This window comes from Takifugu rubripes, chromosome 5, assembly GCF_901000725.2.
Source record: "Takifugu rubripes chromosome 5, fTakRub1.2, whole genome shotgun sequence".
Lineage (NCBI taxonomy): Eukaryota > Metazoa > Chordata > Actinopteri > Tetraodontiformes > Tetraodontidae > Takifugu > Takifugu rubripes.
This window is the reverse complement of record NC_042289.1, coordinates 10,153,839-10,295,076: the sequence shown is the minus strand read 5'-3', so window position 1 is coordinate 10,295,076 and position 141,238 is coordinate 10,153,839. Positions and strand designations below refer to the sequence as shown.

At 44.2% G+C, this 141,238-nt stretch overlaps 7 protein-coding genes across 15 annotated transcripts in view; 4 read left to right on the top strand and 3 right to left on the bottom strand.

The window, feature by feature from the left end:
• Positions 1 to 7,542, bottom strand: part of ppan (peter pan homolog) — an 8,922-nt gene extending 1,380 nt beyond the window's left edge. The window contains exons 1-12 of the mRNA XM_011604086.2: positions 7,327 to 7,542; positions 6,921 to 7,091; positions 6,602 to 6,703; positions 6,472 to 6,522; positions 6,138 to 6,308; positions 5,854 to 5,930; positions 5,253 to 5,360; positions 5,055 to 5,178; positions 4,896 to 4,974; positions 4,575 to 4,704; positions 4,349 to 4,503; positions 3,922 to 4,272 (exon numbers count right to left, since the gene is read on the bottom strand). Of these exons, the coding sequence (XP_011602388.2) occupies positions 3,922 to 4,272; positions 4,349 to 4,503; positions 4,575 to 4,704; positions 4,896 to 4,974; positions 5,055 to 5,178; positions 5,253 to 5,360; positions 5,854 to 5,930; positions 6,138 to 6,308; positions 6,472 to 6,522; positions 6,602 to 6,703; positions 6,921 to 7,091; positions 7,327 to 7,338 (1,531 nt within the window). The 5' untranslated portion in view covers positions 7,339 to 7,542. The remainder of the gene's footprint in view (positions 1 to 3,921; positions 4,273 to 4,348; positions 4,504 to 4,574; positions 4,705 to 4,895; positions 4,975 to 5,054; positions 5,179 to 5,252; positions 5,361 to 5,853; positions 5,931 to 6,137; positions 6,309 to 6,471; positions 6,523 to 6,601; positions 6,704 to 6,920; positions 7,092 to 7,326) is intronic.
• Positions 7,543 to 8,924: 1,382 nt separating this feature from the next.
• angptl6 (angiopoietin-like 6) lies at positions 8,925 to 12,680 on the top strand. Of its 2 annotated transcripts, none has more exons than XM_029836337.1 (7): positions 8,925 to 9,118; positions 10,214 to 10,691; positions 10,756 to 10,893; positions 10,969 to 11,170; positions 11,736 to 11,929; positions 12,031 to 12,301; positions 12,381 to 12,680. In XM_029836337.1, the coding sequence occupies exons 2-7, from the start codon at positions 10,233 to 10,235 to the stop codon at positions 12,563 to 12,565; spliced, it is 1,449 nt and encodes a 482-aa protein (XP_029692197.1). In that variant the 5' UTR covers positions 8,925 to 9,118; positions 10,214 to 10,232; the 3' UTR covers positions 12,566 to 12,680. The 2 variants fall into 2 exon arrangements, with proteins under 2 accessions (XP_029692197.1, XP_011602526.1); XM_011604224.2 differs by having other exon boundaries at positions 12,378 to 12,680.
• A 147-nt stretch (positions 12,681 to 12,827) lies between these two features.
• Positions 12,828 to 22,063, top strand: LOC105416469 (hemicentin-2). 3 transcript variants are annotated; one of them, XM_029836237.1, is made up of 23 exons: positions 12,828 to 12,984; positions 13,325 to 13,576; positions 13,787 to 14,104; positions 14,190 to 14,426; positions 14,621 to 14,923; positions 15,018 to 15,269; positions 15,421 to 15,738; positions 15,824 to 16,060; positions 16,255 to 16,557; positions 16,652 to 16,903; positions 17,055 to 17,372; positions 17,458 to 17,694; positions 17,889 to 18,191; positions 18,286 to 18,537; positions 18,689 to 19,006; positions 19,092 to 19,328; positions 19,523 to 19,825; positions 19,920 to 20,171; positions 20,323 to 20,640; positions 20,726 to 20,962; positions 21,060 to 21,287; positions 21,356 to 21,616; positions 21,696 to 22,063. In XM_029836237.1, the coding sequence occupies exons 1-23, from the start codon at positions 12,828 to 12,830 to the stop codon at positions 21,890 to 21,892; spliced, it is 6,090 nt and encodes a 2,029-aa protein (XP_029692097.1). In that variant the 3' UTR covers positions 21,893 to 22,063. The 3 variants fall into 3 exon arrangements, with proteins under 3 accessions (XP_029692097.1, XP_029692099.1, XP_029692098.1); XM_029836239.1 differs by lacking the exons at positions 19,523 to 19,825; positions 19,920 to 20,171; positions 20,323 to 20,640; positions 20,726 to 20,962; XM_029836238.1 differs by lacking the exons at positions 13,787 to 14,104; positions 14,190 to 14,426; positions 14,621 to 14,923; positions 15,018 to 15,269 and having other exon boundaries at positions 12,829 to 12,984.
• Positions 22,064 to 22,337: 274 nt separating this feature from the next.
• trip10a (thyroid hormone receptor interactor 10a) lies at positions 22,338 to 33,892 on the top strand. 4 transcript variants are annotated; one of them, XM_011604083.2, is made up of 16 exons: positions 22,338 to 22,712; positions 25,960 to 26,075; positions 26,544 to 26,600; positions 26,937 to 27,084; positions 27,951 to 28,013; positions 28,196 to 28,300; positions 28,390 to 28,518; positions 28,653 to 28,799; positions 28,894 to 29,082; positions 30,663 to 30,827; positions 31,028 to 31,051; positions 31,710 to 31,819; positions 32,002 to 32,134; positions 32,270 to 32,358; positions 32,439 to 32,572; positions 32,662 to 33,892. In XM_011604083.2, the coding sequence occupies exons 1-16, from the start codon at positions 22,689 to 22,691 to the stop codon at positions 32,811 to 32,813; spliced, it is 1,785 nt and encodes a 594-aa protein (XP_011602385.1). In that variant the 5' UTR covers positions 22,338 to 22,688; the 3' UTR covers positions 32,814 to 33,892. The 4 variants fall into 4 exon arrangements, with proteins under 4 accessions (XP_011602385.1, XP_003964808.1, XP_011602386.1 ...); XM_003964759.3 differs by lacking the exon at positions 31,028 to 31,051 and having other exon boundaries at positions 22,341 to 22,712; XM_011604084.2 differs by lacking the exon at positions 30,663 to 30,827 and having other exon boundaries at positions 22,348 to 22,712.
• A 17,074-nt stretch (positions 33,893 to 50,966) lies between these two features.
• olfm2a (olfactomedin 2a) lies at positions 50,967 to 79,602 on the bottom strand. Of its 2 annotated transcripts, none has more exons than XM_029836277.1 (6): positions 79,110 to 79,602; positions 58,712 to 58,861; positions 55,520 to 55,675; positions 54,110 to 54,329; positions 53,434 to 53,540; positions 50,967 to 51,947 (listed from the first exon to the last, which is right to left on the bottom strand). In XM_029836277.1, the coding sequence occupies exons 1-6, from the start codon at positions 79,164 to 79,166 to the stop codon at positions 51,273 to 51,275; spliced, it is 1,365 nt and encodes a 454-aa protein (XP_029692137.1). In that variant the 5' UTR covers positions 79,167 to 79,602; the 3' UTR covers positions 50,967 to 51,272. The 2 variants fall into 2 exon arrangements, with proteins under 2 accessions (XP_029692137.1, XP_003964806.2); XM_003964757.3 differs by lacking the exon at positions 79,110 to 79,602 and adding an exon at positions 64,913 to 65,309.
• Positions 79,603 to 91,746: 12,144 nt separating this feature from the next.
• col5a3a (collagen, type V, alpha 3a) lies at positions 91,747 to 126,041 on the bottom strand. 2 transcript variants are annotated; one of them, XM_011604082.2, is made up of 67 exons: positions 125,771 to 126,041; positions 119,082 to 119,249; positions 118,343 to 118,556; positions 118,082 to 118,244; positions 114,905 to 115,027; positions 113,634 to 114,056; positions 112,901 to 113,017; positions 112,682 to 112,789; positions 112,541 to 112,594; positions 112,408 to 112,449; positions 111,993 to 112,055; positions 111,285 to 111,359; positions 111,117 to 111,200; positions 110,958 to 111,014; positions 110,719 to 110,772; positions 110,559 to 110,612; positions 110,406 to 110,459; positions 109,796 to 109,849; positions 109,532 to 109,585; positions 109,226 to 109,270; positions 108,436 to 108,489; positions 108,243 to 108,287; positions 108,046 to 108,099; positions 107,664 to 107,708; positions 107,322 to 107,375; positions 107,016 to 107,060; positions 106,677 to 106,730; positions 106,021 to 106,065; positions 105,845 to 105,898; positions 105,629 to 105,736; positions 105,072 to 105,125; positions 104,694 to 104,747; positions 104,558 to 104,602; positions 104,336 to 104,389; positions 104,007 to 104,051; positions 103,830 to 103,883; positions 103,685 to 103,738; positions 103,504 to 103,557; positions 103,303 to 103,410; positions 102,982 to 103,071; positions 102,775 to 102,828; positions 102,468 to 102,575; positions 102,098 to 102,205; positions 101,854 to 101,907; positions 101,723 to 101,776; positions 101,520 to 101,627; positions 101,391 to 101,444; positions 99,650 to 99,703; positions 98,656 to 98,709; positions 98,511 to 98,564; positions 98,319 to 98,426; positions 98,192 to 98,245; positions 98,061 to 98,114; positions 97,923 to 97,976; positions 97,783 to 97,836; positions 97,592 to 97,699; positions 97,451 to 97,504; positions 97,118 to 97,171; positions 96,925 to 97,032; positions 96,796 to 96,849; positions 95,684 to 95,719; positions 95,268 to 95,321; positions 94,879 to 95,167; positions 94,552 to 94,664; positions 94,337 to 94,405; positions 93,797 to 94,030; positions 91,747 to 93,654 (listed from the first exon to the last, which is right to left on the bottom strand). In XM_011604082.2, the coding sequence occupies exons 1-67, from the start codon at positions 125,853 to 125,855 to the stop codon at positions 93,508 to 93,510; spliced, it is 5,607 nt and encodes a 1,868-aa protein (XP_011602384.2). In that variant the 5' UTR covers positions 125,856 to 126,041; the 3' UTR covers positions 91,747 to 93,507. The 2 variants fall into 2 exon arrangements, with proteins under 2 accessions (XP_011602384.2, XP_029692135.1); XM_029836275.1 differs by lacking the exon at positions 113,634 to 114,056.
• A 6,548-nt stretch (positions 126,042 to 132,589) lies between these two features.
• Positions 132,590 to 137,519, top strand: rdh8a (retinol dehydrogenase 8a). Its single transcript, XM_003964756.3, has 6 exons — positions 132,590 to 132,976; positions 135,028 to 135,189; positions 135,782 to 135,961; positions 136,153 to 136,246; positions 136,319 to 136,502; positions 136,642 to 137,519. Exons 1-6 carry the CDS (start codon positions 132,868 to 132,870, stop codon positions 136,867 to 136,869), a joined length of 957 nt encoding a protein of 318 aa, XP_003964805.1. The 5' UTR covers positions 132,590 to 132,867; the 3' UTR covers positions 136,870 to 137,519.
• Positions 137,520 to 141,238: the final 3,719 nt, after the last annotated feature.

The following is a 141,238-nucleotide window of genomic DNA, read 5'->3' as shown; positions in this document are numbered from 1 at the left end:
GATAAACCACCGCTGCACGGCATTTTTCAATAGGATGCATATTATTCCCATTTCTACTGTATTTAAAATCAGCATGCCTCTTTCTAATTGCAGAAATTTGAACGTTTCTATCATAGTTTCACGATTCGGGCATCGAAACCACATGACAAGGAAACTTTTACCCAAGAAAATGTTGTGTGCAAGACTTTGCGTAAAAGCTTTCCATGGGTCTATTGAGACATCGCGGCTCAGTGCGCACTTTATTCTGACGCAAACGATTTTGGGATTCACTTAAAGTTTAAAATAAGTTCACAGAACAATTCCAAAAAGATGTTGATACTTACAAGCCGGTTCCAAAGATTCGAAGTCTCCATTAAAGACAAGTTATGACGCGCCGTGAACCGCGCCTATTCTGGCGGCTGAGGTAATCTGTCAAAGCCAGATTCCAGGAATTCCCACGCAAACGGGTAGAAGAACTTATACACTCACCGGCCACTTTATTAGGTACACCATGCTAGTAACGGGTTGGACCCCCTTTTGCCTTCAGAACTGCCTCAATTGTTCGTGGCATAGATTCAACAAGGTGGTGGAAGCATTCCTCAGAGAGTTTGGTCCATATTGACATGATGGCATCACACAGTTGCCGCAGATTTGTCGGCTGCACATCCATGATGCGAATCTCCCGTTCCACCACATCCCAAAGATGCTCTATTGGATTGAGATCTGGTGACTGTGGAGGCCATTTGAGTACAGTGAACTCATTGTCATGTTCAAGAAACCAGTCTGAGATGATTCCAGCTTTATGACATGGCGCATTATCCTGCTGAAAGTAGCCATCAGAAGTTGGGTACATTGTGGTCATAAAGGGATGACATGGTCAGCAACAATACTCAGGTAGGCTGTGGCGTTGCAACGATGCTCAATTGGTACCAAGGGGCCCAAAGAGTGCCAAGAAAATATTCCCCACACCATTACACCACCACCACCACCAGCCTGAACCGTCGATACAAGGCAGGATGGATCCATGCTTTCATGTTGTAGACGCCAAATTCTGACCCTACCATCCGAATGTCGCAGCAGAAATCGAGACTCATCAGACCAGGCAACGTTTTTCCAATCTTCTATTGTCCAATTTCGATGAGCTTGTGCAAATTGTAGCCTCAGTTTCCTGTTCTTAGCTGAAAGGAGTGGCACCCGGTGTGGTCTTCTGCTGCTGCAGCCCATCTGCCTCAAAGTTCGACGTACTGTGCGTTCAGAGATGCTCTTCTGCCTACCTTGGTTGTAACGGGTGGTTATTTGAGTCACTGTTGCCTTTCTATCAGCTCGAACCAGTCTGGCCAGTCTAGCGTCTCCTCACCGCTCCCACAGGGGTCCCCCGCTGATTAAAACTGGTGATGTTAAAAAACACGCAAAAGTGGTCAGACACGGCCAGATCCACAACAGAGGACCCACCCACGGACAGGCCATAGGTTATGACCAGGTCCAGGGTGCGACCTCTGTTGTGGGTCGGCTGCGTGACATGTTTAAAATCCAGACTGTGAAGGAGGTTTAAAAATTCTCTGGACACTGGGTCCGAGGCGTTGTTGAGGTGTAGATTAAAATCACCAGTTATTAAAAATCCTATTGTATTTAGCATAAATGATTGATAAAAATTCTGAGAATTGACTGATAAAAGAGGTGGAGTATTGGGGTGGTCTGTAAACTGTTATGCTTAAAATCGGAGGGCTGCTAAAAACAAACGCATGATGCTCAAATGATGGAAACGTATTAAAAGAGACCTCGCGTGAAGACATTTGGGTCCTTGTTATTGAGGCGGTTCCACCTCCTTTCCTACCCCCCCTTGTAGAAAATAAAAAGTTAAAATCTGGGGGGCAAGCCTCTGTGAGAACAGCAGGTGCATCAGTGCCAAGCCATGTCTCAGTAAGGAGAATACCATCGAGGTTTTTGTCTAAAATTAAATCGTTTATTATAAAAGATTTGTTTAAAAGAGAGCGCACGTTCAACACGGCCATCTTTATGTCCGCGCCGGACGTGCACTCATCATGTCTTTTTATAGGAATAATAAAAGCACTGTCACGTCTGGGAACAGTCCTGGGTTTCTGTCTGTATGAAGTGATGGTGTCAATGGAGTGAGTGATCTGTGATGTTGATGGCAGACATGGGAGTAGTGGTGGAGGGGCATGTATGGTGGGGCGTGCGGGGGGTGAGCCTATATGTGAGTGTGAGTGGGGGGCAGAGTGTTGGCGTGCATGTGTTTTAACCAATAGTCAGGAGGTGGGTGTTGCGCAGGAACGGACAGTCAAGTCAATGTTCAAAGATAGAAGCCGGGACCCCTCGTGGTTTAGGTGAAGGCCGTCCCGTTTAAAAAGATGGGGTCTATTTAAAAAAAGGCAGCAAAATTGTCAACGAAGGGGATACTGTTGCCCAAGCAGTACCCCTTCAGCCACAGGTGCAGCTGGCGGAGGCGGCTGGTGACGACGTCACCGTAGCGAGGTGGGGGAAGCGGGCCGGAGATAATTAGCCGCTTCCCCGTGTCCAGCAGACGGTCCACCAGGGAGATGAAGTCCTGCTTCAGAACCTCCGACTGCTGGAATTTGAGGTCGTTGATGCCGGCTTCCAGAACCAGCGTGGAGGCCGAGGGGTGCTGTGCACTCAGCTGCAGGGCCGAGGATGTAACCTCCGCAACACGGGCACCGGGATGACAGAAGGTCCGGCCGTCGTGCACCGCCACGTGCCTGACCATTGAGGTCCCGACCACCAGCACCGCGGGGGTGCGCTGCACCTGAGTGGCCGCCTCTGATCGTCTGGAGGTGCGGCGGTGGCGGCGAGGAGCCTGGGGATGGTGGCGCCGGGTCGTGGTTGCTCCTGACCAGGATGGTAGCGGAGGGCCAGGTCGAGCGGGCTGACCCTGGTTCCTCGTCTGGTGAGAGCCAGCTGGACGGACAGGACCAGGAGGCGAGCTGGAACAAGCGCCCACGGGAGGGAAGTCCTGCAGGCTTAGGATATCGTACCTGTTATCCAGTGGCAGATACGGGGGCGGAGGAGGGGGAGACGGACGGGCCCTAGCGCCCCTGGCCACCACCGACCAGGGTTCCCTTGGTTTGAGCGGTGTTGAGCTCACGAGGGCTCCTGCTCCGTCCCTGGCGATGAAACCCTGCGACTCCGTGGGGCGGAGGAAGGAGGTGGAATGAGCCGCTCCTTTGGGCATGGCTCCCTGGCGGTGCCGGCAGGACTCCGCCGGTGCTGTAGCTGGAATTTCAGCGTTGATGGACCCGGTCCATTCTCCTGTGACCTCTGGCATCAACAAGACATTTCCACCCACAGAACTGCCGCTCACTGGATATTTTTTCTTTTTCGGACCATTCTCTGTAAACCCTAGAGATGGTTGTGCGTGAAAATCCCAGTAGATCAGCAGTTTCTGAAATACTCAGACCAGCCCTTCTGGCACCAACAACCATGCCACGTTCAAAGTCACTCAAATCACCTTTCTTCCCCATACTGATGCTCGGTTTGAACTGCAGGAGATTGTCTTGACCATGTCTACATGCCTAAATGCACTGAGTTGCCGCCATGTGATTGGCTGATTAGAAATTAAGTGTTAACGAGCAGTTGGACCGGTGTACCTAATAAAGTGGCCGGTGAGTGTATATGCACACCATAACCAAGTTTAAATCACCGAGGCAATAATGAGAGTCTGCATTGAAAAGCTCTTCTGATTGCTTACATGAGATTATTCAAAGTAAATGGAAAACATAAAAACATCGATGGAAATAAATGAATCCATGTGCACAGAAACATTTATTGGTACATTTAAATTGTAATACAAAACTAAAATATAGCACTTCTGCTCCCATGACTCCACTGGAGCTCCTGCCACCAGCTGCACCAGTATGGCAGCACAGTCACCGTCCCAGTCCCAGTCCAGACTAAGGTCTGCAGGTCAGCCTTTCCCCTTCCTCTGTTTAAAGCCTTGCCTTGCTCCTGCGCCTTTCTTCTTGAAACTCTGGTTGCCATTGTGTCCTTTAGATTTAAACAGCTTGTCCTTTTTGTTCAATTCAAATTTCTTCTTCTTCGCCCCAAACTTATTCTCTCTGCCACCTTTCTTTGCTCCAAAAGTCTTTCCTGCTGGCTTTGTTTTTTTCCCAAATGCTTTCTCTCCATCTTTGGACTTCTTCCATCCTCTTCCTGTTCGGACTTCTGAAACACTTCTCTTGGCAGAGTGGGCTCCTTTATCTCTGCCTGGATATTTAGCCGGGAATGCTCTTTTCCTCTTCTTGGCACTAGGAAACATGTCTGCACAAAAGTGCCATTGAATAAATGAATTTAAAGTAAGAACCCAGCGTCATTATTTGAGAACGGTTTCACGCACCTTCATCTGGCTCCGCGCCGACAGCCTGTCTGTAATACTCCACCTCGTCATCAGACTCAGCTGCCACTGCCTCGTTCTGCATCCCTGGATCCTCCACTTCGCTATCCTCTTCAGCTGACGAACGCTTCCTCTTCATACCTTCCAGACTCTTTTTCCTGTTAAACATTCTACTTTAAACTCCAATCCAAAGCTGGTGGAAGGATCATTTCACCAGAACAAAAATTACTTGTTTTCCTCTAGCTTCTCTTTCTTCTTAGTGACATTTTGCTCCTGGTGCTTGCGCCGCTCCTCTTTTTCTTTAAGCTGGACTTCTTTCCTGTTTAGGAGTTCCTGGATTTCCTCCTCCGACTTGGAGACTAGGTAATATGGATTATAACAAGAAGACATTAAAAGAGCATCTTCATCTCTCTGTAATAGAAATATTAAATCACAGGGTGCATCAGTAAGCGTTTACTTTTTAGAAATAATCATTGAATTCATAAATGCATTTTCATCTTGTACACCCGAGCAGAGCAGAGAGAAAAGCACTGGCCTCACTAGTACTCACTCATGGAGTGATAGAGGACGTTCCCTTCTCCCATGCCTTCCTCTATCTTTGTCAGCTGCAGAGTCATGCGAGGACCAATCTACAGAGCACAGTGTAAAAACCTCAGACGGGGTTTAAAAAGCAGAGGGCTGTTTTTAAACCTTCCCTCCGCTCGCTCACCTCAGTCAGGCGGACGGCGCTCTGTTGTGACGCCATGTTTCCCCTGCCAGAGTAGGCCTGGGGAAGCTCCGTTATGTTGTGCTCGCCATCTTGTTCTGCTTCACTCTCTGAAAGGTTCGCCCCCCTGGGAGACGACGACGATTTTACATTCACAGAAAGAGAAATGCGCCCATTAAAACTCACTTCTGAGGACCATACTTCATCAGCAGCTCGCTGATGTCCTCAAACTTGCTCATGTTGGGGAATTTCTCCTGCATCAGCTTCTTCACGCCGCGGCTCATGCCCACGGGGACGACCTTCAGGCTGCTGCAGGTTAGGGACGTGATAATGTGTGTCAGAGTTGTGTCTTATCAGCACAGCAAAGAATTCTAGCGGTCACAACCAGGCTCATCAGTGCGTTTACTTTGAAAACATCACTGAACAGTCAATTTACAAGATGTCATCATCTGAGCCCAAACTGTGACCATGAACAGATCTGATGCCGCTGCAATATTAATATTAATATTAATAGAAAAAATAAATGAACTTAGTATTTAGCAGAATATCAGAATACGCTGGTCTCAGCATGATATAAAAAGAGATTTAAAACTAAACTAAAGCCCCAGGAAAAAAACTCAAGTATGTTTTGTTGAGCAGAAAGGGGAGGATCTGCAAGCATTTGGAGATGCACGTAGACTCCAGAAATCTCTAACGAATGATTTAAAGATAAACGGGGCAGTGCTGCCAAACTGTCATGATCAAAAAATAAAGCACCAGAAACAAGCGCGCAAAAGCTTTTTTTTTCTTTTTCCAAACTTACTAATGTCGAAACTCAATTTCCTTGGTCTCTGTGTTGTAATTCAGCAGCACACACCTCTTGATATTGTTGAGGTTTACCTGAAAAACAAAAACACCCTTATTTTCCTTTCCAGGAGGAGGGTTAAACCTATAAACTTCCACTCCACTCAAGATTTAAAATTCAGAAAGCGTTTACTTTTAACAACTCTTCAGAGGTCACCTCAGAAGACTATACTGTCATCATGCCAACGAGGCTTTAAATCTTGAGTCAACCAAAGTGTAGCAGGTTGAAATAAAGGAACCCACCTTGTGCACATTAATGGAAGGAAACATGTGCTGAAACATGGTGGCCATGAGTTTGACCTGCATGCCATCCGAGCCAAAGTTGTTAAGGACGAGAAGGGGATGATGTGTGAACTGCTGGTCGTGCATCCGGTGTTTCTTCAGAGACGACACCACATCTTTGATGAGGGAATACTGCGAAAAATCCAGTCATTAGGAAACTGAGAAGGGCCAGTAGATGATTCAGGATGGCAGTTTGGGCACCTCGTGAATTTACTTTGAAAACATCATCAATCAAATGTGAGCATCTTAGCATCTGAGCCCACAATATTTGTTTTTCTCTTAATCATGCGCCTACCTTCAGCACTCTGAAGTGAAGCATTGGGCCTTTGGGAAGTCGAGCAACCCTCTAAAAGTACATGAAAAGTGTTAACAAATAGACAATCAGTTGACTGGATGACAGATGTCCAGTACCAACCAGGGCTTACCATATTTACACTGCTGGGAGTTTTGTTGAAGATCATGAAATGCGTCACTCCTAGAGGTCCAGCAACAGCCACGAAATCTTTCAGCACGTTCTTTCTCCTAACCTGGCACATTAAAACAGGACGGTATAGGTATGGTGAGGATGGAAGAGGAAAAAACATCAGAAATTAACAATGTGGCTTCAATATGGAGGCTCATCAGTGCGTTTACTTTGAAGACATCACAGAATTGTCACGTCAAAAAGTGGTCATCATCCAAGCGAAACCATTTACCTGTTCTATGATTTGGCCCCTATTTAGCTGGTTCTATGCGTATACGAACCTTAAGAGACTCTGCCGTGTAAGGCTCCATTACTTTCCGCACGTCCAGAATGAGCTGACCCACGTTTTTCCCAATCTGACCCCGATGAAACACAAACGAGTGCGGCACGGAACTGTAAGCCTCCTGCGCCACATGGTTGGCTGCTGCTCGGGCTTTTTTCTGGCTCTTGGTCTACGGATAAGACATCCACAAAAATGCCTCTTAGCAATTACGTAATATTTTAAACGGGTGAAACCAATGTGATGAATATTAAAGCAATCTATGTTAACAAGACATGCAATGCGCCACATTTCCCCTTTTACACGACAAACAGATTACGATGCGTTTCTCTTTTTGGTTAAAAACTAGTACAGTGTCTGGGATACCTCTCAAACGTGGCTAAACTGAGGCAGAGGCCGCTACTTACCTTTGACTTCATGCTCAATCGAAAACAGAGCAGAAAACTCTCAAAACGCTTATTTCACACCGTGAAATGTCGATCAAATGTTACCGATTCTTTATATTTAAAAGAGTAGTCGTATACAGTTCACATAATTCAGCTACGCAGTCAACCAGACACCCTCCACATGGTTCTAATGAGGGCGTCACACACTAATCTTTCCGTGTTGTTCCTAAGCCAGAAAATCGTTCCCGGCAAAACTGACACAAATTGACGTCTGTTACATGGGTTTTTCATTGTTGAGATCATTGTGGATTTAAAAACAATCATTCATGTTAATAAATAAATAAAAGTACAGGGTTTTGTACTGGTGCAGTTGTAAGTAGAATTTTAGTTATTTTTAAGATAAGTTTGGTCTTTTCATAATTTCATGTATTCGTTGCCCTCTAGTGGTTAAATTGATAAATGACAACAAAATCTTGCCGGCGTGTGAAATAACGGATGTATCAGTTTAGACAAGCGTTGTCAAAATAAAACACTAGAAGGAAATTACACACGACTTTCTAGTAGGACACAACTCCAACCGAGTTAAAATAGGTCTTTCAATTAGTGATCACAGATCAACACAATTGCTGTGTATATCAATAATAAGTGTATATCAACACAGGCTATAACACAAGACATGTGTTGAGACATTATTTTCCAATAGTTGAAGTGGCAGGAAAAAGCAAAACCACTAAGTCTGTTGGCAGCTGAATTTTGAAAATCTAATTTTCTTTTTATTGAAGTATGATTATTAAATTATAAAATGCGGTATTTGCAAGCACAGGGCAAATACCATGGGCACGAGCCATCTCACGGTTGATCACTTTGTTCACATGGTTCCAAGCAGCACTGAGGAAGTGTTGTATGTGTTGTTTTTGGTGTGCATACACCAAAAACAACACATACAACACTGTTTTTTATAGAGAAGAGGAGGAAGCTTTGCGAAACCACAAAGAAAAGAGTCTGTGAACATCTACTGTACTCTTCTTGTGAGGTTTTGTAACAACTACTGGGATATATCACAGAGGAAGAGCAATTTAGAAAGTAATTTAGAAAGTTCTGCTGACATTCATATCGCAAACCTCATGTTCCTGGGTGTAACCACCAGGCCCATAACTTTCAATTCCAATTCTCATGTAAAGATTGTACTTCCTTGTTGATCTTTCGTTCCACATGTAAGCTGGTTCTAAAGTCATGAATTATTTTTGAAGATAGATCAATAATATCTATCTATAATATCTCTCTATATATCTCTATATATCTATAAAATCCTGCCAGAACACCTAATGATTAAAAGTAAAATGTTGGTCTAAGAAGATGTTGTGTAATTCTTTGATAAAAGCTTATGGAGTTTATCTGACTCAATTAATCACAAAAATAATTAAAGCATTCAGAGAGAGTTCAAATGAAATCAGTGCTTGAATTCCACCCTTGTCCAGCTCGTTACATGACAGAGCGTGTGGACGGACAGCATGGTGGAGGGAGGAGACGACCCCAGATTCCAGCGTCGAGTTACCCCACAACTAAGGAGGCGGCATCATTTGGGTGGCTTCTAATTAGGCTTCTCCTTTTTTGGGAATCCTGACACTGGACGTTCAGAGAGAAGATGTAGCTGCTGACCTCTTCACTCCATTAAGGCATTTGTAGGAAGGAGCATCCGTTTTTGGTGGAAAATGTAACCTTTTCTTTTATTGCATTCCTTTTCCTTTTCTGATCAGTGTCCTGGAAGCTGCAGCACATCCAAAACCTTAGAAACCACATTTTACAGCTGCTGGTGAGTTCCTAAATTCAGATTCAGATTCAGATTCAGGTCCTTTATTGTCCCACACGGGGAAATTTACAGTGCAACAACAGCAAGAGCACGCAGAGAAAAATAAGATAAAATCGAATAGAATAGGATTTGGAATATACAAGGAGGATGTATATTTACAATAATCCTGATAAATGGATACTCGGCCTCTGTATACCTGTACAGGTACAGAGGGTGAATACAATATACATATCAGAATATATAATATTCAGATTGTGTTAGCGGGCGTTATGTTTATTGTGCAGTCTGACAGCAGCCGGCAGGAAAGAAATGCATCACTTGGGAAGATTAACAGTGACCTTATTAAGATAGAATGTTGACCCACTCAGAAACAAATAGTTTATGGTTTAGGTGTCTTTTTTGGCAGCATATTGTAGGGATACAGTGTCAGAGGTCAATATTGACTTCTTCGGCTGTGTGTGTTTATGGAGTCAACTGTAGTTGCTGTGGCTGGTTGTGAAGGCTGCTTCTCTGTTGACTGTCAGATGGTCACATGTTGATTCTGGCTACTTGATGTTGACTGTTGTCCCCTTTGCCGTTGACCCGCTGATAAATACCATTCTAGAGGAAACTTGGAGACATCTGGCAAACACCCAAAAACCATAAAGAAACTTTTCAACCTTCTTTTGTAAAAATTCTGACTGACACAACTTTGAATGATTCTTCGTGAAGCATGTTTCCAGAACTTCAGAATTTCCATTTTTTTTGCACTTTAATGTCTGACACACATGCTTAGCCTCCAAACATTTGTTGTGTAGATAGATGACAACTTAATTTGCTATAGATTAAAGCTGCACCATAGAGAAATTAGTGCATTTTCAAGCATACACTGAATACTGAAATATTGAAGGTGTAGTTTATCCCAGAGTTTAACAAATTCGCACTTGATTCTACTGAGAAACATGTAATAATGCAATTTATCCAGGATTTATAGTATACCTATGCTGTATGTTACTTCTGACATGGTGTATTTCAGTTTTTACAGGCACATTATATTTTATAGATCTTGATCTCTAACTCAAATTCAAGGCTTTTTCTTTTTTGAACTGATCCTCTCAGGGTGCCCTGACATAGGGTCATGGAGACAACCCTCACTCTGGGCTTGGTTCTTCTCTTAACGCTCTGTGTGGGCGTAGCAGCGTCCGGGGGGACTCCTGGCGACAACGCTCAGAAACGTTCTTCGCGACCCGTGGACACAAAAGCGGGCCGCTGCTCCTACACCTTCATCGTCCCGCAGCGGAAACTGACAGGCGCGCTGTGTTTGAACACCCAGTCTGTCGCAGCCAACCGGTCAGAGGTGGCTGCGCTGCGGACAGAACTCGCGCGGCAGCAGGAAGAGCTGGAGCACCTCAGGGGCCAACTGCAGCAGGAGGGGTCGCTCGCAATGGAGGTGAGAGCTCTGCGCAAAGAAAGCAGCAGCATGAATTCGCGCATTGCCCAGCTCTATGCACAGCTGCTGCATGAAGTCATTCACAAGAAGGACCAAGCTCTGGAGCTGAGGCGGGTTGAGAACCTGCTCCTCAATGCCACAACACAGGTGAACACACCTTTTACATTTCTTGCCGATATTGCAGCGTCTTTATCAAAGCGTGTGCGTTCAGGCCCTGCAGGTGTCCAGTAACTACAGGGAGCTGGAGAAGAAATATGGAGTCCTCACCTCCATTATGACCTCCCAGAATCAGTTTATCGCTCGCTTGGAAAAGCAGTGCAAGTGCGGGGACTCCTCCCAGTCCTCCCTGGTAGGGAACATGCCTGTTGCAGATCTCTTCTGGGATGTCGCTCAGAGACTAAGAATGTTGCCTCTGTGCTGACAGGTGCCGACTGAACCACCAAAAAGCCACTCAAACGTGCATCCTAATTACAGCTCTGAAGGTATCGAAATGACTAACGACGTTCAAAGGGACCAAAGTGCTTCTTCTTCCCTGCAAGAAAAAAACACTCCTGACATCACCACCACTGCAGCCAGCACTCTGACAGACCCTCCTTTCATTAGTTTCCCTGCCACAAAGGCCCCAGGTAAAACATCTCAAGCATGTCTATGTGTGTGTGTGTGTGTGTGTGTGTGTGCATGTATGTGTGTGCTAGTGCGCTGTATTCATGCATCAATCTTCTAAGTTATTTAGTTGTTTAGATTAGCAGAGATTGCTGGAGTTGGTGACCTGCCTGGTAGGGAGCTTGTCTCCCTGAGAATGTCTAAACAGTGTCAGAAGCAGCCAGCAGCAGCTCTTAATGTAAACAAGCCTCCGATAATGTACAGCCGCAGCAGTGGAATGTCCACAAGGACAAACTAGAGGATTCGCGCTGCCATTTCAACACGGCGAGTGACTCGTCGCTTCCTAAAACAAAATATAGTGTTTGTGTGAGGGTGTATGAGGGTGGCGGTATGTCATCAGGGACGAGCAACAAACACGATCATCAGGGACGAGCAACAAACACCATCACAGTGCGCACGGGGGATTTTCTTCTGTGCATTTCCAGGCGCTTCCCAACATCTGTCTTATCGTTTTGTAAGTTTTGTATTTGAGCATACTCCTCCAACGACGCCTGACTCGGCTGCATGTATGTGTTTCTCCCTCCCCAGGGCCGTGGCACGACTGCCAGCACGTGTTGGACTCTGGGGAAAACACCAGTGGGATCTACCTGCTGCGTCCGCAGGGAACCAACCGCCTCCTGCAGGCGTGGTGTGAACAGAGTCGCGCTCAGGGAGGCTGGACGGTTATCCAGAAGAGACAGGACGGCTCGGTCAACTTTTTCAGGACCTGGGAGCAGTACAAGGTGACCGCATACATGCCTGAAAAAAACCCCACAAAACGTACAAAAAGTTGTACCAGCATCCTCCAAAAAATCCCCGACATAAACATGTGGGTCAATTCCAGCTCGGCTTTGGGAACCTGGATGGAGAATACTGGCTTGGCCTGGAACACCTCTACTGGATAACCAAACAGGCCCAGTATAAACTGAGGGTGGTGCTGGAGGACTGGCAGGGTCGACAGGTATTTGCCGAATATGACAGCTTCAGCCTGGAACCAGAGAGTGACTGGTACCGACTGCGTTTGGGCCAGTACAGCGGCAACGCAGGGGACTCACTGTCGTGGCACAACAACAAGGCTTTCACCACTCTGGATCGAGACAAGGACAGCTACACAGGTCTGTCCCCCCCGCCTTGTTGCTGTCGCTCTGTTGGCAGCCGAGCTTTGGCTGTTAACTGTTCTCAATTTGTCAGCAGGTAACTGTGCTCATTACCAAAAAGGGGGTTGGTGGTACCACATGTGTGCCCATTCCAACCTGAACGGCGTGTGGTATCGGGGAGGCCACTATCGAAGCCGGTACCAGGATGGGGTGTACTGGGCCGAGTTCCACGGGGGGTCTTACTCCCTCAAACGAGTTTCCATGATGATAAAACCCACATGACATGGAAGACTGATGGACATATTTGAAAGAAATGCAGTTAGAAATAAAGTGCAGATAATGTGTTTTTTTTGGATGTTTTGCAATTTGTACTTATCAATAAAAATCTATCACACTTGTATTCTCTTATCAAATACTTATAAAAACAACAGTTAACCCCTAGAAAGGGACCCGGATACTCTGTGGTTATGTTGTCAGGGTTTCATTTCATGACCAGTTTCCTGTAAACTAGGGCGTTGCACACTTTCATCAGGTTCTGCCCAAAATGAGTAATCATCAGCTACTGGATTCAGAGCGTTTGCTTGTTCTTCTGAGTCTGAAGAGCATCTGGATGTTCCAGTTCCATCATCCTACCTGCTGGTCCAACATGTCCCATCTCAGGAGGATGCTGGGCTTTCTCATACTCATGTTTTTACAATGTGGTGAGTGAATATAAACTTCAAATATTTCCAATATTACACTTTCTTAAGTGCAGACATAAAACTGCCAAAAAATAGAAAAAAGAACACAAGAGTTGAGAAATGTATATTTCCAAGTAAATTTGTCATGTTAAATTTCATGACCCATATTTGAGAATTCATGCAGTAGAGGACTGGTAAATACTTCCTCTGTACGTTGTGACAGTTGAATTGTGTAAACTGGGCCAAGCGTTCAAATGAAATAGGCAGTCACCCCATCCCTTTGCTCATTTATGATCATTGATGCATTTAGATTTACTGAATTGTTGCAGAACATTAAATGCCCCTGTTAATCTCTCCACAGAGGCAGATAAAAGCTGTTCTCCTGGCCTCATCAACCTGGATCCTGAGGTTGTAGTAGAATATGGAGAAACTGTAGTTTTAAACTGCACCAGCACTTCTGAGGATGACCTGGATGTGTTTTGGAAAATTGGAATGGAAGAGGAGCTTAGTTATGTCGAAGTTCCTGGGACAAAGTGGGATATGAAAGCTGAGTGTGTCATTCAGCTGAATGACTCTTTTCAATGCAGCAATGAAGTTAATATTGTTGTGTACAGTAAGTGTCACTTCAAATCATGGTCCCTGTTCCATAATAATTAACATTGCTTGCAGAGACTCCAGACTCTGTCAGGAGTAGCTGTTCTTGCTAATGGAAATTATTCTGTAAAATATATGATAGAAAACAGGAAAGGGCGTAAATTCCTTTTACATTTAAGTTCATACATGTAAGATAGGGTTGCATGTTCTTCTCTTGCGTTGCTTACAGAGACTCCAGACTCTGTGTCAGTCTCTGCTGATGTGACGCAGGAGGGAGCAGTGATGGTCCTGAGCTGTGATGTCACTAACGTGGCCCCTCTTCAGGCGCTCAGAGTGAAGTGGTACAGAGGCAATGACACGGTGCACACACAAATGCTTAATGACACCAGTAGGACTCCAGCCAGCGTCATCTCCACCTTGAGAACCACTGTCGTGAGAGAGGACAATGGAGTGGAGTTCAGGTGTGCGGCTGAGCTGCACCTCGGACCCAACGGACCAGAGCTCGTCCCTACAGTGACCTCATCAGCTTACACTGCTGTCGTGCTCTGTGGGTTCTTATCATTTCACCCGTCGCTCCAGTTTTACCGCTGGTCCACATTTTCTGGTTAATTTCTGTTTCTGTGTGACTGCAGATAAGCCAAGGATCCAAGGGTGTTCAGGCCACTTCAGAGGTGTGGAGGGTGACATTACGATAGACAGGTTGCCCTGTCATGTAGATGGGAACCCTCCACCCACTGTCCAGTGGTACCATGGGGGGACAGCGATCAGTGCATCTGTGCCTCTCACCAGGACTGGCTCAGGAGAGTACACAGCTGAAGTTGTGAACAGTCTCGGCAAAAGCAGCACCTCTGTCAACATCACCGTTGAATGTGGGTTTATCGTTACTGTGCAGATGAGAATTTATGATTTTTGGTTTTATTGGCACTCTCATGGAAGTAAATATACCTGCAAACTTGTTTCTATCCATCGTGCAACCCAAACTTTAGTAGTATGCTCAACGACATGTTTACAGCTGAGGTGTTTGATGGGTTTTGCATGATGCTGTCTGTGTTCATCTCCTCAGATGCTCCCACCTTCAAGGAAAACTTGTTGGAGATTTCTGTTCCTGTAGGAGCAAATGTTGAACTGAGCTGTGATGCAGAGGGGCACCCTCAACCAAAACTTAACTGGACCTGTGATGGTGCACATGAGAAGGAGACCACAAATCATCTCTACATTGTCCAAATAGAACACAATATGAGATGTCAATGTACAGCCAGCAATTATCTGCACAGTGCAACAAAGGAATTCATCATTGTGGTGGTTGAACCAAGACCAGCAGTGCCCCCTGCAGCCATAACCACTCCTGAGGCAGTGCCACAATCTGGTACTGCTCATCTTTTTTCCTGCCCTTTACTTTTCACTTTTCTTACACTTAAAATGACAGTGATTGAATATTAATGCATTGAAACTGATTGCAGCATGTCCTGTAATACTGACCCCTGCTGAGGTGGTGGTGAGATTTGGAGATCCACTTTCAATTAACTGCAGCACGTCGGCTGCAAACGTTGAGGAGATCGACTTCATTGTCTCATTTGGAAAGAAGCAGGTTGAACAACCTTTGTCTGTCAGCTGGGCTGTGGAAGAAGTCAAAGAGTGGGATGTAAACGCTGAATGCTTTGTGACTCTGGGACAAAATCAGTGCTCTGAGATGCCAAACGTCATCGTTTATAGTGAGTACTGAGCAACAGGAGTAGCTGTTCTTGCTAATGGAAATTACTCTGTAAAATATGATAGGAAACAGGAAAGAGTGGAAATTCCTTTTACATTTAAGTTCATACATGTAAGATAGGGTTGCATGTTCTTCTCTTGCGTTGCTTACAGAGACTCCAGACTCTGTGTCAGTCTCTGCTGATGTGACGCAGGAGGGAGCAGAGATGGTCCTGAGCTGTGATGTCACTAACGTGGCCCCTCTTCAGGCGCTCAGAGTGAAGTGGTACAGAGGCAATGACATGGTGCACACACAAATGCTTAATGACACCAGTAGGACTCCAGCCAGCGCCGTCTCCACCTTCAGAACCGCTGTCATGAGAGAGGACAATGGAGTGGAGTTCAGGTGTGCGGCTGAGCTGCACCTCGGACCCAACGGACCAGAGCTCGTCCCTACAGTGACCTCATCAGCTTACACTGCTGTCGTGCTCTGTGGGTTCTTATCATTTCACCCGTCGCTCCAGTTTTACCGCTGGTCCACATTTTCTGGTTAATTTCTGTTTCTGTGTGACTGCAGATAAGCCAAGGATCCAAGGGTGTTCAGGCCACTTCAGAGGTGTGGAGGGTGACATTACGATAGACAGGTTGCCCTGTCATGTAGATGGGAACCCTCCACCCACTGTCCAGTGGTACCATGGGGGGACAGCGATCAGTGCATCTGTGCCTCTCACCAGGACTGGCTCAGGAGAGTACACAGCTGAAGTTGTGAACAGTCTCGGCAAAAGCATCACCTCTGTCAACATCACCGTTGAATGTGGGTTTATCGTTACTGTGCAGATGAGAATTTATGATTTTTGGTTTTATTGGCACTCTCATGGAAGTAAATATACCTGCAAACTTGTTTCTATCCATCGTGCAACCCAAACTTTAGTAGTATGCTCAACGACATGTTTACAGCTGAGGTGTTTGATGGGTTTTGCATGATGCTGTCTGTGTTCATCTCCTCAGATGCTCCCACCTTCAAGGAAAACTTGTTGGAGATTTCTGTTCCTGTAGGAGCAAATGTTGAACTGAGCTGTGATGCAGAGGGGCACCCTCAACCACACCTTAACTGGACCTGTGATGGTGCACATGAGAAGGAGACCACAAATCATCTCTACATTGTCCAAATAGAACACAATATGAGATGTCAATGTACAGCCAGCAATTATCTGCACAGTGCAACAAAGGAATTCATCATTGTGGTGGTTAAACCAAGCACAGCAGTGCCCCCTGCAGCCATAACCACTCCTGAGGCAGTGCCACAATCTGGTACTGCTCATCTTTTTTCCTGCCCTTTACTTTTCACTTTTCTTACACTTAAAATGACAGTGATTGAATATTAATGCATTGAAACTGATTGCAGCATGTCCTGTAATACTGACCCCTGCTGAGGTGGTGGTGAGATTTGGAGATCCACTTTCAATTAACTGCAGCACGTCGGCTGCAAACGTTAAGGAGATCGACTTCATTGTCTCATTTGGAAAGAAGCAGGTTGAACAACCTTTGTCTGTCAGCTGGGCTGTGGAAGAAGTCAAAGAGTGGGATGTAAACGCTGAATGCTTTGTGACTCTGGAACAAAATCAGTGCTTTAAGATGCCAAACGTCATCGTTTATAGTGAGTACTGAGCAACAGGAGTAGCTGTTCTTGCTAATGGAAATTACTCTGTAAAATATGATAGGAAACAGGAAAGGGCGTAAATTCCTTTTACGTTTAAGTTCATACATGTAAGATAGGGTTGCATGTTCTTCTCTTGCGTTGCTTACAGAGACTCCAGACTCTGTGTCAGTCTCTGCTGGTGTGACGCAGGAGGGAGCAGAGATGGTCCTGAGCTGTGATGTCACTAACGTGGCCCCTCTTCAGGCGCTCAGAGTGAAGTGGTACAGAGGCAATGACATGGTGCACACACAAATGCTTAATGACACCAGTAGGACTCCAGCCAGCGCCGTCTCCACCTTCAGAACCGCTGTCATGAGAGAGGACAATGGAGTGGAGTTCAGGTGTGCGGCTGAGCTGCACCTCGGACCCAACGGACCAGAGCTCGTCCCTACAGTGACCTCATCAGCTTACACTGCTGTCGTGCTCTGTGGGTTCTTATCATTTCACCCGTCGCTCCAGTTTTACCGCTGGTCCACATTTTCTGGTTAATTTCTGTTTCTGTGTGACTGCAGATAAGCCAAGGATCCAAGGGTGTTCAGGCCACTTCAGAGGTGTGGAGGGTGACATTACGATAGACAGGTTGCCCTGTCATGTAGATGGGAACCCTCCACCCACTGTCCAGTGGTACCATGGGGGGACAGCGATCAGTGCATCTGTGCCTCTCACCAGGACTGGCTCAGGAGAGTACACAGCTGAAGTTGTGAACAGTCTCGGCAAAAGCATCACCTCTGTCAACATCACCGTTGAATGTGGGTTTATCGTTACTGTGCAGATGAGAATTTATGATTTTTGGTTTTATTGGCACTCTCATGGAAGTAAATATACCTGCAAACTTGTTTCTATCCATCGTGCAACCCAAACTTTAGTAGTATGCTCAACGACATGTTTACAGCTGAGGTGTTTGATGGGTTTTGCATGATGCTGTCTGTGTTCATCTCCTCAGATGCTCCCACCTTCAAGGAAAACTTGTTGGAGATTTCTGTTCCTGTAGGAGCAAATGTTGAACTGAGCTGTGATGCAGAGGGGCACCCTCAACCACACCTTAACTGGACCTGTGATGGTGCACATGAGAAGGAGACCACAAATCATCTCTACATTGTCCAAATAGAACACAATATGAGATGTCAATGTACAGCCAGCAATTATCTGCACAGTGCAACAAAGGAATTCATCATTGTGGTGGTTAAACCAAGCACAGCAGTGCCCCCTGCAGCCATAACCACTCCTGAGGCAGTGCCACAATCTGGTACTGCTCATCTTTTTTCCTGCCCTTTACTTTTCACTTTTCTTACACTTAAAATGACAGTGATTGAATATTAATGCATTGAAACTGATTGCAGCATGTCCTGTAATACTGACCCCTGCTGAGGTGGTGGTGAGATTTGGAGATCCACTTTCAATTAACTGCAGCACGTCGGCTGCAAACGTTAAGGAGATCGACTTCATTGTCTCATTTGGAAAGAAGCAGGTTGAACAACCTTTGTCTGTCAGCTGGGCTGTGGAAGAAGTCAAAGAGTGGGATGTAAACGCTGAATGCTTTGTGACTCTGGAACAAAATCAGTGCTTTAAGATGCCAAACGTCATCGTTTATAGTGAGTACTGAGCAACAGGAGTAGCTGTTCTTGCTAATGGAAATTACTCTGTAAAATATGATAGGAAACAGGAAAGGGCGTAAATTCCTTTTACGTTTAAGTTCATACATGTAAGATAGGGTTGCATGTTCTTCTCTTGCGTTGCTTACAGAGACTCCAGACTCTGTGTCAGTCTCTGCTGGTGTGACGCAGGAGGGAGCAGAGATGGTCCTGAGCTGTGATGTCACTAACGTGGCCCCTCTTCAGGCGCTCAGAGTGAAGTGGTACAGAGGCAATGACATGGTGCACACACAAATGCTTAATGACACCAGTAGGACTCCAGCCAGCGCCGTCTCCACCTTCAGAACCGCTGTCATGAGAGAGGACAATGGAGTGGAGTTCAGGTGTGCGGCTGAGCTGCACCTCGGACCCAACGGACCAGAGCTCGTCCCTACAGTGACCTCATCAGCTTACACTGCTGTCGTGCTCTGTGGGTTCTTATCATTTCACCCGTCGCTCCAGTTTTACCGCTGGTCCACATTTTCTGGTTAATTTCTGTTTCTGTGTGACTGCAGATAAGCCAAGGATCCAAGGGTGTTCAGGCCACTTCAGAGGTGTGGAGGGTGACATTACGATAGACAGGTTGCCCTGTCATGTAGATGGGAACCCTCCACCCACTGTCCAGTGGTACCATGGGGGGACAGCGATCAGTGCATCTGTGCCTCTCACCAGGACTGGCTCAGGAGAGTACACAGCTGAAGTTGTGAACAGTCTCGGCAAAAGCATCACCTCTGTCAACATCACCGTTGAATGTGGGTTTATCGTTACTGTGCAGATGAGAATTTATGATTTTTGGTTTTATTGGCACTCTCATGGAAGTAAATATACCTGCAAACTTGTTTCTATCCATCGTGCAACCCAAACTTTAGTAGTATGCTCAACGACATGTTTACAGCTGAGGTGTTTGATGGGTTTTGCATGATGCTGTCTGTGTTCATCTCCTCAGATGCTCCCACCTTCAAGGAAAACTTGTTGGAGATTTCTGTTCCTGTAGGAGCAAATGTTGAACTGAGCTGTGATGCAGAGGGGCACCCTCAACCACACCTTAACTGGACCTGTGATGGTGCACATGAGAAGGAGACCACAAATCATCTCTACATTGTCCAAATAGAACACAATATGAGATGTCAATGTACAGCCAGCAATTATCTGCACAGTGCAACAAAGGAATTCATCATTGTGGTGGTTAAACCAAGACCAGCAGTGCCCCCTGCAGCCATAACCACTCCTGAGGCAGTGCCACAATCTGGTACTGCTCATCTTTTTTCCTGCCCTTTACTTTTCACTTTTCTTACACTTAAAATGACAGTGATTGAATATTAATGCATTGAAACTGATTGCAGCATGTCCTGTAATACTGACCCCTGCTGAGGTGGTGGTGAGATTTGGAGATCCACTTTCAATTAACTGCAGCACGTCGGCTGCAAACGTTAAGGAGATCGACTTCATTGTCTCATTTGGAAAGAAGCAGGTTGAACAACCTTTGTCTGTCAGCTGGGCTGTGGAAGAAGTCAAAGAGTGGGATGTAAACGCTGAATGCTTTGTGACTCTGGAACAAAATCAGTGCTCTGAGATGCCAAACGTCATCGTTTATAGTGAGTACTGAGCAACAGGAGTAGCTGTTCTTGCTAATGGAAATTACTCTGTAAAATATGATAGGAAACAGGAAAGGGTGTAAATTCCTTTTACGTTTAAGTTCATACATGTAAGATAGGGTTGCATGTTCTTCTCTTGCGTTGCTTACAGAGACTCCAGACTCTGTGTCAGTCTCTGCTGGTGTGACGCAGGAGGGAGCAGAGATGGTCCTGAGCTGTGATGTCACTAACGTGGCCCCTCTTCAGGCGCTCAGAGTGAAGTGGTACAGAGGCAATGACATGGTGCACACACAAATGTTTAATGACACCAGTAGGACTCCAGCCAGCGCCGTCTCCACCTTGAGAAACACTGCTGTGAGAGAGGACAATGGAGTGGAGTTCAGGTGTGCGGCTGAGCTGCACCTCGGACCCAACGGACCAGAGCTCGTCCCTACAGTGACCTCATCAGCTTACACTGCTGTCGTGCTCTGTGGGTTCTTATCATTTCACCCGTCGCTCCAGTTTTACCGCTGGTCCACATTTTCTGGTTAATTTCTGTTTCTGTGTGACTGCAGATAAGCCAAGGATCCAAGGGTGTTCAGGCCACTTCAGAGGTGTGGAGGGTGACATTACGATAGACAGGTTGCCCTGTCATGTAGATGGGAACCCTCCACCCACTGTCCAGTGGTACCATGGGGGGACAGCGATCAGTGCATCTGTGCCTCTCACCAGGACTGGCTCAGGAGAGTACACAGCTGAAGTTGTGAACAGTCTCGGCAAAAGCAGCACCTCTGTCTACATCACCGTTGAATGTGGGTTTTGCCTTATTACAATTAAATAATGAATCCATACGTTCCACATGCACCACATGCATCGTGTTCTGAAAATATTTGGTCTCTACTTTTGCAGATAGCCCTTCCTTTACCTGCAACCAACACTATGAGATTAAAGAAGATGCTCAGGTCCAGAGTGTGTGTGAACCAGATGGTCTCCCCCCTCCTATCATCACCTGGACAAAAGATGGAGCAGTGATACCAACCCCGCCTCGGTGGACAAAACATGACAGTGGAAACTACTCACTTACAGCAACCAACAAACATGGCACAAGGAGTCATTGGCTCTATCTTAACGTTCTGTGTATGTTGTCTAGCAATGGCTACAAAAACCTGTGTGTTGACTTTCCTAATCAAACATCTTATTTACAGATGCCCCCGTGTTTAACCTGGAAAGTTACACCCAGGAGGTTTACCCAGGAGAGAATGTCAACCTTGATTGTTCGGCTGAGGGTAACCCTCCCCCTGAGATCTCCTGGGAATATGCCCCTGCAGACAATGCGATGGTCACTGGGGGGCGCCAGAAGAGCATCAGGATCACAGGAGCCACGTCTACCAACGCCGGTGTTTACGTCTGCGTCGCCAAGAGTAAAGCCGGGCGTGTAACAAGATCCGTCACACTGCTCATGAAAGGTGTCACGATTGTGCGATGACACTGAAGGATGTGAATGTAGCAGATCAATTTTTAATTACATCTTGTCTGTAATTCCAGGTGAAAGCAGCCGAGTCCCACCGGAAGTTCTCTGGCTGCTGCCGTTATTGTTAATCATCATAATCCTTCTTGTCGTCCTATTGTATCGCACGTGCAAGAAAAAGCACGGAGAGTACAGATTTGTGGCTGACAGGGCCAAAGATGGCTCTGATGTGTCCATCCCTTTAACCACCAAACACAAGGGAGTGCAGGCCTAGTGTTGTTTTGCTTTACGTGAAATTGTAAAATAAGTATGATAGGAATAATCTTAAAGACTCGATATTTAATTCCACTTTGAATTTAGATTTTTCCAGGATGAGATATGAACTGTTTTACTACAAAATGTTACCTGATGTTATTTAACCTAATAAAGGCTTGCTGGTACTCCAGCTTCTGCTGTTACAGTTGGTTTGACGGGAATCTTCTGGGAAGAAGCGGATGCTAGAAACGACAGTTAAAGCCCATTTTCACGAACGGTGTGAAACGTTGCAAATTACTGAGGAGCGTCACAAGCTTTGCAGCCATTTCTGCTGCCAACGCAGCTGTGGTGAAGTCGTGTCTGCTGGGATCCGCCACCGCCTCGGTTTAATGATTAAATAAGTCTTGGCTGACAACAGTTGGGTGTCTTGGAGCCCAGGAGGACTCGGGATAAAGTGTGGCCCCCTGCGCTCAACGTTTCTGCGTGCGGCCCCTTTAAGGTTTAGGATTTCGGAGTGACGCGGATGTGAAAGCTACTTTATCCCGTTTTCCTTCCACACCAAAAGTTCCCGTTCAAACTACACGAGATACTCTCAATCCTTCATAACCAGTTTATCACCATCCTAGTTCGCGTTAGTTTCCAATCCAAACGCGGTTGTGATGTGTGGCGGTTACTGATTTATCCACTGGGGATTATACTTAGGAGCCCCCCTCCTCCTCCTCCTCCCCCTCTTCCTCCTCCTCCGAGCTGCTGGATAACTTTGGAGAAGTTCTTTGTATTCGGCATAGTCGCACAGCTTGGCCGACAAGCTGAACATGGACTGGGGAACGGAGCTTTGGGTGAGTCCACCGCACGTTTGGCTTTGGCGACGATGTTGGAAATAAAACGATCGTTGTCGATGGCGCCCGTGGCTCAGGCTGGGCAGGAGTCCACGTCTGAAGGAGCGAGCAGGGGCTGCACAGCTGCACGCTTTTCTACCTTAAACGGTGCATTCGCGAACCGAGGCGTGTTTTTGAGACTCGTACTTTTAACGAAGATCGGCTCAGCTGGCGCACCGTTGCGCCTCATGTCGCGTCGCGCTTTGCGCGGCAGCTGCGTAATTGTCTTTTGATTGGATCCAGTTATGTTTTGGGATTTGCGCAAACTGTCACGAAAATCTGTCCATCAGGAGGTAAATCAAAGGGGTCCCGCTGTGCAAATCGGTGTTTCTGATCTTTTCTGCAAACATGAGTTCAAAGACGACGAGATGCTGAAAAGAATCTCTTTATTTTGCAGTCAACGGGGGCAAATAACGCGCTGCGGCGGGCTGTACCCGCTGGGATGTTTGGCTGTTTACAAACTGGGAGTCTTGCTCCCATAGAGATGAAATTAGACGCTGCCATTTGCGCCGACTCCATGTTAACACTTTTTCAGGCCTCGCGCATTTTTGTTGACGTAAACAAGTTCCATCTTTTAGGCCATGTGTGTTTAGTGCAGTCATTTTTAGAAAATGGTGCCTGTTTCAATTTCCCTAGTTTACAAAACAAGATAGAAACCACAGAAGTGACACAATCCAGTCTAAACACACCATCTCCACGCAAACATAAAAAAAAATCCCACAATATACGTTACCTAGGCGACGGCCCTGCCCGTACACAGGCCGCACATTTGCAAACAAACATGCCTCTTGTGGAGGAACCTGAATATGTAAACGGAGTAATGCAAAGTTGAGGACAGCGAGGTGGTGACCTCATTACACATTCTCCCCCCAGGCCTCTTTTTTTCTGTCCCTTTTCATCCTACGCTGGTGCAACATCCTAATTAGTTTTGCCCTACTTTGAATGAGTCAGAATCCATCCCAGAATTAACCAGTTTTTTTTTTTTTTTAACGTCCGGATGGGAGTCATTCCCGATCAGCTCATGGAGCAATTTGACTTGAGAGAAGCTCAACAGTGAAGCCGCCAGCTTAAATACTAATGATTGCATCTATTTAGTTTAGTTGGGGTATATTTTTCTGCCTCTGCCTGTCTCATCAGACAAACCCCTCACACCTAATTGGGTTTGTTACTGCTTGGTCAGAGAGCCATCCCTTGGGCCCAGTCAGTCCTCTGGCATCCGTCCCCTGACTGTCGTTAATCCATAGGCTATTTTAAGGCCGTGCAAGAACAGTGTCTGAGCATTAGCCTTGATAGTAAGTGCTAAAGACCGACTCCCAAAAGCGCTTTGTGGCAAGTCTGGTCGGGCAAGGCCCCTCATTTTCTGAAAGATTGCCTGACTCAGGGTTGAAGTATCCAGCCGAGCTCGTAGGCCGGTGACTCTCCGGGTGACTCCTTTTTAGAAGACATTTGGCATTCCCTTGATGCCGCATGCAGTTCTGGTATTACTGGAAGTTTTCTGATGATAAATGAATCACTGGGTGGCTGCAGATTCAGACCTTTGGATTTGGAATGGCTTTAGGGATAGTTTAGCCCTAAATCAGTCATAAAAGCATCTTTTGCCTCCTGTTTTATGGGAAACAAAATCAGAACTGCAGAATCTTCATCTTACAGTTAAAAAAAGTTTTCTTTTCCTCCAATAGCAGAACATTTGCTGTTTTGCTGTTTTGGTTTATGCTCTGCGAAACACTGTTGACAAGATAGTGATCATGTTTTTTTTAAGATGTTTTGATGCATTTTCAATGATATTTTTCTTTAAAAAAAAAAAAAAAGAAGTAAACCCACGTTTACTTTAGCTGCAGTCTGTGTGTATGCGGAAATGTTTCTAATCCTGGCTCAATATTGAACAATGATATTCAGATCTCTGCCCGTCAGACAGCGTGATTATAGTCTTGTAGAAAGCAGCGTTTAGTATCAAATTGGAAATCCTGGAACGGACCTCCTCTCTGTCCAGACAGCACCCACGAAAGTCTGCCCGCCGACGTCTGACATCTTCACCATCCATCTCTCTGATTTCATTTCACCCTTTACCCGTTATACTTCCATTCCTGCCCTCATTGCCAGTCAATAACATGATGTGCACATCGCTGCTACTCCTGATGGGTCTATAATTAAGACCTGACCCGTGTTTTCGGTGCCGGCCGCTCTGATGTAAAGTGATAAGTAAATGGGCGCTGGAGCTGAGGGAGTCAGACACGCTAGGTCTGACTCCCCAGTTGTGGCCTGTATAATTGCAGTTTTTCTGGGTTGTTTTATGTTGATGTGGTTGAAGAGAATTGAAAAACAAACACTATCAACCCGCAGTCCTGACATTGGATTATTTTAGCATTATTTTAACTCTACTGTGATTTCCACTTAGTCCAAAAAAGTCCAAACATCTTTCTAGGTGTGCACCATGGTTGTATTGGCCGTCTTTTTTCTGTGATTAATGGCACCTAATTTAATGGCTAAGAGTCACATGTTATTGTGGTCGTAGATTGCAAACCTCCATCTTGGCCTTTAACTGTGTTCTGTCATTAGACTAAACGGTGTCTCATTCATTTGGGTTTGTAGCCTCTTGTTTTATTGGGAAGGTGGAGGCAAACATGGCCCAACTTGTCAGGAATCCCCTTTCAAAACACCCTTCCATAATAAGAAAAAAGAGAAATTTAGTGTAGAGTGGGAGAAGAATGGCTGAGATATCATTGCTCAGTCTTTGCAGGCATGTCTGAGCTTGAAGGTGTCATTAACCTCTAAGATAAGGGAAAAGAGTATCTAGAAACAACACACTACCTCTGAGTTGGACACCTACAGCTAATGAAATTTAATTCATTATTCTCAAGACAAGACTATTCTATACGTTTCACTGCACGGAGGACAGCAGGATGTGAATGAGAAGAGCGCCTCCTTTTCCTGCCCTTGACCTCCGTCACACCCAGTGTCATCTGAATAGCACAGGGTGCCTTATAATTTAAAAGCAGTTGGAAATTCACAAGACCCTTGGCAAGATTAATTGCATATGTGGAGAGAATCTGTGGAATCCAGCGTGGGGAACAACATGGGTATATTTAGTTGATTTTCCTTCGTTCTGGATGACTTTAGAGTAACATTTCACTCGTTAGCGGGGAGTGCACGATCCATTTCCTGTTACTTAATTTTTTTCCTTATTTGTCTGTGGTTCTGCTTTCTCCAGGACCAGTATGACATCATCGAGAAGCATACACAATCCGGCCTGGAGCTGGTGGAGAAGTATGTGAAGTTTGTGAAGGAGAGGACGGAGATTGAACAGAACTACGCCAAACAACTGAGGCAGGCCTCCATTATTAGTATTGTTATTTTACTTATTTTCCTCTGATGCCTGACCCAAATCCTCAACCGTGGCTGCCTGCTCCTCTTTGCACGGCTGCCTGTGGCTCTCTCTAAAATGTCTGTGCGGTCTCGTGATCAGTTTGGGACAGAATTGAACTTGTCTGTGAAGAACACACAGCTGCTGTGTGCTCGCTCCAGCCTGCTCACCCTCTTCATCCATGATGGCTCCCACTCCCACTCTGCAGGCCCACATCTGGTGGGTTGCTGAGATAGCTGGAGAGGAGAGGAAGTAGGAGCAGACTGGCACATGACAGATAGGATGTGGCTGGAGGGAGTGTGAAAGGAGGAAGCACATTTTAGTGTTCAGTTTCTTTTTGTTTCAAGCTCCTACATTTTCAAGTAAATATTTATTATTACAACCACTGTCCATGTCCACTGTTGTTATTAATGCAAGTTCATTGTTCACAGGAACCTTTCTAAGAAGTATAACCCCAAACGGAGCAGCAAGGATGAGCCAGAGTGCAGGTGAGGACTTGTAGGTTGTTTTCTTGTCATTATACCCACGCTTGTGCCTGAAACTCCAGAATTTTGCTTTGTAAAATGTAATTAATGTGAACAGAAGCCAAATGCATCCCGCTGCAGCCTAAGAATAGATCACAAGTGCTACCGCTGCTGCTTCATGGGAATGCTGATAATTGCTCCTGGAAGGAAGCAGGAATAAGGAAGTCAGGAGCTTCTCATTAGGACTCGGCCTCCTGTTGACTTCTTTGGGAACCTTTATTTATCTGGCTCTGTCTTATCTCTGCTCCCATCACTGCGCTCTCTTCTCTCCTCCCTTTCCTTTGCTCTTCTGTATGGTAGATTGTCAAGCTACCAGGCTTTTCTGGACGTCCTGAATGAAATGAACGACTACGCGGGTCAGCGGGAGCTGATTGCCGAGAATATGATGATGAGCATCTGCATCGATCTGACTAAGTACCTACAAGAGCTCAAGCAGGAGCGAAAGACGGTGAGCTTGTTGGGTCACCTGAGGCCAGTGGAATGTTTTTGTGGCTTCACCACATTCATTAAGACTGTCAGGTTTGATTGGCGCTCATGACCAAGCCAGGATCAAGCTGGGACAGTTTTCCACCGCAGGAGCCCACCAGAAAAGTACCTGATTGGTGCTGGTACCCTCCACATTTTCCAAGATCCTTTTAGGCCTCGGATGTTATGCTCAATATTTCTGAAATCAGACCTCAGCTTTCAGCTGCATCTGCGTGATATGTTTTAGTAATTATGCAAAAAAAAGCTCACAAATCAAATCGAAAGAATTCCTCCTGGGGCCATGTGACACAACAAATTTAATCCATATCTGTGCAAAATGGACAGCACATCCTGCCATTAAAATTCTGGGAGCTATTTTATTTTTACACCAGAAATAATTGATTCGTGTTCCAAGTTCTCACACTTTTATGAGTCGACTCTGCAGCTGTAGCTGTACAAATGCTGTGTGAGCTGCTTCTGGGGGATGGAATTAGTGTAGCGGGAGACTGAGAAAGGAGGGGAGAGGTGGATATCTTACCGTTGTGGCAGGAAGGAAGCCTTGGTGTCTCCAGAGATTTATGGTCTGAACGACGGTGTTCCATTTCTCTGCAAGGAATGCGGCAGCGGCCCCCGCCGCTTCGCAAAACCCCGAATCCCAGCGCGGATTCCCACTGCAGACGTGATGTCTCCAACAGACGCGCTGCTGTTTGTTTTCGGGTGATGCCGTGTGACTTTTGCGTGTTATTGTTTCTTCTGCGTCTGCCCCTGCACGTGGCTGACACTCTCTGTCATCTGACACCAGCCCCCCCCCCCCCCCAAACTAAGCTCTATTTTTATGACTGTCTGCAGTATCTCCTGGAAGCCAAGAAGGCCCAGCAGAGTTTGGAGAGCACCTACAAGCAACTCGACGGCGTGAGTTTGGAGGAGGAGGTCAAACTGATGTATTCCATTCATATTTGGTCTCAATGAGGGGAAAAGTCATGCGGCAAACATGGTTCTGCGCGTTCGTTTTCACAAACGTTAAACCTCCGCTTTAACCCAGTGGCCTCATTCAGTTGAAAGATCTAAACATGGCGTTTTCCCCCTCCCTCTAGAGTAAAAAGCGCTTTGAAAGAGAATGGAGAGAAGCGGAGCGCGCGGCACAGTACGCAGAGAAGACGGATCAGGACATCAATGCCACAAAAGCAGATGTTGAAAAAGTAACCGTTGGGAAGGGATAAATAATTTCTTAAAATCGAACGCCATCGGGTGCATTGGGTCAAACTGTGCGCCGTGCGTGTGGTTCCAGGCAAAACAGCAGGCTCATATGAGGGCGCACGTAGCGGAGGAGTGTAAGAATGACTACGCAGCCCAGCTTCAGAAGTTCAACAAGGAGCAAAACCAGTTCTATTTCGATGATATGCCACAAATTTTCAACGTAAGTAAACAAGCCGTGGAACTGAGATATTTCATTCGCGCTTTAAAGCTTGCTGAACCTGTTAAATGACAAACGCGTGCACGCTCCATGCGGCATATTGAGGTGTTCAAATAGTTTTTTTGTGTCTTCACCAGAAAATGCAGATTCTGGATGAGAGCCGAGTGCAAAAGTTGGCGAAAGGATACATCCTGTTCTCAGAAACAGAGAAGCAAGTGATGCCCATCATTGGCAAGTGCCTGGAAGGCATTACAAAAGCCGGCACCAATGTTAATGAGAGAAATGTGAGTTGGTCTGTAAATACTCTTTACAGTGCCGTGATGCTTTGTGCAACTGTTGGATGAAAAGTTGGCTGATTGCTTTTATCCTTAACCACAGGACTCCATGGTTGTGATCGAGCAGAACAAGTCCGGCTTTGACCGTCCTGGCGATCTGGAGTTTGAGGACTACAGTCAGGGCATCAATCGAGCCTCCTCTGACAGCAGCCTGGGCACGCCGAAGGGCCCCATGGACATTCTGGGAAAGAACAGGAGCAAAAATTTCTGGCTTTTTAGCAAAAGGAGTAAGGTAGGAAACGACACTGTTGAGACATTGTGCTGATTCAGTCGATTGAAGTAACCTCACACCTAATCTGAAAAGAAATGAAAGTGTTAATACACAAGAAAACAATTTAAATGACTGGCTGATGACACAAAACGCCCTCAGGCAGGCGGTGGGTGAATTCTTGTTTGACAGGTTAAAGTTTTGAACTAAAAGTCGTAGCACTCAGTGGAACTGCTGCACTCGTATTTCCACATTTATACTCTACATTCTTTCCTTTACAGCTCAGCATGATAATGCATGTAGCTCTTTTATTGTATTAGACACAAATGGCCCTCCTCTCGGCACTTCTAGAACAGGTCCTCTGCATGACTGTCCTGGCTGCGTGTGAATCAACCTTGGCCACACTCCCTCCCTCTCTCTGCAGTGTGGTTTCCAATAGGTCAACCGGTCGTCAGCATTCTGCTGTGCTTGTGCTTTCATCAGCACGGGGCCCAAACAACATTGGGTTTTCCTCTCCAGGCATCCACAAACACACTGCTTCCATTATACTGCCCCGAGCCCAACATCACATCTCTCATCACAATAAAATCTTTGTGCCAGCAGTCAGGGATGCCATCAAGTTTGCCAGGTCAGAAGAGCTGGATCACGCCCAGCCTCACATTAATGGACGATAACACTGACATGTGTCAACTCGAGATTGACAGCCTGTTCTCAAAGGAGCACTGTTGATGTTGAGTCTAAAATCGAACTAGTGACATGTGTAGCTAACAACTAACAAGCCAGTGCCCCGCCCTCCTACTACCCCTTCTCTAAATGATCCCTTCTCTCTTTCCTGCGGCGTTTGCTTGTTCAGCACCTCTCCTCTGTCTGCATGTCTTACTGCCTCAGCTCTGTTTATGTGTGTGGCACACAGCTCTGTGTCATCAGTCATGCTCGCCCAATTAGGACCGGAGCTGTATGAATAGGAGGCTGAAGCTACTGGCATGACTGGGCTTTTGGTCTGCGCCTGGCTCCTGAAATGCTCCTTTTTCTTCGCTGCTTGCCTGTACTTAGAATCCCATAACGCTCATGAAAAGTAGTGCTTACCTAATAGATGTCCGCATAAAAACTGAGCTGTACGTCCAGCTCTGGGTATTTTGGGCGGTCACTGTTAGTGGCAGAGGTCATCACCCTTTTCCAGACCACACCAGGGCTGTGCATGTGAAAATCCCTAAACGTGCACATGCAGTGATGTGGTTACAACCACTTTGTCGATGTATGAATTTAGAGTTTATATGTGAACATGGTTTTTCCCACACTTATCTCTTTAATAGGGGCCTTATTTTCAGGTAGGGCCATGTGCCAGGTGTGTGTGTGTGTGTGTGTGTGGTCATGCTGTGTGGGCTTATGTGCTTGGTGTGCTCCGATGTTGTCTTCCTGGCTTTTTGGTGTGCTTAAAGGTGTTGATGCTGTCTTTTTCTTTCCCTTTTCACTGTTTTGTGTTATGTCGCCCCCTTTTTCTTTCCCCCCTCTCCTCTCTCTCCGTCCCATCCCGTACAACAACTCCTGCCCGCATACCTCATGCTCGGGTGCTGGTACTTTGGTCCCCCCCCCCGTGACCCAAGCTCTCTCCCTCTACGCTCCCACCATTTTCCACACCCCCCGCCCCCTCGCCCGCTAATGGACCCCCTTCCCCCAAGTTTGGCCGGGACACCTTGTCGTACTGTTTGAAGGAGATCAATAAGACAGTCAAACCCAGAATCTCTTCCTTCCGGACACTCAGGAGATCGGTGAGTTTACTAGAGGACCTTTGGGCATCAGGAGACTTCTCACTCTGTTACAGTTTCTCTAAGACTAAATCCTTAAAATATTTGCTTTTTTTTTTTTTTTTTTTAAATGAACAGGGAGCACTGATTTATAGTTTAAATCGTTAGTGGCATCTTCATAGAAAAGACTGCTTTTTCACACATGCTATTTCTTCTTCCATCAGAAGTTTACTGCAGAGAGGAACTTGGTAATGTAGACAGAGCTGTTGTGGGGGAGGGGGCTCTCACCTGGGTGATATATAAAAATGGCCACCTTTCCATTACACTTTTTTATATGCTGATTATAATTCCCTAATCACACCACTCTGCTTGAGTTTCATCATCAAACAGGAAAAACCAGCCTATAGGTTTAACTGTATGTATTGAAGAGGTGGCCACCTGGTGGTGGAGGAAGGGACGACACCTGTGGTAGCAACACTTTCCAAATTGAATTTCAAAATGATTTCCGTCATTTCTGCAGTGCTTTTCTCACACTCTTTCCATCCCTGATGTTATTGTAAGCTAAAAGGGGAATTTGGGTGGTGAATTGGTGGTCAAATTCTCATGCACACCAAATGACAACTTGAAACACCCACACCAATTCTTAGATAATCAAATTACCTCTTTAATACTGATAATGTTAAAAAAAAAATCTTTGTTTCACAGGTGTTGTTTTCTTAAGATTTGCTTGTTCTATCGGCTCTCCTTTCATTTGAAGCAAATATATAAATGGGAGATTCAGAACTGGGCTTTGGTTGGCTAATTGTTGAAACTATGACTCTTTTCAGGTGTCTGTCCCTTCTTTACGTACGGAAATTGCTGTTGCTCAGTTTTAAGCTAAGCCAGACCTATTGTTCACTCTTGCAGCCTACTGTGACAGAGGACTTCTCCCATCTTCCACCAGAGCAGCGGAGGAAGAGGTTACAACAGAAACTGGATGACATCTGCAAAGAATTGCAAAAGGAAGTAGATCAGAGGTTTGTTTTCATGCGCATGTTTGTCTGCTCTGCGTATTAATAACCAGCTCTGACATGTGGGAGCGTCGGGTAATATTCATGCAGCCGAGATGAACGCGTCTGTTTGAACTGTTTACTCCGCAGGGAGCCAAATGCGACTAAAAGTCACTTTCCCTTTCTTCGCTTGTTACTTTCTCACTCAGCGAGGCCCTCGGGAAGATGAAAGATGTTTATGAGAAAAATCCTCAAATGGGAGACCCGGCTACTCTGGCATCGCAAATCAGCCAGACGTCACAAAACATAGAAAGGCTTCGAGGAGAGCTCAGCAAGTATGAGGTAAACTACACTTCACTTTTCATTTATACTCGAAGATAATCACTCCCACTCTTGATGCTACCTGCCCTAAAGTAAATCTATAAATTGGACAAATGAGCCTTGAGTGCATGGTGATGTATTTTTCTGCGGCTGCAGGTCTGGCTGGCCGAGGCAGGCGGACGTGGGGAGACGCTACGCTACAAAACTCACACATTCAATAATAACGGGGCACATGACATTCACAGGTAGCCCTCAGATCTGCCCAGAGAATCCTGTTTATGTCTGCTCTGCGCAGGAAACACAGTTTCTCTGTTTGTGTCTGCAGCCCTGATGGAGCGCACTCGGATGAAAGCACTCCCGATCCCTCCCAGGCCATCTACGCAGAGTTTGACGATGACTTTGAGGACGAGGAAATAGCGTCTCCCATTGGAAAATGCACAGCCATGTATAATTTTCCCGGTATGTCATTGGATGGAAATGTACGTCTCCCGATGCTTGTATTCATAATGTAATGTATGTTTTCCATATTGTTTGTTTCTGTCATACAGGTGCCAGTGAAGGGACCATCGCTATGCAGGAGGGGGAAGTACTGGCTGTAGTGGAAGAGGACAAAGGAGATGGCTGGACGCGTGTCCGCAGGAACAACGGGGACGAGGGCTACATACCTACATCTTATGTCACCATTTCTCTGAACAAATGAGAGGGCGAAAAAGAAACCTTCAATTCCTAAAACTGTGTAGTTCCTCCAGTGGGACCGAGCAACGGGGAGCACGATGGGCTTCCCCAGAAGGGGATCCAAAAACAAGGTGCTCTCAGTTCTCATGAGAGAGGTGCCTCAGAAGAATGGTGCTGACACTGTTCTCTACGGTGTAGTTCCACTTATCTGCCGCATAAACAGCACGCTCGATATTGTGTCACAAACTCTTTTTTGTTGACTTTCATAAAATGTCACATGCAACGTTATGGTACAAGGTTTGGCCTCATTGTATTGTCTCATTAAGCATCATTTTTGGAATGCAGATGAGTGGAATATGAGTGCTGCTGCCATCTTCAGCCTGAGTGTTAATGCCAGTAATACACAGGAGGACGGTACCTCACCAGGAGAGACCTGCTCGGCTCTTCAGCAGTCCACCCCTCTGCTGAATCTCAAGTATGTGACCAGATTTATTAGCACTTGTGAAGATCTTTGGCACCGCCACTTTGCTGTTTGGATTTTTCTCATCCTCTCGGGGAGAGCGAGTGAGATTTCTGTGGAGAAATCGTTGCCTTTGGTTTTCCGCGGCTTTTGCGACGCCGAAGGTGCAGCCAACAACCGGACACCCCAGAGATCAGACAATCGCAAGCATATCAAGTCCATTTTCAAAGATTCGCATCATCAGTAGCTGGTTTTTGTATAGTGCAATTTTCGGGCTGTTACTAAGAATAATTTATTAAAAGGAATGTTCTATAAATACAGGATTTGTACAAGTTTATCAGTGCTTTTGTTTTTAAGGAGTTTCTCACGCTGTTTCTTATCCCTTTGCACAGTCTGTAGCCACGAAAGGGAGAAAGTAATAGACACGTAAAATGTGCTACATAAAGACTATTTAAGTAATAGATAATATATATTATAGCTGTCACTACACCACTGATGTCTTATTAGCTTTTTAACCATTCAAATAAAGATTGTTGGATATAAAGGTCGATTGAAAGTCTCATATGATTCACATCTGTCTTTTTTTCTATTGTGGCTCATGTGTCTTTGGTGCCTTCCTGATTAAAAGCATTGTGTATATACCATTTTTGCATTTTTCTTATACAATAAATGTTAAATACATTGTTTGAAATTTGTCGATCCTGGATGTCTTTTTTACTGGATGCCTTACAGATTCCGAAATGTGTGGTCTTTAAACAAAAAATACTCATTTTTGTCGAGAGAACACGCTTTTCAATATAATCAAGGCCTGAACATATACCGCCATGATGCAGTAGGGGGCGCTTTTGCGCCATCGCGGAAATGGCAACATCTGCCATTCTCTGTCTGCATAATTATGTTTCCAATATAGGCCATGCATTTGCATACCTGATTAAATTGCACAGGCTTCAAACCATACTGCTTATAATGACTAATTAAATAACCCCAAATTAGCATCTGCCCCACTTTTATATTTACCTAAATTACTGCACAAGTAAAGCGATAGACAATGCGAAATTGCCTGGACCCGAGCTTTAAAACCAACAGCTGTGAGTGACGCTCAGATGAAAGATCCTGCAGCAGCGGGGAGGCTGTGGAACTGACTGACTGCTCAGATGATGGACAGGCCGGATCTCCATTTGCATGCAAAGTCTTTGGTGTCAAGATTGACTAAAGGTCAAATTTTCATTAAAGCTTTTGAATCCTGCAAAATCCCATGAGCAGACGCTGCCACCTTCAGCTCTGCTGCCGACACTAAAGGGATGATCTTCATCACATAGAGCAGCAATGTCATATGACGCAGGTGCTTTCTGGGTGGTAACTCAGGCATCCGAACTTCAAACGCACGCACCGACTGCTGTGAGCTCGAAAATGAAAAGTGGATGGAAAAGCGACATGCAGCAACACAAAGAAGCCACAAAAGGGCCTTATTTCAACCCCAAATGCCACTGTTTACATGTGTGCCGGTAAAAACTCCAGTGTTCCACCTGATCCTGGAGCAGCTGCAGTGGTTGAGAAACAGCAGTGGCTTAAAAATCCAAACCTGAATTAGTGAGGATGAGGATCAGAGCATCGGGGACCTGCAAATCTCTGACAGAGTGATGCAGCGTCCAGGCTTCCTAAGAGATTTAGATCCGAGTTAGTTATCAGTGAGATAATCTTACTGTACGTGGGATGGAGTGTGTTGAGAGCTGCTGGTGGATTAACGGCAGCTTTCACCCGTCTCATGCTGCACATGCCACAGTTCCAGGAAGCGACGCTAAAGTTGCTTATGGTTGAATATATGGATAAAGGTGTCACAATATACAGCTTTCGGCAACATTGTGAGTCTCCATCTGTAAATTATACATACTGTTGTTCTAACCACTTTAATGATGGTGGCTGCTGTCACAAATAAGCAATTATTTCTCTACCTAGTGCACCACAGGTGATTAAAGATTTAAAAACTTGAGCTTTCCGCTGTTGCTGTGGGGGGGAAAAAAAACAAAAAGAGGTTATAGAAAACAGGTACAGGATTCACAGGGATGCTATTAATTCCCAGGCAGTGAGTCACAACATGAGAAGGACAAGCTGGAAATAAATAGCATGTAAGGGTTGTGTATCACCTCCACACCTCCTCCACTGCAGCATGACATCACACACAGACCGGCCTTAATGGCTCTGGAAGGCCGTTCACACAACTGTAGTGTGGATTGTTAAATAAATATCCCTCAAAATAATCGCTGCCTCGTGGTCTTGTGGCTCAGCTTGAGACCAACTTTGCCTGGTTACCATTTCCTGCCGCCATTTTGCTGGATTTGGATTTGTTCTGCCCACTCTGTTGTCATTAGATGAGTCCAAACAGCTTGAAGGGAGCAGAGTTCTACCAGCAGATCATCAGAAACAAGTTCTTCAATTACAAAAACTCTCTCAGCACATGCATTTTCCCTGAAATTAAAGGAAACTAATTCTGATCACTTGGAAAAACTGTCGCTTATTTGTTTTATTCGACTCCAAAGATTAACAGCAGATTAACCTGCCGTGACATAAAATATGTCCAATGCAACAGATGGCGTCAATTAAGGAAGAAGAGAGTTGTGCTCAGACGCATTTGCCATTCTTCTTTACACAGAACTGACCTTTTTATGTTACCTTTTGGTTTGAGGGTTTGGCTGAAATAATTTGTTTCAAAACTGAAGGGAGCAACGGTGTAAGAAAACAAAATAGGGACGAAGAGGCCTAGCTTAAAGGTCACTCTCACTTTCTGTAGTCCAATGACAAGAGAATTCTCCCGGAGTGGTGGTCTGTGAAATATCGCAAAATAAAACCACCTGTCAATGTTCAGTGAGAGGAGCCCAATTAACCCCATTCTTTCTCTGCCTCACGTTTCCTCATTTACTTTTAAAACGAGTCCACTTTACAGACGGGAGCAGCAAAAACTACTAACGTGCGACCGCTGCAAGATATATGTATCTTAGAAAAATGAACACAGAAGTCCAACGAAGAGGTCGAAATTCCTATTTTCACAGCTGAAACGTTGCCGCCTTTACTGTATGTTTCAGATTTATGGATGGATTGTTTGCGTGATTTCTTTTTTATTATTTCCGTTGTGGGGCCACTGCATCGACAAGTAGCGTCTCCTTTATTCCTGTCATTATTCATTTTACGTACGGGTCCACAGTACTTGCTAAAGATGGCTGATACGCTTGGCCGAAGACATGAATCTCATCAACATCCTGGAAACATCAGCTCCATTAGCTGCTAAAGAAAGCAGATTCATTGCGATCCAGATTGCACAGTCCGTCGTTCCGATGCAGTTTTTCCCTGCGTGTTGGATCGGTGGCAGCTGTTTGTTGACTCATGGAGTGAAAGCAGCAAAGCCACGAGGCAACTTTGAACAAAGGTAAAGCAGCACGGCTGCACGCTCTCTGCCACCGGGGAAGAACGAGTCTCTTTAAATAGCACTGATTAATTAAGAGCTTTTAATTGGGAGTGTGCCGCCGCTCTCTGCTCCCCACCTCCTCTTGAGCGGAGGATAAATGCAGCGGGTGGGGGGCCCGTGTCAAAAGGACATGATTCCATGCCTCAGCCTCTGCCTTATCGACGGTCCACAATAAGGCTCTGCCGGCCTGTATCCTCTCTGTGTAGGTGTCAGTGACATGCTGCAGCTTTCCTGTAGGTGTCAACCATCTATAAAACATCAGCGTGGCTTCTCTTCCTCGATTCACTCTTTCTCCTCGGTTGCATCAACACTCCTCTTCTCTTGTAGTGTGAATGGCTAATGCCTCCCATACTCTCAGCACACGCTCGTCGGTCTTTCATTTCATCGCCACGGGCCCTGCTTACCTCAGTTCGCTCTCTTTATCAGTCGTTTCTGGACTCCTCATTATCATTAAGTCAGGAAAGTGGCTTCTGGGAGATTACTGCTTCTCTATATTGTCCCTCTTTTTCCAGTCATTCCAAGATTGATGCTATCCTATTGTTCTGGCTCATATATTTATTTGGATTCTCCATGTGGTCAGTAGTCAATAAATCACAAAGATGCAACTCAGGGAGTGGCATTAATATTGTCATTTCCGCGACATTTCTGAGGTGATATTCTTCCGTACACGGTTGAGTGAATGGCATTGTTTGGCCTTTTTCACCCTCTCCAGCCTACTTGAGTATGCATAGTGGTCTCTGATGATTGATGAGTGGGCAGGAGGAGGAGAAACCTATCCCCAGGTTACAGTGTGGCACTGGTGATGGATGATTCTTTGTAAGTCTTTGCAGGAATGAGCGCAGGCGGCCGGAGGGCTGAGAAGAAGACAGAAGAGGAGGAAAGGATGGGGGCCAGAAAATATATATTATAGAATATCACGTCTATATTTCTATCATTGTGTGTTTTTATTGCCAGCACAGAAGTTACGTTTCCATTACCCTTGAAATCGCCAATAATTAACATTTAAATAAGAAAAAAAAGCTCATATGAGTAAATATATAGGCTGTTCCTCATTCTGACAACTCAAATCTTCCCCTGTACATGGATTCTTGGTTCTAGCACAATCATAAATGAACCTTTATTTACGTCAGCTGCACACATAAATATGACAGACCATATTCAAATAAATGTTTCCCATTGTTCTCCTGGGATTCATAACAGAATGAAGCAGTATCACCTTCTCATCATCTCGTATTCTCTCAGGGCATCTTCATGTCATCCCGGATGGAGCGTCAACATCACCCTAAATAAGACTTTACATTGGGGAAATACTACAGCTCTTGTAATTGCTCTTTGTTCCTGCTGTTGAGGGATGCGTTTGATCAGAATGCTTGGAAAAACCGACAGAAAATAATACATCCCACCACTGGCAATGCTCCAGAGGGCTCGGAGTGATGCTGGAAAACTCTCTGACAGGTTTCCCTTTGTGAACACAGACTAGTTCTGCTCTTTCATTGACAACCTCTGATATAAAACTGAGAATATTACCACACAGCTACCGACGATTCTCCTTATTAAAGAACTGGTTTGTTGGTGAATATCTCACTGTCCCATAAAAATAAAACACTTTCTTTTACGACCAGAAAAAAAAGAAGCACCTATCGCCTGTCACCTACCATTTGCTCTGTCTGTGCTCCAGAAGTCCTCTTGGAAGCAATATTCCAGCCCGTCATGTCCACAGCGGTGGGCTGCTGCAGTGATAAATTGGCATGGATTAAATGTCAACCCCTGAGCAGATTCAGCCTCCCTGGAGCTACATTGAATCTCTTCACAGGAGAACAGGTCAGAAAAAGTGGTCTTAGGTACGAGATAGAAATATGAAAGATACACAAGTTAAATAGATGGAAAGATGAGACCCTGTCCATGATTTACCGTACAATTCTTCTGGTATTGATGAGCGGGAGAAACATGAACTTAATAGAATAACGTGTTACAGTTCAATAGGGCAGAGAGGTTATGAGGATAGTTCAGAGCAGAGTTAGTGAAGTCTGAAATGATTAGTGTATACGTGTGTAGAAGCCATTTCAGGCTCATTCACTCAGCAGCTAAATGATTGGAAATCAGAGCAATTCCTTGAAGGAATCTGCAGCAGGAGCACTCACCCCATATTTGTCTAACCTTAGGTTTGTACAAATCCGGTGTTTCTTTCTACTCTGTATTCTGTCTGATTCCCTGAGATGTGATTTACAAGCACTCTGCCCCCCTTATGGCGAGTCTGCATTTATATTTTAATTTAACAGGGACCTCTGCACCCTGTCTGGTCACAAAGCTCCTGCTGAAATTACTAATTGGCTTCTCTCCGTTTAAATTGTGCAGCCTCGGCACCCCCAGGCAGACCTCCAGATATGCTGTTGCTCTGTTATCATGCTCAAACATGTTAGGCAGGCACTTATAGAACATATACAACACACCAGATGTGTTCTCCCAGAGGCCCGGACAACCAAACATGGAAAGCAACAAGAAATCAGCCACTCGCCTCCGCAAGTCCAACTGCCAAATACCTACGTTTAATAAATGTAAACCACCTTTTTCATGGCACTGAAAAAACTAGCCTCATGATGTTGATATATCCTGCAGCTCTGGTGGAATAGATGATAGGCCAGCGTCATTCTTGGGTTTGCTGAGTTTTTCTGGCAGGTGACCAAGCACAAGTGGAGGGCTTAGAAAGCAGCATGCTGGACAAGGACACTGCCTGTGGACTCTAATAGATAACTGGCCAGAACTAAGTTGTCTCTGGGAATGAGGGATTTAGAGTACAACACTCTCTCAAAGCCTTTGGAGCAGGCAGGAGGTTTTGGTTCTCTTTCATACAAACGCAGAGAGGAATTAAACCAAGCTGTTCGGCGAGCTGGGGGGTGGGGGGGTCAAACCGCCTCAGAAATGATGTCCGTCAACTTCTCCTCCATGGAAGGCCGCTCGTTGGCGCTGGACAAGCTTTTGTGATTGGCAGCAGGTCAGAGCGCAACCTGTTATGATGTCAGGCACGGGCGGTGCTTCAGCAGAAAAGTAGAAAAAGCAGCGTAGTTGCAGAGAGGCTTCATCAAGGTGGGTGAAAATCGATGTGCAGCTTCATGCACGTTAGAGGGCTGCACCGTAAAGAGGAGAGAAGCAATTTGGGGCTCAGCTAGGAGCCTTCTCAACGGCTTCAGCAAGCATCACCACTCCCCGTTCATTCTGCCTGGCACTTTTGTTTGTGGATAAGCGGCGTGCTGTGAATTTCCCAGGATGGTCAGGGATGGATCGGGCTCTTGCACTCAAAAGGAGGTTTTGAAGGCATTGAATAGCGCGCTGGTTCCCGCCCCGAGCAGGAGAAACTGATGTGTTTGAGCTTTTATCAGAAACGAGAGGCTGTTTGGGCTGAAAGGAGAAGGGAGGAGAATAAGCTGGTTGCATTTTTGGCTTTCAGCTGTGTGGAGAATCGCTCCCGTGTGAGCGTCCCTGTAAATATTCCCGTTCCTAAATCTAAATCATAGCGCGCACATACAGGAGCAGCGTGCGCCTCCTGGCACCTACAGACGTCAATATCAGCACATACTGTTAATGAAAAGCCCTGTCAGAGTTCAATATTGCACAGAAATTAAACACTCCTGCCAGCGTGTGTTCCCAGCGAGCTCCATCATGCCATGACAAGCAGGGTGAGACATATTTCTCTTGTGCACGCTAAATTTATCTCACATATATATATACGCACGCACACCCACGAACTCACGCCTGGGAGTTTCATACTTGCTGCAATAAGTACACGTTTTCCTTGCCATTCTATGGCTTCTTGTTTCCCTCCTTGAGCTGCAGGAATTTAATAGGAGTTAAGTGTCTTTTCTGTCTTATATTGCATCGTTTTATTTTTTGTTCTGCTAATAATTGACCTTTGTATTGCTGCTTTCCTGAGAGCCTGAAACAGCAAGACTTCGCAGGGACTTTTTGACACTGACACCTCATCTTAGTTTCCTAACTGCTTTTGAGAGACCCACTAGCCTCATCATTTATTATCCATGGTCATAAATGGTCAGAATTAGAAGGACTAGTTCTGAAAAAGAAACAAGTGATAAAAAAGGAAGTTAGCTTCTATTGATACAGTTAAAGGGCTTGTTTCTCTGAGCTCAATGGAATGTCTTTTTATGCTTTCTTTCCCAAAGGTCAGGAGCTGAGTGCGTGTCGATGTCAAGTTTGCCCACCTACTGTCTGGCTCCTCATGCCCCTCCTTTCCAGTCTCCTCAATATGCAGACTATTAAATCTGCTTGTACCTCCTGTAAACACTCTCAGGGAGCTGTAAAGAACCGGGTAGGAGAAGAGTGCAATAGATGACAGAGGGTCGTAACTGTACTGCTGGACAAGTGTGCCTGTGTGTGTGAGAGATGTTGACGTGAATAATGAGTCCTTGTGCTCACCAGTGGCCCTGGGAGTCTGAGAAGATGCTGCAAATCCTCATTTTTGCAGACAAAGCACAAGCTTGGGGGGGGGGGGGGGGGGAGTTTTATTTTGTGGATTTGTCCCATTCAACAGATTATATTCTCCCCCATCTTAGACGTCTGCAATCTGCTCACTCATCAAGCCACACTGACAATATGGAACCTGTCATCTACTTTTACAGCTTGACTTATAATGTTATCACAATTTACAGCCGAGCATAACTCCAGTTTGCACTTGGAGTTATTGGATATATACTGTGTGCATATATATATATATATATATATATATATATATATATATATATATATATATATATATATATATATATATATATGGTATACATATATATATACACATGGGAGTTTCATACTTGCTGCAATAAGTACACACACACATATATATAATATACAGTATGTATATATACAGTATATATACAGTGTATATATATGCACACACATATATACATACACACATATATATATACACACACACATATATATATACATTTATTCACACACACACACACACACACACACACACACACACACACACACACACACACACACACACACACACACACACACACATATAGCTGGAACATGGTTTTATATAATAGCCAACTTTTCAACTCATTATCACACCACTATATCTATCGTATATTTATCAATTTTTAATCAAAAAGAATAGTTGAATGCTGGTAATTCAGATTTTCAAAGTCAAAGAAGGAAGCAAAGTCAAATGCATTAATTATTCCTGTTGTTTAATGAATCCACCCTTGTCTGTCACATCTAGCATCTTTTTACTGATATTTTGGGAGATAAGGGGCTGTGTGGTGTTTAACACTCTGGAGACAACTAAAAGCACTTTGCAAATTAAACATTTGGGAAATACTAAGAATACATAGCAAAGCAAGCATTCAGCTGGAGAGTAATTGGTCAGTATTAAAAATTCTTTGATTTTTAAAGTTAGAAGTAATACCTTTGCCGGCTCCATCTTGGTTCTGGAGGACCCGGGCGTGTTGCTTTAGGAAGGAGTGTGTTATAAATTCACACAATACCGAATGACTGTGAAAACCCCAAATAGCCAGCTCAATCACAGCAGGGTTGCCACACATTCCCGGGCTGTAATGAGCTGCTGCAAACAAGTCTGTAATTCACCATGAATAATTTAGAACAATTCATTCTTTTCTGGTTCTCATGCACTCCCTCTTTCCTTGTTCTCTTTGAAAACAAGCTCCCAGAGAATAATTGAATAAGTAACCCTCAGACTGATACAAATGACTCTCATCTCTGAGTGATTGGACTGGTTGCTGACTTGCCCTTCACTACCTCACATTTCACTGCTCTTCTTCCTTCCTGCCTTCCTCCCTTCGCCAAATTGAAATTTAAATGAGCCCCCGCAGCTCGACAACAAGCAACATGTTTCTCACGAATGATCAAGGTCTGTTTTCCAAACACAGACCTTGAAAAGAGGTAAAATGAAAGTTGAATATCACATATTTACCTAACATTCATGTTCATGCCTGCTGAACTATCTGCATCCTGCAGGAACCACTTCATTGCATCCATACCTGCTCCATACACATGAAGGCTGCTTTAATAGTGTATTTCTTTTCAATTCTAGCCTTTTTAATACAAGTACTTTTCATTGCTGCAGTTCAATAAAATGCACCTATTTTTAACTGTGAGACCTTGCTCTTGGCTGTAGCTACTGTACATGCAGGCAACTCTTTTTTGAAATATTATTTCTTTTGCATGCTTCTTTTTAGATTGCAAACTCTTTTTGACCAATGCTGCTTGACAATTAGGTGTTGGACCATCAATGCAATGTCATTCAATGCTTCTGTGAATAATAGATTTCATTCACCCAGTCACCATATGTTGGCTGGCCTGCTTTCCCTTCCCAGAGAAACAGCTTTGGAGGGTGATTAAATCTGCACAGATCACATCTTCTGTAGCACCTTCTGAAGTATTTTCCGATGTGATTTGATGAAATGAGACAAAACTGAATCACATGTAGCCTGTGCCTGCATATATAGCTGAAGGGCCGCACCCGTCAGCGCTGTGGGGTTCACAAATGATCCGTGTTCAATCTGCAACAAAGAAAGTCATAAAAAGGCTCAATTTAACCTTTTTATTTTCTTTCAGAGAAAATCATATTCTTGTCTGCCGCTGTGCAAAATTGAACTCTGACAGGGCTTTTCATTAACAGTATGTGCTGATGATGACGTCTGTAGGTGCCAGGAGGCGCACGCTGCTCCTGTATGTGCGCGCTATGATTTATAAAAGCATCTGTTTATTCAGCGAGACTTTATTAATGCTGGATGAATTCTCACTGATCAAAAACGTGATCATTGTCTGATCTCATTGTTTGTTATGAGATGTTCAAAGATGATTCGCATTTTCAATGGCGCCTGTCCCCATAATGTCACTTCTTTTTAAATGTGCTGCCGATCGAGAGAGGGAAACTCTTTCCATCGCTATCAAAGATCAGGATGACCTCATTCTCTTGCACATCATGACAGCCTCCATTCATATTTGACTTTATGGGAACATTGCTTAAAACATCCCATAATGTAAATGGATATTTACCTCCATCATTCTTCTATGTGTGCACATGATTAAGCAGTTGCATGTTAGCTGAATACAACGCTCAGGATGACAGCAGGAGTTTATATATATATACATCAGGCTTTGTGTGCTGCTTTATCACATTTTACACATGGATGTGCACATATATGTCATGTGCAGAGGGAAGGAAAAAAACATATGCTGCATGCTTTTCTGCACAGCTCCCTATTGTTGTAGACATCAGTCGCTGCCAGGTACAGTTCCTTTGGTGCGATGGAAAGTGTTTGGGAGCCTGCTGTGTGTTTTCTCAGTGCATTTCTCTGATTCTCACCTCAAACTGGCAGAGCTGAAACCCGTGGCTTCTAATTCCTCCTCTACTCTGGGTTCTCCTCAGTCTTTGCTTCTTTGCCTCCAGTTGGAAATGAAAGAGGTTTGTTTCCTTCGCCTCTTCCCATTAAAGCCTCCTTTCTCCTTCCTGTCAGGCACTCGGCTCCAAAGCAGTGACCCACAGAGGGGCCAGCACAATTTTCTGACTACATGAAAGAGCAAATAAGGCAGTCATTCAGTCGCGGCTGAGCAGGGGTGACGGAAAGTGTCAGGAAAAAATTGACAGAATGAAAATGTGATGGGGATGTGATAAAAATAGAGAACACACAGAACAGCATGCTTGCTTCCACATGAATAACTCACTGCTGTTGACATCTCATAATAAGCTCTAGAGATGCTCTTTAGGCTGATGTAGTTTTATTTGCTTTTTAGTGTATTCAGCACCAGTGGGTAAGTTGTCGGTGTTAAATAATCTTACAATATTTCCCTGATGTTGGAGCTACGGCTGAAAAAAGAAAGAAATTGTCCCTGAACCAGGGACGACAGTGAACACCGTTCTGATCTGAATCACTTTTAATAACCTGACATATCCCATGATTGCACTTTGTGAACACTACTCTTTTCATCAGCCGCTCTTCTTTTGCTCAGATGCTCATCACATCCTCTTCATCCCCTCACATCTGCGCCTCTGTCCTTTTCTTTGCCGATGTATTTGCTCTTGCCCATTGGCCTGACGTCCCCACATTTCGGCATTACCTGATAAATCTCCCCAACAATGTGTGTGTTTGAGTTATGAACTGATATACTACCCGGACATCAGTTCACTAATCCACTTTATTTATGTGCTCAGTGAAAATGCTCCCTGTAATTGCGCTAAATTTAATAACTGTCACAACCGTATTTAGGTAGATAAGAACAAAATATCCCTAATACCTCAAGATATACTGTATATCAAAGACTAACCGTAGTTTCACACTGATGCACCATCAATACCAACCAGGGAATCCATCCCCAGAAATAGGCTGCTTGTTTATAATTTGATAGGATATCAGGAGATTTCAGTGCAATTTAAATGCCTGAGAAATTCTGGCTCAACACTTCTGTCACAGCTGTTAATTATACATAAAAGGTTGCATAAAAAGGTGGAACAACTTATTCCTTGATGAGCCGTCGAGCTTGGGGCTGCTGCTCACCGTGTTCCGGGTGTGACCTGGTTTTAGTGAACGCTGCAGCCTGGACGCAGCTGGAAACTGCTGAAGGCTGATGCGGCAGCAGACGGGGGTGGTTCACACTGACCCAGACAAGAAATATGACTTGTCCAAACATCGGCCATTGTGGAATTTGAAAATGGAATGCCACCTTATTTTGTGCATTTAGAACAGCTGTTTAGCCAGTTTGAAGGAGAGTGTAACCCCCCCCCCCCCTTCCAATCCTCACCGATCACTCTTTCTGGCTTTGCAGCATCATGTATAGCACCTTTATTCCTCATTTGATCCACTCGGTGGACAGTATGTGCGCTGTGCCTGTCTCTTTTAAAAGCCAAGCACTCTGTCACATGACTAATTGTTATGCTGGGGAAATTCAGATTTTTCCACACATCCCAACACCTTGATTGCAATAGGCTGTTTGTCTATCAATGAACATGCATTCACTGAAATTTCATCCGCAGACACAATAACATCCTGTTGCAGACGTGTCATTGCAGTACTTCCTTCCCCCCACCCTTACTTACCCTTTACATTCTTGCACACGCTCCTTTACCTGCTCCTTATTCCACCTCTGCTGAGTTTTGGAAAAGGGCAAGAGGAGACTGAATGTGATATGAAATGTTCTGAATCTTGTATTCTTAAGGAAATTGAACTGACTGGTGGTAAAGTCTCAATACAGTGAGCTCAGTGACCCCCCTCCACCTCGCCGTTATCAGCTCAGCCTCAGACTGAGCCTCAATGTGGCATCAGGCCAGCTTGTTTTCACTCACATCTGGTAGTCTTGGGTCTGTGCACGTCACTATTAGAGCTGTAGGACTCAGCCACCTGTGCTGATGGATGCATCCTGCCTCGTGCTTCGCTTCCTTCTCCATATCCATCCATCCATCTAGCTCCTCCTAATCTCTTTCCTGCTAGCTTTCCTGCAGAGATGTAAATACGAAACATAAACCTCTGTGTTCAGATGTGTTGCTTTTCTATAATCCTGCACCCAGAAATTGAGTGCCTACTGTACTTCAGCCTGGAGAATCCTCTGTTTCATCTATTCTTTTGCTTGTATTTCCTCTGTTTATTCATATGTGCCCTCCCGAACTGCTGCGTTCACCCGTTTGATGCTGCCGATCCTGAGAGACTGCAGCATTTTCCCAACCTGTTGCTGCTCTGGTGGCTGCAACAGTCTGATCACGCCCTCTGTGAACGTCTGCGTATACGGTGTCTGATTGATGAGTGTGGGCTTATGAGGGTAGGGCTGCGAGATTATATGGAGATCCTGGTCTCTGCATGTCCCCAGGGCTCTCCAGTGATGGACGACTCTGTGAATGTCTGTGACTTCAGGGCTGGGTGGTCTGCCAAAGAGGCGGCAGCGTCAGCGTGCACCTTCCCCTCTGCCACTTTGCCGTGATGGCCGCTCATTAATACGCACTGAAAAACAGGGAAATCTCAGCCACTGCCTCAGCCGCTGCTCCTGTCACTTGTTCTGGGGAAATAATTTAATAACTGAAGGAGTAAGTGCAGCGATCACTCACAACTCCAATTTGCATATTAATGCACCATGAAGTTTAGATTTGGAGGTGCACTGCTTTTAATTACCATTAGTTTGTGTCACTCTGAAGGCTATGGGGGTGGGGGGGGTCGGGGGGGGGGGGGGGGGGGGGGGGGTGGAGTGTGTGTGTGTGTGTGTGGTTGGAAACAAACAAACAAACAAACAAAATGAAAAGCATTTCTGCATCTGTAAGGATGGTGTGTTTTTTTCTTTTAATGTGTGGGTTTTAAGATTTATGTAATGATTAAAACAATATGGATTCTTCTTATTGGCATGAATAATGCATCAGCTTTATGGAAGCAATGTGAACGTGCAAGCCTCAGTTTAAAAAAGAAATCAGTGTAGGTGGGGATAGAGAGGTGGCGAGCAAACAACACAATAAAGAAGAGGAATGAGAGAGGTTGGAAAACATTTTATTACAATAACATAATGTATAATGTTTATAATATCACCGCCATCGTAATTAAAGAGGTAAATTGCCGTGGTTCACAATTTTTTCACTGTGTAACAAACATTTCCTCTCAGTGCAGTTAGAAAATTAACAAAGCACCACAAAATTACTGTGAGACCTACTGGTACAGCTACGGTATTTATATTATATGTATGTTGGCTTGCTTTATTTTGGTGACGGTGGCATCGTGTTGCAGTTATCTTATGCAGCCCGTTTCTTGAAGGTTTGCAAAGATCGGTGGTACAACAAACTGTGGGAGAATAGAGCCTGGACTCTCAGAAAGGAGGTGGCTTTCTTCCAACAGCACAGCTGGTTTAAAGACAAGGTGAATATGCGGTGAACCTCACAGCTTCTCTGTGAGGGTGTCTGACACTCTCTGCAGGAGGAACACATGCTTTCATCACCCAGTCAGCACTGAAGAACTGAAACTGTGGTGGTGTAGCGTCTAAATGTGGGATCTCTAAAGAACTAGCCTGCCTTCTAGCTCAGCTCAAGGATAAGATCTGCTCATGTTGGAGATACTTGAAGCCCCGGGGCCACGCTGACAACATCTGATAACATAATGATCTAAATTATTTAGAGATTAGGGGACAGATTCAGATTGGTGCACATGCCGTGTCGCCTCCCGCAGGGGGGGTGACGCAGTTAACCTGAGGAGCTCTATTCATCTTCCCACATGGAGCTTCATCTATCATTCATTTTTCTTCTCATTCATCTTTCCTTCTTGCCCACTCGAGTCAAGTCGGGGCGTGTGTGTATGTGTGTGCAGATTCAACCACTTAAAAACACTCAAAGACTAAACAAGCCGTACAATCACCACCACAGGATCCCATCAGCAAAAACATTACACCGCTTTCAAAGTAAAAGTCTGAGGAAATCTAAAATTGGCTGATTTCTTTTGTCACTTTCCCCTGGTCTCATCCCTGGAGTTTTCTGACAGACGACTTCTTTCTCCTGTTTTAAAACTTCTTTTTTTTAAAGTCGCAGAAAAAGGACGGAGGAAACGGCTCTCTCTCTTCTCAGAGCCCTCCTAGACTCGTCTGATCTCCTGGTGGAGGGAACATCTCCCTGTCAGAAGAGAAGGCTTGTGATCTGACAGCCTTCTCACCTCCGCTGCATTTTGCCTTTTTCTTTGTCACTCCATCTGTCTTCAATTCGAGTGCCTGAATTTAATCATTTTGAGCGCTGCATTTGGAATTCTTATAATGTTTTGCTGCTTTTTCACAGTAATACAGTCAGGATTCAAAAACATTGAAAAGTGAAATAAAACTGACTTAACATCTGGCCCAAGTGTTTCAACACAAAGCCAAAATCAGAAAGAACCCCAGTAAAGCGAGGCATGCAGAATATTGGGTTATCTGTCTTTTTTGCAGTTTTTCTTAATTAGGTTTCCTCAAGAGTTCACAATAAATTATTATTCTTGCCCTTGTGCTCTGCAATCTTGTTTTTTCCGTCAAAACATGAAGCAGGGCACATTGGTGCAACTACAAGCGTTCCTACAAAAAGAAACGTCCAACTCGCGTGTTCCTGAGTCGCATCGAATGCAGGGGAAGAAAAAAAATGATTTAATACTGGAACAATGTGGTTTTGTACTGAAAGTATTTGAGTGGTTCATAAAAAGATACTTGAGTGAATAAAAACTTTGATCTCGGGGAAACAAGAAAAGGGCAACAGGGCAAGTAGATTAAATAATAGCACAGACTGTGGACCGGTCAAGAGTAGCTGCTTCAGAAGAGCTTTCATCAATAACACTCACGTTTGCTGGTCATGGCCTTTGATCAGGGATGTGAACGTGCATAAAACAACCTGATACTCCTGTGTAGCCTGTTTTTTGGTATTTCTGCTCTGCATAAATGCAATGTGTATGAGTGTGTGTGTGTGTGTGTGAGAGAGAGTGTGTTCCCTGCATTAATGCATAAAGCTTCCAGATTTATGCAGACTCCAAACAAGAATTCTCAACTTTAAAGTTGCTCCTTTAATTTTCCCTGGGCGTGTGGTCCTGAATATGAAACCAGGCTGCAGGAACTACAACTGGATGCTTCATCTTTTACAGAAAGATAATTTATTATTCTTATACTCTCCTCCATTGTCTTCCATCTGGAGCTTCTTGAACTATTTTTTTCTTCAGAAGAGAGACAGCCACAGTTGTTGACGTGACATGATATTTCTTGATGATGTGTGCCCCTCCTTTATAAGGGAAATCCTTCAGGATGTGTACTTCATCCACCCTTGTGCAAGGCTGGGCCCCTCATTGAAACAACGAGGCCTTGCGTCTCCTTTAATCCGTATGCAAGTCAAATGTCAAGGTCTCGTTTTTGATGTTTGTAGACGTGCAGAAAAAACTAAACATCTGGGGAGCAATCCAAGTCCGCTTTTCTTTAATATCCTGTAAATCTGACAAAATACCAATTTGCATTACAAAACCAAAAACATCAACGGTGATTTTCTTCTCAAAAGGACAATCAGAGCATGCAGGCACAACAATCACAGCAAATATAGTGCGGTTATGAGGGCCAGTCTTGGCACACAAACTCCCACACGCTTTCATAAAAATTGCATGTGCAGGCGCTCTCTTAAAACAACTGCTTTGTTGGCTGAAAAGTCAATTTTAACTATTCATTCGTCTGATCCCTTTGTGTATTTGTGAAAAGTTCATCACACTTTTTTTCTAACACAGGACAGTTGTCTTAGCAACAAATAACAGTTGATATTTCCCCTTTTGTAGACAGAGAGGAGGAGAAAGTTCTGTCTGCATCGTTCCTCTCACCCACATTTCCTCCGCCTCACCACTGCTGTTTATTCGGCACTACGGCTCAGACCTGTCGGGTGCTCTGTACGTTATATTACCTTAAATGTCAGCTGCTCCTTGGGCCGACATTGCTCAGAGTGAACGTATTGTGCTCTGCTCAGCACAACCATCTATTGATAAAAAGGTCACTCTGAATGAAAATCCCCATGGTTAAAGGAGAAAAGTTGCATCTTTATTCTTTATCTTCAGTTTCCACAACAATCTCCAAATCTTCATAATCAAAGATCAGGAAATGACAAAGCACAGCAGCTCAACCTGAGCTTTCTTGTTCCCGCCTGCGTCTGATGTAGTGTCGTTCAGTAGCCTGAAACAATCGAGTAGGACTAGAATAGGAAATGTGCATTAATATTAATTGTCAGTGAAAATTGATAGAATCTTTTCTGCAGAATGCTAATTAGGAAAATATATTTTCTTTTGCAGTCTAAGTCCTTTGAAAACACCTAGATGTGGCTTTTAATTCAACATTTCTTGCAAACCTTGTCCCTGAAGAAGTTATTCTATAATAAAGGAACTTTTCCCCTCTGTAGGCTTCACAACCCCATACAGCTTATGTGATAATAAAGTGAGTTGAATATTTCTGTATTAAATTGTAAAAAGCATTTCTAAAGTAGCTTTGCATATTTTCCTTTGCCATCTTAAATTTCTGTCCATCTTTCACTTTAAATGGAAAATGTAATCTTTAAATGTAAATATGACTGTTTTAGATTTATTTTATTCTACAGAAGAATTACTATTAGTGCACCCGCCCCTGTTTTCCAATGAAATATTTTAAATCGATGCTCAATACAGGTTTATGCTATTTGGACCATTTTAACCCTCTTTTTTTAATAGATCCACTTTGAATAAGAACTGTTTTATGGTTTATTATTATATGAAAAAAGGTGACAAAGAAATACGACTCAGTAATGGTAAAGACATATATTTATTTCTCAACACAAATAAAAAAAACATGCTCACCCATCACATAAAGGAAAGAAAAGAGATAATCTCTCCATTTTTAATATCTGTACCGACATTGCTGTCAAGTGTCTTTTTGAATGTAATAGCACTCTATGAAGACAGAAATTCTTTAAAAAATCCAAGTCTATGCCCTTTACACTGAAGCCCCCCACCCAGACCTCCCCCAGCCTGTAACCCCCCTCCGCCCGGCTCCTCTAACCCCACCAGAACAATAATCACAGCATTATTTGAGCAGGTTATGCTGAGAACTCAGTCCTCAGAAGTCTTAATAACCTGGAACAGTGTGACGTTGTAGAGCACCTGGTGTCCGTTGTTCCAGGTGTACAGGACCCTCTCCCTGGGGTTGTAGTCCATCATGGAGATATGGGAGTACTGGTTATGGAAGGGGATGTCTGTGTACTCATAACTTGACGTGTTGGTGTAGTAGGCAAAGTAGATTTTGGCACCAGCCAGGTGGGAGTTGGTGACATAAAGCGTACCACAGATCATGAAAGACTCTCCAGCGCTGCGCTTGGGAAAACCCGTGTCCCAGGTCTGCAACACTTCCAGACTCTGGGGCTCCAGGCGGCTGATGACAATGTTCCCGGCGTTGGGGATGGTGGTGTAAACGGCCCACAGGCCATTCTCATCCGCCATGAGGTCGATGTCAGAGGAACCACCCCAGGAGTATGGAAAGGTGTTGTTGTATCCGGCACCGCTCAGGCTCCGCTGCACGAGTACGCTTCGAGAGCGGAAGTGGTATTTGATGATGATGTTACTCTGGTACTTGTTGTAGTAGAGCGAGCCGTTGTAGACCACGTGACCAGTGCCTGCCCAAGGGTGAGGGAGCAAGTGCTGCACGAAGTTCTGCCCCTTCATGAAATCCGTCATCGTGCGGTACTCCAGCACACGCCGTCCCTTGAAGTAGCCGTCCATCGACCACACCTGCGGAGAGACGACAGCTAAATCTTCAAACATTGACATGATCTTTTGGTGCGTCCCCGGAGGAACCTTTCTGAAGGTGCCGTGAAGTCCTCGGCATATGCCATTTGCATAAAAGTGCAGGGGTTTGTTCGATTGTTCAGAGTGAGCGCAAAATGATTGATCTGTCCTTCACGAGGGAGTGGAGATGTACTATGTGCTTTGAGTCAACCACTACTTGTGCTCCCACTCTTCCTAGTCACCATTAACAGAAAATCAATGCGTTAAGCAGCTCCGTGTTTTCTCTTGAGCGCTCTCGGTGGACCTCGCCACAGTGGTGCCCCCTTACCAGCTGCGTTTAGGTTTTGTTCTCCCCATGCTTCCACCGAGGATGAATTGGTCCCATAATTGATTCAGTTAATCTGCAGTTGGCCTAGAGGTTTATTGTGTCCTTCATATATCAGGGAGAGCTTTGCTAAGACGTCGCTCTCATTCATGTGATGCGCTAGGCATCAATGTTCTCTTCTTTCTCCTGTCTTTCATGGTCTGGTACTCATAAACACAATCCCAGGGAGGGAGAAGGGAGGAGGGTGGGTGTGTGGTGTGATACAGCAGCTGAATTATAGAGAAGGGGAAGATAATTGATCATTAAGCCTCCTTTCTCTTCTGCTTGCTAACAAGATTGCCAAGAGCAGACTAGCAGCCACCCTGAAGCTGCAACACAATTACCCCAATCTTTTTCAGGATTTCTTTACTCTCCCTCAGTCTCAGCGACATGACTCAAATACGATGAAATATCGTTCAAGTATCGGTGTGTTCGTGAATCAGTTATTGATTTCAAGAATGTTGGGTGATATAAGACCCAGCCAAGGACATTCAATCATGTCAAATGACCTTTTCTGTTGGCAATATCTATCAAGCCTGTTATGATACGAGCTGGGGAATGAAAAAGGCCATTGTGAAGTGTTAGACTTCATCAGTTTCCATTCCCCTCTGCAGATGACTAATAATACAGCCCTCCCCATCACGTTTATTCAGCGGGCTTAACAGGTCACTCCCTTTTGGTTTGTTTTTTGTTAGTTAATTTTTCCCAATTTTCCTACAGTAGCATATGCCTGCCCCCACAGCACCGCGTGTCATCTTTAATCAGCCTAAGTGATCACCCTGTCGGCCAGGGCACAGGACATCTTAATACACTCCATTTTCAAAACTTTCGCCCCCAACAGCTCATTCATCTCTCTGCAGGCGATGAAGCGATTAATCAGCTGAAGTCACACAGGAGGCAAGCGGATTCCATCCGTCAGGGACTCTGCCTGTTACCTTCACTGTCATTCCATTCGGGGCCGACTGCTCTCTCAAGTATCACACCACGGATGGGGGGAAATGTGGAAGGGGCGAGTTTTTGACGATGACCTTGTCTCTACTTATTGTTTGTGGACTATGTCTGTTGGTGCTGAGGGATAAAAAGGTTCTACTACAGGGAAGAGCGTAGGAAAAGTAGGAGCCTTACTCTGTTGTCTGAGCTCGGGATCATGGTGTCCGTCATCCAGGAGCCAAAGCGTGACCCTGACGCCCGCACTGTGATGGGATTACTGACACCGGTCAACTTCCCACAGCCTGGGGAGGTCAAACAGGCAACATGCACGAGGAAAGTGTCACACCATACCAGCAACGATTAAAATGAAAAAAGGCAACGATTAAAATTAAAATGAAATGATTTATTGATTGGCTTTTTGAAGACAGGCAGCCATTGATATTCTCTAAATCTTCTTTTAGGTTTCTATTTCCACTTTCAGCCCTTTGCTTTAAAGCAAAGCTTCTAAAAACAAATGGAGGGCCGAGGAAACAAGCACATTCTCACAGACTATTTGTCTTCCAGCGGCCATTAAAATGCTTTGTAAGGCACTGCGGTGTTGCATTTAAAGGCTCCAACTCAGCGCCTTCTTTAAGTGTGACCAGTCTATCTATCCTGACAGTCTTTCACACCAATTCCAGAGAGGAATGAGATGAATACGCTGGTCATCTGAGGTCACGTCTTTAGAGGACTAACTGATTTTGGAAAATACTATCACAGGAAATTATGGTTTCATTCACCATCAGCATGTGCCAGAATGGTTTCCGATAACATCTTAATGGAGTTTAATTCAATCTGTGCTTTGGTTCCACTCATTGTGTGTGACTGATACCTAGTTTCTGCATGCAGGAATGGAGTCTGGTCTCCAGCAGCAACACTCTCTGGCGCAGCTCCTCGTAATCGTAAGCTCCCATCTCCTCTTGGATGGCCATCAGCACCAAGGACAGATTTCTCACCTCCTCCCGGAGACGTAGAATCATCTTAGCGTCTGCCTTGTATTGTTCCAGCACTGGCAGCAGAGGGAGCAGCTGGTTCACTTTGTCTTTCAGCTCCTAGAAGTGTCGTTGCGGAGACACAAAGTTCAGGGAGAAGATTAATAGTTCAGTGAGATGCTGCCGTCAGACTCTGGCGGATTTTCACTGCCAAGGTGTTTCGAGACACACACGCAACACTCAGCAGGAGTGTGTGTGTCAGACACAGTCAAACATAATTGGTACCAAACATATGCATATTCACACATGAGCCCAAACAGGCTTGTGTGATTTTCACACACAGTAAACTTGCACAACGTGTCTCGGTGTAGGATTGCAGGGCACATCAGGAGGGCCAGGTCTCGAGTGTGGAAATTAGGATTCTTTAGAGATAAATAAGCATATCAATAAAAGTGTGGCCACCACAGGACGGGCTGTTTTCTCCTTGTTAAGGTTTTATCGTAAATCTGGTGATGGAGCAGCTCTCAGCCCCGTGGCGCCACATCATAAATCTCATTTTCCCCTTTTCAAGCTGTGAAAATCTGGCCTCGTTAATCTCCCGTGCTTTGCTATTGGCAACTTTGAGCTGTAGAAATTCATCAGGACAAACCCCGCTTTTTTATTATGCACCTTTATTGGATTTGAGTCCAGGTTATTCTTACTGTTTCTGCATATTGCATCCAGCTGAGACCTGACTGGTAGTTTACTTTCCAATGTCTAATTTCAATACCTCTGACTTGTTTTTAATAAAGCATTCTGTGTTCCTTTGTTGAGGAAAGGGCCACACACTAATCCAACGTTCTGAGCACCATCTGTAAGATTATGACAAACACGGAGCCTTGACCCAGCAACCTTAGGGCTGGAAGGCAGAAACGCTCACTTATAGTGGCTGCTGAGCCAGAGTTTGCAGAGAGATAAGGTGGAAATAAACAGGAATGAATACGCTGATCTCTGAATGTGGAATCATATACAGCAGGAAACTTGTCTGAGTGAAGGAGGAAAGGGGAGATGAGGATATAAAGAGAGGAATACTCAAACTGACAGAGAAAGTTTTCTCTTTTTAGCTCAATCATTCATGAGAATGTGCCTAAATTCCATCTCAGAGGCCGAATGTTTCAAAGATAGCATTTAAATTGAATTTGTGCACTTCTGTCTGCATCTGCAGAAATTATCTGTGAAGACTGAAAGAGGTTGCAGTCTTTGTTTGGAGTGAACAGCGATGGAATGACAGAAATCTGCCCCTACACAACAGGCGATAGACGCCCAGTTACCTGGAAGCCTTTCGGATTTAGACTGCGGGGGTTCTCAGACGCCACCTTCAGCTTTCCATCCACCACTTTCATGAGGTTCTCTGTATTCCGTACATACTGTAGATCTCTGTACGTCCGCAGGTCCAGCACCTCCATTGACTGGCTAATGTTTTGAACCTGAGGAAACACAGACACACACGCATACACACCACTGTCAGTTATTCAGGGAAATATCTTAACACGATCTTCATTAATTATCATCTGACACGCAGCTGAACCAGCTGCATAATTTGTCGGCTGGCTGAAGTTTCTTCCATGTTAATGCTGTTAAATCTGTGTTTAATCAATTGCACCTCTCAGCGGACATAGTTAGCACAACTTGGTCTGTTCGCTCTCAACCCACTCTGCTGCTGCACACCGTTTTATACACCCCCTCATCTCCCGCACGTTGTTACGGACTGTCCAGAAATTGTCCGAACGCCGACAAATGTTGCAGAGCTATAGAAGAATCACGTGTGCATATGTGCACCTGCCCACACAAACAGGCATCCACTCACGCAGCCGCGCATCACTGAGGCGCACAGATATTTTTTAAACCTCCCAATAAACACAAAACAGTCCCAACTTGCAAAGGTCATAATTTGGCATCAAGTCTGTTTTCAACCAAATGCTTGCCAGGCCTACTTTGACAGCCCACTCAGTGACTTTGTACCCAGCCTACTGCATTCTGCACCCAGCTCATCTCCCACATGCGTCACGAACTGGCCGGGGAGAAGTTGGACTTTGGAATATTTGAAAATATTTTCACCAATAAAATCTGATTTGACAGCCATAACAGACAGTCAGGGAAATATATGACTGACATTAGCCTGGCGTGTAAACAAATGCATGGAAACATTGCAGTGGATTAACTGGGAACATAAATAACACCCGCACACACACACACACACACACACACACACTTTGTACAACCTCAGATTATGAAATGCAACAAACGCACCCAGATTTTTGTGCTTTGTCTAATTCCTTTCAAATCAAAACTGCAGGAGTTCATTCAGTGATCTAAATGCCACATAGTTTAATGCCACATAAGCCTATAATTCAAATCAAAGGCAAACAGCTCCAAATGTAAAATACCGTTTTATGAAGGAACATCGAGGGATCGATTTCAATTATGCGGTCTGTCTCAAATAATCAACGTGGCTACCAAAGAGGATCGGTTCCTCGACCACAAGAGCATGCAGCGAGGACTGTGAACAAGAAATCTGTCAAATACTTGACTGTGTTCTCCAGTCTCATTTATGCCATCCTTGCTCACTCAGCCAGACGGGGGGTAAAAGGTGTTCTAAAGGCTGCGCCAAAAGCATTTTCCCAATTAAAGTCTGTACTAGGTGGCATTTTGCCTGCCTTTGCAGAAAACTGGACGGAGACAGCTGCTTTGCATTCTTTAAACAGGGGCCAGTGTTGACATTGTTGGCATAACCTTGACTTTCTGGATCAGGGAGCACTTTACACATCAGCTCCAAATCCTCCTCCACGCTCGAATGTCAACTGAGGATGTGCTAGCAAGCATGAGGGTCTAATCTGGACGTACACGCAGGTTAACACACACTCTCTGATGTGCAGCCGAGATAACGATGAACCTGGCTGTTCTTGTCTCGTCACGTGACCGGTGGGCTTGACTCTTTACAGTCAGACACTGTGTATTCTACATATTCATTCACCATACATCTATAACAACAGTGAAAATCTACAGAATGCCTGCAATAGCAGGGATGGGCATTTGAATACAAATTTATCAGTATTAAAGAAGACGAACTTGGAATGTGAATACTCGGTTGGAAGGCTTGCTCAGAGACCTTTGCCCTTACTGACCTGATGACATTACTCCTGCAGAGATGATGGAATCTCCTGTTCCACCACATCCCAAAGGGGTTCAGAACAAATGTGGAGGTCTTATGCGCACAACTGGCTGGAGTCGTGTTTAAGCAAACACTTGAAATCGATCACCTGGCCTGACGCTCGACTCACGGAATCTCCTGTGACAACACTTACTGCACGATTTCTTACCACATTCTGACCCAGCCTGTCTTTAGAATGATTTACAATTCCATCAATAGTATCAGCTAGGGGCAGTTCCCCCAGTACACTCCTACCAACAACCACATTGTGAACTTTTGAATGTTTAAACTTCCACCGTTCCACTAGCTGCCTCAGTGCACCCGGCTGCTGCCCCCTGATTGTGTCAATGCCGAATAGATCCTCTGGGCAAATACAAATAGATGAACATTGGAACATTTCTCTGAATATCCTATTCAGCGCCGACTGCTTCTTTGTCGTGAATGTCTTTTTTCTCAAAATGCACTTGTCTGAAAGCATTTCAGTGTCTCCTCTTTGGCTGCCTGAACATGTAGTCCATGAAAAAGCAGCCGAGAGACTCTTGGGGAGGCGGGCTTCAATAAAAGTGAAGGTAATATGTGTGAAATCAGGTGTAGCACTGATCTATCAGGACCTCAGAGTCTGTCAGCGTGTCAATCTACCCCTGTCTGTCTGAACAAAACCCCATCAATATCACCCCCGCATCGTCTGAAACCCCCTCTGCTGTTTTTCTCCTCACAGTCAGATATCAGTTCTAATCCCCCAAAAGAATGAGCTGCCACTATCAGACAAATGCAAACTCCCATTTCTGGGGTTGTTATTGTTTCGTTGGAGAACGATAAGTCGATGATGGAAAACTCCACACCGATTTCCAGTTTCGCATCATTCAAAAGCGATGACTTGATTTGTGGTCTTTGTGTTTCTGCTTCTCAGTTGTGTTTTTTCTAAACGTCTGGAGACCCAAATGAAGCCCTTGTGGGGGGAGATGCAAACAAAACACCTGCGGTCTTTGTATTGGAAATCTGCACACACAGTGGACTTTAGGTCAAAACCCCTCAGTGAATATGAGGTTTTGATTAATTATCCAGTTCCTGGAAGTGTGCGCTTGTGCTTCTTGCAAGCAGGGTGATAATTTGTCAGAGCCAGAAAAGAGCATTTCATTTGCTTCACATTCTTGTGAAGAGAGAAAATTCCCTTCAGCATCCTGCTCACGACAGACTGGATGAAATACAGGCGCTGGTTGAAGTGGCGGTTTGCATTACGTGGCGTTTTTGCGCGCGTGCTGCGTGGGTAATAGTCGTGTCTCAAAGTGAGCGTGTTATTGACAGCTGTCACCTTCTCCATGAGCTGGCGGAGCTGTCTGCTGCGTGGGTCGCGGTTACACATGTTCTGGGCCGGCGCGACCACGGTGCAGATGCACTTCCCATCTGCGTCCTGTGCCGAGCTGTAGATCTGCCAGCCCTCCTCTGGGCTGGGGTACAGAGCCTGCAGAATCAGAGAGAATCACAGATATTTTTTCAAGAACAAGTACAGAAACTGGATGTTTGTGTCCTCTACTGTTTATCGCTGTTGCCACCCAGCAGAACTTGTTAAAGTTGCAATGGCAGACATGTCAGAATACTGTGACACTGTGCATCCCAACATTTCTAGACTAATATATTTACAACTACTTGAGAGTACACTGTGCATTACAGTCCATAATGTGATTAGTTGTGCCCATTCTGCCAGTTAAAGTTGGCAACAGCGTCATCATTTCTGGCTTTCCTGTCTTCTTGGAATGTAGCTGATACCGATCGATCCCTATTTCAAATCCCCGGCAGCACGGATGAAGAATTAACAAACGCACAATGGACAAAGTGGAGCCAGAGATGACGGGAATTACAGCGAAATGGAGGGTGGATGGAAACCTGAGCAGACCTGCAATGGCTGAGAAAAACGAGTTGGTAGGTACGGGGATGCTGCGATATGCTGAGCAAAGAGGAAAGATTGTCCAAAAAACAGGTTTTTAAAGAAAAGATAAAGAGGGATGGATCAGATCTGCCAGCCTGAGAACTGAGCAGAAAACAGATGTGGATGCAGAGAGGAAATTGAGCTGTTCCGGATCAATAAGACAGTTAGTGGAGGGGTGGGGGGGTGCTGAAAGGGTGGATGTCTTCCTCTGACTAATCCAATCAAATGTAATGCTTGTATGTGTGCACGCACGTGCACAGACGCAGGGTTGAACAAGGCAATGCATTAATTCATGCTGCATCTATCAACACACACTCAGCATATAAAGTAACATGTAGTGAAGAAAAAGAGCGGCTGCTTTAGTGGTTAAGATGAATCGAAGCACCGTCCATGTCAAATAAGTGGGAGGAAGAGGCTTTTTGTGTGTGTCTGAGTTGTGCTGCTTCCTCCCAAGCTGTCTTGTTCTGCGTCGGTATCCTCAAGTTGAGAGATCAGATTAAAACGTCTGGCTGGGGGGGGGGGTCTGTGTGATTGGAGTGTAAAGTAGCAACTGCCCTGCGAGCCAATGTGCACACTGTCAGGTCCTGTCACTCTGACCAGTCCCTCAGCACTCCCTCCTCTCCCCCCGTTCCCATTCAATTACAGCCGATTCACCGAATTCAGAGTTGACCAAATACCGTTCATGTGGAATCTCAAATTAATTATAAATCCATCCACTCTGCACCCCCCCCAACAACACTTCCTGACTCATCCCAGGTGTCCCCATATGGGAGCACACTCTAATCTCCCAGCTGGGGGTTCCGAGAGGCTGGGTAGAATCATGGAGGCGACTACGACCATGTCTGGATACTCCAGGCAATCTAAACTCAACTAAATGCAACTAAATCCAAAACAGCCGAAGAAGATCACTTCTGGATTGGTTTTTATTACGGCAGCGTTCCACAATCATGAGGGGTTTGGATGGAAATTCATGCAGGCGTCTGAGAGATGAGGGGTCGTGAGACCGGTGTCTCATTCCAGCTCATATCCTGCAGTGCTAACGGGTAAAGGTTGGCATCTGCTGATGGTAAGTGCGGTGCAGCCTCCCTAGAACAGGAAAACAGCCACACAGCCATAGGCAGGATTTCCGCCTCTGTATTAGATATTCTCTTTCCATTCAGAAAGATTCTTTCAAATGAATAGAAAGCTATGCATCAATATTTAAGAGAGTTATCAGCTTAAAAGGGAGCTACTGCTACTGGCACACTGACATTTCTACCTCCAGTATGTTGCTCAGTTGGCAGGAATAAACATCCACCTGAGCTGAAAAAAGATTTGCAAGGCCCCTAATATTTATTTCTTCATTATCCAAATTGTGCAGACCGTGTTGGGTTTTCACAACCAACAAATCTTCCTCTTCGTACATTAATGTTTCATAAATGCTGGGCTGAAGTTATTAAAAGCTCATCTACAGCAGATCCAATTTCATTACCGCACACATCCATTCTGCAACTTTCACACGTTCGCAGTAATTTAAGGAGTGGGTGGGGGGGGGGGGGGGGGGGGGTAATTCGTAAATGCAAATGCACCGTCTCCCAATATGCTTCCTGCCTGAGATTTATATATCTGCACGCAGCGCTGATATATCAGGGAGCCACTATTGAACTCAAATAAGTTCTTATGTATGGTTCATAATTTAGAAGCCCCCTCCCTGCTGTGGAAACGCTCCATTCCCCTCAAATTGGGGATCAGTTTAGAATCGAACTTTTTAATATTACACAATCACAAGATATGGGGAGAGAAATCAATGGTCCAGTTGCGGGCTTGAGGAAATGACACCTATTTTATTGTTTTCCTGCCTCTACAGCTCTCAGGTAGCTCTGAAAACAAATCCTCTCCTCCCAGAAGGCAGTGTTTAATTCACTGTCCCAGAAAGATGTGAGGGATGAAAGAGAATATGTGAGCGCCAGACTTGTCACAGTCACAGCACCCATGCAAAAGCCCATTAAGGATGAAGGCGGCTGCAATGACAACAACAGGAAACCACAGAGAAGGAGAGCGGTTTAAAAAAAAAATCAATTGGGACCACTTGATAAACACTCGTCTTCAAGAGTCCCGCTTTGTCCGCCTCTCAGCACCACTTCCTGTGACATCACCACTGAGGGATGTCCGCCCATCAGCCCATCAGATCAACTACCTTGGGATTAACCGAGATATTAAAAGCAATAGACACAAAGCTCTCCTCCACTTTTGTCCAAGGCAGCGAGCTGATGATGTAAAGTTCTGATTCAGTTCGTGTTTCGAATGAAAGCTTGGCCAAACTCTCCACAAAACACAGGGATTTAGGGTAAAACCACCACAAACGCTAAAACAATTACAAAGTTTGGAGAGCTAATCCAATTAGATAACCAAACTGATGCTGGCGCTGTCAGACGCCGCGCGGCGAACCTCCTCTGGCAAACCATCAGACTGACCCTGATGCTTGCAGCTGTAAAGCCAGAGCTAAATGAGGTCATAAATCTGATGCTCATGAAGCTTCCTGCTTCATGAGCATGACGGGAAGTCTAATGGAAGTTTTATAAGCAGCGGGTTGATGGGACAAATGTTGGCACGACTTCTGGATCCAGCGTGTGCTGACAGCTGCACCATTTACCTTTGACCCCCTCAGTGTTTGACCCATGAGCACAAACATCCCTCTCCCATTTCCCCATGTTGGCACCTTGGTGTAATTACACAAAAATGGGCAAAACACAGTTTAAATGATGCTTTACTCCTCTCAACCAGATAACAGCCCCTCCACGAGCTCTCCTGTGAAGGTTTCTCTGGCTCATATGGGAAACTGATCACCACAATAAGCCCAGCGGGGTGGCCAGTCAATAATGTGACTCACAAGCCCATCACGCTCCTTCCTGCTGACTCCTTTTTCCTCCCTGCTGCCTCCAACTCTCCCCCAGTCTATCTCACCCATGACTGCCAGCCCGCCTGTGTGGCCTCCTGCTAACTATCCATCTGTAGCTCACTTGTTCCAGCCCAGATCTCCACTAAATGACAGGACAGCGGCACCATAATGGATTTTGAAGTGGAGGGGAGGGACACTCAGCTGGACAGTTCTTATCCACACTTAATGCTCGACAAATACAGTAAATGAGAGCACAACTGAGTATTTTTAGCTGCCTCCTTTCAAAGCATTTGGTATCTTATTTGCAGTAAAAAGGGACAAGATAACACCGTCATGGTGTGAGAAAGGGCAGGGAGATAACAGCACCGGGGAAAATGGAGAAGGAAGCTGTGCAAAGTGTTAGAGCACAGTGTTCAAGTGGAGGAAAATGTAGTGTAGAGGCTGCGTGACCCCTAAATCTGAGGCGTCACCGTTCGTCTGCTGCTGTGTGTTGTTTTAGGGTTTTCCATTTTTAGTAGGTTGCTGCACTGAGCTATTTCACATACTGGAGATACTCAGATCACCTATGACATTGATGACAAGGCCATCTGCTTGATATCATGCCCAGACGGCTTTAATACTCTAGCATAATTGTGTGAGGAAGCACTTTTGCACAGCAGCAGTGCAAAAGTGCTCTACACTTTGTTGTAGAGCTGCGTCAGCACAAAAAAGCACCGAAAACCCCTCCAATTGTTTAGGTGTCTTTAAATGAATCACAATAGTCGTCTGCGCAGAGTGCAGCGTCAGCATCACAGCAAAAGAGACGAGTGTCTGCAGACGGGCTAACGGCTAAATCACAGCAAAAGACTGTTGAAACCTTCCACTGCTTCAGTACTGCTCTTATACTAATAGCAATAGAACATGTTTTAGCAAATTAGCATCAAATTAATGAGGAAAGGGATCTGCGTGAGGTAAGAGGTGATAATAAAATACTTTTCTTGCTAATGCAAGAAGATTCTGTTCATGTAGCTAAACCTAATCATTTTGAAGCTGCCTAAATACATTCTAAATGTCTCCGTGTTTCCCTTTAGCATTTCTACACTGATGCATTTTTCATCTTCATTATAAACAATGTTTAGGGTTATTAAATGCTGTAAAAGACAGTAAGAATGATAATGTTATGCATGAAACATCTGGCAGATGTCTGGTTGATGCTGGCCAGACCGTTTAGTCACACCAGTTCCCTGTGAGGAATGACTTTAGTGCCGTGTGGACCAGCGATGGCCGACAACATCTCAGTCAAGTGTGTTCTTAGACCAGCTGCTTGGATGACAGACACAGAGAGAAAGCAAAGCGAGCTTTGAAAATAGCTGCGAGCTGAGAAAATATGGGCCGAGCGCACACGAGGAGCAGCAAGGCAGCGGCCACCGGCGCTCCACCGCGTCACAAGCAGCTAAATCATCTTTGATCGGAGCTGGAAACCCCGAGAGGGTCACGAGGTGCCCCTGCCATCATCACAACACGGGTCTCATCAATAGTGATGGGACTTAGAGGCGAAGCTTTACACTGAACTTTTATTTGGTGCCAGTGTTTATGAGGGAAATGATTTCTGTCTCAAAGCGATGACATTTCCCATAACCACACACAAACTGTTACCCTCTAATGTTTCTTGGCACCGTTGCGCCGCCTCATCGGTCTTGATGAAAATTTGATGAAATGAATTTAAACGGTTACATTTTTTCCCCTCCCTCTGTTTCTTGTAAAAGAGGTTCGCCTGAAAGAAAATACCCACTTATTACTGCCAATGTTCCATTCAATCCAGTCAGAAATGTTAATATCGGAGCTTCCTGTCGGCCTTAAATCCTCATCAGAATAAATTTACTCAGGGAAAAAATGGAAGCGTTTTTATTGCCGCTGACAGGGGAGGAGCAGGATTCTGAGAAAAACATGAGAAAAAAACACCAGTGTTGTTTTAAACCAGCCTTGTTTCTTTCCAACGGCTCTCAGGAACACAATTATGCAGACAGAAAGTGGCACGTTGGTGCTCAAACAAAGTATAATAAATTATAAAACTCTTCTTCAAACAGATGGGCCTTCACCTGTGAGACGTGTGAATGCTTAAATGCACTTAGAGAGGAACACACACACACACACACACACACACACACGCACACACAGACACGAACACTTTTCGTATTGAGACAAGACATTAAAGAAGACATGGAGGGGGAGGCTTTTACTATTTTTTCCCAGCTTAACACCTTTTACTGACAAAATCCAACGTGTTTGCATATGATACTCAAGTGTTTTTCTTTCCCAGTTGAATGAATTTCAAGAAATGAGGCATAGTTGCAGCTCTCGCGCTGTCTGCACCTCCCCGTCGTCCCCATCACCTCTAAATGCGAGCATCACCCGTCCAACTCCGGAGGAGGCTGACAGATGGGATCAGCCAGAGCATCACTCAGAACAGCTCCCTACCTCTCCTCACCCTGCCAAAAAAACCATATGATTTACCTCAGAGGGCTGCGCAGCATCCTCGGTCTCCCGCCACCGCTCATGAACGGTTTAGGCGCTGCTCATGTGAAGATCTCTATGCCCCCCCTTACTAAGTCCCAAATCCATAGTTACTGAAACACACTCTGCTTTGTTCTATGACCCCGCTCATGTGTAGAGGGACAGCATGCATGCACTGAGGTGCAGAAAAGCTAAAAAAAAATTGCCATACGCACACTGACAATCCGCTCTGAGCTCCCCCCTCTGGAGATGGCAGTCCCATTGAGTCCCACCAGGGAAGGCAGAGTCTGAGACATCCAGTTGGTCACCATGGCCATCGTGCTGAGCACCGCTCCGATCTTCAGCATGGGGACGCTCATGTCTGCTTCCTGTGGTGCTCTTCAGCCAGCCCAGCCGTGCCCTTTGATGAACCTTGGCTCCAGACAGCCCGGCCACCGAACCAGCCTGTCAGACCCGACCACAGCCCCGGCAGCTGCCCAGCCTCCCAGAGCGGGTGAAGGACAGTTACAGGAGTCCGGCAGCACTGGCTCGGTCACGGGGACGCTGGGAGACTGGTTCTAGGAGAGCAGATCACATCCAGCAGCATTACGCTGGAATCTTCCCTCTCAGAGTGACTGCCTCCTCCTCACCCTCCCTCCCCCCTTCTCTGTGTCGCTCTCTCTCCCTCCCTTTCTCTCTTCCCTGAGCACCCGCCGCCTCGATCTCACAGACCAGCCTCTGCAGACCAGTTTTACAACTTAATAAATTCTCCTCTTTTTCCATCTTTGTCAAAATTTTAGTTATTAATGTGCCCAGCACTTTTTTATTCAGGGTTATATGCACGTATAAAAAGATTAAATATAAAGACGGCTGGCAGTGTAGACATGTGGAGATGGCAGTCACATCCTTTAATATACGAGACGCCCGCTTTCAGCAGCATTATTCTGCTTTATGACACGTCATAGATTACGGTAGCTTGTATCTTATATAGCATTTTACCTTCTGCATGAATCATATTTGTATTTATTAAGGTTTAAACCTTTCAAAACATGTTGAACTGAAAGTGAAAGTTTAGTTTGACACCATCGGGCTGGTGTCAATAACAGCAATAACACTTTAATAACAATAAAATTGCTGCACTAGATGAAGGGACGTCAAGACGTCAATTTTTCCTGCGATGGTTTAAGTTTACATTAATCATCTGCTTGGTGGCTGTCTGAATATACCACCCACTCCACTTCTTGTCTCCTTGCAGCAGTTTCAGCAGTTTGCTGGGACTCATATGGTATCACGTTGTCTCCAAGTCGTGCATAATGATGACAGAATGGCTTCCTCAGGCAATCCAGCCAAGTCGTATCATTTCCTGGATCTGCTGACTTATTCAGTTTGGTGGTTGCCCTCCACCGTCCTGCCACACTAGGTGAGTGTTACCGGCTGTGTGAGGTGGACTCTGACAGGACCAGAGAAGGGACAGCTTTTTGAGCCTCATCCAAAAACGTCCTTCGACCTGCTGTCGACATCGTCAACCTATTTTTGGTGCAATTCTGCCCCCACGTGGAAAAAACTGGAAAAACATCAAGATTATGAACAGATTTAGCTTTTTGATAATTAGACGTTTAGGACCAAGATTTTTTTTTTGGAAGGATTCGAGCGTTCAATTATTTTCAGGTTTTTGTGCATAACACAGTAACATTGGATAATATTGGACTTCGTTTCAAGCTAGATTTACAACGAGTTAAAGAATATAATTATCGATTCAGTATTTATATAAGAAAATGTGGTAATTAGGAGATACATTTGCTTGGAGGCTTCTTCGGGAAGGCGAACTGTCTGAGCTTGCGCTTCTGATAGTGCAACGATTTTAGTTTCCACAAGGTGGCAGCAAATATCAAATAGTTGAGCGGCTCACTGCTAAATTTTTATTCAGCTATTAAATTCTCATCGGACAATTCTTTAATGTCTAAAAAAAAAATAAACACACGATGTTCATACAATTAAATGCATTTTTCTATTTTTGAGCTACGTCTCAGCCAGGCCTGAAAATAGGCTTAAAGAAAGGGAGAGAAAAATGTTCTATTTTCAGCTAGCGTCAGTATATAGTGTGTGAAGCTGATTTATCAACCACCGCAAAGGGCTCACAAGTATTAGTGTTCTGCTACATTTGATAAAACCTATTACCAAAATAGGATAGCACTTTAGTTGAAACAGTAACATGCAAAATCGATTGTATCCAGATGTATTATATGATTCCAGTTGAGATGAAAAATAAATCCTTCCTATTTATTGTATTTTTTGAGTTTAGTTAGCCTTTTGGTGTTGCATCATTAGCACAGACTCCTTTCTTCCTGTGTGCACGCTGCACCTGATGGATGCACAATAACTGAATCCAAAGTGGCTGCTGTCAGAAGCTCTCATGTCTCCTGTTCTATATATAAGTCTTCTTTTTGTCAAACATTAGTATGGACAACTCTGCATATGTATTTGATTTAGCAGTGCATTTCTGATCTCTAACAACTGAAACAAATGCCCCCTTGAGCGAAGGTCAGATGTCAGTTTTTGTTGATTTAAAATATAGGGAAATGATGAATATATCTAAAAGATTAGATTCTGCCAATCATTTGTCCAATCACAGGGTCTTTGTCACAATAAGCCTCGATTCAGTAGGAGCACAAGGAAGTCTTTAACTTAAAATGTATTCATTTAATCTTGTTTTTCAAAGCCGTTCCTCATCATTTCCACTCTGATAATTAGCCCTCTGACGTTGACTGTTGCCATTATCTCCCCTCTTCTGCTGCTGCTTTTCTTTTGTCCCTGGGAATTTTATTTCGCCTTTAAGTCTTCTCACAGTCTCTGCTGTCTCTCTGGGGCCCTCTGGGGAAAATGGCATCATATCATGCGTCTCCTCCTGTGCCCTGCGTGTGTCCTCCCTTTGACTATTTCTGTCATGAACTGTCTGAGCGCTAATCTTGGGCTCATCCTCGGACCCAGACATGCAAACACGGAGGGAGACCGTTTCTCCACAAACATCTCAATATGGCCGTATGCTGTATGGACAGAAGCTAAAAAAAAAAAAAAACAGTCCTCTGCATTTCTTGCCAGGGGCATGCTCTCTAAAGGACAGTTTTAATCAATTCAAATAGTAAAATAAAATCCTGCGAACTGCAGAAAAAGCATCCCATCGATGGATGGCAGTAAAGTGCTACAAAGCCCCGAGGCCACAGGGATGTGCTACGAGTGAGGTAAAATTACTGGGGAGGAGAAAAGACCATGCACTGCCTACTTACTTGCTGGGAATACAAACAGATGTGGCTGAAATAAAGGACCGAATTACACCTCAGCTAATTACAAAGACATCCGTCACCATGATGAAGAGTTGTTATGACTGACACGGCCAGGCTGCACATAAACACAGCCCCCGCTTGAGCTCTGGAAGATGCCAATGTCGAAGAATACTGTCCTTCAGAAATAAGATGATGGACACGAGGGCCCGCTGCCTTCTAAATATATCAAAATCAGCTTAAATTGAGTGTGACCTCCATTACCATGGGAACAGTTTAAATGACAGAAAGAGGTTATAATGTAGGGCTGAAGCTGGTGCATATCGCCGCGCTTCAACGAGGAGTATTTAATCTATTCGCAGCTCCTGTGGGCCTTGACCAAGGATATTCCTCTGGGGTTTTACATTTTATTATTGCAGCGCTAACCCCCACATGCATAGAGTACAGAGAGCACAGCCTCTCTAGTTCAATATGCTGTAAAATAGGAGTGAGTGTGCACCATGAATGCATATAGACTCAATATGTCCAGCAACATCAGCACATCTTTAAGCACTACAACCTCCAAAAATAAAATACAGGAGCATTTAATGCGTTTGCGACAGATTTGTTGATGCACGGGAGGCCTGCTTGAATTCGCAGCCACAGATCTGCACGTGTGTCGACACTGTATTTTCTCTCCACTGAGGTGTCAAACATCCTCTAACAAAGTCCCAGTTTTCAGTGATCTGCAGGTTACGTATGCAGCATCTGCATAATATAATAGAAAATAAAGGAAGAGACCAATAGCCTCACTGGCCTATAAATTACAGAAAAAAGATCACGTTTGTGCAGTCATGTCTGCTAACAAGTGAGAAGCTTTCCTTCCCGTGGAAAAAAAATCAATAGCGTAAGTGTGTCAGGCTGACCGTATTGACTGTAACACACCTACATTACCCTGTGGTGAGTCCATCCGTTGTCTCCAGAGACTATTCTATCTAATCAGCCTATACTGATGCCAGCTCACAGTACACTCGCCTCAGAGAACCTGCTAAATCCTGTTGACAGAGTCATTCTGGCACAAATTGTTACATTTATATGTGGGGTGAAGCGAGATCACCTCACTTCAGTGTTATTAGTGACCCGTAAGATGTTCAACCTGTAAACTGAAACCAATGTGATATTTGTTCAAATGCCACATTCAGCTCTGATTTAAATGACATAGGTCTGATTATCTTTGCAGTAATGAATGAATGAGATATCCATTTGGCCCATGCGGATCCTTTCGCTCAGAGCTCATGAAGGAAAAGTGCGATCAGAGAGAAGAATTGCATGCAGCAATCAGCTGCCATGTGCTCCACATCGCAGCGTGAGTCCTCCACTGTTCTGCACCAGCCCATGCCAGCCGCACCAGCTGAATACAGTCTGCACAGCATTTCCGGGGCTAAATGGGCCCGGTTAAATTGCCCGCACATGGAGGCAATCAGGCGTATATGGACATGCAGACGTTCACACACTGTATGCAATTACGATGATCACCCCTGACTACACGCCTTGATTACCAGTGTCCCATAAAAAAGATCCTTCTTTGCTGTGCTGACACATCCTGACCTTTGCTCCTGCACGCTAATCAAGAATTCAAGATATTCCTGTCGAGAGAGTGATGCCCTCACGCAGTCTGAAACAACCACTGATAATTACAAGGGTAAGGGTTAAACATGCTTATGACCTCATCTCTATCTGCAAAAAAACCCCCAAAAAACCCACAAAGATTCACGGCAATGTCAGACTGTGCACGCGGCGTCTTTTAATTGAGTAGAAAGGAACTCTCATCATTTTAATATCATCTGTTTGCAGTGGCAGCATCACAGTGATGAGGTGATGACCACGATCCTCAAAACTCAAAGAATAAGGTGATGGGGAACACAAAAGAGGACAGATTTTCATGTTTAGCCGAGCCTCAGAGAGACAGAGAGGAGGAAAACCAACAGCAAGGAGAGAAAAAGATGGCGATGCCTTTGAAAATCCCCAAGGTGACAAATTTACATCTTGTCTCCTTTTGCGCCGTCTGCAATAGCAAATCGAACAAAACCAGAGAGGAGCGGCAGGATGCTGGCAATTACAGTTGGAGAGTTTACAGCAGTTATTAAAAAAAGAGAGAAGAACCCTTAATGCTCTGGATCCAACAATGGCCAGAGTCCATCAGTTACCACTGTGTCTCAGTAATGAAGGGACAGAACCAGCCTGCAGTCTTTCATCCAGCCACTTTGTCCAAGCTCACACTGAAACCTCCATTTGTATCCTTTGTCTTCAGGTCATTAATGCTCAGGGAAGCTGTAACATTTAATTAGGGCCACATTATTAGCACAGCACAGGCACGATGTGCAACGGAGAGAAGTCGAAAAACCGCCTCGAACGGAGTATTACATTTACTGCTGCATGGAGTTGTGGGCAAAATGGTTAAGAGAAACACCAAAATAAACAAATGGGCTTGTCTCTGTGTGCTTTTGTGAAGTTGTGCCTCAAACGCTGAAGGAGAGGAAGGAATTATTATTGAAAATATATCGTTAATTGTGTGTTAACGTGCGTTACATGCTATGAATTCAAAAGTCTTCACGAAACTAATTAAATAAACAAACTGACAGGAGGAAATTTCCACATATGAAGAGTGGTGCCCACACCTCACAGAGCACCCCCCTCCTCCCCCTCTTTAGGCTGCCATTTGGCAGCCATTTGTGTGTGTGTGTGTGTGTGTGTGTGTATTCGTTATTAGGTAGGAGAAGGCAGGCTGGAGGAAGGAGCAGAGGAGGACCATGGTGATGGATCTTCATTCACATCTCTTAGAAGATGCAGAGCACAGCTGATCATAAACTACACCAAGATGCATCTCTGAATTTATTGCTCTATCAGACTACGGTGAGGAAATATACGCTAGAAAAAAGCTGGTGTCATTACAGGCTCGGTTTATACAGATGTCTGGATTTGAAGCTATAGACTGAACATCTACAGGCTTCACACCCACCCCCCACCCCCCCAAGCAGTATATTTGTGGGTGATGCCTGGGTGCACAGGAAAAGCAGAAGGTGCATTCAGGTGTCAGAGATGAACCTCAGAAGTTAGAGGAGTGCAGATGAGAAGCACACTTTATTGAAGGTCCGTGCACCAGCTGGATGGGTGCTGTTACTTCTACTGAGAGCAGTAAGAGATGAGCACCAGGCCCGAGGGGAGCGGCAGCCTGAAGCTTTAGGCTTTCAAAAGCGAGACTTCTCCTGAAATATCTATTCATCGCATCACCATTACTGTGGCTGAAGCTCTCGTCTCTGACACACACAAACGCAACACGGACGCCTGCAGCCCAGGCAGACACCACTTGACTGTACTGTATATTTCACTGATATTTAAAGCTTCTAGTTTTTCTTCCAGGGCCAGAGGGAGATGTGGGCTCAGGTATTGTGCTGGATATCTTCCAGCACACAAATATGATGTCATAGCAGCTGGTTGTGATGTCCCCACACACACACACAATAATGCCACTCTACATTATATTCCTTTTTCTTTTTTTCTGGCCAATTCTTCATCTTCCCTCCCTCTAGCTGCTTGAGTGAATGCACATGCTATTGTTTTGTCCTGAACGGAGCTGTATAGACAAGGCAGGATGAGGGTAATTAAAGACAATCTGCATGAGCCCTGAGTGCCAATAAGGAAGTACTGTATAATGGCACCACAGTGTAATAGTCCTCTAATTATTCTTCTTCTTTGGGTTAAGATGCAAAAGATAATCATCCTGCAGGCAGTCTGGAACAGAAGAGACGCGCTTCTATTTCTACCTCTACCCAGCCCGCAATCTTCCATTTCTACCAACTCTGTCTGTTCCTCTTTCTCTCAGCCTCTCACACGCTTACTGATTGTGAAACTGATTCCAGCCCAGTGTCCAAAAACACAACCCACTAAAACCTCATCACTAAATCAGTGTGTGTGTGTGTGTGTGTGTGTATGCGTGCGTGCAGCACTTTATTTAAAGGCACAATCAGCATGAACATTTAAGTTGGCCAAGATGGAGCTCACTGGGTGATTTGTTTTTAGAGACTTTTTTGGAATATTTTGCAATACTCTGATGTCTTTTGTTATTTAAAAATAAAATAAAAGGAGTGGCTGTGTGGTACAAGGCCACAAAGAATTTGTGAAATGAGCCTAGCAAGGAATCGATAGGGCTGCGCATGGATGGATGGTTCCTGGACGACACTCACTGTAGGAGCCTTCAGACTAATGTGCTTAACTAAAACTGAGCCGACTGATCAATAATAAATGAATCCAAAAGTCGGCGTGTTACATCACTTTCATCTAATTTATGTAATTCATCAAAGCTAGATCCAATTTATTGCAGTAAATGTCATAATTCTAATTTGATTCATCTTTAAAATGATGCCTCCAGAGATTCTAATTAGCAGTGTGTTGTTCCCTTTATGGCACTCTGCTATGGCCATACCCACATATAGAATCCAGACTTATTTTTCTTCTACTGTAGCATGTTGTCCTCTCTCTCTTTGGCATCTCGTGTCTCTATCAAAAGACCTCAGCGCCCTTCTCAGTGTGGGTCTGCAGACAGCAACTCTGCCAGCCTGCTTGATATGCAGCAGTGTCTGGACTCCTACGCCTCCCTGGCTGGAACCTTAAAGCCTTGTCAGCCACTCACAGAAAGCCTTCCTCATCAATGGCCGTGCATAGTGGCTTACTTATTCTGACAGCGCCGCGCGAAAAGTGCATCAATTTAGAGGGCCACTGCTGAACCACGTATCTCTCATCCTTCAGTCCACAAAACCAGAGCCCCCGCAGGAGGTAATTCTGACCCGCAAACACGGTGAGATGAGCTGGTGTGAGATCAGGTGATTTCAGAAAGGGAGGACAGGCTGCAAACATGACTGTGCCACTGTTCCTAAAAATGCAGGGAGGAAATAAACCAAAAAAATCAATTTCAGAGGGAAAAATATTCCCCAAGGTTTTTTTCCCCCCTCTTCTTCCTCTGTCCATGTGCTTGTGCAGGTGGGAGAATCTACATCTGACGCGCTGGTGTGAAATCCGCGTCTTTCTGACAAAGACAAAGAGACGCGAAGAGCACTGCTCAAGTGGCAACTTGTCCAATCTGCTCCGTCATCTGGAAGCCTTTGTATCAGAGCGGCAAGTGGAGCTCTAGGCGCAACAAGCCATATTTATATTCCAATCTTCTACGCAGAAACCCACATTGCCAGGCTCATAAAAGATTCATTGAGCTGGGGAAAGCAAGGTCGTACAGAAAACTGGTCAGAAGGTACCGCGATGCAATAAAACGGGGGACGGACCAGAAAAGCCCCAAAGTCTGGAAGCCACGGTAACCTCTGATTGTTGTGTATCACCAGCGGCTGCACTGATCTGATGATCAAACATGTCTGGACTCTAATCAGCATCCGTCAGTCCCACTGTCACCCAGCACCGACTAAGGTGCCTCAGCCATCTTTGTTGGTATTGATTTAACGTGTTGGTTGGCTCTGGATGCCATTGCTGACATGTTTGTGAGCTGCAGCGCAAAGGAGAATCAGAAAGGCAGACAAAAGCAACACGTGCACGCGCGTGTGTGAGAAAGACAGACAGCGTTTCCGCGCGCATGAGCGAGTGCATGTGTTTGCCTGTTCTGGGTGTTGTCAGAGAAATGTCACTGTTGCTCAGAGTCAGAGGCACAAACCTCTGGGAGTCCTGCACCCACCAGCACACGCACACAGACAGGAAGAGAACCTAGAGGAGATAATGCGATCTGGGAGATGATTTTCATCCCACCAGTCAAGCTTATCATTTCATCCACCATTGACAGCCAGCATACAAATAACATCCTATAGAGTCATCTGAAGCTGTCTGAAGTAATTAAGGCAGTAAATGAGGTAAGAATGGGCCACTATAAGCTCAGCAAACGCAAGTCGTTTTGATCTTCTCGCTCCTGCATGCACTGAAACCAAGGATGCGCCCTGTTTACTGGTGAATTATGGGACGATAATGGAAATTTAAAATAAAGCCAACGATAATGGTTTCCATTTATCTAGCAGGCCCACAAACTCCAAAGCTGTAGGTGGTGGAAAAACAGCCAGGAGGAACAAGAGCCATGGAGAAGATGTGGCGAGCTGTGAGGGATTAGTGTGGCGCCACGCTGGGAGGCTGTTTCCTCTGAAGAGGAAGACCTCAAGTACAACGAATGTTATAAGTCACCTTAAAATTTGTTAGTGTGAAGGAAACAATACAAAGGTTATATAAGAACCTGACGCTGCGGTGGGGAATGTGCTTTTTAAGGACTTCCTACAGACTCCTGGCTGATATTTATCCCTGTGTTTATTTCTATTTATCTCAAAAAGAACTGGTTATCAGCATTAATGCAGCTCGTGGCATTTTTTTCAACCCTAAGGTCGACATAATCTGAATGTTTTTCATCCTACTGTTTAAATACAACATTCGTCATCAGTTCTTGCTTACTATTATTTAGTCATCTTATTGCTATTGACCACCGTGAGCAGGTAATGATGATTATTGTATTGGCTAATAACAATAGATTATCACACATCCCTAAATCAAACTTAATCGGTCTGTGACTGTGCAGCTGGCACCAGCTTGTCCCTAAAGCTGTAACATCTGTATTTACACTCCCAGAAGACATGTAAGACCTCTCTAATTACAGTAACTATGGAAAGCCCAAGCCATGTTTGGGATGGTCCTTCAGGTCAGCGGGCCACCAGGGTTTCTGGCTAGACAATGGACCATCATCATTACCTGACTTTGAAACCCATTTTAAGGTGTAAGTATGGTGGCTCCCGAGGGATAACTGATAAATGCTGACACCCAAAAGGGAAACTCTCATGAGGATAGTAGTTGAAAACAGAGCTGCTCTGTTGTTTTAAAGCTTTTGAAATGTTGAAAAACCAACAAAGCCTCATCCAAATGAAGCTGCTTTTCCCACGACGAGCGGGAGGAAAGAGTCAAGGGAAATATGACATCCGATGTGCTTCAAAAAGCTAAAACAGGTTGTTGGAAATGAGAGGTAATTACATTGTCTATACTAACCAGTGGACCACCAGGTCGCTCCTGAGTGCAGACATTGCTTGTTGACCTCATATGTTTCTCCGCCTGACTACTCATCAATTAGCCAAGTACATCCAGACTGTTGCCTCATCTACAGGACCGGAGCATTAAAATCGGACATCCATTTCAACCCTTGGCTGGAGCCTGGGAAGTTTACCTCCATCATCAGGTACTAATATCGCCCCCATCTGAGTCATTCGGTGCCATATTTAGAAGACTGACCCAGAAACAGGTAAACAAACCAGTACAACCCTCAGCACTGCTATCACAAAGCATGCACAATGACCGGAAGCCTGAACGAGGACACATTGTTAGGCCAATACATAGCTCATAATTTTTTTATTTTTTTTTAAATCAACGGCAGTTCCAGCACTGTCAGAGCTGTGTGGTGAGGAGGAGCCAGCTTTATTAAAGCTCATCACCAGAAAAGTACAAAGGTTCAGCGGATCCCTCCTCTGTCTTTATGCAGGGCGGCTTTTATGACACAATTCTCTTTGGAGGTGCGACTGTGGCTCAGGCACTGTTTTATCATCACTGTGAATTGATTGAAGCGCTACCCTAATCAGTCATGACACAGGAATACACAATACAATCTCTTCAAGCAGCCCCGAATCAAACGTAATGCAACCTCATTATCTGGGGCTGATTGAGAAGCAGCACCTTCCTATAATAATGGGGAGTGCATCAACGCCGGCTCATAGTGTTAAACATGATTGTAACGCAGTCACAGTGAACATGACAACAGGCCGCGGACATAGAAGGAGATATGGTATACATTATACACACTGCGTACATATCAGGCAACTCTTGGCCACAAAGTAAATTAGAGTTGTGTTTGTGTTGCACGTTGACCTTCGCTGGGCATACGTGACCATGCAGTGCCACTAATGTAAGCCAGGCATTTTGTCTCTGCCTGGCAGATTTACACTCCCGTCCCTGCAGCTTGTCTTTTTTTCAATTCTAGCTCGGGGTCTGGATGCTGCATGGCAGAATGCACTCTGTTTCCTAGTGTGCCTCCTCCTGAATACCTGTACCCTCCCCCCTGCAAGGGTTGACAAGCTTTGGCATTTTGGTGAAACTGCGGCGTAAGAGGCTTTTGCTACAAAAACAAGAAAATGAAATTTGCCACAAGTGGCTCCATTATATCCGTGTCAGAGGGAGGGCTTTTACTGTGTTCCCTCTGGTGTGCTCCCTTTGGAACAGCACCAGGAAAAGAGTTTTCTGTCCAGAGGGTTCCTGCCAGGTCAGTGGTCGGCTCAAAACTGTCTGGACTGGATATCGGCCAAGCCAGCTGTCTGTCCTCCCCGACTCTGATGCAGCTCTGTCCTTGTTGCCCTCGCATGTGGAGGGACTGCAGACGGTGTCAGTTTTTGGGTCATCTGACTGTTCAGTGCAGATTTATTAATGCGATATAATGCAATATAAAAAAAGTTCACCCTTAGTAAACGGCTATTTTAAACAGCAAAGGTTAGTCTGGATTTATATTCGCTCGGACCGGACAAGTAAAAATAATCCAACCGTTGTCAAATCAGCAGACACAGTTTAAGTAGGTCCTTGCCAGTGGTTCACACAGGGTGACTGAGCCTTTGAGAAGGAAATGCAATTAGTTTTTTCTCCCATAAAACCAAAGCGAGTGTTTGTTCACTGCCCACCACACAGCGGAGAGCGTTTGGGGCCACAAGTCTTGGGCCAATGACTGTTCAGCTTACTGTCCAGTGTGAACACAACAGAATCTGTTGTGGAGGTTTTTTCATCAGAAGAATAATTTGACATTGATGCTTCCAGTCTTCGTTTTTATGTTTTGGTTAAGAAAAAAAAAGATGCGATCAAGTTCCTCAAAGTCCAAGACAGGAAATCAATCGACTTTATGTCCACCACAAATTTCTCGTGCCGCTGTATTTATTTATTTTTTGAGAGTCTTTCTATGATGATTACAATTAATCCAATACTGAAGTCTCACGAAGAAAGGAAAACCTCTTTGGTGAAATGGACGTCAATGAATTTAGTCTATTTTCATGTTTTTAAATAAATCTCCTTTGGAAAAAAATCCACAGTGAAATAATTCACACTACAGAGTTTAAAGCATAAATTATTTGGAAGATTCAGTTCTTCAGGAGATAAATCTCCTTGGGCACATTTGAAATGACCCTTGTGTTTTAGGTGAAGATAGCACATAAAAAATAAATTCTGCAAAACGTTTTGGTTTGTGAAACAGGACTCAGAAAAGAACACGCGACCCAGGTGGATGCTTCAGAAAGAAGCTGAGCCACAAAGGCCCTGTCAGGAACGGACTGATGTCAAACAGGTGCCTTTCTGTATCATTCACGCCAAAGACTCCAGGGGTTCATGGGTACTTAAGAAACACATGCAGCATGCGTACAAGCGCACTGCATCTGTCTCATTAAAGCAGCCTAAATATTTCATACAGACGTGTGCTCAGACTGAGAACACGTGGATGTCGGCTCTCACGTATTCAATGTTGTTGGTGTTGTAGTAGACAGACGATTTTTTATGTTTTCCATATTAATGAGTCAAGTGGAATCAAATTAAGGATATCCTATTTTAATATTTAATGCAACACTTAGAACAAATGTTCCCCCTAACACCAATTACAAGCGGACTGGGATAAGATATGATAACGAGCCAGCTTGATCTCCGGTGTAAAAGTCTGTGACATGATTTATTCTTCATTTATTTAAATATATGGGTGAAGGCGTTGCTGTTTGTAGGATAGCAAAGCTGATCTGTATTCATCTCACTAACACAATAAGCTGGATGCTTTAAATGGAGTCAAAGGGGAAAGTGGGCACATCATCGTAGAGCGGTTTGGGTCCGCTTCGTTTCACACCGCATGAAATTAAATCAGTTTCCTGGTAAAGCTGTGACTCGGGCACTGAGGTGGATGGCACGGCCTGTTCACCAGACTGAGAAGAGGCTGCAGGTTCAACTATTGCTAAAGGTCAACTGCAATTTTCCAACTCTCCTTGCAGATGTGGCACAAAAACACTAATGCGCGGTGCAACGCGTGCCCTTTGCTGTGTTTTCACATCCAGGCATCATTTTATAGATAATTTATTCCTCAACCTCACAAATCTACGGGCTATTTCTTTCCCCGTAATGACAGGAGGGAAAGGTTGCGCACGGTGCGATGAGTGCACCGGCCTCAACACGTGTTGCAGAACTGCACTGTTGCACGCGACTCCGTGAAGCCTTTAGTCGTGCCATCACCCTGATCCCATCATTCACAAGCATATTTCTTCTAAATCGCACAGAGCCTGATGAGATTATGGCGCTGCTGCCAACACAGGGACTGACTGGCTCCGTCTGAGGTGATAATTGAGTCAGAAGGCAGCAGCCCTGCTCCTGAATAAATTGCTGCACAGAACTACTAAACAGTGCTGTGGCTCTGTCTGCAAACCATATAATGTCTGCACGGTGCTGACCAGCTGAAGCCCTTCAAGTTCAAATGTCCATGCCTTGCTGAGAGCTTTTCTGGGTCAAATGATTTACCGCCCTTCACTTCAATTTACAACCGTCACATCACAGCTCATCATTTATTTTTCCCAAAGGAGCGCGTATTTCTTCTGTGCTTGTCATTCATCACTGCACGACACTTTCACACGTCACACGTCTCTACTTTACAACCATTTGTGGGTTCTGGTCTAATTTAGGGCTTGGGTTATGGGTGCAGCGATTTCGACCATAAATCGCGCACAGATGATTTCAGCGGATTTGGTCATTTCAATAAATGGGGGTGTTTCCTTTGGACACCTGTATCTCTGCAACAGAGACAGGTACGCGCTGTAAACAGACACAATTTCCACAAACAATGAACAAGATGCGTCCTATTCTACTCATACATCCCTAATAAATTTATTTATTACGTTTACAAAAATCTAGAATGAAATTACTCCGGATTTTGCAACATCGCGCAAATCCTCGAACTTAGTATCTATGCGTAATTTTAATTTTGCTCTCGGAATAAAGGAGTTGCCTGTATTTAATCGAGCCTAAACAGTGGACCTGCACTGTCTTCGGAACTTTTGCACAACGCGTTTTCAGAGGTTGATGCGGGAGTTCTTACCTTACAGGGCATCGCAGCTAACATCACAAGCAGGAACATTGCACTAAAGAGATGCATGTCAGCCGAAATGGTAGTGTCCAAACAGAGGTTCCTGCACCTCTGCCTGCTGTCTCTCCCGTTACTGGGGCGGTTTCTTCAGACACGGACGGATTCCTTCAATGATGTGTCGGCCGTGCGCCACCAGCCTCATCACCAGGACGCGCGGAGCGAGGCGACCAGCCGCGATACTTCTGTGGATCACAGACTGTGCGACAAGGAGAGGAAAAGAAAAAGCCCGGTCCCACTGCTCCACACTCTTCAGAGGCTGTCGGTGCCTTGCTCTGGACCGGGGGAATATGTGCGAACGAGCGGAGCAGAGGAGAGGCGCAGAGGTTGGAAGGTGACTGCTGCGCTTGCAAGGTGCAAACGCTAGGAGCAGCACGCCCGTGGTCGGACGCCGTATGAAAGAAAGAGTGCTATTTGACGCAGCCAAGCCTGCCAGTGCGTGCGTAAGTGCGTGCGTGAACTCATCTCTCTCTCTCTCTCTCTCTCTCTCTCTCTCTCTCTCTCTCTCTCTCTCTCTCTCTCTCTCTCTCTCTCTCTCTCTGCCTCACTGACCAACCAACTGATAGAGAGATGCTTTTTTCTTTTCATTGTTCAATTTTCGTGTCATTTTGGAACGGTGAACAGTTCCCTATTCACATTATAGTTAAATGTGTTTACTTGAATATCATGAAGACTCCTTCAGCAAACGTATTTGGTATAATTGAGTAAAGCCTTTGTCCTTACCCATGTTGGGTGTTCTAGTCTTATTTTTAAGCCAGATGTTGAAACTGAACTGGGAGAAAATTTTCATTTCAACCATTATTGAATGTTTTTTTCCCCCCCAGCTAAATGTGTTTTTGTTGTGAGCGAGTAGACTGTAGCGGGTACAACATTAAAAATAGCTCTCCCACCGAATCCAAAAAGGGTTTAATTCAGACTTTGATGTGACATCCATCCCTCTATCTTTCAAAAGAGGTGCCTGCCCTCCACCCATGTTGCTGCCCCCCTGAAAGATACATGAAAGAAAGAGGGCAATCAAATAGGAATTTGAGGTTGTGCATCAGGGTGGCAACTGCAAAGACCAGAGGAGAGCAAAAGGTATTGCTTTTCCTCTTCTCCAGCAGTCGTTTCTGCAGCAGCTTTGGCTGACTCATCCACTTTACAGTGGTTTGACCAGGTTAGAGGCTCTGTCCCCACCCCTGGCTGTATGCTGAAGTGTCTCTATGAACGCAAGATGCTGAATCCCAGACTGCTCCTAATGGGTGCGTGAATGCTGATGAGCACAGGACTCTCAAGGGCAGGGCAGCGGTTAAACAGGTCAAACACCTTCCAACTCTGCTAATTATTTGCGTGTGAGAGCAACAACAGATACAGACGACCATGTAAATGCAAGCCCATAGAATGCTGATGTATTAGGGATTCTCTCTCCAAAAGGTGTTGGACTGAGTATAAACGACACTAAACAGGGTCAAAGGACCAGGGTCGTGCCGAGGAGGAGGAGGTCTCCTACCTCCTAGACGTTCATCCTGTGGTGCAGTGTAGAAACCCAGATATATTCTGGGGCTCCTGCAGTCCCCACAGACAGGCATTACTGTGCTGCTCTTCCTCTTCCTGCCACCTCCTCTGCGGTTGCACCAATCCATCTTTTTATTGCTTTGAGGAAGAAAGGGACTTTTTTTGGCAACTGTTTTCTTGCTTCTCTCCAGTCAAACAGAATGGTTTTTTTTCTCAGTCTTAAAGCACACCACATTTAGATGGAACTACTTCAGTAACCCATTATTACAAAGCCGGTCATTATAGATTTTCAATTTCCGGGAGTGATTCACTTTGAATAATTGGAGAGTAAAATGAGCGTTAACACGTTGTCTTCAATTTTCCGGTGGAGCAGAGCTGGAGCAATGTTTGTGGTTAAAGCACAAGTTAGTCAGGTAGATCAGGCCCGGGGATGATTATAGGTTGCGAACGGGCCAGCACAGACGGTCAAATTGGATTGTGTTAATGAACAGAAGCCTCTCCATTTTTTCTACAAGCATCCAGTACATTTTAGAATGGAAGTCCTGGTGATTATTGGTATGTGTTGGCGCTGCTGCCAGTGCTGCTGTGCTATTGAACCAGAACATACGTGAAAAAGATGACGTATTTGTTTAATCTTCACTGCTAAATGCACAAATACAGAGAGGCTTTTGCACGCCAACCCACTGGAAAACATGTCACCAGACACACAGATGGTCAAGCGTCATCCCTGATGGTCCTGCTAATGTATTACAGAGGCCTTTGCTATATATTACAACAGTATGTGACACGTTCAGCAGCCCTTCGGTGATTGCTAGACTGTGATCGATGCTTATGTAAACACCATGACACCTCCTTCTACCTCAAACAGCCTGGTGCAGCAAAATGGACTGCAGCAGAACATATTCACCCGTAACTGATTTGTCATTTCACATCATTAATTGTGAAAAAAGGTCAAATCCAAGCTGAAATTTCAAACAAACTTTCTGGAGATTGTCAGTATGAAAAGGTATTATTCAGAAGTTAATATGTCAGGCTGCAAATCTTTAACTGTCAGAATAAAATATGAGAAAGGCAGTGGAATGGATCACCTCTTTTTTATATGATGACAGGAAGCCTAATTTTTTTAAATAATACTAAACAAGTAAGAGGTGATAAAACACAAGTGGCCTCCAGGTCAGAAGGTTAATGGTCCCTACTTGGCTTAGCAATTCTGGGACGACTGCCCAGATATAAAGGTGTGAAATCCGAGATGGCTGCCTGGCGATGGATTTAAACATGGCTTTTAACACCCTTTCCCGGACTGTCACACTTTACTACCTGTCGGTAACCACAGCAACCAGAGGGAGGACAACTCAGGTTGAGTTGCAGTTTATGCTATGAGGTCCTGCTATGCTCTACATCTGCGCCTCACCGTAATTCACCAACATCGCTCATCACCACTGACACTAAATACATGGCGGCGTGCTCGTGCCTCTCAGAACAGAATAACAGTGAAGGACTGCCCTTCACAGATGAAGACACAAACTGACAGACATGTAACGATGACCAAAATGCAGCACACACACACACACACACACACACACACACACACACACACGGCTCCTTTTCCCTGATCTCTGCAGGATAGATCCACATGGAGCAGAACTTGGACGTCCCCCCGAGTTGCACTCATCGAGTCGTGCTTGTGTTTAATTGCATGAAAAGATGACGCATAATGCGTAAGGAAAGAAACACGAGGAAACCAAAGTCCATGTCGCCTGCAGCAACAGAAACTAGCAGCTATTGGTTGTTGACATTTTTTCTCCGCTGTTTTTTTTATGCTCCATTGAAATGGTGGCAGCTTCATGTATTTTTCATGCATTTAGGGCTGTTTTGTTACCCCCCTTCCCGCACACACACACAAACATTACAGCCAGCATGTAAGTTAATAAAGATCACAGTATTTTATTAAGAATGCTTGTCTGGGAGCTGGAGCGCACGGGTACGTGTGCCTGTGTCTTGAGCCCTCAGCAGTATATAGTGATCTCTAAGGCACTGGAAAAGGTGAGTTTGATGTTCATCAATTTCAGAAGGTGCTACTAGGTTGTCTCCATTAGTGCCACTGAGAGAGATGGTGTTTACCTCTTTTAAAAATAATCTGCATCATCCAGCGCGTCTATCACAGTGAGGCTAGCACACTAATGATAGTAACAGACCAATTGTAATTCAGCAAACATGCAAGTTGAGCTGATGTTTGTTCTATATGGCTTTGAAAGAGAGGGAGAAAATGTTTCTTACACTACCTCCATTTGAGCAGTAATGCCTCTGGCCAATATTAAAGGGGCTGTTGTTAAGCTCGTGCTTACGACTCAAGAGAGAATCACTTTGCTGACCCGTTAGAACAATGTTTATTGTTGTAATACAACATAGCAGGGGCAAAAAGGGTTGTGGATGGGGAAGAGAACCGAGACTGAGGCAGGAGGCTAGGCGTGACTGGCTGAGCAAAGAGACAGTGGCTGAATGCAGAAAAATAGACAAAAACAACCATTTAGCTGAGTCAGCAGTACCAAGTCCGTGATTCCAAAATCCAATCCAAAAATCATTTCAAAAACAGCCAGAGAATCAGAGGGGCAAAAACATCTCAAGTTTTTGGATAGCCTAGCAACAAATTACCATGCAGACGAAGAACAGCAAGGAGGATGAGGCTTTTATGCTGCAGCCGATTGGCGTCAATGAGGGTCAGGTGAGCTGATTGCAGGGACAGAACAGGTGTGCAATCACCAGGAGGCCCAGGAGAGCCCAGCCCATCTGGGGAAAATTCCTGTTGTGCTAACTGGTGAGACAGATGTGTCCTTTTACTCTTCCTCTTTTACTCTCTGCTTGTACTGCATCTCCAGCAAGCCATTTGTGCTTAATTGTTCCCAACATAACTGTTTCAATGTAAAATCTCCCACTCCAACTGTAACCTAATGATGGGCCGATTGCATTAAAACATTAGAACCTGGCAGAGACTTGAGGGAGGAAAAAACGATAAAGAGTGGGGGACTATTTGGATAAAAGAATGGTTTTACATAATTAAGCACATGGAATGATTATAGTGGCTCTTCCACAAGCTGCACACTCCCCTTCATTATAAAGTTAAAGACCCCAAACTGTGGCTGATGGCTTAATTACAGTTCAACTGTGGAACAAATGCTTTGGAGTCACTAAGGCCAAATAATTTCCTGGGCTCATAGGTAGTCATTGTAGTGGCTTTAGCTATCTGTTCACATTTAATCGTTGTCTTACCTGACACTTTTACCCTCTCCGTTTCCTTCTCTTGACACTCTGGTGATATCACACTTGCCCTTTGCAGTTACTAACATGAATAATACAGAAAATGTGGAAGAAAAGATCAATGTTTCCTTTGAAATTCCTGTCATCGTCCCCCATTGTCCCAGTTCTCAATTAGGCCCGTTCAGCTCCTCTCCTCTGTCAGTTAAGCTGATGCTCCTCAAGCTTCCTCAGTGCTCTGTCAGGCTCCGAGGGGGCAGGCCGGGAGGTTGCAGAGTGTAGGCTCAGCACTTCTCACGAATTAGTGTCTGAGGCCATGCTGGCATGGGGATTTTTACTCTCCGGTCTGCTCCTGCATTATTGAGTGAGAGGAGTGCCTCAAAACTGAAACTGGACACAGCCGCAAGGCAACTTGCAGAATGAATGAAACAATATATTGCAGAGGAAAAATGTGGAGGGGAAACAGAGGAATTCTTAATGTCACAATTGCTTATCTTGCAGTTGTCTATGATATATAAATGTCCCCAATAGTAGGTATCACACCTACAGTATAGGTCTGCAAGCACATAAAAAGTACGCCGGGCTCCCTCCCCTGAAGGCCTTCATTAGATAAAAGGAAAACAGCTCTTTCCAGAGCTGCAGTGCAATTATTCAGTGTAGTCAAGCATGTCTCTGTGTGACAAAGCAAATTGCTTTTTTGGTGTGCTGTTCCTGATACAGATAGGGCTTTCAGAATCTGAGGGGAAGCCTTGCACTGCTGCACCTAGTGCTGCAAGAGATACTGGCAGTTATTTACCCCACTCTGTGCTCGTGTTTACAGATGATGCTACGCTTGAGTCGCTGTTGCGCGAGCATTTGCATGCAGATTGCAGTTTTTTGCTGTACATATCAGAATGGAACTATCAATTTTGCTCATTTTTCTCCCCCTCCAGTGGAATTCGGGTTGATTGATAGAGTTCTAATGTGTCATGATGTGTCATGTTTGTGTTAAAGAATACGCTGCCGTGTGTGCAGATCAGGCTATTATAATGAGCAGAGTGGAAACATCCATTAAATCTGCGATGGTTTCTAGCTGAAGACTTTCACTGCAGTGGTGGAAATTACAAGCATGGTGCCACAATTTTTCAGGTAAAATTGAATATTTAACATTGCCCTTCAATCATGTGTTTGAGGAACAAATTTGTGGATGATGATTACCCCTCCCTTTAAGTTATGATACGAGAGAGAGTGAGCGAGAGAGAGAGAGAGAGAGAGCTGATCATGGTGACTGGCTCCTTATTTATCATATCTCTCCTCACCATAGTAGGACCCCAATCAATATCCAGGGACTGGAAGCACGAGGGGTAGACAGAGGACAAGCTATGTGCAAGAGGAGAGAGCACAAGGACAAAACACCAAGATTTATTTATGCTGCCTGATGGTTTGTGACCACACTGGGAGACAAATGCTTATTGGAAGCTCAAGGAATCTCTCTGTAATTATGGAGCACATCAATTGATTTTGCAATGATTTTCATTTGTGTAGTCCTGACTTGCTGTGTATCAGTAAAAAGCAATCCTCATTTATGATGGCACTCAGCTGATTGGAATTGAAAAAAAACAAAGCAATGAGATGATGAGAAGCTTTATTTCTTATTCACTCGTCAAAGTGATATGTACAGACCAGTGAGCAAAGGTATTTTTCGTGCCAGTTTGGAACTTTCACTTGGATTGGGTCAGAAGAAGGATGATGGAGAAGCTTTTTAACTCCTTGTGGCTTGAAAAAAGATATTCCCTGTTGTCTGCTGGTTTGCCAACAAAGGCCCCCAGGGAAGGCTTCAAGCAACATTACATGCCCAAACACAAAAGAATCGGCCTCCTGGCTAGTCTGTTGCTATAGAAACATGTTGTTGGCATGCCAACAAGTTAGCTACTAGGATAGGTGTAAAACGGATAGGCCAAGCGGATCAGACTAGAGAAAGGCTCCCGGTATTCGTGGTGAATGGCTTCGTTCCACCTCTTGGCTACAAAGCTGCTGGTGGGTTTTAAAGCTGCATTAATATTCACACATATCAGGATACTCAGTAAAAGTCACAAGGAACACGAGTGTCGGGCCAGAGTTTGATGCTGCACAAATTGAGAAGTGAAATGCCGTGGCATGAAACCCGATGAAAAGGAGAGGGAATTTTTCTTTCATCGAGCTTTCCTTCAGTATATGGAGGACCCTATCTCGTGCACTTCAAAACGCTTGTGATTTATGCCCATCACTTGTGACCATGTGTCTGGAATATCTAACCCAGTCCACTGATGTTGTTCCACACCTGCCAGGTTGACAGGAAAGAGCGAAGTAAATAAAGCAGAAAAGAGAGTGGTAAATAAAGCAGAAAAGCAGTGAATGAGATGTAGAAAAGAACAAAAGGGTGGATAAGAGAATGCAGACCAAGTTTAAACAAACAGACCATAGGCTGACAATTGAGTAGAAGATGTCATTAAAAAAGAGTCCACCAAATGAAAGGAAGGAGAGAATGAAGGACAGATAAAGGGAGAGAGAATCCGAGTGGTGTTTGGCCCCGTGGAAGCAATTGACCACTCTAATTATCTTCTATTTTCTTCAAACAAGGCTGGGACACTGAGACAGTCCTCTGGGACAAAACTCGCTCTTCATTTTCTCAGAGATTCAATTCCACTCCTGCCTCCTCTGTCTTTTACATATAAAACACTTTCTTCAATTATTTCTCCTCCATTCATATCTGGAATATGTGACGCCTTAGCCTATTCAGAGTGACTGCTCATTTCACCAGATGCTACTAGAATCAATCCCAGGCTCATTCCAAGACAGGGTGACTGCGGCCGTTAGTGTGTGTGAGTGTGTGTGAATGTGTGTGTACCCAGTGTACGCAGTTATGATTGGAGACAAGACGTGTACAACCCAGCAGGAGAACGATATGATTTTAAAAGTGTTTGCAAATTAACGTTTGTGTGTGTGTGTGTGTGTGTGTGTGTGTGTGTGTGTGTGTGTGTGTGCGTGTGTGTGTGTGTGTGTGTGTGTGAAAGCCACATGCTTCTATGTGAACATCAGATTATTTAAGATTAAATGAAGTTCCAATTATACCATCACAATTTTCTCTGAAACTGCAGTTGATATAAATGGGGGAGGATTTTTGAAGGCCACTCAAAGACAATTGGATCATGTGCAAATGTACTAATGAACATTTGGATCGGTTTCCCATCTGCAAAATGACCAGGGCAACACAATTTAAAAAGTTTGGACTTTTGTAAGTGGCCAAAGAGGAGTTAATAACATGACTTAAATTCATATGAGTAATTTTCCTTTTTTACGAAGTTGCAAAGCAAATCTTAAAGGTACATTTCCATGATCAGTATGCAAAGATGAGAACATTAGTGCTGATGTTCTGCACTGAGAACAAATGACCAGAGTTCTCATCACGTGTAGTTTCTGTAGCAGTGAATGCTGTGCCTGAGCTGCACACATTTCTCACCTGCTGATTTTCTATTATTTACTGTCTTCCACTTACATCTGTTTGGGTTTGTCTGATTTATTTGATCTATTTGCCTACCTGCTGACTGACAAAAGACTGTTTATGATATTTCAATGCACCAGTAGACTGCTAATGAGCCTGGCTGCCGACTCCTTTGAGTTTATTCTGCTGCCAGTCAGCTCGACGCAGTCCACAGAAGACAATACCAAAGATTATTGTCAACATCTCAAATTAGTAGCTTTTAGTAACTTAAATAAATGAATGAATCAATAAATAATTATATAATGTGTGGCTAAAACTAAATATGAATTATTTGACTATTTTGTACTAGTTTTGAATGTGAGTGCAGCTAACTGAAGCTGTTTGAGTAAGATTAGATGCAGTCAGTTTGTCTCCTACAAGAATTCTCTGCAAGAGTGGCGAGTTAATGTAATTTATACTCAGCTCTGTCAATGCAATTATTCAGTTTAGACAATGCTAATTCAAATCAGATAATTGAAATTAACTGCATCATTCATTATTCAGGCTTAACAGTACCAGTGTGCGTGAATGAAACTAATTTTCTGGCAACACACACTTCTTTCCACAGGAAATCAATGCATTTCACACCATATTTGTGCCCTTCATACACCAGCCATCAGTGCAGGGAAAGCGACAAATGCACAGCGGCTCCAGTTCTGCAGCTGATTAAAGGCAGCGGTTCGGTCAATGTCGACCCTGTACAGCTGCAGGGGGCCATAATAACAACTGCAGTTTACAGTTTCTAATAAGATATGTCTAAGAAATTACACGTCACTCTTTGGCCTTGTTTAGAGGTATTTCTGTCTTTGATGCTGCCTGAAAGGATGTTTATCCTGTATAATCATGGATTACAAGTGTCATAATTTCTGGGGCTTGTTTGTTAAATAGGTTTGTGTCCACCCATCCCAGTCCGACAGGTTCAGGCATTCATGTCCAGTGATATTTATAGGAGGCAGTGGCTCTATTATTGGCTTCCATAATTGTTCGGTTGCTCTCCTTATTTGCATTTTCAAACAAGTTAAAACAAAGAGCACATGGAGCAATGTTTGATAAACCTTTGCGCAATGTCAACTTATGTGAGAACTTTATATGAAGGTCGGGAAATATTTCCCAAACGTGTCATAAAGATTAATGACCGTTTGGTTTGAAAGAACATACATCTTCATGCTAATCGTTTGTAGCCTTTGCTCATGGGCCTCGTCCAGAATTTACATCTGGCAGGTGTTTGCATATTTAGTGAGGCTGTTGGCCCAGCGGGGGTGCTGCGAGCATGCTGGGTAATCGGCAGATTCTGCTCATGCTGCCAGTGGGAAAAGAGACGTTGGCCTCTGCTCTGCAGGAGGCACCAGGGACCCAGATGAAGGTGATGCCAAAGCCACTATACTTGGGTGTGTCAGCGTGGTGTAGTGTGCATGTGCATGCATTTTCATGCTTGTTGGTGTGTTTTATTTGCAAATGTGTGCCCGTGTGAGCATAGGGGCTGATGTTTTGGTCTGACAGACAGTCTCCTGGTTAATGAGCAGCTGTCGGACATCACTATTCATGAGCACTGTCACTCACCTGTTCTCTCAAAGGGCTAGCACCTGAAACCCCGGGTCTCTCATTAGCACTGCGGCAGAACAGGCGCGCACATACACACGCACATCAACCCACCGCCTCTCAGAAATGGTGGTAGTACGTCTTCATAACACACACGCCAGTGAAACTGGCATCGTTCACCGAATTTATATCAAAACATTGTGGTGGACATCAATAAATCGCAGCACTTATATGTGAAACATCTGTCGCAGGATTATTGAACTTCAAGGTCGAAAAAGCCTGTACATGCCTGCCCACGATTGTACAATTTAAAGACCTACAGCCATTTGTTACTCTTGACTCTTATTTATTTACAGCCCAGCCTGCAAGGGAAGCCTGAAGAAACAGATGAAAGCAAAGCTGAATGGAAAAAGAGGGAATAATTCCCTAATTTAGAACATTGCTTCATATCACCACATTGATTAACAGTTGTGTTCAACTGTACTCATTACACAGTGGAACATGATTCCGATTTTGCCAGTTTTACAGGAGAGTTTATTTAGTGATTGTTGAGATTGCTTTGCCTTCTTTTTCTGGACTGTGACAATATTAGCATCTCTATATGTGTTTCAGCCTCCTCGCACCATAAGCAATACATTTTGCCTGTATCTCTCTTTAAAGTAAATGACAGTTTTGAGCATCATTTATTCCTAGTGTGTCACACACGGCTCTGTTTTCTCTGTAGCTTTTCCTTGAAAGATTTATGAACAGTGTCCAGGTGGCCATGAATTTCTGCCATGCCAGGTTCTCTGTGATAGAATAACAACCATGTCAGTGCCTTAACGGGAATTCATGCAAGACAGGATGCATTGATCATTCAGAGTGGGAAGGGAGGCAGGGCGAAGAAAAATGGGGTGGGTGGGGTGGGGTGGGCTGGGATGAAGTGAGAGGGGGAGAAGACTCCTTTGCATTCAAGTCCACATGCAGGAGCAGCCAGAGCGATCATGTGAATGGAAACGATTAGCTTCCCTGGCTTTTCCGCTGAGGTCGGACCAAGCGTATTCCCACAGCTGAATCACTCAGTGTCTGTCTCACTTGCACCCTTTCGCCCGCTGCCTCCTCTGATTTATACAAGAAAATAATTGTCAAAATCATCTCTACTGAGCAGTCGGACCATGGAGCAATCCTTTTCTGTCTTTCTTGCTCTCATGCAGTCACACACACCGAGCTCCACGCCGATCCCATGTGGTTATTCTTTCTGCGTTCCTGATCGGGTGTGAATTGAATCTTTAACACTGTCTGCCCTGGATGCGAAGAGCGCACAGATAGGAATTTTCCTCAGTGCTTCACACAACACAGGCCAGCCTTTCCTGCGTTCTCATATTAGCCACATCCACTTGTTTCTCTCCATGTCTCACCTCGACTGTGGAGAATAAGACCCCACGGATTAGCTTGGAGTTGGCTTGAGTTAAGCGAGGATGACAAGGCAGACAGCAGTAGCGGCGAAAGCTGAAAATTTCAGCAGATGGTAAATTAGGAGTGGTGTGTGTGTGTGTGTGTGTTGGAGGCAGTGGGCGTGTTTTCAATCTGTGGTTTGAATCTGGGCACTCAGTTTGCCAAGTATTCGTCTTACGCGAGATGCTCAAAACATCGACATTTTTTTGGTTCGTTTTGGAATTGCATTTCTTCTTCTATAAGAATTCCAAGCAGTCCCACTAATGCTCTGACAGCAGGTGATTTTGATGGGAAAGGTGCATACAGCAATGATCCATTGCCCTGAAATGGACCAGGGGGGAAAGTTGCTTGTCTGCCTGCTATGATTTCAAACACCCACACAGACAAGGCCTACACGAGGAGCATGTGGAGCACAAACCAACTTCAGTCCTTCCACCATCTGTACAAAATGTTAAACTGTCAGCAGCTTGCACAGTCAAACACACATTTCTTACATGGAAGATGACGCCATATTCTAACTGGGGTGGGTGGTGAGGAAACAGGGTTCTACCCCGGCACACAAGTTAGATTTAAAGAAGCAAAAAGAACAAACAAAATGGGGCCAAAGTAAAGATGTATTGATGAAGTAAGACAGGCTTGTGTCTTACAATAAAAAGAAAGCAGGCAGAAAGCTTCAGCACCAAACAGTAATGCTCATTTCTGCTCAACCCTGTGAAGAAACTGGGCTGAACATCAAAGACAATTAAACATTTCCACACTAAAGCTTGCGGCTATGCACCTATAACAAAGAATGTAGCAGAATGGGCTCTTTTTGTCAGGCACTGCAGTGGGATGACGTTTTTGTTAGGGAATAGACCGAAGTGAAATTTATGCAAGCTGTTATCACTAATGAAGCACCCACAATGCTTTGCGCATGTTATCACTGTACAAAGACTTCACATCAACAATTTCCAGCTGTCATATTTGATTTTTCAATTCCAGGGTTTATTCTTGTGAATTAGTGTTCCATGAAGATTTGCTAATATTTGGCTCTCTCCACAACTACGGTGATATTTTCTTCTGACAGAAGGTAAGAAGTTGAGTTGAACATTATATAAGAAGAACATTGCATTGTCCAAATAACCTTCACACTGCTCTGACTAATCATTACTTTGAGGTAAAGGTGACAATTTCTTGTAAAGGTGACAATTTCCTTTCTTGGTCAAGGGCTGAGGGTAGAAGAAAGGAGGAAAACAGCCAAACACTTTAGTGTCTGCAAGAGAAAATGCACACGTCTGTTTCATACACTAGATATTGCAGAGATTGTTAAATTTGATAGTGTTCTCACCAGTTCAGGTCTTGAAAATTGTAAGAAGAGTAAGTGAAAACCAGTCATTTCTTGTTTTGTTTTTTTATTCACACATGTTTGGACAAATACATTTAATTTTTCATTCAGGCAACGGCTTACTGCTCATAAAGTCCTCAGAATAAACTGTACAGTATATAAAATTAGAACAACAAAGACTATACACAGGAGGGGCAGTGCAGGATGGGTCTGGACAAGAGGAGTTAATGACAAGAAACTTTAAATGCTGTGAAGCAAATAGAGCAGCTGATGTAAGAACATGACTAACTGGAGAGTCAGTTTTGGTTTGCAGGAGATGGGCAATTTTCTACTAAGAAACTCAACAATAATGAAATTGCCCAGCTCTACTTGTTCATGTTGAAGATGTTGGTGTTTAAGCACCGAGTGTAGTCACATCGACCCCTCCCCTCCTGCTAAAATGATCCCAGAGTTTCTCCACAGGTGATAATGGAATAACTTATAATAGCATGCATGCATGTATAATGAGGAATGGGAGAGCTTTTTTTTTTTCGTTTCACAGCTATAAAATTATTTAAGCCATTTCAAAGAAAAAATCTTGCTAAATCTTACCTGTCTATCGAACAGCTCAATGCAAATATAGATTAACAGTGGAGTTTCCCTTTAACGTGATCAAAAACATTTCTCGGGACTGTCCCTAACCTCCTTTCAGCAGATGATGTGCGAAATAAAAGCACCAGTCTCTAAGGACGTTATTTCAGCTGAAAGAGCAATAACCCTCCCTCCTGCTCCATCTCTAATCCTGGCCACAAAAACACAGAACACAGTGACATTTAAAAACAACAAAAAAAACCAACAGAATAATCTTTAGCACCATGGCAGAGCAAATCATCAGTCACACAAACCCCAAAATGTTCTTTTCAGCATATGAACAAATTGCTGAAATTAAAGGCAGAAATATTAAAACAGATTCTGCCAGCTGCTGTAACATGCTTCCAAAGGATGTGTGAAATCAAAATGAAGGACTGCAGTTAAAGCGACGGAACATTTTAATCAGCATGCTCTGAATTTTTGCCCTGAAATACCCCCAGCCTATTTACCGAGGTACGTCACAGCAAGTTATACCAGAGTTAGCCTGACATATAAAGTACTCCAATTCTAGCCAACATGAAGGGCTCAAAAAGCTTATTATCCAGGCCCTGGAAGGAAGCCGTTCAATAAGGGAGACAACATTAGGCGTTCAAGTGTCAGGTTCAATAATATGCTGTGTCGGCTGAATACTAATGAAGATGATTGGGGAGGATGAAATGTAAATGCGAGACTTTATCCTTCCTGTATACAGAAAATGAGACCGCAGTTAATATGCCAGACCAACTGTCATCATGAAGACTGAGCGTATAAGTAATCTGAATTGTTCGGTTGCACTTGACATAAAAAAAAAGTAGCAATCTCTGCTGATCTCAACAATCTACTCGACTGGCCCAAACCACAGCGTGACCGGTTGTCTTCCTTCTCTGATCAGACAGAAAAGTCTCCTTCGTCAGTGGTCTCTATGGTCTCCTCGGTTACTGAGGGCACGGCACACTCAAACAGGGTTGTATGAAGAGAAATACTAAGAATGAAATATCGAATCAGAAGCTTTTCCTTTGGTAAATGTGCTTTGTTCCCACAGTTGCTGCTCCATTCTTCCCACTGTTGTGAAGCCAAATTACTTGGCTGTTAAAAAGTCTTAAATAATACACCACCAATCTGCCCCATACAGGCGCAACAGCAACGATTGCTTCGGGCAGAGGCAACAGTCCATTTTATTTTACTATAAACTTCCCAAGATGTTAACCATTAAAGCACACTCGTCCAACTTGAAACCCGAACTTTTGGTTGCCCTTGCCAAAATCTGATGCGGCGATGTCTAAAATAGGCAGTATCTCTGCCGACGGGGAGTCGATCTGTAAAACAGTCCTTTCCTGACCTTTTCGAGACTGAAAGACAAAAGGATTAAAGAGAAAAAGCAATTGTGTCATCTTAGATTGGATCAACTCAGTAGAATTTCCCTCCCACAGTAGAGGAAGCACTCAGTCCAGTCATCATAGTGGGATGAAATCATAATGTTGCCGCACTGACCTGGCATCCGTCGTGCACCACGTTGATGAAGGGGCTTTTGACTTGTGTCAGCTCCTCGTCGTTGCTGCCCCTGAAGCGGAGGGCGTGCTGGTAGGAGCCAGACGCACTGTCAAACCAGCCCGCTGAATTCTGGCAGGTGTAGGTGAAGTCCTGCTTGGCTGTGGCACTCAGCAATTTCAAAAAGGTCATTTGGACGACGTCAACCGGGTTCCCATCTCTGTCGATGTAGGAAAACTGGAGGACACAGATAAATACCCAATAGAGTAAGGCAAATAAGTAAACGCAACTTTTCCAGAGATTGAAAACTGGCCAGAGAGAGAGAGGGAGGGAGAGAGAGAGGGTCAATTTCCTTTTTGTGAGATATTCTGGGCAGCTAAAACCAACTGCTGGTCATGCTCTTGTGCTCACAGCCAGACAAATTACTACAATTTTAAACACAGATGAGCACACACATTGAATGCCCACACAAAAAAGCGAAACGATTTGTAAAAATGCTCTCGCATGGACATGAATAAGAGCCGAGGATGCATGTTTTTGTACCTGCTTGCCTTTCCTGAATTGGCTGTACCAGCTCCCGGGCGTCTCTTTGTTCCACGCTGCTAATTTCACCTATAGCAAACGAGAGAGCGAGAGAGGAGGCAAAAGAGGGACAGAAAGATGAGTAAAATTTGAAGGCTCAAGGGATAAGCGGAGTAATTTGCTCTAATAGTATATGAGGTCAGCTCTGTAGAGCGGGTGGTGGCTAAGGGCAGTACCATCTCAATCCTCATGTCTGGGTACAGACATGTCTCTCCATCAGCTGTAAAGTTGCAGTAGACTTTGATGGAGTCTCTGTGACAGCCCTGGTTAGGATCAATCCAGTAGTCTCCTATCAGGTACACAAAGAAAGGACAATCAAATGCCACGCTGTGATTTAATGAACAAAAATGCAGCTGATAAAATCAAAAGCAGCTTTTCTTTGGCTAAATTGCTTTTTTGTGGGTGAATGTGCCATGTTTCTCTGGGGATAATACATTGTAATAAAATAATATGGGCTGGATAAATGAATTATTGCTTATATGTTAAGAAAGGGATTGACTAACCATCTTTGTAGTTTGTTTGAACCATCATGAGCTCTTTGCAGGTCCTGGCAGGGCTCTCAAAGGTCCCCAGTGGCCTCCTCATCAACTCCACCTCCGTTTTCATGGATGACAACGTGGCAAAGACTTCTTCCATTCCTTCAAAGTCCTCCATGGGTTGGTCTCCCTGGTAGAACGCATCCATATCGAGATCTTCCTCTCTGGATGCTGCTTCTTCTCTGTTGTTTTGCCTTCGCCTATTCCGTCTGCCTTCCCTCATCGGCAAAGGCTCAATCGCTGTCGCGGGGGGTCCCTGGAGGTTTCACACAGTGGTGAGCAAAATGTGAATTTGGAAGGGAGCGGACAGTAATGGAAATGAAGAGGATGTGATATGGATTATTGGCCACACTTACTTGGGGTCCAGGTGGACCAGCGGCGCCTGGATCTCCTCGGGGGCCAACAACACCCTACAATAAGATAAGAGCCAAAAACCCTTTGAGTCTACAGCATCTCACCTGAAGACTCACAGCATCTCTCTAAATCCCAGGCTTATCAAGGAGAAATGGCTGTTGATTTAAAGGATTATGCTGCCGTGTGCATCAGTGGGCTGTGGGCAAAGCTTTTCAAGACACACTGCAGTGGTTTTCAAAGGAAAACACAGCAAAGCAACGTCTTCAAAATAGTAGCAAAAATGAAAACACACAAAGCTGAAGCCTCCACTGCGACGACAGTTCAGTGGATAAGGTCAACAAACATGCTTTTCTGTTGCATGGCTTCAGGGAGCTGGTCACATTTTACATGCAATAACAATGAATAGTACTCTCCTCACCATTTCTCCTTTTGATCCTTTCTCACCAACTACACCCTGAAAGTGAAGAGATTGTGTTTTTAAATCAAAGGTTGTGAGGAGTTCTAACAATTCAGAAAGAACTGTAAAATCACCTGTTTATCTCTTGAGCCAGGTGGTTTTTATACAAGCACCTTTTCCAAATGGACAGTTTAAAATTAGCAACTTAACTAGTTACTTGCTGCTGATGTCTTTTTTTGTTCGAAACACTAACACTAGAATGATGAGATCTTTGCAGTTTCTTGAAAATGAAAACTTCTGTTTGTGTAATTCCCGTATTTCGTTTTTTTTGCTCCCACCGCTTGTGTAGATCACCTACTTTAATAACATGGTGGGAGTCAAAAGATGACTTTTGAAGAAAATTGAGGCTTTAAACACAAGGCTCATTTAAATTTACACAAAGGCCTCCCGGTTCTGGATCTCGATGAAACTGAGTGCAGATTTTTAATTTAAGCTGTTTAGAAATAAAATGCATTCAATGTGAAGAAGAAAAAAAAAAGACCAACTCTGTGCTGAAGAAACGAGCTCAGTCTGTTTTTTATGCTCACCAACCTTAAAGGTGATTCAGTGGGGGAAAAATAATTAATGATTACCTTCAACCGTGAGGTTACATTTTCATCCATCTGTTAGTGGTGTTTTTGTTTGTTTACACAAAAAAACCTACTTGATTTCAATGAGACTCCCTGGAAGGATGGGCAATGAGCCATAGAAGAACCCATTAAGTGTTGGTGTAGATCCAGGAATTTTAATTTGAGAAGACTATTGTGCCTTGGCAGAAGACTACAGTTCCTGAGCTTCTGGATATCATTTAAAATCTGCTGTATGAACGGCCGTATGAAGAGGCTGTCTATAAAAAACACTGCATTTTTGCCATTTAAGCACCTGACAGCTGGTATTATTATTATTTCATTAGTGTTTTTTAATCTACACATTGACTTTCTTAAATTGTTTTTTGCTACAGCATCATTTAAATTCAAAGCATTATCATCTGTGAGATTAAAATCTGACTTATTTACATATAGCATTCTAGTAGTTTTTACGCCACTGAAAACATATCTGTTTATGCCGATGCTGTAAAAATATATGCCACTCACTGAGAGTCCTGGTGGTCCTGGTGGCCCAGTGGGCCCGAGTGGGCCAACTACACCCTAGAAATGAGCAAAGTCATATTTTGAATAAATGTTTCTGCTGCACTGTAAGATGGTGCAAATATATAACTGTACCTCATCTCCTTTAGCCCCTCGGGTTCCTTCGATCCCCGGCAGACCTCTGTCTCCCTTCTCACCAAGGTCTCCAGGGGGACCGACTAAACCGAAAATCCCAACATGACCCTGCAGTAACAGACGGGTTCAGAGGCTCGTCACCTTTGTTTCCCTCTGTCCAGAGCAGCATAGCTTTAACAGGTGGAAGACTCACTTTCTCTCCCTTGTTTCCAGGGTCTCCTTTAAATCCAGGAAGGCCTGGTGGTCCCTGTAAACAAAGTCAAGTAAGTCAGCCAGCTGATACCACCAAAAAAGTTGGCTGACATGCCAACACTGCCTGTGCAGCTGTGAAATCAATAACAGTTCCATCCATTAGAGCACCAAGTCGATCACTCTAGGTCTGTATTTTGTCCATCACAGAGTTTAGCTTTTTTTTTAACCTATAAAATCAACCAGGGTAAACACATCTAAATAAAGTTATTGAAAGCACCTTTAGAATTGATTAGAAATCATAACTTATCATCAAAGGTGTCTCAACAGTACTTACAATTGGTCCTGGCGGTCCACTCATTCCAGGCGGTCCGTTTAAGCCGTGCTCGCCCTTAGAAAACAAACAGCTAAAATTCATCTGACATCACAATGGTTGACCTGATCAAAACAAACAAAAGCAAACATAAACTGTACTGACCACAGGACCTGGGATACCTCTAAGACCATCTGGACCCAACCTCCCTGGTTGCCCCTGTGGGCCCACTGGGCCTATCTTTCCTGGTGGACCCTGGATCCCTCGTTCTCCCTACAGACAACAGGAGCAATATAAGATATGAAAGTCTTTGTAAATGGCACCACGCAAGACTAATATTCAGTCATTATTCTTACCTTTGCACCCTTCAGGCCTTCTTTGCCTTCTATTCCTGCAGCACCTATGTGACCCTGGGGTTGATAAAGAAAAGGCTGATGAGCTTGTGATCAGAGTGCAAAAATGCATTATTCACACAAACAAGTGTCTAAGAGCTCACCCTGCGTCCAGGAGGTCCAGGAGGACCTGGCTCTCCAGAGGCCCCGGGTGGTCCCTTATGAAATTAAACAGAAAGAAAGTTACAAAAATGATGATGATGACAAAAGGTAAGGATATTAAAGAGAATTGTGATTCTTACCACTTTTCCAGGTTCTCCATTGTCTCCTTTAGACCCTGGCCCACCATCTATCCCCTAAACATAGGAAAAGAGGTGATTAAACTTTGGTAAACTGATGAATAACATGCAAATGATGAAATAATTTTACTGACATTGTCACCGGGTTCTCCAGGGGGCCCAGGATCTCCAGGAAATCCAATGGGACCCTGTGGAGAAAAAAAACCTGAGGTAAAACCCATCGACTGTGTGGCATTACCAAGAAAACGATGAATGACTCACAATGGTGCCTTTAGATCCATCTTCTCCCGGTGTTCCTCTAGGTCCAGGAGGCCCAGGAGTTCCAGAAAGGCCAGAGTCCCCCTTGTCTCCTACATCCCCTTTAGCACCCTAACAGTGATGCAAGCAATGAAAAAACAAGGAAAAGAAGAGCAAGAAGAAGATGGAAGGAGAAACGGAGGCAGTTCGGCTCACAATAACGCCAAGCTGTCCAACGGGCCCCGGGTCCCCAACGTCACCATCATCACCCTGCCAGCAAAGTTGCATATTCAGCACCATAACAACACGCTGTGCACACACAAACACACACGCTGGGCAGTTGCCGATGGGCAGCACTAACCTTCTCTCCAACAGACCCGGGTTCACCAACGCCACCAGGCATTCCAGGTTGGCCCTGTGGCAGAAACGAGACGAAGCTGCGTGAATCGAAATGCCACCAAACAAGAACCTGCTAGAAATATCTCCGCTTCTGTTCCCACAGAAAAAGCTAAAACTGGGGCAGGATTATCAAAGCACAGAAAAAAAGAGCATTCACACATGGATACTGTTTCACTTGGTCACTGTTCGCTGCACATGTGCACGTATTCCTTTGTGCACGTGTGTCAGGGTGTCGGTGTTTGGCGTCGCGAGACAAACCCGGTAAAAGCGCACGTTCGGTAGAGCGCACGGACGCGAGGGCCCAGCGCAGCCGCACGCAACTACAAAGCCTCTCCTGTCAGATGCTATCCTCACATACCATCCCAGCCAATTTTTCACGCAGTATTCTAGGATCAGTCCATCTACGACGCCCACCCTCTATTCGTGTCTGCGTGGCACGGCTCATGCGCGCCTCTGTAACTGACTGCTGAATAATTGACCAGTGTGAGAGGCTGTCGGAAGACGACCGATACTAGGGGTAAATATAACTGCCTCTCAGGGATGATAGTCTAGCACTTGTTAATGATTTACAGAGCTGTAAATATAACTCCCTCCTGTAGATCGTATCCTAATACTACTTAATAATTCAAATTTCAAAAGGCTCTGTGGTGGCAAATTTCCAAGTGAAGAGAATATAAATGGAGAACCTGGAAATTATTAATAAACCATGATGTGGAAGGAAAAGGCACTGTGACAAATGCAGAGGGAATAGTTTGATACTGTATCTTAGAGGCATGTAGCTGTTACCTTGAAATATCTCCAACATTCAATATAGGGTGATTTTTTGGTCATTTGGTGACACTGGTTATACTATATATTATCAATGATTATGCTCTTAAGGAATATCGTCTTAACAGGCCAGATTCAGTAAATTAAACAGATGAACCAATTGAGAAAATAAATAAGCTACACATTACCTCACTTCCAGCTGGTCCCTGGGGACCTCGTGGGCCATGCTGTCCTAGAGGCCCCTGTAAGTAGAGAAAAGAAACGTAATTACAGGAGAAGTTACAGCGTATCAGATCCGCCGACGAACTAAGGCTGAGGCTTGCCTGCAGCTCCTCAAATTAAATAAAACTAGTCTGCCCGTGGTGGATTGCTTATGTAATGGCCCCCGCATCTAGGATCATTATCTGAGTCACACGCTGAAGATGTCCAGACAGGTCATTAGCCTCAATATGGCAGAGGCTCTGATTCTCTCTACGCCTCTCTTTTCTTCTCTTATTAATTAAAAATGTCTTTCTAGTGCTTGAAAACATCTTCACTCAGTGATGGCGGGGGATTTGACTTTCCTGTGCAGCTCAAGACAGCGCCAAGCAATTAATTCTCACTGCGCTTGGCGTCAGCCTGAGTTGAGTAGATGTTGAGCTCTGAATCACTCTGAAGTCTTGGAGGGAGCCTTCTGCTGCAAAGACACCGAGACAGAAAGACAGACAGCCTGCCAGGCGGAGACTGTGGAGATGGAGGAAACCCATTTTTCTGGTGGAGCGACGCTGGCGTATTAGTGGGGAGAATCCTGTGATCCGCGATGTTCACACATGAATGAAACTTCCCCGCAGAGTTTTCAGCTTCGCCCCTCAGTTCCCTCCTTTCTGTCTTTTGTTTTTGTTCCATTCTGATGATTTGCTCCTTAATCTGGTTGTGGTGCCGAGCAGCTATAGAGAATCTCGTAGCGTGTGTGTTCATGGTTGACAGCATAGTGAGATGACTGTGACGGGGGGTGTGTTGTTCATTAGACAACCAAAGCTCAGCTAATCTGATTAGCTGCTGTCACACCATCTTCCCGCTCACAATCACTGCCCCACCTCTTCCATCCACTCCACTACCTCTGTTCTGTCAATCTTGGTTTTCTGTTGCATCCAATCTTCATTCTTTCTTGCATCTAGGATTTATTTTAGATGTCATGTTATGAGACAAAGGGAAGATACTGACTCCAATCTCTCTCAGTTGTGATGGAGGGCTTGGACCAATAATAAACATTATATCCTGGCCTTTCTTTTCAGATTCTTTGAATAAGAAAAGCGCGGAAGCTGACAATTTAAGTCAATAAAACCTCATTTGTTTGAAAATGCCGTGTTTTGCTTCAGCTACTTTGCTTATCTCTCTCATTGTATCCAGCGGCATCCAATTTGGTTTTTAATGCTCACAATATGAAACGATCTGAAGGCTGAAATCTGCATCAGTGTTGGAAGAGATAGCGCAGAGGCAGAGGGTCCATCAACTGAAGACCCGTATCAGCCAATGACAAAAGTCAAACAATAATGCCGTTGTGCCAAGCCCTGGTTTTATAACTATAACCTAGCTTCCATAACAAATGAGGAGCTATTTGTGGCCATACAGTGGCTATTCAGTGCTGCAAAACTCAGCTTTTATAGAAGAAAAACAAAAAAAAGCAATGATACGCTCAAAATGACAGAATAGTTCTAGTGATTGCCTGAATTGATTTGATAGCCCATGTAAGAAGCAGTTTTACCCCTTTTCAGTAACTATGTTTTTTTATAAAATAGTTTGACACCATTAACAGAAATACAACCTGCTATTTCAGGCTCTACCAAAAGTCAAAATTCAGTGCAAAATGCTTTAAAAGTGGTGTAGAGAACAGAGAGGGAATGAGACTGGGTCAGTGAATTTCAGAAGAGACTGATGAATTATACTCACAAGTGAGCCAACATGGCCACTCTCTCCTTTCTCCCCTGGTGTTCCTGGCATTCCCTAAAAATTCACACGCAAAACGAGATTAGCAAAAGAAAAGAATCTATGAATTTGAAATCATGGTCAGTGGATTACCTGTAGTCCTTCAGGACCAGGTAAACCCTTAAACCCTCTGTGTCCTTCATCTCCTTTAGCTCCATTCATGCCCTGTTGACCCCGAGGACCTGGTTCACCATCGACGCCCTACAATGTTACCAAGTGTCAGCAATGTAAATGTTAGATTCCTTTAAACTGACTTTTTCTATAATAATAGTATTTTATATTTTGCTCTAACATACTGGTGGTCCTGACTGGCCCACAGGTCCGAGAATTCCAACAGGTCCTGGAGGTCCCTGAAAACCATAGAAGAAATTTAATGCAGAGGAGGCTGTGCAGGTTATGATGACATGTCTGGGCTTTTCATACTCACACTTTCTCCCTTTTCTCCTTTGCCGCCTTTCTGACCTGATCCACCTGTCTCTCCCTGTATAGACATTTCCATACTTATGAACAAACATGTACTGCAAACACAAGCTTTTGCAAATAATCAATCAATCAATCAATCAATCAATCTTTATATAGCGTCTTTTACAATCAGAATTGCTCAGACCCAGTGAGCACATTTATATCAGCCCTCTAGATCACATTCCGAGGTGGGCCGTACAAAAGAGTACCTTGTCTCCATCTTCTCCTGGAGGTCCAGAAGGCCCTGCAGGCCCCGGCAGCCCCACCGTTCCTGGTTGTCCATCAGGCCCAGCTGGACCAGCAAGCCCCTTCTCTCCCTGCAGAACAAATGAGGACAAATATAAATGCCTAGTGAATTCTAATACATCATGTAGCAGTGGGGAGTCGTAATTGTGTATTAGAATTGATTATTTCATATTTCTATCCTCCTTGAGCTGGGCCCTGCTATCTGTCTCTTAATGATACTCTCCAAAGCAAGAGCACATATTTTTTTACCATCTAGTGGTGGAAAGCAGTGCTATAGTATGTGATCAGGATATGTTGTCTGTGAAACATAACAGGCAATGTTCCAAATCTTACAGGCTCGCCTTTCTCCCCCATCGGCCCAGCAGGACCCACACTTCCAGACTGTCCTGGCTCGCCAACGTTGCCGGCTGGCCCAGCGGGGCCCCTCTCTCCTGTGGCACCCTGGAAATAGGAGGAGATGGAGAGGTGATCTGGTGGTTCGCTCGTTGATTTCATGAAACAGCCGTGATTAATGAGATTGTCATGATCATCCATCGCCATGGAAACAGTCCCCCGCTTCATAGGCTGCAGTATTCAGTACAAGATGGAAGTTGAAGAGGTAGCAGGGGATGGAAAGCAAATGTAACATGCTAGTTCTTACCACAGGTCCAGCAGGACCGGGTAGGCCCTCTTCTCCCTTCAGACCTGCAGTACCCTGAAGGGACATAATTAAATGTGCTATCAGTTAATAGTTCTTGAATTTATCTGTTAATGTGTAGAAATTGAATTGGCTCTGCACACTTAAAGGATAACTCAAAACGATTGAAGAGACGAGATGTAGACATGACATGTATAAAATTTGCATTACCGTGGAACCGGGGTTGCCCCTGCTGCCTCTAAATCCTTGAAGTCCAGTAGGGCCACTTTTCCCTGCTGTTCCTGGAAGACCTGGATCTCCCTGGAAAGCACACATTTGTGATGATTGGGTATATCAGGCAAGTAGATAGCAGATAGCAGTCATAAATCATGTTTTATCATCCACAGCACTGCACATTTTATCCAGTTTATTAGTAAATTGACAGTTAAGACCCAGAGGATGAGATATAAAAGCAGAGTCACTAAAAGCAATGACATCAATAGGCAATTGTAATCCTGACAGGTTGATTAAAATATTAAAATATAATCTCACCTTGGCACCCTCCTTACCGGCAGTTCCCGGTAAACCGTTCTCACCAGGAGGTCCTGGTGGACCTGGATGTCCCCTATCTCCAGGTGGTCCTGTCTCCCCAGATTTTCCCTAAAGGATGCACATTATAAACGAGACATCATCAAACAATTCCTGTGAACGCCTGAAACCAAATAAAGACTGATAATGAGCTCTCTGTCTTACTTGTGGCCCAACAACACCAGCGGGGCCAGGAGGGCCATTCTTGCCTTGAAAACCCTTTGAAAAAAAGCAAATAAGTGTTACAATCAAAAGTCAGATTCAATAGTGTGATTTTTCTTGGTCATTTTATCAGTCATTTAGTCTTGCTAAATTTCACCACATTTCTAACGTAAAGGTGACTCACTGGTTCCCCCCTCTGGCCTGGATGTCCTAGTAAACCATCTTTTCCAGGTGGACCCTAAAAGAAAACATTTTTATGTTTTATGTACAAAGGATAAGCAAACAATTTGGAATAAAAATGGATGGATAGCACATCTTGGAAGGCTCACATTAGGTCCTCTAGGTCCTGGTTCACCATGTCTTCCCTGTGGACCTTGGGGACCCTAGAAAATAGGAATGCATGTTAACAATGCTCTCAAAGGACTCCATGGTTATTATACATTCACTTTTTTTGGTAAAGAATTTCTTTATCCTGAAGAATGTAATCCAAGAAGCACATTGATTACCCGATCGCCAGGGGATCCTGAAGGACCATCTTGTCCAGCAGATCCCTAGGTAAACAGACACATACAATTTGAATGAATAAGTAAAACACATTGTCTGTATGGTAAAATGCTTAAAGTAAAAATGACCTGCTAGCAAACTGAAAGAAAGGTATCTGCTATGACCGTAGCTGTAGCATCTCAGAGCAACAGATGGCCTGTTATTTAAGAACGAATAGCAACAGCTAATTCTAGCACATTAGATGCATTCATCTATACATTATGAGACAGCCAGGCGTGATGATCTGGGCCTGACTATATCAGAGTGTGTTTGTGGACCATCTCAGATTTACTTTTTCTCCTGGTTTTCCAGTGGGTCCATTTGCTCCTCTTTCCCCCCGGGCTCCCTGTGCGAAAATAAACACGGATATGTCTTATATTCATTTCTCATCTGGAGGTGGAAGATAAATATCTGCCGATGCGATGCCATGGTAACCTGATTATGGCTCGTCTCTTTACAAATACTACTTCACATGTGGAAAAAAACAACAATGCATCCATTTAGCTGTACTCACATTAGGGCCTCTTTGGCCTCCAGTTCCTTGTGGGCCAGCTGGACCCTGCATTGCAAACATGTAATTACACAGTGTAACAACAGCACGGGAAAGGTGAGACACTGTGAAGCAGTTAGAAGGTCAACGCAACCCTCACCCTTCGTCCTTTGTCTCCTGGGACTCCGGCTGAACCAAGGAAACCAAGTGATCCCTGCAGACACAAAGGTCAATCTGGCATCCATTCATCACCCATCATCCCCCACTGCCTAATTAACACATAATTAACTGCTGTATCAAATTAAAACAAATCTAATCCATGAGCCCAACACAGCTTTAAATACACCATTCATCAACACATAATGAATTGATGTCACTAATGAGCTATTAATAAAGTAGTCATTTTCAAGCCATCTATCATCTTTTATTTTTAATCAGACAGTAACAGTAACGACATAGAGGCACAAATTTCACTGGTTCTGATGAAGTACCCAAGGGCGTTTTAAATGAACACAATGACTTATCGGTGCTAAATCACCTTAGGACCTTGTCTTCCTGGATATCCAGGCAATCCTGGAACTCCGAATTTACCCTGTGGAGAAAAAGAAGGCCTGAACACAGAAGCCAAGCATCTATTGAGAAAAAAAACACATGATTGGATTTTTGTGTCAAATCAGTGATTGCAGTCCTGATACACACTGACGTATTATGAGATCTGGCTGATATGAGAGGAATATAAGACCTTAATGAGGAGTCTTTCCACAACAGTGGATTAACTGCAAACCAACTCTGTTTATTGCTTTTTGGCTTAGAGAGCCATAAAGAGATAAATGCCTGCACAGCACCCAAAAACACGACAATTCACAGTCAAAATGATGCCTATCTTTTGGAATAATGTTAAGCTTTCATTAAGCGATGACAAAAAGGTGTGTAGAGTGGTTCATTTGGGTGTGTGAGCTGATGAGAATAAATTCAGATATTCACTTTTATCAAGTTGTTTTGTTTGACAGATATTTATACCAGTTCTGACATGCATATACTACTGGGTATAGTGGTGGTTAGGAGTGTGATGGACAAACATCATTTATACCATACCTTCTCACCAGGTACCCCGGGACCTCCCGCATCTCCCAAGGGTCCAGCTTGACCCTTCAGCCCTTCTGGTCCATCCTCTCCACGAGCACCTGTCGTTCCATCGTCACCCTAAAGCGGAGATTAAGCATGAGAACGCAAGTGGAAATTGTATCTTCCATCTGTGAATATCTCAATGAAAATGGTTCTGAGGCTTGTGAAGCGGCTGGCTGTGCTCACCCGGTCACCCTTAATGCCCAGATCTCCTTTGGCTCCAGGGAAACCATCTTCACCCTATAGTACATTGAGAAGCAATAACGTGAAAGCAATCATTGTAAATTAGCAGTATTGTGCTGTAATTTGCCAAGTGTCCTTCCAGACACATAGAGTCAGAGTTTGACAAAGATATCACTCACCTTCTCCCCTTTGCCCCCCTTTAGACCCCTAACTCCATCTGCTCCCTGAGAAGTGAAGCAAAGCACATAAATAATCATTAGATCAGAATCCAGGACTCTAAAGCTTCTCAAGAATCCGCTACCTCAGAAATAATATGTAGCCCCGCTTTATTTTCTGAAACACCATCATAAAAAAATAAAACAATCTATCCTGTTTGTTGATATGGATTTTCTTTTGCCCTCAAATTGCACTTATTGAGCCATTATTGATCTTGGATTTCCATGATTCTAATGCTTGGCCAACATGCCCAGGCATTGCCTCTGGAACGGTGCAACAAAATGTGCAAATATGAGACAGCAAACTCCCGGCAGAATGACATCTCACTACAACTTATCGTTTATCCTCAATTTCAGTCAAAATGGACCGAGAGACCACGCGCGCTCATCTCTCATCTCCATCCCTCTCTGACACTCCCCTGTTCCTCACGTCCTTCAAATGTTCACTCCTCACTCTGCGGTTAGGCATTCCCCTTGAGAATTGCGGTGCATTTCCTCCATCTGTCACCTCTCAGCCCTCACTAAAACACCTTGTCCATCATAGCTACACATTCACTACATGCAAAATAAAACAAGCAATGTGACCTTTTTACAAAGACCACGATCCTTTTAAGTCTCACCTTCACTCCACGGATCCCTGGGTACCCCGCAGGCCCCTGAGGCCCTGGTAGACCCTACAGCCAAGAAGAGAAGAGCAGCATCTTTCATTATTATCAAACAGCATCCAGCAAAATTACACTTGTCTAGCTAGACGTGAATAAGTATTCCAACTAGCAATTTGGGGACAAGGAGGTGCTGATTCTAATGAGATAATGGCCTTGTGTCTTTTTAGAACACAGCAACTATAATTTAGAATGTGGGCATTATTGTTTTCAAAAATTAGAGAATACAAATACAGCACATTTACAAGCGATTACAACAGCCAACACACAACATTGGACTGAACGAGGTCTACGCACTTGCAGTCCTTTTTCTCCCGCAGGGCCCTCTCTTCCTGGGTGGCCCTAATTAAAGAACGCACAAGTTTAGTTAACTGCTGTAGCACTTTGACAATAAAGGATTTGCTATGAAGAGCTTTCCTTTGTTTTGGATGCATACCTACCTCTTGCATTAAAGTTACACCAAACATGAGATCAACTACTATAAAAGCTTTCAGATTTGCGTGCACACTGTCATGCAAATAGGTATTGGTTGAGGTGAAGCAATTAATTTCTTCCTTAAAATGTTCGTATGCGTGCATTTACTGTAGGTGTGACAGGACTTACCGGAGGACCGTTTATCCCTGGTAGTCCCGGCATGCCTTGCTTTCCCTGTGAGCCCTACACAGGACAGAGAGAGTGGTTTGGATGTTGGAGACACCACATTTTCCACTTTACCAGACTAATATTAGGTCTAGTTCTATGGTGTACACGGCAGGAAACCATCTCTGGTGTGTGCTACGTCTGTGGGTTTCCTTTTTATATTGATTTCCTGCCTAAACCTGTTTTATCTAAATGGCATCCTAAAGTTTCTCCAGTTCACACTGACTCCCCTGGGTACATGATGACAGGAGTCATGAAGTCAAAACTTTTATTGTAAGATTAAGTGAGGAACACCACACTGCTTACCTTTTCTCCTGGTAATCCAATGGGACCTTGAGAACCCGGCAACCCCTGGACAAGAACATCAGACCAATAAGTGTAACAAGACTAGAGCACGGTTGGAATTGCAATTCTGCGTATGGAAGGATTATCCATAGTGTACGCATGACCTTGTATCTGACATGCATGGAAAATCTGACACCCTTTTAAAATCAAGTGTGGTTGTTGCTTCATGTAAAGCTACAAGAAAATGGGCTTAGCATGCATTTAAATGATCTAAGAGTTTTCAGTGGCCTACTCAAAAAGATTCCAATGAATCACAAATGCCAAAAAAGTGAGATAGCAGCTGTATATTTGCAGCTCAAAGTACAGCCTTTCCATTTGATGTAGTGATGTGTTGGTACGGTACCTCTACTCCCGGATTTCCCTGTTGACCTGGTGGCCCAATCTCTCCAGCTGGACCCTGAACAACAACAACAACGACGTGTAATCACTCACACACACTGAAATTTGAACTGTATATTTATAATACATATCATAGTGTCAGTGACACATAAATATGTTACAGGCATTAAATAACATCTTTATGAATTTAACCATACTGACCTGGTTGCCCTTTGACCCTTGTGGTCCATCAGTTCCAATAATACCCTTACAGAGTTCACACATACAAAATGTCAGTAAATAATTTCAATATTGGACAAAATTGAAAGTAAAAAGCAAATAGCTGATCATCTTCCCCTTGATGGCCACAATTCTATGGATGCAAATGAAAATAATGTAAATCAGCATGACTTACTGGTTGGCCAGGTGGACCGGGTGGCCCCCTTGGTCCAACAAGCCCCCGGGCACCCTAAAGACAAAACACAGCAGTGTCAAGAGCTACACTGGTGATGACGATCATCGTCGCCATCATCATCATCACCATCATCACTACACAAACTGCATTGCTCTGTGTTTTGTGAGTGTGGAGCTGTTTTTTATCAGCATCCCTCTTTGTAGGCCGGCCAAGCCACCTGTTCCACAGTCACATCTGTGATCTCCTGGGAAGTGATTGATATGGAAATATAATCATTCAAGTCTGGATTTTATCTCTCTCCTCTCTGACTCTGTCTCTCTCCCGACTCTCCATCTCTCTTATCTCTTTCGCCACATCCACATTTCTCTGCCGCAGTTGTCTCTCTCATCTCTCCATTCCAATTGCTCCTCACACCAAGGCAGTCAGCTCGCTTCTTCCTTCATTTTGTATTTTAACACTACTTTCATAACATGTCTTACAACGCTTCATTTCTTCCTACACCGGGTGATCCATTTGGAGGCACGGAGCCGCGCTGAGCAGCATCCTTCCCTACTGCGAGAACGATGAAGAGCGAGCCATAGTCAATCAAAGGGTGTTCACCGGTAAGATAGACACAGTGTCCCGTCAATCAAATGGATTACCTGTCACCAATTCAGATGTTTGTGTTGTGTTTTTCAGTGCTTCGGCTTTACATTGTGTATTGAATCGGTTGTTTTTTAAAAACATTAAAAGCATTAAATCTCTCTGAATTTTTCAGAAATAAAATAAAAAAAACAATGTGGATACTCACAGGTTCCCCCGCTTGCCCTCTTGGCCCAACTGGTCCATTGGATCCCTAAAATGGCAAATGTGCATTAATCTGAAGAATTGACAGCTTTACATTATAGAAAAGGAAAGGCTCAACTTTATTCACCTGCCTGAGAGAATTTATAACATGATAGCTTTGGCATGTCAACAGTATGTGCCAAAGAAATACACTCCACAAATGCAAAATATTAAAAGCAGGTATTTTATGAGGCTTTCCTATCTTAACTTCATAAAAAATAGAAACCCAGACCAGCACTGCCCTATAGTAAACTTAATGATGCACATTCACCTTTTCTCCTGGCTGTCCAACAGGCCCAAGGAGACCAGGCTTTCCTCTGTCCCCCTGCAAGATAAATAAGAAAAATCAGCCTTAAGTCAGAACAGCTCTGTTTAGCAAAGCACGTCATCGAGCAGATGGTTTTTAGTTCAAACTGTCATCACAGAAATCGCAACAATTATCAAGACCATAATATGTTAATAAACATCTACCATATGAACCAGACTGAGAGGCCTATTAAAATGTGACATTGATAAGTTATCAACTTCAACTCACCCTGTGTCCCTTGTTTCCTGGGAGACCTGGTAGGCCATCAAAACCCCTGTCACCCTGAGAGGAAATAGACAAGCAAGAACTTTAAAGCCTCAAACACACACACGCCCACGCATGCATGAACACACATACACACACGCACGCAATCTCTCTCATACAAACCAGTGTGTAAAAGGAAGCTGAACTGTACTAGGAGGCAAAGCCTCCCATCTGCTCTGTATAACGTGGAGAAGGAGCTTTGAGATTAGCTGTAGTTCTGCTAAAATGCTGTTTTGACTGATAAAGATTCTGCTGTTCTGTCAGACACAGTATCAAGGGAGCCTGATGTACTGAGCTCTCCCTGCAGCTGTTAGGTATTGAGTTGCTTCGTTGTCAATACTTATACGCAGGGTGAATACACAAGTGTTGAGTGTATAGTTTGTTTTTCCCCTTACAAGATTTTACAGGAGGATTTTTTTAGTGTTATATTCAATACTTTAAAAAAAACATAGGTCAGCTGTACGATTTAACAGCCTGTAATGCCAGGAACTAAATGCTTTCCAATAACAGTACCGGTAGATGCAGAACATTTTGGTGCAGCTCCATTTCCAAAAACAATGAAAACATATTTTACCTTTAAGCCTGGGTCACCTGGAATTCCACGACCGCCATCCATCCCTGAACGGCCCTGAATACCACATTCAAGTCAAATGGCAGCTCTTTGTAGCACAGCACAGAACACTTCTGACTTTTTTCAATGTCAAAGCCTGCAATACTCAAGACATACTGTTTTTCCCAGCTTTCCTTTGAGTCCCGGTGGACCTGGCAACCCCCGCAGTCCCTTTTGAGCAAGACAAAAATCAGAACATGTAAGGAGTGAGACATAAATTGAGGCAGGGCATAATGTGGTTTAATAGGTGTAAATCAGGGGTGAAAACTGTTCTTACAGCAGGGCCACTCTCTCCTCTGTTTCCTTTAAGACCTGTGGGGCCTGGACCACCCTGCATGATTGAAAGAATTCAACAAACATGGTTTAATCAGCACAGGTCACTGAATTCATTCAAATTTTACACAAATTGACCACATTTTTACACTCAGTATGAATGCATTACACATGCCGAGTTTACAGTAGCACAAAGCAGTTAAGATTATTGTTGAGAACAAACAAGCTTCAGGTGTGCTGTACCTGGGGGCCCGGTCGCCCAGATAGACCAACTGGACCTGGAGGTCCCTTCATTGACATCTGAAAGGCAAAAATATCTAAGAGTCTGACATAATTCAGCATAAAAGTTGCCACAGGTGGTGGCAAATTACAGAGCTTGGAGATCATAAAGGACCTGGGTACCTGGGTCTGTTGCAGGATAGCCCGTGCCTGTGCTTCCTGTGGAGATACCATAGGTCCCTTCTGGGAGTTCCCTCCAAAATGGAACTGAAAGGAATAAAAGAAAGGGGTTATACATCCCCCTCTTGTGGACATATGAGAACTGCACCCAGGAAAAATGTTCTCTCTTACTGGTAGCATCAACATGGTTCCTGGAGGACCACGAATCCCATCAGCACCAGGAAGACCTGGACGTCCTGGAGGACCCTGACAGCACAGGAGGAGGAGGCATCAGTCACTCATACTTAAATTGCTGTACAAACAATGCAGTACATGCCACTAGTACACAGTAGCATATCATAATGGTGCACATCTGCTTTTTAAAAGCAAAGCAATATTATAGTATTATAATATATACTATTACTGTAAAGGTTATTGAATACTGAAATTGCTAAAACATCCACTTTTTAATTGAATGGGTTCATGACTGTGTCAGACCCAGTGATATCTGGTATTACTGAGTCTCTTTAGATTACATTCCCAGAAAATAAAATGTGGCTTTAGATACTGAACAATGACAAAAAGGTTTTAACGTGATATTTATGGTGTTAAATGGTCATCAGTCATAGCAAAGGAATAAATCTCATTCATAACTATGTGCCTGTGCAATGTTTTTCTTTGACAGAACATGAATAAACAGACCATTTATACTAATCATACTCACACACAAACACACACACATACAGACACACAAGCCATAAGAAAACCAGGTCAAATAGGAATGAGTCAGCATCAGTCCCTTCAGAACTGAATCAGTACATTACAATCTCTTGGACAGGTCTCAACAAGGCAAATTGGGGTCAAATTAACCTAATGGGTCCAATTCCTGGGTTTACTCACCAATTCACCGAAATCTCCCCTTGGTCCTGGAGGACCAGTTGGCCCAGCTGGGCCTGTAAGCCCCTGTGAATGAGATAATCACTGCACTTAGTAAAGCTCTCCACATGCTTGAAAGCACTTAATCATTAAGTGTCCGTTTAGATTTATTTCAATATTTATACTAAATGTTAGTTTTTCTTTAAATACACACAAAACTCTTTGAGAGGACTCATTTCCATTGTGATGTTGGGTATTTGGTGTTCAGCTGTAGACTGGTTGTTTTCCAGAAAACCACACAATGTTACAGCCTAATGGCAAGAATCCAAAGGATTTCACCACATCTGGACGGTGACCAAAGTTTTCGCCACATCCTGTACAATTACGCAGACACCACTACTCATTCTGCACAAGCTTTTCAGGCAGTGAATAAACCTACCTGTGGACCTGGTGGACCAGCGGGTCCTGGCACATATGCACCCTAGAAAAAAAGAAAAAACAGCCAAATATAGCTTTGTCGCAGAACTTGCTCTCATCATTAAATAATACACGTTTTGGCTTTAGCAGCTCACCGGTTCAGTAATAGCTGGCTCTCCTTTCTGGCCTTTCTCCCCCTCGAGGCGCGACTGAGGAGCAGAAATAAATGAATGTATATGGGTTTTTATAGACACCTGCAGACACAGGCATTACACTGAGCTCATTCAAAGATATACATCTCTTTTCCATGTTTCCGGCCTTTCTCGCCTTGCAGAGTCAAAGCTGTCCTCGTCTATTTCATACTCCTCATAATCTGGGTCATTCGCAGGATCTTCATATTCAATCTGCTCAGGAACAGAAAGCTTAGTGTGCGACAGGGGTAGTGAGTAGTAAAATGACCTCATATGGCCACTGCACTTGGGTGAAGACGTGCCTTTAATTTGCACTTAACCTACCTCATATGCAGTAACATTGGGCCCCACTGTTACAGTGGAAAGCGAGACATCATCATAGAGTTCTTTATAAAAGTCATCGTACTCTTCAACCGCCAACTGTATCGATGACTTGTTTTCCTGTAGACGACACACACTGAAATGAGTCAACGTATCCAAGTATAGACACATTTTGTACGCCACGAATGTGGGGGAAAATGGTGAATTTCAAGAGAATGAGTTTAATGTCTCCGGGATACAGCAGATGTGCATGCTAATGACAATGCTGACGAGTAATTCGTTGATGAAAGACATCAAATTCTTGTGGCGACACTGCAGAAGTAACGAGGCAGCATGATCTTGAATAATTAATTTGCTTGGTTAATCAGGAAATGGGGAACAAAATAGAAGAAATATAGTTGCGGCATATTCATTTTGTTAAATATCAGGTCATTGTCTTTACCTTCACTGCACAACAAGCTCATGGGATGAAATGAACTGCCGGTCACGTGCATACCATGCCTCTGATTCACAGACTCATGCATGCTCTACATAAAACCTACACAACGAGTAGCACGGTGACAATAAGCTCATGTGAAAGACATTCTCAAGGTTTTCTTGAAGGGGTAAAGCTAGTGAAAATGGTGCTGGTTAGTCGTGCTGGCGATAGAGAAGAGGTGATCTCTATGGTTAGGATATGTGGTGGGAAGTAACTGGTTAGAGCTGGGACAGGTTGGGGTCTTTACAGGTAAACTACCTCCTCAGAAACCTCTCTTTCAGGTAATGGTGCTGGCTCCAAAGTGGGGGCTTCAGTTGTAGAATCAGGCTTGAGTGTGGGCTTCTCCATGATGGATTGGTAGAAGGCGTCGGAGGGCATCGTTGTTTCTAGAGTGCTCTTAGTATCAGGCAGCTCTGTGGGCTGAAAAGATCCTAGGGACAGATACTCAGGCACTGTCGAGGACACACTAAGGAAGCCTTCCTCGTGAAGACTGTCCTCCTCATGTTTCTTCTTCCTTGATCCCTTCTTGCCCTTGCCCTTGCCCTTTCGTTTGCCTTTGCCTTTGCCTTTTCCTTTTGAACCCCTGTCTCTCTTCTTTTTGCCTTTTCTGTCCTTCTTGGAGTTTTCGTTTGGCTCCCCAGCCTGGTCTCTTTGCAAGTCACCAGGTGAAACTTTGGAGATCTTTTGTGAAAAGAGAATTTAAGGTGAAGGCAACAAAAACACATTCATACAAAAAATATAATAAAATGATAGAGACACCCTTGAACAGCAAACGCCCAGTGATACAACAAAAACATGTGGAAGTATTTGTCATTCCACTCATGCGGACTATCTGCTTGTTTGGTCAGAGGTCATTCTGTCTATGATTCTGCAGAGGTGCAAATGTTTAATGTGCTGGTGCGAGGGAGCAAATATTAGCTGTGACCTCCTCCAGAGCAACATGATTGCATATCACTCATACAAATGCAAGTTGGCTGTAAAAGCTCCATTTCTCATACCAGGCACGAATAAGCCCCATTTATAAACAAGATTAGCATATAAAGGCGGAATGATGGGAAGTAGGTCAATGGGCTGACAGATGTTGACATGTTCTGGCTTTAGAGCTCATTTCCTCAGCTGTAGTTCTGCAAAGTCCAGCTGGACGACGGTCAAAATCGCTTCATAACATCATCACTGAATCATCTCCGGACCATCATCAGTGGCTGCTTTTGTGCACTCACATGACTTATCGTGTAAAAGATTCTTTAAAAAGAAAAAAGAAGGGGAAGGAAAAAAAAAAAGAAAAAAACTGGAGTTAACTGAAAATGGGTTCCACAGACAAGGCGTTTACTCACACACATATGTGCAATTATTTTTCAAGTTTTAAAACTTTTGATCATATCTGCTTGTAGGTTTTTTGGAAGAAAGCATTCATCGATCTTCATGGTTGCACTTGTGAACCCTCTGCAAACTCTATTTATCCAGCAGGGGAAATGGAAATAACAGAATTAAAAGGCAAATCATCACCTCCTTGTGTAGGCTGCACTAACCTCACGCGTCGCCAGGGCTTGAATGCTGTAGGGCAAAGCAGAGTCGCAGTTTGGTATGTAATCTACACAGTATCTGGCAGCAGCCTGAGGGTCCTCCAGGATCAGTAATTGCTGAATGGCTCCCTGATAAAAATGCAGAAAGAGGAAAAACTCTGTATAAAGAAGCCAATTGCACAGCCGCCACAGAACCGTCTCGGTAGAAAAACTAATGAACAGTGCACATTACCTTCCAAAATAAAAGCACCACAAGCAATAATAACAATATAGAAACAAAAAGCAACGTGTAATATCAACTGCCACCGACAGCACGCTCATTCTGAATTATTGCTTTGCAGCGGTGCACCGTAAGTCTAGGCGGGGCCTGATGATCTACAGGAGACATAACGGAACCCTTCACTTCCCGTAATGCCCCAAAGGCGTAGAAAGTTTATCTCTTCCCAAACATGCACAGTGCCAGACACTGCAGCACTGAGCCGGGGGCCACCATTAGCTTTAATGGCCTCACACTCGGCATCCTTCTTGCCTCCTCAAGTCGTAGCATTGAGATAATATAACTTATCACTGAAGTTGGTTGATGCATTCAAGACACTGTAATCATTAAATGTGAGTAGCGGTGTAATACTGTGACAACATTCGGTGAACAACTGCACATTAAATGACTTGAGGCGCAACTCAAGCACAGCTGTTCCACAGCAAGAAGGTTATGGTTCAAGCCCAGTTGGATTCTTTATCTGCAGTTACTGTGTGGGCGCTCCGTGGGTAATTTCCACTAAATATTCTTGACCAATGCACTGACTGGATTTGTTGCACACTGGTGGCCCACACCTCCCAGAGAGAAAGGTTAAATCTAGAGCCCAATTTTTTATTTGTGACCAATAAACTATGATCTTTTAAGCAGAACTATCTGCCATGCCACATATGGATTACCATAAAAAATACTGTAAACTGGAGGAGAGGAATTCTCAAATAGAAAAAGATCATTTTCCCGCCTCCTTTGGCCAAAGTCCTGGGTCAGGCAAAGGGCAACATCATTTGGTAAAAAAGAGCAGAAAGAACTGCAACTCAGAGTTAATGCAGTCAAAGATAACTTTGCTCAAGATCAAAGGCAACAGTTTTCCACATTCGTTTTCCTTTTTTCTTTCCCTTGAAGGAACTTTTAGCAGAAATAGAGAGTAAAGTAGCGCCCCCAAGCATGTCGCAAGGCACACTAAGGAAAAGAATTCAGATGAAATCACCAAAGATTAATAGCTAATGTCAGCAATAGCTCGGTAGCGTTTCTGATGTCAGCATAGTTTTGTTGTTTCAAATCACAAATAAGTAGACCAAATATGAGCTATTGCATTCATAGATGAGTCATGATTTTTGTGTGGTGGAGGAGAGGGGAATTCTCACTATAAGCAAAGAAAGGTTTCTGTGCTCCACATTTGCCTGACTTGCATTAGACACTAAACTCTGATCATGGCCAGACTCGACATACTATAGTTTAAACAGACCGGGACTGAGCTAATGTGCTCCTCACAAGTGTGTATTAGATTGTTTGTGTTTGTAATGATGTGTGTCATGATTCCATGCCCGTGTGTGTGAGCCAAAAAGCATTTCCAGCGTTATTCAAGACTGAAGCAATCTGCATTTCCTGACAAATAAACGCTGCGACGGTCTTCGCGGTTAGTTTGTTGGAAAGGTAAACACGAAGCATACAAGGAACGCAGTCGCTCATGTAGCAAGTCTGAAGTTTGCTTTACTGACTTCACTTTGAAAGTCAGACTTCCACAGTAAAACGACAATCTGGAAGCAATAGAGACATTAGTCACTGACCACAGGCCCCTGCTCCCACGCCGGGCTATCATACTGGGAGAACTGCGCCAAAGAATTGACCTCCTCCCCCAGACCCAGAGCCTGGGAACAGAGGCCTGGAGGTCAGCTGGCTGAATCTCTCCTGGTACCATTTTTTATTTGCCCATAGGCTGTAGTCAGAAGTACTGTAGTGGCAAGATAAACAGTAAAGACACGCTGATAAAACAAAGATAAATTTGACATAGTTTACACCAGAGTTAGTATTTTGAGTTAGAGTTTTGTAATTTGCCTACACAGGTCTTGTTGGGTTCAAGTTATTCTCTGAAATATATCAATCATCACCTCTAATACTACCCCATCAATGTAGGTCAACACTGAGGAAAAGAAATTAGAACATATGAATGTTTTTGGATTGAGGCCAGGGATTGAAGGGGAATGAGAACAAGCTCCGTGAAAATGGAGATTTATAGGGCCCACAAGGACGCACATTTTTCCAACTCAAGTGGGAAACAGAAAAAATTGGAAGAGGAGTGTGGAACAGTAGAAGAGTAACAGCAGCTCAGGGGAGAGGCATCAGAGGTTTGGATAAGGGAAATGAGTGGACAAGGTAACTGATGACACATGAAGGTACAGGCTGTCAGGGCCAAAACATGCAGATCTCTGCTGACTATCAGGACAGTTGTTAAGTGAAAACGACTCCCCATCTTTAGGTGCAAGAAAACATTCCCGTTTCAGACCTCTCTCTCCAGGCGACTCTGACAAACCTCCAAAATGGTATAGCGCAGTATATTTCAGTACACATCTAATATACAGTATATAAGATGCAATGCAGTCTTCAACAATACTGATGAGCTACAGAAGTACAGCCTGGACTCCAGAGGCGGTGTTGCAGGAGCTGTCTGAATGACTCTCTTTTGTCACCGAATGTGCAGCTTTGCGGGCACAAAAATGCAATACAACACTCGAAGGAAAAGGAGAAATGAACAAAACGATGTAATGTAGGCCCGCTTATGTTCACAGACCAGCTACATACAATGAGTATGCTACTGGGAGATCCAAAAAGCAAATGAAGGTATGTAATCGCCACACTTTGCGATGGAAATAAGGCAGGGCATGTCTGAACAGCACATCCCCTCCTCCAGACACCTCTTTTCTTCTGCACTCCTTTGTTCCTGTGGCCCATGATTGACAGAGGAACCTCTGTCGCCCCGTGCCTCCTTAAACCCAGATTCTTTCAAGTTTTAAATAGCTTTAAGGTGGCGAGGGAGTTCCACAGTATTACTTATGATGTATATTCATTAGCAACAAGTTTATATTGTCTTAGCCTGATAATTCATGTAGGTTGTACTGTATATGGAGACCACTCCAGTTAAAATGTCCTACCTCAAACACAGCTTTATCCAGTAGTCGAGTCCCAAACACGGTCACTCCATCTGTGCTAACTGCAGCATCGTCCCCTCGCTGCAGACTCTGGGTCTCTACCTTCTTGCAGTCTAAGTAGAGCGTCACTGAATTGCCGTGCACGCTGTATGCTATCCTGTGCCATCTGGAATAATGAGATGAGAGAATTTAAGTTGGATCTGGAGGTCAAGAATTGAAGGCCAGAGAACTCTCTACCATTTCAAGGGATGTTTAGGTACTCACTTTCCATCAGCCAAGTTGACCTTCTTGAAGATGGGGTGCATGTCTGGTGTGGGCTGCCCATGCTGGTCCTCATACAGGAAGACAGGTGAACGGCCCATCTCCAGGCCTAGCTGCTGCACCCCCAGTTCATGGTAGATTGAGAGGAGAAAGAACTGGGAGCCCTTTTTAGCTCGGACAGTAGCCATCACAGAGAAATCTTTGGGAAACCTAGAATCTGTTGAGGAGAGGAGAGGGCTTGTTAAATCAGTCAAGGCAGAGCACAGCAGGGAAGTGAGGTTTTCAATATTACTCAGGCACCACCTGCAGCTGGTGAGACCCGAGTAACGATGATAATGATGAAAAAACTGCTTGTGCATGCACAGATCCTGCCCAAGGAGAGCAGGGAGTTCAAAATCAGACGTCTAACTTGGAGGAGAACCTTCACAAAAGTGTCACATTAAAAGTCTTGTTACTACTTTTGGAACTCCACACATATTTTATTCCTGCATCAAACCGCTGTCCTGGATTCGCACTTCTAAATGTGACATATTTGTCAGGTGTCTTCTTTAAATGACAACGAAGCGTTCTCATTTCCTCTCCATCAACTAGTGAAACGCGGCCATCTGCTGCCATATGTGGCCCTCCAGCATCACTCCTGTGTGCAGGAGGTCTTTGAAAAAACATCAGAGATTATTCCTGACATGGGCGAATATGAAAAATGTTTAGGCCATAAAACTGTAGAGAATGTAGAGTGTATTACCGGGGAAGAGCTGTTTCGTGGGAACGCTGAGCTGGACCTTTTTGTCTATCTTGTAGGCCAGGTCCGTCCCCTCTGTCCCTGTCCGGCTGGTACACAGGCCAGTCCCCAAGGACACCCCTTCCATCCTCTCGGACACTTCCAACAGTTGCAGAACATCGATGTGAACAGCTGCAAATGAAAAATAAAGAAACAAATGTCGTGTCTGTGTATACGGAAATAAAAAAAACAAGCTTAGGAAGGGGTTAAGGCCTAATCGGATGGTGGCAACATGCTTTTAATGATGTCAGGGTGACAGAACTTTGTTGTCTGGCTCATTTAAGTACTGCTTGTAACTGCGCTGAAGAGCAGGGTTTAATGTGGCTGGAAGCAGGTTTAGAGCTTCCTGCTTCCAGGACTCAGAAACACCAGGTCCTTCTGAGATGTGGCGGCAGGTGGCCAGGCTTCTGTGGATGTTATTAGAGGAGAGGAGAGGGTTATACACGAACCCATAATCCTGCAGCAGCGCATCTGACAGCTGACACCTGCATCCTGCTCAGCACCAAACAGCACCCATGCTGCATTTTACCTGAACCTGCGCATACAAGATATATTCCTGCAATTGATCATGATAACGTACAGTATTAAGCACTGTGATGCCGCGCATGTAGCCATAGACTCTTAATTATGATTTTTTTTAAATTGTTATGATCTCTTGTAGCAAAGACTTTCCCAATAACTCTGCATCCAGTTCCAATGTGCCATTGTTTAATGCTGCTAGTTATGTTTTAGATGTTGCTGCTGCTGTGAGCATTAAATGGGATCTGAGTTCCGTGCACAGCCAGTCCCCTGCCTGCTGCCAGACAGAGCGCGTTCAGGGCAACACGCCGAATTTCACATTCCAGTCGACCGAAATGTGGATCCTAAACTCAAATTGCCTCCTGTGGCTCCACAATGTTCATGGAGATCTGCCTTTTATTCTCCGCATTAATTAAACATGTGGAGATGTTTATCGCCGCTCAGACACTGCTTACAGAAAAACAAAATGTAGCATTTTATAGCATTATTTATTTGCAAGACCGCACGCTCTAGCATGCCTTTGCCATCACACAGCATGGCAACAAGACCATAAATACAGTAGTTTCATGTCAAGATTTATATAAAACTGCAGCTTACCATTTGAAATTTTAGTCTAAACAAGCCGTGTAAATTTAATCTGACATTTAAAACCACAGACATGATTTTTAATGCGTACAAATGTTAATGACTTTACCCACTTACAGTCATTAAGGATACATTTCAATTGTTCTTGGCCATCAGAACATTTCAATGGGAGCTAAATGTCAATGAAGGAGTCCTGTTGATTTGTAAAGGTCACACTGATGCCAGTAGCAATTATGTTTCTTATTTGTAAACAGTCAACAAGTAAAATAAGTTTTAACTTAATGGAACGTCATTGAAGAGCGTATTTGTTGAGTTGACTGTGTGATTGACTGATGAAGTGGATTTGGAATTGGTTTCTTTCCATGAACTTTGCATGGGTTGAAAAAAACTCCCATTTACACCATTTATCTCAAATCGGCCATAAAAGGACTCTAATTATTATAGTACAAAGCAAAAAACAAAGATATGGAACACTGAAGTCTGTGTAATTCTTTTTAGCTTAAGGCTCAACCATAATTTAATACATAAGCACCAGAATTTCTATCAAAGCCTTTAATTTTTCCTCAGAGTTTACTTTGCGATTTACATCATGTCTGGTTTCTAATCTTTAATGTTCACATTTAATTGAAACTGGTGTCTTTCTGTTTTTCTCTGATCCCAAATGAGCTCTCATGAGCTCAGCTGTGGCTTTGTTTGATTTGAGCTGAGAAAATCAATTTCCTTCCTGATTTAGACTTAGGTTAGAGGTGAGAATCCACTAGACTCATGACACGGTCATTTCTAAAACCCTAATGCTCAACTCGAAATAGCGTTTTAAATTAAAATAACAGTATTTTAATTATTCAGCAGTGTCTGTCTGTCCAAAACAGCACCTGACAAAACGTACAACTCCATTTTTAAGTACAGGCTTAAATTCAAGTGATCTGCTGAAGGGAGGTAAAAAAGTCAGTTTGAGTAAAAACTGGTGGGGTTTTTTTGCTGCATAATTCAAAACATGTTCCAACTGTGGGTTGACAGGAGACACCTGACCTCTGACATTTCCATGACAACAGTGTGCCCTCACATAGGCTGAAGGACATGCAACACAAATTCCTACAAGAAAGAAAATGACACACTTGATCAGTATGTTAAGCTTGTAAGGCCTCTTAGACATGCTGTACTGAGGCCAGCTAAATAAATTGTTGAGGAAAAGGTTTGTCAGACAGATCCCAAGAATGTGGGGAAAACCGATGCTGCGTTTCAGAGGATGCAACAACATCAAATGCTAGCGGAACACAAGAATGCCCTACATTAAACAGTTTCCCCTGATTTTGTCATTAATAACTAACTCTGGTGTCAAAGGGACAACCTTGGGCTAGTGGCAGGCACCCAAATGAAGTCTGGAAACTACCAGCAATCAATAAATTTGATCTGTTTGTTGCTTTGAGTTCAATGATCACACCTTAAGATGTGCGAATCTCTATGCTTTTCTTGCTTTGCTTTTCTTGCGGCGCTGAATGTCGGAGCAGGCTCTGCTTTCATCTGATTAGGCTTTGAGGTAATCGGGTTTTTATCTCACCTGTCAAATTATGTTACTTAAAGAAAAAGTAAGACTGGAATAGTCTGAAAGAACATATTCAGGAATCCTGTGGTGCGCCTACTGAAAGGCAGGACGGGCTTCCTGTACGGAGCCTATTCACAACACATTAGTCACGTTTTAAATGGCATTAGATGATCTGCGATAACTATTTCATCTCAAAATGTACAGCTCGGTGCAGGCAGGGCGATCAGTTCATCTCTGAATGCTTTTTTGCCCTCTTTTCCCTGTTATTGTGCTGAGCTCACATCTTCCTGACAGAACAGTCGAGCAATTCACCTCACAAAAGCTCTATCCACTTAAAATGCCACCAAACAGTCGGTGTCTGTGCATCTTTTTCTGGGTGTTTGACATTTCACACAGACTTTCTGCCTTGCAGCCACTTCTGCCATGCGTGGACATAATGTGCTCTCTGTGTTCCTATAGCAAATGTCTCTGAAGACATTAGATATGACTCACACCACCTACACTCCTCGCTCAGCCTGAAAATACCACACACACACACACACACACGCACACACACACACACACACACACACACACACACACACACACACACACACACGCACACACATTGCTGCAGAGTCAAAAACTATTACACTAGGGAGCTAGGGGAAATAAAGCCAAGATGAATCTGGGCAGTGAGAATTTCCCACATTATCTTGGCCCACACCCTTGCCTGACTGGAGGAAATCACTAACATTTGGTCATTCCATTATTTTTTGGGAGAATGTATCTTATAAAGCATCTGTCTTATTTTAAATAAGAATGTATAGTTCTTTAATGAACGTGTGTACTTGTAGGAGACATGCAGACGGTGTCCAACTTTGATAAAAGGATTTCTTCATTGTTTAATCTCTGTTCTGAAATGGTACATTCCATACTGCTGAGAGAGCTCCTCAGTGTCAGAGTGACAAGCTGTGTATACTGTATAGAGAGCACTGATGAAGAATTGCTGACAGATCCAGGGAACGTTGTCAACCTAATCCAGACACTTTTCTTGAAAGCTGCGCGCAGTTTCATGTTAATCAAATTAAAAATGGGTGTGACCATTCACTTTGTGAGGAAAGTGTATATGTTCTAAACAACTGAGGAGTCGCGTGATTTGCCAAGTATGCGTCTCAGAACTATTAAGGGTGTTTTGCAGAATGTGGGTCAGTAAGGCCGTGTTCTGTTTCACCAAGCCCTCACTGTGAATTATAGGTTTGATACTGATTCTACTTAACTTCTGCGGGCTCTTGTTGCATATTTATTTCACATTAAAATCTTTCTACTTTCTTCAGAACAGTTTTCATTTCTTCTTTCCACCCCATACTGGGTTGGGAGCCAAAAAAGCTGCATGGCCCTCTGAGAGAACACCTGCCCTCGGAGCTGCTAGCCGGGCAAGTGCACCACGCAAACACACAATCACAACTATGCATCTGTTTTTTTCCTATGCTTGTGAGGAAACGACAGTAAATTCCTTTGCTTAACAATAATCTCCTCTCAGTGGCTAGCGTCGACCCTTGACCCTTGCCGACCCAGTTTCTCATCACTAAATTCCCTTAAGACATGAGAGAGATTTTTCTCATCTACTTGTCCTTTGGAGTTTGGTCCTGATAATACATGATTTTAAGGTTATTTCACAGTGCAATTGAAACCTTTTGCACATGCGAGCCTGAACAACTGCGAAACAGACCCAGCTGCCACTTGGGCCGATCAGTGGAGCAAAGCATATTTATACATTTTCTGCTTCTGCTTTGGTGTTTGTGTGAGCTTTGTCCTCATAAGAAGCCCAATAACAGCAGCATTTGGGATCCTGAGGAGATCAAAAAACATCTTAATACAACAACGATACAGACATCACAAATAATAAATGTTTGGCCACTTTTAGAAGCTTTGCTTTGTCTCTGCAAGAAATTTAGTGACACAGCGACCATTGATCTTTGACCTCTGAGAGCAGCCTGGCGTCGAAAAAGATCAGATAAGAGGAGAAACAAGTCGGTTGCACAAAACCACAAACGGCAACAGAAGCAATCAGCACAGGCTTTTGGTAGAAAGAAAATAGTTCTGCTAAGAAGAGAAAATGATGGATGACTATAATAACTTTTTTTTCCCCTGTGGGTCAAAACCAGAGATGAGGCACATGAAATGTAAGGGAACACAAAGAAGTCAGCAAGTTTGATGTAGCTTCATTGTGATTCCACAGAAATCATCAGATGCCTGAAATCTAAAAGCATCGAGCGATCAGAAATTAGGAGCATTAGGAGCCTGAGGAGGAGGGAGTGACTTTGTTCTGGAGGCCAGATGTGTGTTGAATACTATAGATGCGCTTAAGCATTAATATATGTTTAAGTGTTACAGCGAAGACTTGAAGAAACTGCAAATAGAGTGACACAACACTCAGAAGTGTCACTGGGGACAGACATCAGCAGCACTGACGCATCCATGATCTTCTCTTAAATATCCCTCACATATAAACACACACACACACACACACACACACACACACACAAACACACAGGCACACACACGCCTTGTCATATGAGCTGAGCTGTAAAGAACACGAATATCCTCCTCTCCTGCTAAATTCAGCTACTCTTTCATTTGTTTTGGCACTAATTTCTTCCAAGACAACAGAAACACAGCTTGGAGCTCCCTTTGGGAGTCGAGTGAGGGATTTGCAAGGAAGGTTGGATCAAATGGAACACGGTAAGGGGGCTGTACGCACGATTTCTCCCTCTGCCATAGAACCAGTCATGGATAAGGGAGGGCACGCACAACTGGAGAAAGATTATGGAAATAAAGAGATAAGGCATATCAAAGGAAAATAAACACTACCTACTGCCACACTTTAAAAGAAGCAGGAGAAGAAAGAAAAGAGGGAAAAGATATCTTGACAAAAAAGCATTTGAGGCAAAGCATGAGGCTGGATTCTGACAGAAACTGGACATGTGAAAGAATGTCTCACTTCCTGTCTGTAAACATAACTAAGGAATAGGCTCTGATCCCTGTCGCATGAACAGAGAAAAGATTACAGTCCTGCTCACATATCAGGGCTGCATCTCAGCCTCGCATTTCACAGACCTTTACAAGGGGAGTGGTGCGCCCAGCCACTGGATGAGCTGAATGTATATCAGCTGGCCCACTTAAACCTTCCATCATTTCATTTCAGCCATGTAGATTCTAAAAAAACCTTCTGCCAGCAATAAAGCAGCAGCGTGAGGAAGACAGCAGGGCTCACTCCTGATGTTCAGGCATGTCGCTACATCAGGGAGCCTCTAAAACGCTGCACCTGCAAGGTAATGGTCGGCTGCCAGGAGAAGAAACCACAGCCACAGGGTACGGAGGCCTGTGCAAGTGACAAACAATGTCATGGGAGCTCACAAAATGGCTGCACAGACAGGCGATGCAGGGAATGTGGGCACAGAGAAGATCCTCGCAGGTGCATACAAATAAATGGATAATCTGTGGTGGGTAAACACTAAATAATGCATGTGCAGTAATAATCAAAACTAAGGCAGAAAGTGCTAGTGCGCCCTCACTATAGGCGCGTGTGAGTAGTGGGTACATTAAAACAGATCCATGACAGGAATTTTAATCTACTTACTGTTCAGCCATTCTCCCACTTCTCAAGCCAACGTTAAAGCTTTTCACAGCAAACCGATGCTGGTCGCAAGTAAACTCAACCATGACATCACTCAGCTGCAGAGGTCGCAGCCACCTGACGCACGGAAAAGGCTTCTCACAAGTGGGCTCATTTAAAAATGTATGCGGATATAAAACCCTTGGCAAGGCCGGGGATACCCATTATTGTGTAGCTGCAACGTGCAAGTGTTGAATAATTCTACAACAACTTTTGAAAATCGCTTAGAGTTTGTGGGGCAAATGACATCGGCACCAAAAACGACCGATTTTGGTGTATTGAGGTGCCATCCACCAAAAAATCATTCAGATGTACAATAACTGTTGTCGTTTTAACTAGATACTTTACCGGATTGTGCCGCCGCCACGTGAAGCAGGATTAAAATAATGAGCGATGTTCTGTGGCGACACCGGGTCCTTATTAAACCGTCCATCTTTTCCAAGCAGAGAGCCTCCTCTGCTTCCGCCAGACGATCTTTACGCAGCAGCAGCAGTTAGTTGTGCAGCAGCTCAGCAGCCATGCGGGGAGAACTGGAGACAAGCCCGTCTGCTGTGGCTGAATGCTGCAAAAGTTTTGTTGTGGTGACTCCTCTCAGTTTCGTTCCGTCCCTCTCATTCATTTCTCCCTCTCACTCCAAACTCCCCCCCACACACCCCTCGGCTCCCCACCTCCTGCGCGTCTCCCCTCCCACGGGCAGTGGTCCTGGGATGGACTGGAGCTGGAAACTCGCCTCATCCGTCAAATTTATTACAGGCGGTAATTTGTTGAGTCTTTTTTTCAAAGGATTGTTCCCCACCTTGTTTAACGCAGAGTACATCATGGCAACCTGTCAGAGGCTGACAAGTAGTGCATTAAAAACTATTTGGTGTAAATGGATTTTTTTATTTTAATTTTGGTTTTGTTTTGTTTTTTTGCATGCAAAGACAATGCGGATTTATGCATGTGTTCACTGTCATAAGGTTAAATCTGATCTTTAATCACACCATTTTTAATAGTTTTTTAAAAATCAGGTTATGTATAAAACTTGTATTGAGTGGAAATATATGCATATACAGTATAATCAATATCTAAATAAATGTGTCTCACTGCCAAGAGGTTATAGTTTCCATCTGTGCTTCATGGTCAAATTCTGCAAGACACCCTCTAAGGAGAATGTGTACTGTAAAAGATTTATTCTGCGCTCTGACCTTTTTTTTCTCAGAATTTCAAGAAAATGTATTCGTGTTTCATTTTGGGGGAAAAAAGAAAAGGAGAGAAAAAATCCTGTGTCAAAATCCAGTTTAAATATGGGCTCACAATCAGTGTCTTCTGTCTGGCTGAGGCCTGTAAACTGATCTAAAATGCACTAATCTAACACAGATGCTGCATCTATAGTCAAAGTAGTGCAGTCAAAGTACAGCAGGAGTAAAAGTTGTACAGATCACTAAATAAACTCAACTGGGAAAGAACCAAAGAGGTCATTTCAATGTGTTTCAAATGAAATGTCTTTCAATGAAAGTATAGAATGATCGCGGTGCCGAACGGAGTGACAGGACCCTGATCTTTTTGCTTGTTGATCAGAGGTCCTGCTCAGTGGCTTTCAGCTGGAGGGTGTTTTTGAACCTACGCACAACCCTGTCGACACGGCCCTTCTTCACACCTTTGAAAGAACCTTTGGAGTAACATTTTTGGTGGTAATTGCCACCATCGTCTGAATTTAGTGGTCTGTATTCGACGAAGCGCTGCTTCAGGAGCAGCCACACCTTTCTGAAAGGCCTCTGAGTGAAGCCAAAAATATGCTGATCTATTCACAACTGAGACATCAGCCTTTTCACCCTTCCTGGTCAACCTTAAGGCTTAGTATAAAGTCAGTTGCTGTCATTTAATTAGGTATGATTGTCTTAGGCACATTCACAACACTGTCTGACTGCTGCCAACACTTGAATCTGTACGTTGTTGAACGCATGTGGAGGCTAAACAAAGCAGAGCCAAAGGTCTTGTTATTTCAACGCTCATTAAAGTAGTAGTAAGAGATGCACTGTCAAGACTAGATTTGACTAAATACATTATAAAAAAGCAATCTTTATGAAATCCCCTTTAGACTTCACTGGAAGCAAGAATCCCACACAACATAACAGAAATCCCACATTATTGTCCAAAGTGTCTCTAATAATAACACAAAAATGCAAAACGATGGTGTAGAAATCTACTGTTCATCACTCTTTCTTTACTGTATTTTCTTCCAAAAGCACGCATCCAGGTGAATGATCTTTTGTGTTCAACCTCATTAACTCCTGTAATCAGTTGTGGGTGCAAAACGTTTCTTAAAAGTGAATAAAGACTCGTCTAAATATTTGCACTGGAAGTCAGCAGGATAAGCTGAGCTGGTGGGTAAACACTGATGCCCTCAGCTCCCACTCATCTGATTCCAGTACCAGCTTAGCCAGCCTGAGTCAGATACATTCCAAGCAGCTTTTAGCAGATAGTTGCTAAGAGTGCAGAGCAGGGTCTGAATACTGGGTGAGAAATAGTTCCCCCTCATGTGCTGTGTACTCTGCTGATCAGTTCAACATATTGGCAAATATTGTTTATCCATAAAAACCAGCAGAAAGAATGGATGTCAATCAAAACTACACCAGGTGACAAACACAGTTTGATCTTTCTGTTCATTTTCAGAGGGGTCCTGAATACAATCGTATGTTCCTTTCCACACAGGATAGCTGATGTTAGTTTGTGCTGGAGCGTTTTCCACAATATCCAAGCAAGAGGCTCCGGCAGGAGATGAAAACCCAACGGATGAAAGGATGCTCTTATGTCCCCTGGAGTTCCATTTCTCGCTAGTTTCACAGAATCACATCCCTTATTTGTTGGGACCCTCACTGAAACTAGTCAGAAGGCAGAGGAAGCCTGTCATCGCTGTGTTTTAAGAGATGTAACTGTTAATCCTGGGGGAAAACGACAATGAGTGTTGGGGATTACCGGTAAAAGCCCCCACCAGGTCAGAACAGAGTCAGCGTCTGTCTGCTGCTGGTGTTGGAGAACAAGTCCAAACACAACAAGTGTCAGCACAACACGTTCAGCTCCCCAAAAAGGATTTCTACCTTCCCCTTTCTGAATCAAATTCAGATCTCACTGCTTCCTCAGGTTGTGATGCCCCCTAATGTTTTGTGAGATCCGATGAATATGAAAGGATTGCTGATCTTCACCACGAGTTTGTGTCACTGAGCCCAACAGCTGCAACTGTTGTCATTCCAGTCCAGCATGTGGAGCAGATTAACGAGTTACAAACTGCACATGCTGATTCTGATGGCAAGCTAATGGGCTCCAGTCTCAGCTCTAAGGAATAAAGGAGGGTCTTCACTCAAAAAGATGAAAAGTGTGTGAGTCTGCGGTGATTTCAAAGAGGGAAAACCATGATTCACGAGGGCCTGTGGATCAGCCGTTTTCAGCTGTCACTCTGGCGTATTATTATTCAATGCTACTAGTTTATTTTAAATGACGGATGTGGCACCGCTTCACATCAAACCACCTCAGACAGCGGAGCACTAGTTCAGCAGCCAACTTATTTTTACAACTTTAAAAGAGTTAAACAACAGACAAAAGTGGTTGTGAGAACCAAAGCTGTCAGAGCTGGATGGTGAGCAGAGATGGAACTTTACACAAATCCTCTGCTTTGGGTAAATTGGAAACAAAGGGAGACCAGGAGAACCTGGAACCCTCCCATTTGCCCCTGGCCAGTGAGGAAAACCGACAGTCTGGTGATAAGTATAATATTTAGAATGATGACAAACTAAGCTCATTAACTTTAAAGATCTTTTAAACAAATAGACTAAGCAAACTCAACTACCAAAGGATTCATTACTTTGGAATAAGCAAATTGGAAATTTGGCAGTGGCTCAAGAAACATGTTTTCATGGCGGAATTTTGCCTTCATTATTAGGAAAATACAAAGAATATTTCGTCCCAATCAAAGAGGACATTTCCAGCCGCGTCACGCCCACAGTGCTGGTTTGAGCCTGTGATTGCATGAATGACATATGACTGAGAAGCGTGATGAGTGTTTCTAATAAACCAATTGACTTATGCTCAGAGTCACCACATTGTGCTGATGTTTGTGTGCTTTATGGCGTGTGTGGTCTGCAGCTGCAGCATTTTCTCTCATCTGCCCACTTTTTTTCTGCTTCTTTACTCAATTATCAGTTTTTTTCTCACCAGCCCTCAGACATGTTCCTCTATTCATCTGTTGCACCCATTCTTTCTGCTTCCCTCAGCCCATGAGCGTCACTTTTATTCTCAGGAAATTGTATTCCTCACCTCCTCTGCACGCTGGACGCAAAATGGCAGAACTCACCATCTCCTGATCTGCAGTCCACCTCTACAGCTCATGTTCATCAAACAATGAACCTTTTATTATAATCAGATCTGGCTGAGCAGCAGCATCTGGTCGCATCCATCAATAACCAAAATAGGGTGTTTTCAGGCGCTTTTTCATGAATTATATTTGCTCAGAGCTGATTAGGGCCGAACCGTTAATTAGGCAGGTATAGGAACTGCTCCCCGGATGGTTACACACCACAGGCGAAGGATCAAAAGAAGGGAAAGTTTTAGGTGATAGGGGAGGCAGGTTTACAACCAGACATTGAAAGGACGGGGAAGTAATTTTGGTAGAAAAGCGTGTGTGGACCCGTGTTGTCCCCTCCTCTCTTCACCGGCTAATCTTCTGAAATTCCACAGCGGTAGCTGGGAGGGCAGACTGGATGTCCGGCTGGATGTTTACCTCCATCCACACCTGCCCACCACCTCTCCCGAGGTACGGGGTGGGGGTGGGGGTCAAGATCTGCACAGTCCTGACCCATTCTGACCCATATAAGCACTAGTGGGACACCAGGGAATTTCTCTAAAAAGTGCAGATTGTTATTTAAGCTCACTTAACCCCAAACAGAAATTCAGGTCATATTGTTAATTTTTGCCCACATATGCATGCAAGTTCAGCGAAAGATGACGGCAGCAAAGCTCGGATAGTTAATTAATACTGGCGGGCTGGTTCAGGTCAAAGGTTATTTTACTGTCTGTCGTTCCCATGATCATGACATTAGTTTATACCACCACCTGCTGACCTGAGATAAAAACAGAACCAGTGGATTTAGTGGGTTTTAGTGCTCACAGCTTGTTTTCGCTGTTATTTTCATGAGTGTGTTCTCCCTGATCCCTCAGCAAAAGACCTCAATCCTGACACGCACCCAAATAAAAACTGAAATGTGGCTGCTGCACGTGTCGTTCGCAGACACTGCCAGATTTGATTTAAGGCTTCTCTTTTTTCTTTTTTTTTTATCCGATGATGCAAATTTCTTTTTTATCATCTCACTGCAAACTGCTGCCTTCCAATTAAGCAGAATTGGGTCATAGCTTACAGATGTTCTAAATATGCAGACATCAGCTCTGCGAGATGGGAAGAGGAAATTGAGCTTTGACTCTGTGTAAGTCTGTTGGTTCATGGTGAATGTCAAGAAAAGAAAAAATATTTTATTACTGGATCCCAGGTTGAGTGTGACACACTTGCTTTAGATTAAGATCCTCTGTTTATGATCAGAGGCAAATAACAGGCCACATTTAGGCAAGCCTGTGTTCTTATCTGCTGTTCCTTACTGTGTGTGTGTATGTGTGTGAGGACTACTCTTGACATGCACTCCCTTGCCCCTCAGCCTAACCTTAATTATCACAACTACACGCCCAACTCAAACCCTTATGTTAACCTTAACCTTAAACCAAGTCTTTAGTCTGAAACACACCTTTGAAGTTGTGACAACCCACTGAAAGAAAGCAACAGTAGGAGGCACAAAGAACAAAATAACTCTCAAAATCTCTGTAACATTCTACTGGGTTGCATAAAATCAGAGTCATTCTCATGACCTAATGAGAAAAGTGGATTAAAAATTAACAAAGCTTTGGTTCACGCAGATGTCAGAGAACATGGAGGATGATTTTGCTCATGCAGAGTTAGACACTAAATTCTAGCAAAGAAGTTTAGAGTTTAATAAGATGTTTTAAAGTTTAAAGGGAAGTTTTAAGTAATTATTCACTCTGGATGATCTCTCCTCAGGTAAATGAGAAACAGAAAAGCATGCCCGGTGAAGTTTGCATGTCGTTGCGTTAAACCTCACAACAGGCCTCGACATGGTCAGGTTATGACTTTTGTACTTTGGCCATGAATCACAGAACAACAGGGAAGTCTGCTTTGTGATCTAATCAGTCAATTTGACATCTACTAGGAACAGTCACATAAACAGAAACTGGACCCTTTAATGGAGTCATTAGCAGCCCTGGATGAACAATCTTATAACATATAGATCTTATGTAATTATTATGTCAAGGTCATTCATCCCAACTGCTGTCAGATTGCACAACATTCACAACTCTTAATGTAGCACCAATAATCCATGGTTGGCATATTTTTTTCCTACACTACTTAATCATACTACCTCCGGAATCTGCAGATAAGCTATTGTGCAATCAAATTTTTTTTTCTAATACTGTTTTTCTTTTCTATGCATATTTACAACATATTTGCAATCTGTAAATGCCACAATCCTACTCTTATTTGCACTTTTTCTTCATATAGTATACTATTCCCTTCTGTATATAATTTCCCTTCTGTATATAATGTATAATGTACATAGTAATGTACATAACATAATAGTTTTTCTTTTAGTGTTGTATACCACTGGCTACTACTGTGACATGTGAATTTCCCCGATGTGGGATCAATAAAGTTTATCTTATCTTATTGGACTGCGTGCTGTGTGATACATGTAATTTCATATTTGAAACTGTGAAGATGTTGCACCTGAGTTGACCACCAGATGGCAGCGGAACACAACTTATTCGATCATTGATGTCATCGAGCGCTTGATTATTGCTGATGACATCAATAAAAACGTAAAGAACAATATAATAGCGTCGCAAGAAGAAGAAAATATTCTAAAACCTAAACTAATATATATATATATATATATATATATATTTTTTTTTTTTTTAAAGTCTTGTTAGAAGGTCGATACAATAAGCTATATATTGTAATAAGATGCATTAGAAAATAGAGGTGAATATTGCAGTTATTTGCTGGTGGAGGCTGCAGCTCTTATGTGAAGCACTGCCCTTCTCACCAAGTCTCTCCTGTGTCCATGAGCGACCGCAAACATTTAACAGAAATGAAGCTCATTCAGGACAGGCGGCACCAATCAAGTTAAAACCTTGTCAGTAGGGGTGTTTGTGGTGCCACGTCCTGTTTTAAGGGGGTGGGTTGCTGATTTTTATCGAACATGTGACTGAATTAGACGCTCACATGGCTGCGGTGGCTGCGAGATCCGCTTTAGCTCTTTAAAGTCCGGTGACCGGCAGCTCCGTCTGCAGCAGCGACCATCCGGAGCCGAGTCTCAACAAAACCACTGCGTCTACCCGGACCAATCATGGCGAACGACAGCGGGCAGAAAGTTGTGCTGATCACTGGCTGCTCCTCCGGCATCGGGTTACGGATCGCCGTTACGCTCGCCAGGGATGAAAAGAAGCGTTACCATGGTAAATGCGCCTTCTTCTACAATGTTTTTTTTTTTAATCTGACCTATTGCTAGCGCCTCTACGACAGTGTGGTTCGCCTGAAGCCCTGTTCTGTGTTTACTTTGCCATGCAGAGCTTCTCTCACACCGAGGCTTCTTTACGCGCAGAGGTCCGTAGAGTTTCAGGCGCAGCTTTCACTCCGAACGTGAATACGCGAATTAGTGGAGTCCCCAGAGAAATATCCAGCCCTGCTCGTATCGGATGCACGTCCCTTTGTGAAGCCTGGGTTTCGGGCTCCCCTTTGGTCTCACTATTATCATGTGAAAGCGCAGTTTGCGGGGCTGGGCTCTGCGAGGATGCCGCTTGCCAGGCGGAATTCTAAAAGGACTCTTGTCAGTTCTCTTTCAGTGACTTCTCCAGCACAAAGCCGCCTTTTATCGCAGAGGATTGTAGACCGCCTGCCCCGCTTTAGTGGCGTGTCTAATGTGTCCATAGTCCCCTCACTGGAGTGACTGTTGAAAGGGGGACAAAGTTGGGGACCTGTACAAGCGAGGGTTCACTCTGAAGCAGGGGCCTTGTTTGAAGTCTTCATTGGTGCACACTGGAGTTAGGCTGTCCCACGTTGACACTGTTAGTCTGCGACACCACCCCCCCGCCCCCCCCCCCCCAACACACACATACACGAACGCACACGCCCGCGCACACACACGCACATAATACGTCCCCTGCCATCAATACCACAGGGGGAACTGGAGACCTGACACTCAGAAACATGTCATACGCCACAGCAAGAGTTGCACAAGACCACCACTTTGTAGGGGGAGGAAGATCCCTCCGCACGCACACACACACACACACACACACACACACACACACACACACACACACACAGGATCAGAGGGAAACCTGTGAGTTCAGAAGTCTGTTATTTAAATCTCACACCAAGTCTTTCTTTTTTTTTCCATTTTAAGAAAAGTTATTCCCTGCCTGCCTCATGCTGCCTCGGCTCTAGGGGCCATAAGTATTTGATGTGATTTGTTGTTGTGAAATAGAAGGTTTTGTTTGTGAGTGTGACCTGTTTTCAGGGAGCTCACCTCAGAGCGACGGAGCTCAGCCATGCTTTTCTGAGGGTATTTACAAAATCCGACGCAGATTAAATATTGCGTTAGCCAACTTAGCCAGACTCCTGAAAGAGGTTGTGCTTCATTCAAGAATGTTAAAGCCGGACCAGAGTAATTCCTGCAGGAACCAGAACAATGGACCTGTTGTTCTCTCCTCTGCTGATCGCTGTTCGCAGAGCCATAGATCACAAGTTTAGGCTTGAATATGACGAGTCGTTTATGGAAAAACAGAATCTGGGTTATCAAACAGTTCCATTCGACACACACCAAAGTCTGTTTGATCTTGTCCTTTGGTCTCAGAATTGTAAGTGGCTGTTTTAGTACAGATTTCAAAGATAAGATAAAGATAAACTTTATTCTTCACATGCAGTTCAGTGCACAGTGACCTGTGCTTTTCTACCTGCAGCTAAATACGAATCAAAAGCAGCAACCACACAGCACAGCACTCAAGAGCGGAAAATCTAAATATGGGACACGTAAAGATTTCTTTTTCATGTTATTGCCACAAAATGGGGGTATAAAGGTGCTATAACCAATGCTCAGCGTAGCATCGAGTTCAGATTGAAAGAAGGTTGAGGTCTCAAAGGGTCCCCAGTGCTCGTCAGCCAAGCTTGTAGCACCAAGTCCGTCTCTGTGTGGGTGGCACGCTGCTCACTGTGGTTCTGTATGTGGGTTGATGTTGAACAGTGAGTAAAAGTCAGATTAGATCAATGCTGTGTCCTCTGAACCCACCCTAGGGAGCTGAGCCCTCACCAATGTCACAAAAGTGTATGTGTGTACCTTCATGGATGTGGTTTGAACATACTTTGGTCATGGCCTTTTAAGATAAGAGGTTTCTCAGTCCTCTTCAACACTCCATTAGTGTGATAGTGGGATAAGGAAACTATTATGAGCAGTAGATGTAACGTATATATTAATAATTGGACATTTCCCCGCTGCTCCCTGTCCTAGTGATTGCCACCATGCGTGACCTAAAGAAAAAGGACAAGTTAGTGGAGGCGGCAGGAGATTCGTATGGGAAGACTCTGATGTTGCTTCCCCTGGACGTTTGCAGTGACGAGTCTGTCAAGCAGTGCTTCGGCCACGTGAAGGACCGTCACATTGACATCCTGAGTGAGTTTCCTTTATCATTTTTAAAAGTAAATTAAATGAACTCAGAGGAGACTCCAGATATTCGTTCTCATTATGGTAAACTGCAGTTTCTAACTGTATGATTATAATTAACATAAAAAAGACTTATTTTTAGTCGTGTTACTTTTGGTAAATATCCTTAGCTACAGCTGCATCCATGTGGAAAATTACATTTTAAACACTTATTCTGGAATATCAATTAATAAGAATCATTTAAATTAGAGAAATATTCAATCTCCTTTAAAGTTCTATTGATAAAATGCCCTACTTTTCAATGCAAATCCAATGTTACACCCAGCTAGTTGCCCAGACCAGTCCAGCAGGGTTTTCTGTTCTCACCAAAGAAATTGGGATCCCAGGTGAGAGCAGTGGTCTGCCTGTTGGGATAAGAAAACCCTGCTGGACTAGAGGCCTCCCAGGACTGGGCTGATGACCCCTGACCCAGAGATCGTTCAACAATGGCCACTATTTTTTCCCCAGCGCTCTTGTGGTGACCAAACACTGACACCTAGCGGTAGCATGTGTAACACCTCAGGGCAGAGCCGCAGGTGTTAACAGCTTTGTTCTCTGCCAGTCAATAACGCAGGTGTGGGCTTGATGGGACCAGTTGAAAGCATCAGCATTGAGGAGATGAAGCAAGTGTTTGAGACAAACTTCTTTGGTGTGGTCCGCATGATGAAGGAAGTGATGCCTGACATGAAGAAGAGGCGTTCGGGACACATTGTGGTCGTGAGCAGCGTAATGGGCCTACAGGGTTTGTGCTTTTGTGCTGAACAGGTTTTTAAAAATGTAGAATATAATTTGTTTACAGAATTGCTGAAACATGTCTTTCATTTTCCCACAAACAAAATCTAAAATGCTTTTGTTCTCATGCTTTATACATTTTACAGCATTTGTCTATGATCAAAATGACCCTCTATCCTTTCTCTGTGTTTACTGATTTAGGGGTGGTGTTCAATGATGTTTACACTGCCTCAAAGTTTGCCATGGAAGGGTTCTGTGAGAGTATGGCTGTGCAGTTGATGAAGTTCAATGTCCGGTAGGTTGCCAACCCCCCCCGAAACAACCCTGATCACTTTCATGGTCGTTCCCGCATGTGTTCCCTCCACAGGTTGTCCATGATCGAGCCTGGGCCGGTACACACCGAGTTTGAGACCAAAATGATGGAGAACGTGGCCAAGATGGAATACCCAGGGGTTGATCCAGACACCGTTCGATATTTTAAAGATGTTTATTTGCCATCTGCTATAGATGTATTCGAAGCCATGGGGCAGACGCCAGAGGATATTGCCAAAGTAAGCCAAAAACAAAAAGCTATGTTGAGCTCTCTGAATCACCATCATGTTATGGTCAGCGTCTGGAACAGACATTAAATCAGACCCTATAGCCTCAATTTATTCATAGTGCTATTTTCTCTTCGCTTTTATTCACCAGTGCATCAAAAAGGTTATCGAGTCAAGTAGTCCCCGCTTCAGGAATCTGACCAACAGTCTTTACACCCCCATTGTGGCCTTAAAGTATGCAGATGAGACCGGCGGACTGTCTGTCAACACTTTCTACAACCTGCTGTTCAATTTTGGCCCCCTCATGCACATCACGATGAGCATCCTCAAGTGCCTGACATGTAGCTGCCTACGCAGACGCACCATCTCACCTGACTGAGGAGGGTGAAGCGGCCCCCCCACTCCTCACCCTTCCAGGTTGTTGACCCCCCTCCCACCCCCCCGTAGTAGCAGCTGTGGAGAGAGGAGGCACCTTTGAGTTAAAAGACAGTATGATAACATGCTTTGCCGGAGAACAAGCAGAGTTGCACAAGACTGTCAGAGATGTATGCAGGTGAGCTTGTGTGCTTCAATACACACACGGGTACATTTCTGAAGAACAAGAACATTCAGTCAATACCTTGTAGCAAATGAACAGTCTATTAAATATTTAGATATATTATTTAAAACAAATTGTACAGTCAGGGAATAGATATGAGCTCTGGAGAGAGCCAACTCAGTAACAAAGAGGAAACAAGATTATACAGAAATAATAATGTTATAGCTAGATAATCTCTTTATCCTCAGAATGATTTATAACATTTGTGACAGGAACAGAGATAAAATATCTTCCTCTTGCATTGTGCGATTAATTACATGGTTGCCTTAACATTGTGTCATAACTGCTGTGTAATCAATCATATTGGAATAAATTGATTTTGTGTGTGCTTGTGTATGTGTGTGTGTGTGGCTGTTAAAGGTTTGGGATTGGTTGTGTATTGGTTGATATTTTTTCAATGTAAAATTAAAAAGAATTTATCTTTAAACGATCTTGTTTTGGAACGGGTTATTTTGCAGTACCGCTACTCCCCGATAGGGGGAAGTATTTCATTGTTTCCCTTTCTTGCCAACCTGTGGATCCCACTGAATCAGGAGCAGAACTGGCGGCCTAGTGTGACGGAATTTGTCACCGAGCAGAGGGACAAGAGCAATTATTGAAGAAATTTACATTTCCACCATCTTTCTGTAAAGGTGCCTCATTGGTTTTGTTCATCCAGAGTTTATTAAATGTAATATGCCTCAACAGGTGGTAACTTTTTGAATGGAGCCCCACAAAGCGTTTCCTTTTAATCTAGAATAACCACATCATATCTGCTTGACTATCTTGTGTGTGTGTGTGTGTGTGTGTGTGTGTGTGTGTGTGTGTGTGCGTGTGTGTGTGTGTGTTGCACTTGTATTTTTGAATCTGGTGTATGAGCGTGTCTAGGGGCCAAGTTAGTGATCTGTTGATGGATATAAAGAGGTCATGGCCTGCTCCCCATCAAAACCCCTCCCTTGGACCCCCACCCCTCGCACATACACACCCCGCTTTGTGCCGTGTGAGAGAATGTGACCTGGTTCCCATCCCCGAGGAGGGGTGAACCCTAATGACGGCCTCCTCAGACACATTGCGCAGATCTGAGCCTCCCTCTCCAGCTGGCCCTCTTTGCCCATTGGGTCGGGACCCCCGGGTCCACCCTTGAGGAGGCCTACAGTCTGGTGTGGATCTTCTGGCTCAATGTGGCCTGTCTGCATACATTGTCCCATGCCATCCTGTCCTGTGCTCCCTGCATTTACCCGTCCCAGTGTGTAGAGCTGGCCATGAAGGGACAGTGCAACTGGTGGGAGACCTGTAGTTTCTGTGCAGTATACAATAAGCGCAGTGCCTCAGTATGTGTCTTCATCAGAGGCGACAGCTATGCACAATGGAACAAAGACACTGTCAATCACAATCAAATGGGTGTGTGCAGAGAAGGGGGGTATCTGCCGAGATTGGGGGGAGGAGTTTGTGTGCCCTGAATGTTCAAGGGGGATGCGGAGATCCAATGTGGGACGCCAAAGACTAAGGACAGGGGGTGGGTGGCAATGTGTCGCATTTGGAAAAATAAGAATTGGGAAAGAATGGACGTGCTGTTTACTAATTGAATGAGCACAGGAGCTGCAGAAAAGTCTCATTAAATAAGAGGTCTTATCAAACCATTGTTCACTACCTTTGTTTCACAATCAAGAATGTAATTGCAATATAATGAGGGTAGCATGACATGGTTTGCACAAGCCTTTCACAGATATGGAGCCACAGAACTCGGCTGTCTTCATGGAGACCTACTGTCATCTGACTAACAAGCATTTGTAGATGGTGACTGCAAGATGGAGAATAAAACAAGGTCATCCTTAACAATTACCTCTGTAGGCTACATTCTCTGTATTCTCTGTTGCTGTGTTATTTCGGGGTAAATCATTAAACAGCATATTTGTTTCAGTGTCATTGGCACAGAACAGAGAGAGTGGAGACACACCAGACTGTTCAGGAACAGACGTAGAAGTGGAGGTCAGTGAATTTGAGCGGAGCTCGTGTCTAGACAGGGTGCTTCAGCCTGATCCAAGGTCAGGATGCATTAAGCCCAGGCTAAATTTATATATTTAAGTCAAATAGGTCTATTCCGAGCATTTTTTTAAAATTGTTTCACACTATTAAATTGAAAAGTCCTCTGGATTCATCCTTGGATCAGAATGGGCCAATGAAAAGTCACTGAAAAGGTATCAGTCAAGCCAGTGGCTGGTCTGTGCCGCCCATTATGTCAGCAGAAATAACTCTCATCTTTATCTTTCTTTCTTTCCATGGTGGCCTGCTGTCTGTCTGTCATGTCCCCTGTCCAGTAAAGGAGTCCTTCATGGTCACTAGATTTTTCACAAACAGAGCAGGGAGGGCTCTCCATCGCTCCATCCAGGCAGAGCTGCCAGGCTTCAAGAACGCTGAGTATTGTTTGGAGTTCAGAATATACATCAAAATAATTTAGGCTGCAGTCATGCACCATGTTTTAAAGACAGAACCACTATTGTCATCATTACAACATTAGCTTTGTCCCCTATCCCTACCGCTCAGCCCCAATATAAACACTCCCGCAAGGTTTTCTGGGAAGAGCCTCAATTTGCTCACTACGGTATCGTTTGGTTCCCCTCTGTTCACTCTCAGAAAACCACTGGTTCCACTGACTGTGAAACTCTGATTACAGGCTTCAGTCTGTGTATAAGCATTAGATTTCTAAAGCAAGGGATGGTGGTTAATTGTGCTGCTCTTTGAAATGATGTAATCTGAGCTGGAGTAACGCGATGCTCTTGTTTTTACTGTTGACAATGAGGTAAGATCTGGTGTCGTGTTCCACCGTCTGACAGCAAAGCCGCTGATGTCAAAACCCAACAGTCCTGTTTGTGGAAGAGACACCTGAAAAAAAAAGGTAAACCAAGCAGATAAGCTGAGACATTGAACACGCTTCTAGAACTTTTGTGAGCATTGTTTTGTGTCTTCTCTCTGGGGTCTTTCCACCATCATGTCGTTTCTCTTGACTCCTCTGGGCCATCCAGCACCAATGAGGGGTTCGGTTGTTGATGAAGCAAGTGTTTGGAGAAAGCCAGAGGGCCTTGATAGCCTGACAGAAAGTCTTTGTGCAGTAGACAATGATCTCATCAAGGAGTCCATCAGGACTGAAGCTCGTCCTCGCCCGGCAACCCTGGATTTATCCCAGCCTCGTTTCCCTGCCAGAGGTAAAAACTCATTCTGGATCCCATCGGCTTTGCTGATGATCAAATCTATTTGCTGTCACCTTTCCAAGAGAGGAAAAACCAGAGAGCACAAGCTCGCTCCTGCCAGGAAGACTGATGTGTCCCAAAGAACCCTCATCAGTGCGTATTCAACTTCAGGGCATCAGATGTTGGCAGCCAGGAAGAAAGGAAACATTTTAAAAAAATCTTATTAAAATATTGAAATATGTGCCCAGTGGCTCTTTTGTAGATCATAAACTTAAAATGACATTTTTTTTTCGTTCTAGAGCAGATGGATTGTAAAATTGGTGGTGCATTCACAGACCCACTGTTGTTTTTCGTTATCAAGACAAAAGAATGCCTGCATCTATTGACCGTGAAAAGATGGTCATAGATTTGTCCCCAGTGAAGAGATGTCTTTGTTGGTTATCTCCATTGGTGAGCCGCCTCCATTTGGCTGAGGCTAATCAGAACACAAACACGCCTCTGTCATTTGGCTGCGCTCCCTCTCACCCTCCACCTCTCCCTCTCTTTCTTATTAACCACACTTCAGCTTAGATTCTTCTTTCTCTCTCTTCTATTTTCTTTCATATCCCAGCTCCTCTGTGTTTGTTTGTGAGCGGGCTTATGGAGAATATAAAGAATTCGGCAATCATGTCACCCTTCTTTCACCTTTGCTTCTATCTAATCTTGCCATCTAGATGGTACACAGCTCTCCCCAAGGCACAAGCGCTGAGGCCTGCATACGTTAGGTTTGCGTGTTGGTGCAGAACCTGGTTTTAATTGCCAGGGGCGGGGGGGGAAGCGATGTAAAGAGAATCCCACAGGGAGAAGAGTTGAGCTGGAATTCTCCTGACAAGGTGGTCACATCCGGAACACGGTTTACTTAACAAGAGGTTACCAAAGGAAAATGGCAGTGAAAATCACAGCATCTAAATTCCCAACAGAATTGGGTTTCACACAATTTTTCT

Coding starts and splice junctions, on each gene's coding strand:
- angptl6 (XM_011604224.2), top strand. CDS start 10,233: ATGGAGACAACCCTCACTCTGGGCTTGGTTCTTCTCTTAACGCTCTGT. Junction 10,894..10,968: donor ACTCCTCCCAGTCCTCCCTG/GTAGGGAACATG, acceptor CTGTGCTGACAG/GTGCCGACTGAACCACCAAA. Junction 11,930..12,030: donor GGACCTGGGAGCAGTACAAG/GTGACCGCATAC, acceptor GGTCAATTCCAG/CTCGGCTTTGGGAACCTGGA.
- LOC105416469 (XM_029836237.1), top strand. CDS start 12,828: ATGAGTAATCATCAGCTACTGGATTCAGAGCGTTTGCTTGTTCTTCTG. Junction 16,061..16,254: donor TGTCAACATCACCGTTGAAT/GTGGGTTTATCG, acceptor TCATCTCCTCAG/ATGCTCCCACCTTCAAGGAA. Junction 20,963..21,059: donor TGTCTACATCACCGTTGAAT/GTGGGTTTTGCC, acceptor CTACTTTTGCAG/ATAGCCCTTCCTTTACCTGC.
- trip10a (XM_011604083.2), top strand. CDS start 22,689: ATGGACTGGGGAACGGAGCTTTGG. Junction 26,076..26,543: donor AACTACGCCAAACAACTGAG/GCAGGCCTCCAT, acceptor CATTGTTCACAG/GAACCTTTCTAAGAAGTATA. Junction 29,083..30,662: donor TTTTTAGCAAAAGGAGTAAG/GTAGGAAACGAC, acceptor CCGTGACCCAAG/CTCTCTCCCTCTACGCTCCC.
- olfm2a (XM_003964757.3), bottom strand. CDS start 65,056: ATGAGCGTCCCCATGCTGAAGATCGGAGCGGTGCTCAGCACGATGGCC. Junction 58,862..64,912: donor GCTCAGAGCGGATTGTCAGT/GTGCGTATGGCA, acceptor CTGATTCTGCAG/GCTCTGTACCCCAGCCCAGA. Junction 54,330..55,519: donor TAAATCCGAAAGGCTTCCAG/GTAACTGGGCGT, acceptor CGACACTTCTAG/GAGCTGAAAGACAAAGTGAA.
- col5a3a (XM_011604082.2), bottom strand. CDS start 125,855: ATGGACGGTTTAATAAGGACCCGGTGTCGCCACAGAACATCGCTCATT. Junction 107,709..108,045: donor AGGGAAATCCGGGAGTAGAG/GTACCGTACCAA, acceptor GTTCTTGTCCAG/GGGTTGCCGGGTTCTCAAGG. Junction 107,376..107,663: donor TTGGATTACCAGGAGAAAAG/GTAAGCAGTGTG, acceptor TGTCCTGTGTAG/GGCTCACAGGGAAAGCAAGG.
- rdh8a (XM_003964756.3), top strand. CDS start 132,868: ATGGCGAACGACAGCGGGCAGAAAGTTGTGCTGATCACTGGCTGCTCC. Junction 136,247..136,318: donor TTGATGAAGTTCAATGTCCG/GTAGGTTGCCAA, acceptor TTCCCTCCACAG/GTTGTCCATGATCGAGCCTG. Junction 136,503..136,641: donor CGCCAGAGGATATTGCCAAA/GTAAGCCAAAAA, acceptor TTTATTCACCAG/TGCATCAAAAAGGTTATCGA.